The sequence below is a fragment of the Tachyglossus aculeatus genome, chromosome X5, assembly GCF_015852505.1.
Source record: "Tachyglossus aculeatus isolate mTacAcu1 chromosome X5, mTacAcu1.pri, whole genome shotgun sequence".
Classification (NCBI taxonomy): domain Eukaryota; kingdom Metazoa; phylum Chordata; class Mammalia; order Monotremata; family Tachyglossidae; genus Tachyglossus; species Tachyglossus aculeatus.
The window spans coordinates 8,794,763-8,926,147 of record NC_052097.1 but is presented as its reverse complement, the minus strand read 5'-3'; the positions used below and the strand labels follow the sequence as shown (position 1 = coordinate 8,926,147).

The 131,385-nt window shown below is 44.1% G+C and overlaps 2 protein-coding genes, 1 long non-coding RNA gene and 1 other non-coding gene across 4 annotated transcripts; 2 read left to right on the top strand and 2 right to left on the bottom strand.

Annotated features, from left to right (window-relative positions):
* Nucleotides 1–3,134: 3,134 nt before the first annotated feature.
* On the top strand, nt 3,135–43,273 carry MYOZ2 (myozenin 2). The gene is made up of 6 exons (XM_038769266.1): nt 3,135–3,313; nt 3,973–4,061; nt 18,258–18,427; nt 30,769–30,898; nt 33,037–33,220; nt 42,870–43,273. Exons 2-6 carry the CDS (start codon nt 3,986–3,988, stop codon nt 43,102–43,104), a joined length of 795 nt encoding a protein of 264 aa, XP_038625194.1. The 5' UTR covers nt 3,135–3,313; nt 3,973–3,985; the 3' UTR covers nt 43,105–43,273.
* A 32,820-nt stretch (nt 43,274–76,093) lies between these two features.
* USP53 (ubiquitin specific peptidase 53) lies at nt 76,094–119,818 on the top strand. Its single transcript, XM_038769167.1, has 15 exons — nt 76,094–76,817; nt 82,387–82,479; nt 87,255–87,389; nt 88,526–88,639; nt 88,730–88,812; nt 91,001–91,106; nt 92,309–92,455; nt 94,523–94,672; nt 96,005–96,167; nt 99,402–99,551; nt 100,465–100,611; nt 103,413–104,139; nt 104,563–104,639; nt 115,063–115,159; nt 115,988–119,818. The coding sequence occupies exons 1-15, from the start codon at nt 76,674–76,676 to the stop codon at nt 116,970–116,972; spliced, it is 3,318 nt and encodes a 1,105-aa protein (XP_038625095.1). The 5' UTR covers nt 76,094–76,673; the 3' UTR covers nt 116,973–119,818.
* LOC119947780 lies at nt 85,069–85,206 on the bottom strand. Its single transcript, XR_005456576.1, has one exon. It is a non-coding gene; the product is annotated as a small nucleolar RNA SNORA7 (small nucleolar RNA).
* A 1,996-nt stretch (nt 119,819–121,814) lies between the features above and the next one.
* On the bottom strand, nt 121,815–128,498 carry LOC119947652. The gene is made up of 2 exons (XR_005456513.1): nt 128,241–128,498; nt 121,815–122,160 (listed from the first exon to the last, which is right to left on the bottom strand). It is a non-coding gene; the product is annotated as an uncharacterized LOC119947652 (long non-coding RNA).
* Between the last annotated feature and the right edge of the window lie 2,887 nt (nt 128,499–131,385).

Genomic DNA, 131,385 nt, shown 5'->3' with positions numbered 1-131,385 from the left:
CTTAACTTCTCTGAGCCTCAGTTACCTCATCTGGAAAATGGGGATTATAACTGTGAGCCCACGTGGGACAACCTGATCACCTTGTATCCCCCCAGCGCTTAGAACAGTGCTTTGTGCATAGTAAGCGCTTAACAAATGCCATCATTATTATTATTATTATCCCCAACCTCCTGGTACCCAGCGATGAGGTGGCAGGGAGGGGTTCTGGTACTTGGGAAAGGGGAAGAAAATGGCTCAAACCGCATTAACGGTTCCTCGTTCCATGCACATCCTCAACTGGCACTATTTTAAAATGGTTTTTGTTAGTATGCGTCAGGCACTGTATTAAGTGCTGGGGTAGATACAAGCTAATCAGGTTGGATACAGTCCAAGTGCCACAAGGGGTGGTCACAGTTTTGATCCCCATTCTACAGATGAGGTAACTGAGGCCCAGAGAAGTGAAATGACTTGCCCAAAGTCACACAGCAGACAAGCAGTGTGGCATAATGGGAGTCTGAGTTCTAATTCCGGGATTGCCTCTTGTCTGTTGTGTGACCTTGAGCAAGTCACTTAATGTACTCTGAGCCTCTGAGTTTCAAGCTTGGGTCTAAGTGGAAGCACCATGACCTAATAGGAAAAAAATGGGGTTTGGAGTCAGAGGACATGGGATCTAATCCTGAATCTGTCACTTGTCAGCTGTGTGACCTTGGGGAAGTCACTTACCTTCTCTGTGCTTCAGTTACCTCATCTACAAGAGTAGGGATTAAGACTGTGAGCCCCAGGTGGGTCATTGACTCTGTCCAACCTGATAGGGACTGCGCCCAGTCCAATTTGCTTGTATCCATCCCAGCGCTTAGCACAGTGCATGGCTCATAGTAAGTGCTAACAAATACTATTAAAAAAGAAAAAAGTGTGGTTCGGCTCACTTAACCCTATAGCAGTGCATATGGTACGAGTCAACAGAAAGACCAGCACAACTGAGAAGCAGCGTAGCTTAGTGGAAAGAGCCAGGGCTTGGGAGTCAGGGGTCATGGGTTCTAATCCTGCCTCCACCACTTATCAGCTGTGTGACTTTGGGCAAGTCACTTCTCTGTGCCTCAGTTATCTCACCTGGTAAAATGCGGATTAAGACTGGGAGCCCCAATGTGGGACGACCTCATTACCTTGTATCTACCCCAGCGCTTAGAACAGTGCTTGGCCCATAGCAAGCGCTTAACAAATACCATCATCAAACATCACAACTAGCTGCACCCAGTAAATAGTCACCCCTAGCTTTTCCACCCCTTTTTCCTCAGTCAAAACTCTCTCCTCTCTGCGTTAGCTACTTATGTAAGACCCTGAATGGATTTGGCGAAAAGAATGACCCTTCCCCTTGCCTCCACCCCAAATTCATTACTAGATTCTAACTTGTTCAACTGTGCCCAGCCTGAGTCCCAAGGGCCCCTAAAAAAGATAATGATGTCATCTGGGCAAGGGGTGGTAGGAGTAGTAATATTATTAATTAAGCACACACTGTGTGTGGAGTACTGAACTAAGCTCTGGGAAAGAAAAGAAAGGTGGAAATTAATCAGTCAATCAAGGGTATTTATACAGCACTTACTGCTTGCACAGCATTGTACTAAGTGCTTGGAAGAGCACAGTTTAACAGAGTTAGTAGACATGTTCCCTGCCCACAGAGAGCTTACAGTCTAGAGGTGGATGAAAACACAAATATAAGTAAATCGATTATAGATGCGTACATAAGTGCTAAGGGAGGCGGGAATAAGGGTGCAAATCCAAGGACAAATCCAAATCCAATTGAGGAAGTTCTATATCTAGGAGCTCACCAGATCCACAAATCCCTAAGGTAGACAGTACATCTCGGAAGGAACAAAAATATGCTTGTGAAGGAAGACCAGCCTTGAGTTTGTTTGCACTCTCAAACTCGCAAGTGTTGCCTCTCAGAGATCATAGTATTGGAATTGGTATTTTTCTGGGCTCTAGGTGCACTGTCCCTTCTCAGGATGGCACCTGGAGTTTCCAGTACTCTATCAGTCTCGCCTATGGGAGGGAGAGTTAAAGGCATACCCATTTCGTTCCTGGTTTAGGCAGTGGCTAGCCAGTGGAAAGCAATCTGCTACAATTCAATTGCTGGGCAGCAGCAGCATGGGAGACGGTCAATTTCAGGTGACATAAAACCTGCCCAGCTTTAAGTTGTATGATATAGATAGTAACATATAGGAGGGTGAATATTAAAAACTTCAGTACTATGATTTCTGAAATCACTGGGGACAAAAACATCAGTTGCGATCACTTGGAAGAATCAACTGATCAATCAGTGGTATTTATTGGGCACCTCCTGGCAGTATAGCGCTGTAGAGAGCCCTTGGGTGAGTTCAGCAGAACCGACACTTTGTGTTCCCTGCCTTCAAGGAGCTTACAATCAAATGGGGTAGGCGGACCCAAATTATTTATGCAAAATGGGGGCAAGAGGACAAACAAGAATCTAGAAGGTAGTAGTACTTATTCATTCATTCAGCCATATTTACTGAGCACTTACTGTGTGCAAAGCACTTTACTAAGCACTTGGGAGGAGTACAATACACCAATAGACTTATTCCCTGCCCACGAGTAGAATATCATCATCAATCGTATTTATTGAGCACTTACTGTGTGCAAAGCACTGTACTAAGCGCTTGGGAAGTACAAGTTGGCAACGTAAATGTGTGAGGATGAAATACCTGAATCAATACTTTAATATAACCAAGCAGTATGCATATGTTCATAAGTATGGAGGAAAGGCAAACTCACTCCTGAGTTAACTGAGAGTTAACTCATCAGGATTCAAAGGTTGCTCTGAGATAAACTTAGTGGACTAAATTAGTCTTGCCATTCACCCACTTCAGTGGCAACTGAATCCTGAGCACCAAACTGGGACCAAATGATAAAGTCCAGTCCAGTCCATTTGACGTAACCTCCCATTCCCGGGGATCATCCCCACACATCTTCCAAACCCTGATTCCCAAAGTGAAGCCGGGATGGTCTGACAGGACAGGGTTCCGTTCAGTCACGCAGCGGGAGGTGAAAAAGAGACAGGGAGTCTGAAGCTGAATCCCCCCTTCTCCAGGAAGATATGAGTGGTTGAAGTGTTAGCTTCTATATATAGCTGGTTGATGTCAGCTGGATGCCAGGCTCTTCGGAAAGCCTCAGCCCTCAGTTTGTGTCGGTACTAGGTACCATGCGGACTCAGAAACAAGGATAGACACCTCATCACCCTTGCCCATAGCCCGGACTCCAGGACCTTCAACCCCAAGTAGGGATTCCTTTCCTACTGCACAATAGGGCTGAAAGCACGGTGAGTAATATGTTTCCTAAAATGCTTTGTTGGTCTCGGTCCTGTGGGGCATTTCCCTCCTGGAGTCATTGAAAGGGGCATTCTTTTCTCTGGAATGATCATCCCCAGGGTATCACGGGGGGCAGCCTGATGGAAACCAGCGCTGTCCTGCTCCTGCACTGGGGTGGATTACTTGAACTGGCCCGTTCTGGAATGCCGCTTTTTCTTTCTCCCTCTCGCTTGTGTGTTTCGATGAAGTGCCGGAAAATCTGGGCAAGGGAGGACCGGTGGAGATGGACTGTGAGTTTACTAGTTTTGTAAAAAGATCCAGAGAGTTGGGGGAAGAGGGCAACCTTACTCTGGAGTTGATAGTACCGGTCGGTGTTCAGTGAAGAGCGGGATCAGAATTACTGAACGTCAATTGTTTTGTCGGTCAGGCTTCATATCCCTGTGTGCGTGTATGTGTGTGTTTGGGGTGGGGGGTTGGCAGGGGTAGAAGGAGGAGGCAGGACATATTGTCAACTCACAAATTAACGATGATATAAAATAGGAGGCGTCTCTGAATAGGGACTCGTGATGCTCCAGTATAATTGCTTTAAAGATGATGCTTAGGAAACAGCACTCTGCTTGGTTTTTTTCTCACGAGTTTGATATCTTTCTTCTTATTATTATTTTAACAGCGAAGCAATAACCATGTTATCACACAATGCCCTGGTGAAACAGAGGAAGCAGCAAGCATCGGCCATTATGAAGGAAATCCATGGAAATGGTACTGAATTAAAACTTTCTTATTGTCTGGCTCCCAGCTTTTTAACTTTGGTTTGCTTTCCTTCTATTATCATTCCCTGATTGTTCCAGCGTAAATAATCTACTGCTGGGGATGGGGGGGGTAAATGGCTGCGTATGGTAACTAATCCTTTTGTAGTTGTCCTTTTTCATTCTAAAGCTATTTTCAGATGAACAACTGCTCTAAAGGAATGAAGCAATCGAACAGCTGATGTACATTCTGACTGGATTGCCTTTCAGAGTTCAATTTGGAGTTAATATACCTCCCAGGGCTCTATTTTGTGGGGCAAGTTTGAATGCTACCATCTCAGTCTCATAGAATCATCTTTTGGGCCCTCTTTTCTTTCTCTTATGTAAACTTTTGAAAAAATACTCATATTTTCCCTTTTTTTCCCCTTCTACACATGCTGCTCACCAGGCGGGTCTCCTACTTGTTCTATTCCTCCTTGTCTCCTACCATTCTATTATTCTCATATTCACTGACTTTGCACAATTTTCAATTTTCACATGTTGTTAGAAAAAATGGTATGAGCTCGATACAACTTGTTTCATCTCTGGCATTTAAAGAACAACAAAAAAGAAAGAGATCTGTTCCCAGAATTAGGTGAAATGTTGTTCAGCGTTCTGCTCTCGTATTCTTTCTTTATGAAATCCCCCAGCCCACATCTAACCCATAGAGCTCACTGGCCTCATAGAGCCTGACATTAATTCTAAAAAATCATTAACCACTTGAGTATACACTCAAATGGAAGCATCAATATTACAGATTTCAGCCCCATAGAGTGTGCTTGCTCTTGGAGGGCAGGTGTGAGATTTCCAGATAGCCAGTGGGAATGTTCAGGTAAATTCATGAGCAGCACAGCCCTGAGTGTAGTAACTCTTTGACTTTAGTAGCTCCAGAAGAATTAAAGGCAATGAGGAGCTCTTTTCTCCCTCTGCATCTCCATATCCAAAAAGCAAGCTGACTGGAAGCCAATTGGAGATTTCTCAGATGTTCCTCATATGATGTAGCTCTGCCTGTGTCCTATTATTAGGGATATGTTTCCTCTTCACTGGAATACAACTCATTAGAACAATTGCATCTGCTAATCGGATGGATCACCAATGTTCTGGCAAAGGAGTCCAGTTTTACTGCAGAACTTTAGAAAAAGACCATTCGTTCTGAATAAAATAGGAATTGACCAGAACTTGTCCCTGAGCAACCTGTATCTAGAATGATAGTTGGGTGAATAAGGGCTGTGTCCCCCAAATCTGTATATTGTACTTTCCCAAGGGCTTAGTAAAGTGCTCTGCACCTAGTAAGCACCCAATAAATACAAATGATTGACTGATTTCCCCCTTTTGTTCACATTCTCCTCAGCAGTCCCTGTTTCTAACCACAAGGAAAATAGTCCTTGTTTGTTTTTTGTTTTTTCTTTCTCTGATGAGCTAATTTATTCATTCATTCAATCATATTTATTGAGCATTTACTGTGTGGAAAGCGCTTTACTAATTGCTTGGGAGAGTACAATACAATGATAAACAGACACATTCCCTGACCACAACAAGCCTACAGACTAGGGGGAGCTTACAGTCTGGAGCTAATGTCTTGGGACTTCCACCCATGGCTCCAAACTCCAGAGAGCTGTGAAATTTTGTGCCCACAAGGACATCAATCAATCAACGGTACTTAGTGAGTGCTTACTATGGGCAGAGCACTGTACTGAGAGCTTCGGAGAGTACAATATGACCACGTTGGGAGACACGTCCCCTGCTCAAAACGTCATCCTGAATAATAATAATAATTATGGTATTTGTTAAGTGCTTACTATGTGCCAGGCACTGTACTAAGTGCTGGGTGGATACAAGCAAATCAGGTTGGACACAGTCCCTGTCCCACATAGGGCTCCAGTCTCAATCCCCATTTTACAGCTGAGGTAACTGAGGCCCAGAGAAGCGAAATGACTTGCCCAAGGTCACACAGCAGACAAGTGGCAGAGCTGGGATTAGAACCCAGGTTCTTCTGACACTCCCAAGCCTGTGGTCTTTCCGCTTCACTACACTGCTTCCCTATACCCTTGCTAATCCTCATATTCATGCAAGAGGCATATGAAAAACCTGGAGGGAAGAATAAATATTATAAATAAGGCTAGGAGGCATAAAAATGCTTCTAACAGCCCACACCCTGGGTTCTGGCCATTTAAAGTTTGATTCAGAGCTCCCAAACTCCTGGAGGGTTTCCAGTAATCTTAAGCAGAGTCACATGTTATGCTTTTGTTTTGGGTGTAAACTATTCCAGATAACAGCTTCAACAATCACAGACCCTTTCTCCACTCCAGGAGATAAAATAACCGTTGAAGCTTTGAAGGGGTTCAGAGTCCCTTTCTTTGTTTTTCATTTTTTAATTTCCTCTTACTCTTTATGAGCTCTTTCACATGCCTGCTTGAGAAAAAGACTTCTGCATTAAGAAGCCTACAAGAAGCAGCATGGCCTAGCAGATAGAGCATGGGCCTGTGAATCAGAAGAACCTGGGTTCTAATCTCGGCTCTGCCACTTGTCTGTTGTATGACCTTGGGCAAGTCACTTTACTTCTTTGTGCCCCAGTTACCTCATCTATAAAATTGGGATTAAGCACTTAGAACAGTGCCTGGCACACAATAAGTGCTTAACAAATACCATAAATAAATTTAAAAAGGTCCAGAAGTAGAACATTACAAACACAAATTTTTAAAAAGCTTACTTATGCCATGCTAGTGAAGGGCAAAGATCTGGTTGTTTCAACTTATTTGAAGTGACACTGAGCAGCAGGTTTTCCACAGCTCCAATTTTCTGGATTACCCAGGCAGAAGCAGGAGGATGTTTTGGGGTTGAGCTGGGTTCAGATAAGCCAACCTTCCATTAGATTTTGGTCATCTAATTAAAAGGGAGGGGAATTCTGATTCTTTCAAGGTCCGAGGGATTCAGTGAGCCTAGAGCTCTTTTAAAGGCCTTAACATAGCATTCTTGATCTTGGTCATATTTATGTTAAATCAATAATTTTGGGGAGCCCCTACAAGAAAACCAGATTTTGTTCCGAACCCATCCTTGAGCAAGTATAGATTTGCAGTCTGAAATAAGATTGTGGTTTTGGGCCAATTCTTATGGGGTAGGATTCTCACCCCACAGAAACTATACTACAGTTAGCAGGGCTTTTGGAGTCCATAATTTAAGCAGTTAAGAATGCAGAAGTGGAGTTATAATTTCTTCCAAAGGGAGAGCCTGATTCCTCCCTAACAGGAAGGTGGTTTCTCTGATAGGACTTGCACCTGAGTATTTGTTGGGAATTAGAAAAAGGGCCTGTAATGCCCTGAAAACCTAAGATGCTGGTATCTGCTTATCTCTCTGCCCCATTGCAGCCAATGGAACCACTAAAATTTGATAGTAAAGGACCATGTGATAATAAACTATGTGACTTATGTGATAATTCCCCAAATGGTGGTCCCTGTTCCTGGGAGGACCCAAATATGCAGCCAAGCCTAAGGTTGTTGGGGCAGTAAGGAAAATAAGGGGAGAATTTTGTTGTTCCCACCCCACCTTTTTGGGGAACTTCAGTTGTCAAAGCATCAAGGGATAAGGGAGGCGGGGGGGGTTGGTCCATGCAGGTATTCCACTTAAGGGGAACACCTCCACTCTCTCTGTACCTGTTATTGAGTTTTGCCGAGCAGAAGGACAGAGCTAAAAACAGAGGTAGCAGAGAGTAGTAGTAATGATTTTTATTAATAATAAAAATAATTTTTGGTTTTATTAAGCACCTGCTACGTGCCAACTAAATACTCAGATCAATACGAGATAATCAAGTTGACCAGAGTCTCTGTCCCACAAAGGCCTCAAAGTCTGAGGAGGAGGGAAAACAGGAAATCCTCATTTAACAGATGAAAAAACTGAGGCACAGGGAAGTTAAGTAACTTGCACAAGGTCACAAGACAGGCATCAGGTAGAGCTGGGAATAGATCCCATGTTCGCCAACTCTCGGGCCAACACTCTTTCCCCTAGGTCACACTGCTTCTCTACTACCGATCACCTCTACTGAATGCAGTGCACTGTACTAAACTCTTTGGAAATACAACGGAAGTCCAAGATATTTTCCCTGTCCACAAGAAGTTTATATTCTAATGAGGGAGGAGCCCCAGGGAGCCCCAAGAATGGGCAAAATAGGCACTGATCATCTTGCCTTAAGGTGGAGCCATCTCCGGGTCACAAACTCTGGATTTTATTATCGAAAATTAGTGGCAAGAAGTTTTACAACCACTGCTTTTGAAATTTGGAAGATTAACTGAATGGCACAAATGTCCTCAATCTATTCATTTCAAAACAGTTTCGAAAGCAGACTAATCAGATGCTCTTTAAAAATAAAAATTTCATTTCTTTCTAATAAACTACCACCTTCTGGAAAGCAAAGCCTAATGCCTATAATAAACCTAAGCAGATGACAGGTGGTTAAATTATTCAACATCTTAAAAGAAATCATTATCTTGTGATTAGGGGAGTGTGTGACCCTGGGTTCTAACCCCGGCTCTGTCACTTGTCTGCTGTGTGACACTGGGTGAGTCACTTAACTTTTCTGTGCCTCAGTTTCCTCATCTGTAAAATGTAGATTAAGCCTGTGAGCCCCATGTGGGACATGGACTGTGTCCAACCCAATTAACTAGTATCTACCCCAGCTCTTAGTATAGTGTGTGTGTGGCACAAAGTAAGCACTTAACAGATACTATTTTTTTTTTTAAAGTTTGATCCTGGAAGCTGAGTACTGTCCTAAACCAGTGTGAGTTCCAACACACGCTGGCCCCAGTAATGAACTCTTCCACTTCAAACTCCCCTGCTTCTCAGCTTACCCATGGAATGAGAAGGATAATGTTGATTTAAATAGTGGCGAAGGTATCATGAAAAATAATTGGGAATCATCTGGACATGAAAGATGCTCTAGAGCCTGAGGCTCTTATTCATTGCATGATAATCATATTATTAACTGTGATTAAGTGTGTAATCAGGATTAAGATGAACAGATAGCAAGATGTACGGCAGGCTGGCTTGAATGAAGAAAGTTTAACGGGGGGCAGCCCCTGGACTGTTTGGTTTCCATTAACCCTGTGTCTAAAGAAAAGGAACAAGGTCAGACTCACTATACACTAATGTGATCATATTTTTAATTACTGCTTCAGTGAACGGGCCATCAAAGCACCCTAATTATTACCTTGGAGTGAAAATAGAACACAGTCCACCTGTATATTTGTATACATGGATGTAATGATTCATAAGTATCAAACAAAAAAAGCTGTTTTTATCATTAGTGATGGAAAGGAAGAGGCATTTGCACTTGTTCCATGGCTCTGGTGCCATTTTAGGAACTCGTCCCGTGCCAGAAGCCAGAGAGCTCGGGCCTGAAGAACTTCGCTTCACAGTCTTACAAGGATCGTTTGATCCTTCTGAAGGCAAAGCAGGACACTTCAGGCAACATGGAGGCAGTGGGGCTCTGCCAGGGAGATGGAGAGCTAAGCTCCAAATCCCCCTCGAGACAGTTAGTTCGCTGTGGGCAGTGTCTGTTATCTTGTTATATTGTACTCCCTCGAGTGCTTAGTACAGTGCTCTGCACACAGTAAGCGCTCAATCAATACGACTGACTCCATCCATTCAGTCGTATTGAGTGCTTACTGTGTGCAGAGCATTGTACTGAGCACTTGGAAAGTACAATTCGGCAACAAATAGAGACAATCCCTACCCAACAACGGGCTCACAGTTATGTGCCAAGCACTGTCTGATTGACTGACTGGGAGATGAGGCTGGCTGGTGTTTGGCCATATGTTGCCAATTTGTACTTCCCAAGCGCTTAGTACAGTGCTCTGCACATAGTAAGCGCTCAATAAATACGATCGATTGATTGATTTGGCCAGGGAGACTCTATTCATCCCTCTCAATTTCATCCAGGGACTTATACTTCTCCACCTCAAATACTCCACTGTGTGCCCACACAGTATATACTCCATGGGTATACACATACCTGTTCCCACTGTTTCCCCAGGTTAAAAAGTTTAGTGATGTGCTCTTATGAGTGCTTTCTCTCCCATCCCGTTTTGACATTATAAAGAACATTCAGTTTCTCACAAAGGAGTGAGAAACTGAGGCCTCCTTCGATGAGCCGTGCCCCATTGGCCACCTGAAAACCTCATATGGATCCTGGATATCACAAGTTGGCAGAGGAAATGATTCAATATCTTCAAGTCTTGGTCTCCGTATATTTAGCTATAAAAATTTCATGGAGGACTGGAGGTTTAAAGTGGTATTTCTGAAGGCTTTGAAACACGGAGTTTTTTTGAGCTCACATTCAGTAACAGATGACTGGTATTGGTTTAAAGTGTGTTTCACTCTTCCTCGGCTTCGTGGTACTAATTCAGCTGACTGTGAGTTACCTACATTAATTTGAGCACGTGATGTTCACCAATGGCTTTCCTTGGGGGCATGTATTCTTCAAGTGGTCTGACAGTATTAATTAATGATTAATTGATCACCCTCATCATTAATATTCCTTCAAGTGAAATGGGACTTGCGGATTCCCAAAGCTATGCAACGAGCCCTTGTTAGAAGAAAAGTTATGCAAATATTATGCCAAAGAGAGGTTACTGTTGAAGTCAAGTTGATCGAAAGTGATGGGGGAAAAAGCAATGTTCTGTGCCTTAAAAGCAACTTTCATATGTAGGGATTTTCAGCCATGGGAGGTACATTAAAATTAAATTTGCATGTGTAGGAAAATCTTGCCCATATTATTTAATATTAAAAGGTTCAGCTGTTTTTTGTACAATCAAAAGTATTCTGAGGTGCATGTTTGAATTCATCGGGGTTTAGAGTGCCAGCGTGGCCTAGCAGAAAGGGCACAGCTCTGGGAGTCAAAGGACCTGGGTTCTAATCCTAGCTCTGCCACTTGCCTCTCTGTGACCTTAGACAGGTCACTTCACTTCTCTGTGCCTCAGTTTCCTCTTCTGTAAAATGAGGATTAACTAGCCATTCTCCTTCCTACTTGGACTCTGAACCTCAAGTGAGACAGGGACTCTGTTTGAACTAATTATTTTATACCTATCCCAGTGCCTGAAACAGTTCTTGGCATATAGTAAGCGCTTAACAAATAAAATAATAATAATGGTTATTCTTCTTATTATTACCATTGATAAAAGATTGGTGCATTACAAGATAGTGTGTAATAGTTAACATGAACTTTCTAGCTGTAACTGAGTCACCATTTAGCACTGATGAACAAGTAATAATAATAATAATGGCATTTGTTAAGTGCTTACTATGTGCCAAGCACTGTTCTAAGCACTGGGATAGTTACAAGGTTATCAGGTTGCCCATGTGAGGTTCACAGTCTTAACCCCCATTTTACAGATAAGGTATCTGAGGCACAGAGAAGTGAAGTGACTTGCCCAAAGTCACACAGCTGACAAGTGGCAGAGCAGGAATTAGAACCCACAACCTCTGACTCCCAGAGCCCGTGCTTTTCTACTAAGCCACACCGCTGAAAATCAAGGAATATTTTCTTTTTTTCTGATCCATTTAAAAAGAATAACATCTATGACCAGGAAAAAAAACAAACAACCTTGGAAATTTAGTATGCTGATAAGGCTACATTTCCCAAAGTCTAGGAGAAAGCATTCTATTCAACTCTGTAACCACTCATGCCATTCGCCTGGCAAACCGTCAAGTCCCATCAGCGTGGCTCAGTGGAAAGAGCCTGGGCTTTGGAGTCAGAGGCCATGGGTTCAATTCCCAGCTCCGCCAATTGTCAGCTGTGTGACTTTGGGCAAGTCACTTAACTTCTCTGTGCCTCAGTTACCTCATCTGTAAAATGGGGATTAAGACTGTGAGGCCCCGGAGGGACAACCTGATCACCTTGTAACCTCCCTAGCGCTTAGAACAGTGCTTTGCACATAGTAAGTGCTTAATAAACGCCATCATTATTATTATTATTATCTACATCATGTAAGTCATGTAAATACTTCAATATGCAAGTGAAAATTAAATAAAATCTAAAAACTATGAGGTCTGAGCTATTTTCGTGTTCTTTATTATCTTAGTCCTGTACATGTACTGAACTCAATTTAGAGCTAGGTATTTTCCAGAGTCATTTCATCTTGGTGGGGCTTTGGGAGAATTTTTCATTCCCCTCAGGCATTACAAAGCCTTCGGGTACATTACTGCCGCAGTATCCTGCTGCCCTGAAAAACTTCATGCTCCTCCTTACAGCTTCCAATTTACTTTCCAGGAGTGACTCAGACGCAATCAATCAATCAGTGGTACTTATTGAGGGCTTATTGTCAATCGTATTTATTGAATCAATGGTACTTATTGAGGGCTTATTGTCAATCGTATTTATTGAATCACTGGTACTTATTGAGGGCTTATTGTCAATCATATTTATTGAGTGTTTACTGTGTGCAGAGCACTGTACTAAGCGTTAGGGAGAATACAATATAGAGAATTGGTAGACATTCCCTGCCCTCAGGAGCACAGAGTGTACAGAGGGCAGGACCTAAGAACAGGGCAGGTGTATATATGGAGACCCAGAAGACAGTTTCTCTGGGAGACCATTTTATGGCTCTGGAGAAAGCCACAACGGATCCCCAAGGACCAGATTGAGGACATAATTTCCTCTTCCCCCACTCTCTTCTGGAAATAGGCTTCTAGGGAGGGAGCCACAGGGCCCCACAGTGACTGTTGGATACTGCTGCAGAATGGTTCTCGTGGCTCTGTAGAATGAGCCCGGGCATGGGAGTCAGAGGTCATGGGTTCTAATTCCGACTCCGCCACTTGTCAGCTGTGTGACTTTGGATAAGTCACTTAACTTCTCCCTCATCTGTAAAATGGGGATTAAGACTGTGAGCCCCACGTGGGACAACCCTGATTACCTTGTAAACACCCCTGCGCTTAGAACGGTGCTTGGAGCATAGTAAGCGCTCAACAAATACCAACATTATTATTATTACACCCTCCAACAACATTCAGTCAGGTTAAGCACCAGCATTTTTTTTTTACAGTTTGACTAAGTGCTTTCTCTGTGCCAAGCACTGTTAACTGCCATGGTAGATACAACATCATCAGTTTGGACCCAGACTCTGACCTACCGGTGCTTGCAGTCTGAGAAGGAAGTAAAACAGGTGTCCTATGCTCATTTTTCAAATGAGGAAGCTGAGGCCCAGGGCAGTGACGTGACTTGCCCAAGGCTACGCAGCAGACCAGCGGCATTGCTGGGAATAGAATCTAGGTCTCCTGATTCTCCGTTTCAAACTCTTTCCACTAGGCTACCTATGGTGGAGCATAAAGCCGACTCATACAACTTGACATCGGCTTCAAGGCTGTCCATCCCCTCGCCCCCTCCTACCTCACCTCCCTTCTGTCCTTCTCCAGCCCAGCCTGCACCCTCCACTCCTCTGCCGCTAACCTCCTCACCGGGCCTCATTCTCACCTGTCCCGCCTTCGACCCCCGGCCCACGTCCTCCCCCTGGCCTGGAATGCCCTCCCTCCTCACATCCACCAAGTTAGCCCTCTTCCTCCCTTCAAAGCCCTGCTGAAAGCTCACCTCCTCCAGGAGGCCTTCCCAGACTGAGCCCCCTCTTTCCTCTCCCCCTGCCCATCCCCCCGACCCTATCTCCTTCCCCTCCCCACAGCACCCGTATATATGTTTGTACAGATTTATTGCTCTATTTATTTTCCTTGTACATATTGACTATTCTATTTATTTTGTTAATGATGCTTTACTTCTTTTTATTCTGATGACTTGACACCTGTCCACATGTTTTGTTTTGTTGTCTGTCTCCCCCTTCTAGACTGTGAGCCCATTGTTGGGTAGGGACCGTCTCTATATGTTGCCAACTTGTACTTCCCAAGTGCCTAGTCCAGTGCTCTGCACACAGTAGGTGCTCAATAAATACGATTGAATGAATGAATGAATGACATCCCAAGGTTGGGATGTGAAGTCTTTCTCCATTTGGGAAGCATCAAGCTCAACCAGTACTTACCAAAACATCATCATTTAGTGCGCGCCCATAACCTCTGACTCCAAAGTCAAAAAGAAAGGGTTTATTGGTGCTTTGAGTAGTTCCACAATAGAGGGCAATCTGTCCTTTGATCAATTTCCAGCCTGTTAGCAGCCACAGAAATCAATATCTGCTTGCCTCTCCAAGTGAAAATTTTGTATAGTATTTGTTAAGCGCTTACTCTTACACTGTACTAAGCGCTGGTGTAGGCACAAGGTCATCAGGTTGGACACAGTCCATGTCCCACATGGGGCTCAGAGTCTTAATCCCCATTTTACAGATGAGGGAACTGAGGCACAGAGAAGTGAAATGACTTGCCCAGGGTCACACAGCAGACAAGTGGCAGAGGTCGGATTAGAACTCAGATCCTTCTGACTCCGAGGCCCGTGCTTAACCCATTAGGTCATGCTGCTTCTCACGAAACCTGACAGTGTTATTTTCAAAGGGTGATCTAATCCAGCAAAATCAACTGTTACTAAATTGAGTAGAAATAATGGGGCTACTTCCCTCGATGTCCAGAAGGTTAGATTTATAGGGCTGTGGGAGCAAAAGTGTCATAACGATGGGCAGGTTCTCCAAAACATTTATCCCAGGCAATGCCACAAAACTAAACTCAGAAGTCCTTCAAAATGCAGGCGACCCTAGCCCACTCACTAATGACCTTGAACCAATGATGGTGAGTTATTCAAGAGCCTGTCTGTGAATTTTTATGGAGTGCTATCTCCATAAACACCCCGAAGAGTTTAACTTCACCATTAAATTTATGGTTCTAATTCGTTAGAAATGACACTAGTAGGAAGGTATGCCTGACAATATCATTTTCAAAGGGTGACCTAATCCAGCAAAGCTATGAGTCGAAGAAGATGGAAAATGAATGGGGCGTATCGCTTACCAAGCGTCAAGATCATACACAATGTTAAGGCCTACATCGGGGCCCTGATAACTGGCAGCAGACAGCTGAATCTGGCTTCGGTTTGCTCAATTGCTTCAGTGATGAGAGGTTCATACAATGCGTTCCTAGCCCTGGCTGTTCCAATCACGCTGCACGAACTAGCCCAGACATTCCAGCATCCCGTGAGCCATCATCCCCCACTGTCTTTCCCCCCTTATCATCATCGCAGCTTAAGTTGCAATGGCTCCAATGGACAGGAGGGCATTTCTCTCCTAATCTAATTTCTCAGCCTGAAATATTTCTTGACCGGGATAGGGATGCCGCAAGTATGAGAACAGTCGGTTCCTCATTATTCAGGGTTGACCACCCAGGCTAAAAATGTCGGGCCCATTTTGAAGTTTCTCATGCACTCAGACCTAACCTCCCTTCAGGCTGTGAGTCTACTCACCTCTGCAGTTCCACAAAGCTTTTCACCAGGCAGAGCGAGGTAAAGGAGATGAAACTCCATCAAATCCAATTTTCTCCTTGTAAAAAGGTGTGGAGAGGGGACAGGAGGCTAAAATGAGGTTTTCAGGGCATTGTGCATTTTGATGTTTCAATTACCCTGGATACTTGAAAATGGACTGAGAACAGTGAGATTAACAGAGGCCACTGAGTAACTCCTACCCACCTAAGGAACTCAAGGCATTATTTAGTAGTCAGGGTATTTGTTGGGAGCCTACTGATGGATCAATCAAACAATCAATGGTATTTATTGAGCCCTTACTGTAGGAAGAGCACTGTACTAAGTGCTTGGGATAGTACAACACAACAGAATTGGTAGACACTTTCACTGCTCAAATGGAGCTAAAAGTCTACAGGGGGAGGCAGACATTAAAATCAATTATGGTTAAATCCATACATGCTGAGGGGCTGAGGCAGGGGTGAATATTAAGTGCCTAAAGGTTACAGATCCGAATGAATAGGAAATGCAGAAGGGAGAGGGAAAAGGGAAAATGAGGACTTAGGGAAGGTCTCTTGGAGGTGATGTGATTTTAACAAGGTGTTGAACGTGGGGAGAGTAGTGGTCTGTCAGATATGAAGGGGGAGGGAGTTCTGCGTCAGAGGGAGGAAGATGTGGGCAAAGGGTGGGCAGGGTGATAGATGGGACTGAAGTACAGTGTTGGCATTACAGAAGCAAAGCATGCAGACCAGGTTGTACCAGAAAATCATCAAGGTACCATAGGAGGGAACGAGCTGATTGAGTGCTTTAAAGTCAATGGTAAAGAGTTTCTGTTTGCTGGGGAGGTGGATGGGTAACCACTGGAGGTTCTTGAGGAGTCAAGAGTTGTGAACGGAGCTTTTCTGAGAAAACGGTCTGGGCAGTAGAGTGAAGAATGTTCTTAAGTTGCAGGGAGGTCTGTCAGGAGGCTGATGTAGTACTCAAGGCAGGTTATGAGGGCTTGGATCAGCGCCAGAGCAGTTTGCAAAGCAGCAGTGTGGCTTAGTGGATAAAGAATAGGCCTGGCTCCTAATCACATATGTCTGTTCTGCGACCTTGGGCAAAGCACTCAAATTCTGTGCCTCAATTACCTCATCTGCAAGATGGGGGTTAAAGCCATGAGCCCCATGTGGGACATGGACTGTGTCCAACTGGACTAGTTTGATTCTACCCCAGCACTTAGTCCAGGGCCTGGCACATAGAGCTTAACACATACCGAAAACAGCAAACAATAAAGTTTGGATGGAGAGGACAGGGTGGATTTTAGTGACGTTGCATGACGCTCAATGTACTAAAACCCTTGAGAAAGTTCAACAGAGGCCAGTCCATTTTTCCTGTTTACAGGGAGTTTACTTTCCCTTAGAGTATGGAAGTTGGACAAGTTGTACAGGTCCCATGTCCTCAGGACCAGGGTGGGCCGGGCCAAAACCAAACACAGTCTAGCTTGAACCAGGTTTCAACCAGGTTTTAAGCAACCCCTAACTCCCTGACAGGCCTTGTATTTCCCCCATCTGTAATTTACCTTAATGCCTGTCTTCCCCTGCAGACTGTAAGCTCCTAGTGGACAGGGCTCGTGTCTACCAACTCTGTTATACTATGTTCTCTCAAGTGCTCAGTGTAGTGCTCTGCAAAGATTCTGCCATACAGAATCACCCAGCTTCTGCTACTGCCTTTACGTGGGCCTTCACTGTGCAGCAGCTTGGAGAGAGATGGAGAGGCAAAGAGAGTGAGTACACAGGACTACTTACTTCATTCATCCCCTGCCCCGTATCCTATTGGCTTTCCCATAAGTGTCTGACTCGGCCAGACTGCTGCTGGCAATAACAAGAGTGAGAAGGGGTTAAGAATGAGATCCCCCTGGTTCAGAAGTGGTTGTGGAATAGACAGGAGGAAGCGAAACCATACAGTGAATTCTTCAGTTTGGAAAAATGTTGGAGGGGTTTCTACCCCCAAGTTGTCTTTCAGAGGAGATAGTTCAGAGGAATTAGATCAGGTCTGGAAAACACACAGGACCTTTTAGACTGGGTTTATATATCAGGTGTAAACAAATCACCAAGACAGGGTGGCATCCACCCAAGAGGGCCAAAGGAACTCAGTAAGGAAGTTGCAGAAGTTCTAGAAAGAAAGGGTAACTTCTTATTACCAGAGGCTACTTTTCTAGACTAGTGGATTATACCTCTCCTGGCAAGAATGAACACTGGGAAAATAATACAAGATCTATCTATGTGATGACAGGCTCTTGAGGTCTCAGTCATGGTTTGTGAAAGAAAACTTGACATCACTGATGATCATCCCCTCAAAACCCCTTTTGTTTTTCCCCGCTCCCAGCCTCATAGCACTTATGTACATATCTATCATTTATTTATATTAATGCCTGTCTCCCCACTCTCTAGACCGCAGCTTATTGTGGGGAGGGAATGTGTCTGTTTATTGTTATATTGTACTCTCCCAAGAGCTTAGTACAGTGCTCTGCACACCGTAAGCTCTCAATAAATACAACTGAATGAATTGAACGACTGAAAGAATGGGTATGGAATCCCTATTTGACAGATGAGAAATCTGAGGTACAGATTTAATGACAGTTAAATGACTTGCTTAGGTCACGGAGCAGGCAGGGAGCGGAGCTTGGATGAGAACCCACATCATCTGATGTCTCTGGCCCGTGCTCTTTTCACTGGGCCACGCTGCAATTAGATCAGTAGCAAACTGTACCCTACATTTTGGAGTTCAGGTAGATGTGATATCATCTGTTCTGTGTGTTTACAGATGCAGACGGCCTTTTTTTGGGCAAAAAGGTCAGCACACCGAGAGACATCATGCCTGAAGAACTATCACTCCTCACAAATCGCGGCTCCAGGCTATTTAAGATGCGTCAAAGGAGATCAGACAAGTACACGTTTGAAAACTTCCACTACGAAGCTAAAGCACAAATGAACGTGAGTATGGTAATCCGGCCCATTGGATTTTTCTCGGCAGGGTCACACTACCTTGAAGATACTTCGAGGTCAGCTTCCATTCTTTGGAAATTCCCAAATCAGGAACTCTGGAAGTTTTGGAGAGGTTTATAGCTCATGCAGTTAGAAGGAAGGTCACTGTGAGGTAATAGGATGTGGAACGTGACTGTACTTTCTCCTTTCCTGCTTCGGCCCTTCTGTTTCACCCTGCCTGTTCCACAGCCTCCTCTCAGGTCTGTTGCCAAATATCCCTATCGGGTTTTCCCTCTCTATTTATGGCAATATTCTAAGTCCACTGTCTGAACCTTTGCCGACATGTTGCTGCAAACTTACTTTCCTCTCTTGTTTGCCCCTCTTTAGGAAAATAAAGGCAGTTGGAACCCAGGGCATTTACTTTTTTTGGTCCACACTGTCTTTCAGCTGCATGCTGCTTAGAGAGCCTTTTCAAATGAGTCTTTGGTCTCAGTCTCCTTTTCCAGGAAACAGTTAGTTCATCCAGAGCACGAGGTTACACATGATTAGCCTTGAGCACCACTGGGAAATTAGGGATCGTTCTTCTGACACACACATCTGTCTGAAGAGAATGTGATGTAATTTTGGAAGAAATGATTCCATACACATATGCGGCATCAATCAAGGTTTATACTATAATGGGACTTTTCCTTAACACGGGGTACCTTAAGAATGTAATCCTGTTTTATAAGAGAACTAACTGTATTTGAGCTATTCCCCCAAACCTTAAAGTTATCAGGCTAGACAGTCTAACCAAACCTCTACCCAAGAGACATAACAAATACCTAATTTCCTTATTCAGAGCTCAGGGCATGTGTATTAGGAGCCCAAGTATCTCCTACTGTACATCAATTAATCAATTAATTCTATTTATTGAGAACCTAATGAGTGAAGAACACAAAGTGCTTGGGAGAAAAGAATAGAATTAGTAATAATAATAATGGCATTTGTTAAGCGCTTACTATGTGCGAAGCACTGTTCTAAGTGCTGGGGGGGTGATCAGGTTGTCCCACGTGGGGCTCACAGTCTTAATTCCCATTTTACAGATGAGGTAACTGAGGCCCAGAGAAGTTAAGTGACTTGCCCAAAGTCACACAGCTGACAAGTGGCGGAGCCAGGATTAGAACCCATGACCTCTGGCTCCCAAGCCCGTGCTCGCTCTTTCCACTGAGCCATGCTGCTTCTCTTGTAGACATGATCCCTGCCCTGGAGGAATTTACAATCTAGTGGGGCAGACAGATGCTAAAAGAAATTACACATAGTAGGAAGTAATATAGTATCAGGGCATGTACACAAGTGTTATGGCAGGGTGGGGATGTGTGGTTTTGGGAGTTTGTTTGGTTTTGTTCTCTGTCTCCCCCTTTTAGACTGTGAGCCCACTGTTGGGTAGGGATTGTCTCTATATGTTGCCAACTTGTACTTCCCAAGTGTTTAGTACAGTGCTCTGCACACAGTAAGCACTCAATAAATATGATTGATTTATTGATTGAATACCCAAGTGCTCAGGTAATGCAGAATACTGAAGTGGCAGTTGGGGGAGGGAGAATGTAGAGTGGGGAGATGACCAGTTAATCAGGGAAGACGCCTGAAGGAGATGGGAGTTCAGAAAGACTTTGAAGATGGGGAGGGTCTACCGGGTGTGGAAAGGAAGGTTGTCCAGGCAGGAATAAATACCTGAATAAATAAATCGGTAGGGGAGAGACAAGAACCAGGCAGAGCACCAGGAAGAGCAAGTAGATTGGTTTGAGAGTAATGCAGCATTCAAGCTGAAGTGTAGTGAAAAAAGAAAGAGTGAGAAACAGTGGCCTAGTGGAAAGAGTTTGGGCCTGTGAGTCAAGGGACCTAGGTTCTAATACCTGCTCCACCACTTGTCTGCTGTGTGGCAAGTCTCCACTTCCTTGGGTCTCAGTTACCCGATCTGTAAAATGGGGATTAAGACCGTGAGCCTCATGTGGGACAGGGATCGTGTTTAACCCAATTACCTTCTATCTACCCCAGTGCTTAGTACAGTGACTGGCACATAGTAAACACTTAACAAATAGCACAATTATGATGATTATTATAGAGGATAAGTAGTGTGGAAAGAGAGAAATCATTCGATGGTATTGAGCGCTTACTACGTGCAAAGCACTGCACTAAGAGCTTGGGAGAGTACAATATAACTTAGTGGGAAGACACATTCCCTGCCCAAAATGAGTGAGACGATTGCCTTCCTTCAAGCCAAGTGTTAGGAGTTTTCGGCTTGATTTGGAGAAGGATAATTAAAAATCGGAGGTTTCTGAGGAGGGTGGAAAAGAGTTTAAAATGACATATTCAAAAAATGATCCTAGTAGCAGAGTAAAGCATGACCTGGAGAGGGGAGAGACTGGAGGGAAGGAGCTCAGCAAGGAAGTTGATAGAGTAGTCAATTTGAGATATGACAACTCTCTGGACCAGTGTGGTGGCAGCTGGGATGGAGAAGAAAGGGCTGAGCTGGGCCCTGGGTTCTTACCTCCTCTTTTCCCCACAGTCATAACACTGAGGCACAGAGGCCCCCTGAGTTCAAACCCTGATCCGGGGACCAAAGTCATTATTCCATCATTGGCAGGTATAGAGATACCTGCTGAGAGGTCAAATAATTCAGTCAAGCAACATAATCTCAAATGATTTCACTAATGGGCTTGTGTCTTACCGGTGAACACATATTCCGTGAAATCCAAGTCAGTGCCTGACCCGCTGTACTTCTGTGGAGGCCCGAGGAAAGCCATCATTACTGTGGTTGGGTCAACTAAGGACTTCTGGCGTGTGATTTCAATATCTGGCCATTTTAAGCGAGAATTGGATGGCAGAGACCGATAGGCTGTTTGGACCCCCGTTGCTAGCTGCCCAGGGGCACTAAGGGAAGACAAGTGAGCTCATTATTCCTGAGTGACCAAGTCTGAGAAATGCAGGTAATCATACGTACCATCTATCTCACACTAGAAAGATCCCACTTATGAAGAGCTTTCAAGTCCTCGAAATGAAGATCCTGGGTTGAATTTTTCACCTTAAAAACTTAAATGACCTTCGTGTAATGTTTTCCATGCCAGTTTTCAGAGCATGCTGGCAAATGTCATATATGCCAATGTATGACATTTCTACGTTTCTCTCTCTAAACTGAAAAGGAAATTTTTGTCTTCTATTTCAATTCAACTTTCTGTGATGAGATGAGGGATGGTATTTGGTATGGTTACTTTTGAAAAAGGAATCCTTATTTACGAAAGGGAGCGATTGTCCTGAGTTTAGGAGTGTTTGCTGATTCTTAAGGCAGTTGTGCCCATGAAGCCTGAAATGGAGCCTACCTGGATAATTCAGAAGAATAAAAAGAAAACCCTTTGATTCACCTGAGTAACTCATCAGAGTCACTGTGACTCCATAAGTGCTGAAATTTATAACCGGGGAAGGTGTTAGCTTTGGGGAGCCTGGATCCCTATCAAAGATCATATTTTTGAAACTGGAAATTTTTAGCAGGTTAGAAAATGCTCCTAATTTAGAAAGGGCAGGGAAATGACTTCAGCAGCCAAAATGTTCAAAGAAATCTTAAGGTAGACCTTCCTGAGGAAAGCGTAGCCAAGGGTACTTTATTATTTGGCCAAAACAGACTTTCCCTGCTCCATATCAGTTGTTTACAATGGTGCACTATAAAATGGACATCTAGAGAGAGGGAGCAGAGGGCTGGTTGTTTCAGTGTGGTTATCTTACCACCCAAACAGTTCCTTCATGCACACCCACCCTAGAATCTGGAATGTCACCAGGATCTGATGACTGGCACCTCCTTGAGCAAGCTGGGAAAATTTTCAGGATACCTGAACCCACAAGGAGGGGAACTTCCAGGGAGTGGGACTTGAATGGCTTTTATTCCCCAATATAAGAATACTGCAGTCTCTCCATCTTCCTCTTTTCTGTTCTCCTGCTTGACCTACTTCCATTTCTCCTTGATCTTTTCGCTCTCTTCTCTTCCTGTCTCCTTCCTTCTCTCTCACTGTGCCTCCCCTTCTCACTATTCGCTCACTCTACCTACACTTCTCACACAACTATTAGTCCTTCTCTTTCTATGCTGTTTTCCTGTTCTTTTCTTCCTTTTTCTGTCCCTGCCCCCTTTTCTCTCCATGCCAAGGCTTGATCCCTCATCTCCTCACCTACCAGGTGCTACGGTTCCATCCCTACCAGGTCACATTGGATCCTGCCACTTCCAGGCCTTGGAGGCCATGTCCCCTCTAGCCCACATCAGCTTCCATGCCCTCCACCAAGCCAGGAATTCTGTCAGTTTGAAAGCGAAGCCCCAAGGATTAGTCTTCCCTCCCAAGGTTCTCCGAGGGGCCAGCGGACAAATAACTAAACTTCTGCTGGGATAGTCCAACTCTGACATTATCAGGCATAACTACCTGACCAAATAGATCACAGGGCCTTCCGTGTTGGACTGGTGGTAGTCTCTACTGGAAAGCTTTCGTGAAACAGTAGCTGAAAAGACCAGCTTTGGCTCCCCTGCTCCAACAATCAGGACTTAAGTCCCACAGCAGGTTAATAGTTTTAAAATCCAAAGTAAGGAGTTCCTTCTCCCCCTCCATCCTGGGCAATTCCTTCCACTACCAACTCTACCCCAAGCATTTTTCTTCTGACCCTGCAAAGCTATAACTGTAAAAATATAGATCAAAAAGATATTTTCAATTAAAGGGGTTTCTTACGGTTAATGAATGACTACCAGTTTCAGTGGGTTAAAACCCACTCGTGATTCAACCCACTGAACCTAGTCATGGCTACAAAGTGGGTCAGTCATCCTGCAACAGCTAACTACTTATAATAAGAGAGGTGATTTTTTTTTACTTGAAGCTATGGATAAACTTGAAGTCTCATTACCCCATAATGATTGCCAGCATCCTCTCCCAAAAGATGCCTGCTGCTAATACAGGAGCCTAAAATAATCCTTAAATCATCTAACTGAGCCTGATTATCTAATCAGACTCTTTCAGCCACCACAACAAAAAGGAAACTGGTAGATGTACAGAAGTAATATAAGGTGATGAGATGATTGTCTTTGAAGAGTCATAAGTAGCCTAAACCTCTGAAACAAATGAATAATGCTAGTAATGGACAACCTGTGATCTATCTGGCCAGGTAGTTATGCCTGATAATGTTAGGGTTGACAAAGGAATATTATTACAACTTTGAAGGGACGTAAATTAGGCAGGACAGAGTGTCTTTGGAAACCTAAATTTATTTATGTTGTCAGCACTAATTTCATTCATCTTGGCTGTCACTCTAGTCATATCTTAATGACATAATAAAAGGTCTAGCTGCTCCACAAAGTCTGGGCTTCAATTAATTAGACTTTCAAGGTCAAAAAAAGAGACCAAATACAGCTCAACTGAAGGAAATATGTGAAAATGACTCTAAAGAATCAATGAAAATTTAGCCAACCTTCTGGCTGATGGCAACAATTACTTGTGCTTTATGGAGAATTTCATGGATGAGACCACACAGCATTTTATAAACTGTCATGTCTCATTAATCTCCCTAATATCTCCAGGGAGGCTGCTGACAAGCGTTGCGCTCTCTATCTTAAACAGGAGGGAACTGAGACTCAGAAAGCTTCAGCGATTGCCCTAAACCATACATCCCATGAGCTGGAAAATCGGGGACCAAACCCAGAGGTTTGAGTACAACCTAGTACCAAAGCATCCTTCCTTCAGGCCTTACTCTAAAAACACCCTGCCTATTCCAGTCATTAAAGAACACCATGAATCAGGGTCTCCATATTACTTCGAGTACTCCCAGGCAGTAAATAAGGTATTCGGAGTGGCACTAGCCATTTTGGATGAGGAGAAAGCCTTTCAGAAGTCAGTCAGTCAGTCAGTCGAACAGTGAGATAAAACCAACTGTGCCCCTACAGTTCATAGAACACAGTATTAATTTGTGTGCATCTCTGGTCCAGTGGAAAGAGCACTGCGCTGGGAATCAGACAATTACCCTTCCCACCTTCAAATCCTTTTTGAAGGCACATCTCCTTCAAGAGGTCTTCCCTGACTAAGTCCTCATTTTCTCTTCTCCCATTTCCTTGTGCATCGTCCTGATTTTCTCCCTTTATTCACCCCCCCAGCCCGTCAGCACTTACGTACATTTCCTCAATTTATTTATTTATAGTCATGTCTGTCTCCCCCTCTAGAATGTAAGCTCGGTCCTCTAGTCTCAAGCCTGAGGCTGATTCATCGGTCCTGACCTGAGACTCCATCATCACTGCAACAAACTCTGACTAATTAAAGAATCCTGAGTCTTCAGGACTTCTGTTTGACCTGCCCCCTCAGACACTCAACCTTCAACAATAACTGTTGGTTTATTTCTTTAGCTTTTAGATTTTTAACCGAGCTCTCTAATTGATTCTTATGGTGATATGGTTTGGAAGGTCAATAGTATCCAGCTGTTGATTTTTGTCTCTTGTGGTCCAAAATAAGACCTCTTGTTGAAGTCATGAAATATAATATCCATTACTACACATAACATAATGGATGTTATTGCAATTTATAATTATTGAACATTCAACACATGCAAGAGAAGACAAAGAGAAGCAGTGTGGCCTAGTAGATAATGTATGGGTCTGGGAATCAGAAGGACCTGGGTTCTAATCCCAGCTCTGCCACTTGTCTTCTGTTTGACCTAGGGCAAGTCACTTAACTTCTCTGTGCCTCTGTTATCTGCAAAATGGGGATTAAGACCGTGAGCACCATGTGGGACAGGGACTGTGCCCAACCTGATTAGGTTATATCTACCCCAGTGCTCAGTACAGTGCCTGGCACAGATTAAGCACTTAACAAATACCATAAAAATAAAATAAATAAACAATCTACAGGTCTGGAAGGCCCTCCTTTTTCAAATCTGACAATGACTCTCCCCGTCTTCAAAGCTTTATTTGAAGGCACATCTCCTCCAAGAGGCCCTCCCTAACTAAGGCCCCCCTTTCCGCCTCTCCCACTCCCTTCTTTATCGCCCTGACTGTGGGGTTCTTCCCTGCTCCCAGCCTGACAGCATTTAAGTACATACCTGTAATTCATTTATTTAAATTAATGTCTGTCATACCCCCTTAGACTGTAAGCTTATTGTGGGCAGGGAATGTGTCTGTTTATTGTTGTATTGTACTCTCCCAAATCCTTAGTACAATGCTCTGCATACAGTAAGCCTTTGATAAATATGATTGAATGAATGAATGAATTAGACCTGGTCCCTGATCTTCAGGCAGTTCACAATCTTAAAGCTAAGGGAGAGGGATTAAGTGGATATGCAAATGATAAAAATGGTAAAGCAACTTAAAACAACAAGGACAGCACTGAAACATTAAGAACAGAGGCTCCTCGCGTCCTGGTAGGCTAGCTTTTTTGTTGTTGGATTTTTTTAATGGCATTTGTTGAGCGCTTACTGTATGTCAGTCCATGTGTGCCAGTCATCATCATCATCATCATCAATCGTATTTATTGAGCGCTTACTATGTGCAGAGCACTGTACTAAGCGCTTGGGAACTACAAATTGGCAACATATAGAGACAGTCCCTACCCAACAGTGGGCTCACAGTCTAAAAGGGGGAGACAGAGAACAAAACCAAACATACTAACAAAATAAAATAAATAGAATAGATATGTACAAATAAAATAAATAAATAAATAGAGTAATAAATATGTACAAACATATATACATATATACAGGTGCTGTGGGGAAGGGAAGGAGGTAAGATGGGGGGGATGGAGAGGGGGACGAGGGGGAGAGGAAGGAAGGGGCTCAGTCCTCTAGATGGGGATCTCGTTGTGTGCAGGGAATATGCCTGTTTGTTGTTGTATTGTGCTCTCCCAAGCACTTAGTACAGTCCTTTGCACACAGTAAGCACTCAATAAATATGATTGAATGAATGAATGAACTGTACCAAGTGCTGGGATAGATACAAGTTAATCAGGTTGGACACCGTCCGTGTTCCGCATGGGGCTCACATTCTTAATCTCCTTTTTACAGATGAGGGAATTGAGGCACAGAGAGGTGACGTGACTTGCCCAAAGGCACACAGCCTACAAGCGGAAGGGCCGGAATTAGAACCCAACTCATTTTGACTTCCAGGTCCTTGCTCTAGCCACTAGGCCAAGTCGCTTTCAGCATGACTATGTTTCGTTTCCCAAAATACATTATAAACAAGGGAATAAACAAAGCAAAATGACAAAATTTCCGCTCGGTTACAAGATTGGGTTTTTGCGATGCCATTCCAAAGTTCCAAGAATACTGCTGTGGCCAATATATTTTTTTTCAATTTAGTAAATTTCCAGTGAAATTAGATTCTCTTTTTTCTGTTCTACCTTTCTGCAGGGAATCTTATTGAAAAGAAGGCTGCAATTTTGGTTGTTTGCTTTAACTCAAATATATCACCAAGTTGCCTTTTACTAGGCTTTTGTTCTATATTTAAACAATAACAATCAAGGCACTGGGCATTTTTCGAAGATTAATGACTAACTAGAAGAGCTCAATGCCTCAGTCTGTCATTAGTCTCCAGAAACGGTCTATGCCGAAGTCATTATTACTATTTTGAAGCAAGACTGCAGGCAGCTGGATTTTACTTTAGGTGACGCAGATTCAGCTGGCACACAAAAATTTCAAAAGAAAGAATTCCCCGTACATTGGCCAATGAGACTGTCTGAGTCATCTCTCACCACTTTGCTTGGCCTATAATTAAAATGGACAGGGAATGTATTTCCTGAATGAGAATGACTGGCTCTTGGAGTTTTAGGGTGAGAGGTGAAGTGGAGAGTTCTACACCAGCCAGTTATTAAGTTCTATGAAACACCAAACCTTGAGGTCATATAATTGCTGAATGACTAACTGCAGAAATAAAAAATGGGAAAAGGTCAAATAAAACTACATTTTATGTGTTCAGTATGAGGCTCTATTGGAGAAAGCAGTAATTTTTTTCCCAAATACACAGAAGACTTGCATTTTAATGATCAAATGTTAACCTGCACCAACCATAGCGACAATTGTATTTGTTGAATATCCCAGACAAATGTTCTCTCCTCACTAAGTGGCATTCCCTGTGCATTCCTGGAACAGCCGACAATAAATAAACAATTCAGTTTGAATTTTCATTTGGCAACATTCACTATTTTTAGATTTTACATTTCCATGGGTGGCTCCATGTAGAAACATCGTTTTTAATCTTTTACAATTAAGAAATATCTGGAGCAAAGGGCCTTCTTTGATCTTAAATGATTTTATAGTTTTCTCATCTAAAATGAGAATGAGGGACTTTATTATACCGGTAATGTAATGTGCCATTATGTCCCTTTGCAGTTGTAGCTATCCATTGCAGGATAGACATTTACTCCAGGATTTGCCAGAGGGCAGATTGTCGTTTTAGGGAAAACTGGCAGGCGAGCGTTTAATCTGTATTAAGAGAGCCGAAGAGGAAGATGAAGATGAAGAGTGGAGTTCCATACTTCTGGGGTACACACACATATGAGACCAAGTCGAAGGGTGACAGTAGCCAGCACACTTTCTCTGAATCCCAAGTGCTCCAATAATAAATATGATAATAATGAGACTATGAAGAACAACAATGTTAAATTCTTACTCTTTGCCAAACACTGTGCTAGAAGTAAGATAATCAGATCGGACACGATCCAATCCAAGTCCCACAGGGGACTAACAATTTATGAAGGAGGGAGATCAGGGCTTTTTATCCCCATTTTGCATGTGAGGGAACTGAGGGACAGAAAAGTCAAGTGACTTTCCCAAGGTGACACAGCAAGCATGTTGTATTGATGGGACTAGAATCCAGATCACCTAACTTCTATGATGCCTTTTCCAGTAGACCCTACTTCCTCCCACTATTTTCATTTGATGAAAGGACCCTATCTTAACACCTCCCCCTTCCCTGTCTCATCTTTCTTTCATCAACTTTCCAAGCCTTCTGTCTTTCATAATCCTGGCTGTACTGGTCTTTCTCTTCCTTTTTCTTTCTTTCTTTCTTTCTTTCTTTTCTTTCTTTCTTTCTTTCTTTCTTTCTTTCTTTTCTTTCTTTCTTTCTTTCTTTCTTTCTGTCTTTCTGTCTTTCTTTCTTTCTTTCTTTCTTTCTTTCTTTCTTTCTGTCTTTCTGTCTTTCTTTCTTTCTTTCTTTCTGTCTTTCTTTCTTTCTTTCTTTCTGTCTTTCTTTCTTTCTTTCTTTTTCTTTCTTTCTGTCTTTCTTTCTTTCTTTCTTTCTGTCTTTCTTTCTTTCTTTCTTTCTTTCTGTCTTTCTGTCTTTCTGTCTTTCTTTCTGTCTTTCTGTCTTTCTTTCTTTCTTTCTTTCTTTCTTTCTTTCTTTCTTTCTGTCTTTCTTTCTTTCTGTCTTTCTGTCTTTCTTTCTGTCTTTCTTTCTGTCTTTCTTTCTTTCTTTCTTTCTTTCTTTCTTTCTGTCTTTCTTTCTTTCTTTCTTTCTTTCTGTCTTTCTTTCTTTCTGTCTTTCTTTCTTTCTGTCTTTCTTTCTTTCTTTCTGTCTTTCTGTCTTTCTTTCTGTCTTTCTGTCTTTCTTTCTTTCTTTCTTTCTTTCTTTCTTTCTGTCTTTCTTTCTTTCTGTCTTTCTTTCTGTCTTTCTTTCTTTCTTTCTTTCTGTCTTTCTTTCTTTCTTTCTTTCTTTCTTTCTGTCTTTCTGTCTTTCTTTCTTTCTTTCTGTCTTTCTTTCTTTCTGTCTTTCTTTCTGTCTTTCTTTCTTTCTGTCTTTCTTTCTTTCTTTCTGTCTTTCTGTCTTTCTGTCTTTCTTTCTTTCTGTCTTTCTTTCTTTCTTTCTGTCTTTCTTTCTTTCTGTCTTTCTTTCTTTCTTTCTTTCTTTCTTTCTGTCTTTCTGTCTTTCTGTCTTTCTTTTTCTTCCTTTCTTTCTTTCTTTCTTTCTTTCTTTCTCTTCCTTCCTTCCTTCCTTCCTTCTCTCTCTCTCTCTCTCTCTCTCTCTCTCTCTCTCTCTCTCTCACACACACACACACACACACACACACACTGCAGGCAGAAACCCACGTTCACAAACTCTCAGAGACTGGACGACTTTAGTCGTGGCAGAAAAAGGGACACTTACCCTTCTCAGTAACAGATTTCCAAGGGTAAAGTGCTAGATACTCTGTGGAGCCTAAATAAATGTGTGTGCTCTGATTGAGAATAACAAGACTGTTGAATTTTCTTAAATAATCTTGGACCAATTATTGTTCCAATGAGGACTTTTAAAAGTTATACCATCCATCTTCAAAGCTCTCCTAATAGAAACCTCATCCAGGAAAACTTCCTTGATTAATTCCCAAACACTAAAGTCGTATCATTCCAACAGCCATCATTAGCACTTACTCATTTATGCCTATTGTCAGCAACTACATATATATAATATTTCAATTGTATATTCACTTACTCATCTGATACACCTAGTTCTTTGCTTTCCCAGGGTGTTTCAGGTAGAATGTTGTTAAGGAATTGGGGCCTGGGGGTCTTTGTCTGATAATGAGAACCTGTTTGGATACAGCACATTCTGCAGTCGGAAGAAAACTGTGAATATTACAAATGAATCAATGGCATCTATTCATTCATTCAATCACATTTACTGTGCAAAGCATTGTACTAAGCTCTTGGAAGAGTACATTATAACAATGAAAAGACACACTCCCTGCCCACAACAAGCTTTCACGGAGTACTTACTGTGTGTAGAGTGCTGTACTAGGCGCTTGGGAGAATGCAAGAGAGTTGGTAGACATGTTCCTTGCCCAGAAGGAGCTGACAGTCTAGAGCTACTTTTCTTTAATGCAGTGTTTGGCAAGAATGAAACCCTCAAGTTATTGGAGAACTGAGTGTATTCCATTCTAGTATATTTGCTCTGATACCCATTTTATCATTCTCCTGCTACCACCATTTGTAAGTAATTTCTGTCTGCTCCCTTTAGATTGAACAATCTCTGAGGGCAGGGAATGTGTGTTTTCCTTCCTTTGAATTCTCCCAAGCCCTTGGCACAGTGCTCTGCACTAAGTAAAACCATTGAATAACTGAAATATCAGCTCTATAACAGGGTGGATGACCACTGAGACACGGTAAGTCATATTCTAGTTGACATATCAGGACAGATTTAACGTAACATTCTGTGCAGATTTCACATTTACTCTACTAAATGCTGTTGAAGTAATGTTACAAGTCAGCACCCATCAGCAAAACCAAGACCACGTTCGGTTCTGTAAAAGGGATTCAGCGAATGACACATCACGTAAAGGATCATTGAACGATGGTGATGGATTTTCAGTGACTTTGCTTTTGTTCCAATGCAGCACAGTGGGGCCCAGCTGAACGGGAAGTTGGAAAGTAGCAACGTGGAGGCTGGTTCCCAGCACGCCCCTCAGACACCTCCTAATTCGCCTGACCCAAGGAACCCTGCAAACCCAGACAGCATTGCTCCAGGTAAAAAGAAAAAAACATGAGAATGGAACCCCAGAGCTACTTAGCCCCAAACCCTAGCCTAATCCAACGATGCAGCCTCTCTCATCTGAAACCTTAGGCCGAGAAACAAAGACTCCTGCCTGGAACCGGGCCCAGGACGTGCATATAAAGCAACTGATATTCATCGTGACGTTTCCTATGTTTTTTTCGATCTTGGTCTGTCCTTTCTAATTTTCTATACTTTTAAAACTCAGTGGTGTGCCCCCACCTCCAAAAATCTTCCAAAGTTATGGCTAAAACAGCAATAATAGATCATGGGAGTTGGAAGATTAAAGCCTCAAAGAGAGTTAGACTTTAGCATAATGAAGTAGCCTATAGCTAGTGTCTGGGTCTACTCGGGAAGCTGATCGAGGGCATGCCAATATGGATATTTACTTAATTGATCAATCGATGGTATTTATTGAGCACTTTACGGTCTGCGGAGAACTATTCTAAGTGCGTGGAGAACACAATCCAATATAGTTAAACACATTCCCTACCCATAAGTGGCTGCCTGCAAAGAATTGAGAAGCCGCATGGCTTAGTGGAAAGAGCCCGGGCTTGGGAGTCAGAGGTCACAGGTTCTAATCCCGGCTCCACCACTTGTCAGCTGTGTGACTTTGGACAAGTCACTTAACTTCTCTGGGCCTCAGTTACCCATCTGTAAAATGGGGATTAAGACTGCGAGCCCCACATGGTACAACCTGATCATTTTCCAGTGCTTAGAACAGAGCTTTGTACATAGTAAGCACTTAACAAATGCCATTATTATTATTATTATTAATTGAACTGATGTAAACATCCTAAAGGAGACATACTTTTAATTTAAATTTTACATTTGCATCTGTGTGTTTCTTATTTATGTTTATAAGCAGTTAAAATGATTTAACAAAAACTGATTTACTAATGATATGCATTCTCTATGAGAACACTATCCTCCATATTTGTATAATTTTAAATTACCTCTCTAAAAGCCAAAGGAACATATATATGAAAAAGTCAGGTGCTTTTTACTTCCTTCCAATGACAGAGATATTCTTGCAGTATCTAAGAGAGGAAATGTACTGGTGTGTCCAGGATTATTTGCTTTGAGAGGACAGTTGTGGAGAATTCAGTCTTTAATAGGGTTTGGCCCATTTTACATTGACAAATTTGTGAAATAACAAATGCCATGGAACAGAGACAACTTTTTAAAAGGCATTCTTGAAGTAGCCTCAAGCTTGACACCTGAACTTCAATTCCTTGTTTGGAATCATTTTACCAATTTTTCTCTTCTGGTTTGTTTGTTTGTTTGGTAAGGAGAGAGAAAGTGTAGGGGAATTTGTCCAGATGCAATTGACTAACTTTGTCCCCGAATGGACTGTCCCAGTGTCCAAGCTGCTAATATTGTTTTTGCATCCAAATGTCCTCCTTAATACCATCGAAGGTCAAAGCTGTTTATAATAATAATAATAATAATAATTGGGGTATTTGTTAAACGCTTACTACATGTCAAGCACTGTATTAGGTGCTGGGGTAAATACAAGATAATCAGGTCCCACATAAGGGCTCACAGTCTAAATAGGAGGGAGACCAGGTATTGAACCCCAATTGTGCAGATGAGGGAACTGAGGCATGGAGAAGATAAGTGACTTGCCCCTCAACTTCAGAGACAAGTGGCAAAGCCAGGATAAGGACCAAGGTCCTGTGATTCTCAGGCTCATGCTCTTCCCATTAGGCCATGCTGCTTCTATATGGTTCCAATTTTCAGTGCCCAGGCTAACGAGGTACAATTACTTTCCGTGCAATTAGCTCCCCAAGCTGAAACGGGACAACCGATTTGTGATTCCTCTGCCTGTGATCTGGAAAAGGTCTTTTAGGAACTTACTTTAACCTAAAATACTTTTATTTTGTTTTCATTTTTAAGAGAATTCCTTCGAGTTTGAAGAAACAAATACTTCATCTTTTGCAATGATTTCTAATACTTCAAAGGAGTGGATTTCCCAGGGAACCGTAAACAGAATGGATATCTCCCAAGTCTATTCTTGCATGAAAAATTGCCAGCACAAAACAATTTTAGTTAAAGCATAGCAACCCTCAGCCATTTCTGTGTTCCTTTCTCCTTGTTTTATTTTCCAAAGGCTATTCTGGACCGCTGAAAGAAATTCCTCCGGAGAGATTCAATACCACATCCGTACCTAAATACTATCAGTCTCCCTGGGAACAGGCCATTAGAGATGATCCAGAACTCTTGGAGGCTTTATACCCTAAACTTTTTAAGCCTGAAGGCAAGGCAGACCTGCCAGACTACAGGAGCTTCAACAGGTAATTCAGCTCTCCTGGATGAGATGTTGGCATGCAATGCAAATTCTTTTCATGAGACTGGAGAGAATGGAATCCTCAACTGGAAAACACTTTTAAGGCTGAAATGACCTTAGGAGGCGACACAGTACCAAACTTTAGACAAAAAGGTATGAAGAGAGGGAACAATGTACTAAAATGGGCATGAAAGGAGTTTACCTGGAGCTCTTCTATAAAACAGTGAGGGAAAGATTACGGTAGATATCATTCAGTACCACAATCCCTAGAATTTCACTCATCAACTCGTTGATAATAATAGCAATTTTTGTTAAGTGCTTACTAGGTGCCAGGCACTGTACTAAGCACTGGGGAGATACAAGATAATCAGGTCCCACTTGGGACTCACAGTCTAAGAAGGAGGGAGAACAGGTTTGAATCCCCATTTTGCAGATGAGGGAACTGAGGCACAAAGAAGTTAAGTGACTTGCCTAAGGTCACACAGCAGGTAAGTGGTGGAGCCATGATTAGAACCCAGATCGTCTGACTCCCAAGCCTGTATGTACACTTTCTACTAGGCCATGCTGCTTCAGTCTATTAACCAAAAGTATTTACTGAACATCTACTGTGCGCAAAGCACTGTTCCAAGCACTTGGGAGAATACAATTGTATTAGAAGACATGATCCCTGCTCTTGAAGAGCTGACAGTCTAGCAGAGTGCTTTAAAAAGACCTTCAAATCCATTGGCTGAAATTGAAAAACTGGCATACATGGTGCCATTACTAACCACTGACCTCAACTTAATATCATTCAAGGCAGCTGCTATTTGAAAGCTGATTTGGGTGGAGTGCTCCAAAGAGCAAGGATTCTAACACATTTAAACAGGCCATGGGCCAAACCCAACGTAACTTTCTGGAAAAGGGACACACCATCCAATGTCCCAGCACACGTACGCACACAGAAAAAAATAAGTCTTCTACAGAAACGGCCAAATTGACATTACATAAGCAGTGCATACAATGGGCATGGATTTCCTCTAATTCTCCCTTTTAATTTCCTTGAGAGTTGATGCACATTTTCATTCTTTCCAAACTTCCCCATGATTTCCATCTACAATAATTCACTCCTTAAGAGCTTGTGGAAATAAATAAGGCTCAACCCAGCCTGCCTACTTAAAAAAGTCTTCCCCATATGCAGTCCAGTGGAAACACGAACACGCAATGCTGTACTTGGAAAACTAGAAGGGAAGCTTCTGGGTAAAAGAGTAGCTTCTTGTCAAGGGCAAGAGAACACTTTTTATGCTATTTGTTAAGCACTTATGATGTGATAGGTCTAGAGAATGCATGCCCCACATGCCAGCCCCTGTCCCCAATCTTTTATCTCCTTGAAGTGCGGGGGAGGTTCCCTGGAGATCTTTGGCTCCTCTAGCTACGCTCCAACAGTGGCATCATCATCATCATCATCAATCGTATTTATTGAGCGCTTACTATGTGCAGAGCACTGTACTAAGCGCTTGGGAAGTACAAATTGGCAACATATAGAGACAGTCCCTACCCAACAGTGGGCTCACAGTCTAAAAGGGGGAGACAGAGAACAAAACCAAACATACCAACAAAATAAAATAAAATTGAATAGATATGTACAAATAAAATAAATAAATAAATAAATAGAGTAATAAATATGTACAAACATATATACATATATACAGGTGCTGTGGGGAAGGGAAGGAGGTAAGATGGGGGGATGGAGAGGGGGACGAGGGGGAGAGGAAGGAAGGCGCTCAGTCTGGGAAGGCCTCCTGGAGGAGGTGAGCTCTCAGTAGGGCCTTGAAGAGAGGTAGGGCCTTGAAGGCATCCCACAGACAAGCAAATAAAAGACAGGCCTGGGTAAAGGTGCACATCTGTTTTCCTTTTTCTGTGCCAGGGCAAGGACAGGGGCATGTGCAACTTTCCAGAGCCACGCTGAGAAGCAGCATGGCCTAGTGGATAGATCAATCAATCAATCAATCAATCAATCAATCAATCGTATTTATTGAGCGCTTACTGTGTGCAGAGCACTGTACTAAGTGCTTGGGAAGTACAAGTTGGCAACATATAGAGACAGTCCCTACCCAACAGTGGGCTCACAGTCTAGATCACTAGCAGCAGGCTTGGAAGCCAGAAGAACTTGAGTTCTAATCCCGGCTCCACCAGTTTTCTGCTGTGTGACCTTAGGCAAGTCACTTCTCTGGGTTTCAGTTACGTCACTGCAAAGTGGGGATTAAGTCTGTGAGCCCCATGTGGGACAGGGACTGTGTCCAACCTGATTAACTTGTATCTACCCCAGCACCTAGAACAGTGGTTGACACATAGTAAGCACCGGGTATGCTGGATAAGAGAGCCAGATCTTTGACCTGTGACAACCGCAAACAACCAGAGATTCCCAGGAGGCTCCATGGATCCTCTAGACTGTAAGCTTGTTATGGGCAGGGAGCATATCTGCTAATTCTGTTATACTGTACTCTCCCAAGATCTTCGTACAGTGCCCTGCCCATAGTAAGTGCTCAATAAAAACAATTGACTTATGGGCTGAATAAAGATTCAGTTTCCATAGCCCAATTTTCATAAATACAGATCATTCCCAACCCTGAACAATTTGGCTATAAATGAATTAGACCTTCACTGCATATAATAACAGTAATAATAACAACAATAACTGTGGCATTTGTGAAGAGCTTACTATGTTCCAGGCACTGTACTAAGTGCTGAGGTGAATAGAAGCAAATCAGGTTGTACACAGTCCCTGTCCTACATGGGGCTCACAGTCTTTATCCCCATTTTACAGACGAGGCAACCGAGGCCCAGAGAAGTTAAGTGACTTGCCCAACGTCACACAGCAGACAAGTGGTAGAGCAGGGATTAGAAACCAGGACCTTCGGACTCCCAAGCCCATGCTCTAGCCAGTGGGCTATGCTGCTCCAAAGGCCTCTTCAAAAAGAAAATCCTCAAAATGTCTGTTAGGTAGGACAATTTATTTTCCCCATTTAGGAGAAGTATGTAATGTAGCACAGAGAAGTTGAGAACTATCTCCAAATCACCCAGCAATCCAGAGGCTCAGCTTCCAAATCCCACTCACGAATCCGGCCTAGCCCCCCATTAGCCTAATGCAGATTTATGTTTCTACTTTTTTCGTTAGTCTAATAACTCATTACCAAAGAATCTTGAAGTGCTCATTAAGGATCTAATTCAATAGTACGCTTTGTATTTATTTATGCTTCTCTAATCAGCAACATAAAAATCTTTTCAATCACACTAACTTTTCAAGGATGGTTATCCCCAATTGGTATGAGAAAAACAACTTGATTTTCAAAAAGTCAAATGACTTGTCTCAATAGTCTGAAACTGCCTTCAAATCAAAGCGGAAGAAAAATGACTTCAGTTCTCAAGAATAATAAATGCGTGGGAGGTGGAGAGGTATAAAGTTTTTGGCACAAGGGGCTAACATCCTGAAACTTTCACTGGAATTTCTTGCTCCATTAATTTTGGCTGAAACTTGGAACTACTTTGAGAAGCTTTTGAAATCAATCAAGGGGGGCCTCTCACTTGTACGTGCTTGTAACATTTCTGTTTGTTAAAGGTTTCATTGAGCCAGGCCACCAGACACTCCAAACAAACAAGTAAATAGGAAGCAGTCTTCCTGGCAGGGAAAAAAGCAGCAAACTGGGCAATGGTAACGCCCACTGGTTTAAGGAAGGGAGAACGTGTCCACAGCCAAGGGAAATCACTGGCCTCAGGAAGGGAAAACAGCAGCATTGGGGAAATGGGGGCACTTACTGACTCCAAAGCAATGCAAACATGGAATTCAGGGTCAGGTGGCAATCCTTCCTCGATTGAATCCCGAAATAAGAGTCAGGCTTTGTTCTGGGAATAATAAGTCTCCAATATTCAATCCCTTCTAAGGGTCTACTGATTGTTATTATCATACTTGTTAAGCACTTATTATGATGTGCCAAGCACTGTTCTAAGCACTGGGGTAGATACAATTTATTATTATTATGGTATTTGTTAAGCGCTTACTATGTGGCAGGCGCCGTTCGAAGCACTGGGGTAGATACAAGATAATTGGGTTGGACACAACAGTCCCTGTCCCACATGGGGCTCACAGTTTTAATCCCCATTTTCCTGATGAGGGAACTGGGGCCCAGAAGAGTGAAATGACTTGCCCAAAGGTGGCAGAGCTGGGATTAGAACCCAGGTCCTTCCGACTCCCAACCCGCTGCTCTAACCACAAAGCCATGCTGACCCATTTTCTACATCAGCCTTGTTCACCCACTATTACCAGCTAATTCTCTTAGCTCCTCCGGAGCCAACCTTTGATTCGAACCTCCCACTTGAGTCTCCTGCCTCTGCCCCTCTCTTGCACTCTTCCACCTGCCTGGAATGGGATGGTATTTATCCCAAGGGGAATCAAATCCAAATCAAATCCCTCCCCTCATTGATCATGCAGACTGCAGCTCTTCACAATGTTAAAGTGCTCCGAAAAATCCCATCAACGCAGCATCTCTTCCCTGATTTGCTTTCAAAACCCGGGTTATATTAATACATTAGTCCCCTCTAGCACTTACATATCTATTCATACCATTCATTCAATCATATTTATTGAGCGCTTACTGTGTGCAGAGCACTGTACTAAGGTCTTGGGAGAGTACAATACAACAATAAACAGACACACTTCCTGCCCACAACTATCTTATAGTCTACCCTTCCTTAGGTCTCGCATATATATATATATATGTGTGTGTGTGTGTGTGTGTGTGTGTATATATAAAATTAACCATAGCTACCAAGGTCTTGGGAGAGTAAAATATAGCAATAAACAGACACACTCCCTGCCCACAATGAGCTTACAGTGTATCCTTCCTAAGCTCTTTTGTATATATGGGTATGATTGACCATAGAAGCAATGAATTTGTCCTGATTAAATAAATAAATCTGCCTCCCCCAATAGATTACAACCTCCTTGTGGGCAGGAACAGGTCTCGTGCATCTGTCGTACTTTCCCGAGCACTGTGAACGATGCGTTGCTCTGTGGGGGCTCATCATGATCAGTCAGCATCAGTGGTATTTATTGAGCACTTACTATGTGCAGAGCATTGTACTAAGTAAGCGTTTGGGGGAGTACAATACAGTTGTTAATAAATACGATTGATGATGATGATGATGAGTTGTCAGCAGATACGTTCCCTGCCCAAAATGAGTTTACAGTTTACAGTCCACAGTCTAGCTCAATAAACATATTTACTATTATTACTACGATGACAATGACGATTACTGCTACTACTGTGATTCAGAAGCCAAATGCTGCAATCAGTTAGACATATAAATGCTAATTGTTTGGGATGGTATTTATCCGAAGGGGAATCAAATCCAAAAGAATCGCATATTTCTAGGTTACCATATGGTACACTAAGGCAAAGAGAATTACACAAGCCATCAAATTTTGAGCTGTGAATTTAAAATTTGTGTCTTCTGGCAGTTCGAGAGAATAAAACAATCACCGTTACTGTTCAACAACACTACCAGCCCACAAAAGTATTTTATCACCTGCTAAGTTTTCATTGTTCACGGGACATGTGATAACACTGAGCATCAAGGGCTTGAAGAAGCAGAGTAGCAATATAGTTTTGAATTATATAATGAGCTTTGTCATATATTTGAATCTGAATTTCATTTAGGCCTAGTCTAATTTCTTCCAGGCCATAGACCCGTAGTTCTGTCCTACATTAATTTGACTATTCCCAACACCAGCCTGGAGGTGAATTAAGTATATAGTAATGAGCTGACCTGTTACAGCATGCCGAAGATCATTTCCTGTCTTCCTCCATCGTCCTAGTAAGTCATCTCCTCCGAGGTCAATCATTCTGGTGAGATGAACTGTAAAAGAGGAGACACAGTGTTCTCTGGCATTCAGTGAATGACCGGAAAGGTGGGTGGGAAATTCTAAGGAAAAAGTCCCATAGAGTTGAACCAGGAGTAAATCTCACCCTTTAACCACTTCATTAGGCTTTTCAATTAGTACAGTGCTCTGCACACAGTATGCGCTCAATAAATACGAATGAATGAATTACAGGGTTTTTGTTCTACCATTCATTCAACCCAATCATTCATTCATTCATACATTCAAAGGTATTTTATCAAAGCACATTCTGTAAATGCTGTATGGAGGCGATAGCCATTAGAGAATGTCTCATTTGTTGGGACGAATTTAAATAATATCCATGATCCAGCCTTTACCAGAGCCTTAACTATGCTTTGTTTTTAAGTTAGGCGCCTTTGGAAACTGCATTAATTCTTTTAAACCACTAGATTTAAACCACCAATGGTAAAGTTAATATTCCATTCTACTGAAGCTTCAAGAGTAAATGGGACTTTCAGAGGCGCTAAACTTGATTCAAGATGAGTTTAACTTCTAGAATCCAGCTTTCTAAGACCCACTATGTCGATAATATTTTGGTGAACAAAAGTGAAAAATCAGAATTTGTTTCCCCTTCCTCTTTGCACAGCCAGTTACTCAAGCACTCATCATATTGGCATTGTGTGCATGACGCTGAGAATTTGCTGAATAAATTCCATCACTATTAGTACTGCTGCTAATGAGAGACGGAATTACTTTGGAAGTGTCTTCAAAGTTGTGATGTGACTGTGTTTAATAAGTTTGAGGTTGGGCTGGGACAGAATATGAGGTAGTTTCCCCTTTGCTTTCCAGACTGAAGAGTCCAGATCTTTTCACTCTTATCCTCACACAGATCCGGCTCACTGACCCTATGTTTCGATTATATATTTTACCAATTTTTCAGACATGCAGTGAGTTTCAGGTGAACCAATAGTAGCAGTGTGGCCTAGTGGAAAGAGCCCAGACCTGGAGGTCAGAGGGCCTGGGTTCTAATCTGAAGCAGCGTGGCTTAGTGGAAGGAGCCCGGGTTTGGGAGTCAGAGGTCGTGGGTTCTAATCCCGACTCCGCCACTCGTCAGCTGTGTGACTTTGGGCAAGTCACTTAATAATAGCATTTATTAAGTGCTTACTATGTGCAAAGCACTGTTCTAAGCGCTGGGAAGGTTACAAGGTGATCAGGTTGTCCCACGGGGGGCTCACAGTCTTCATCCCCATTTTACAGATGAGGTAACTGAGGCCCAGAGAAGTTAAGTGACTTGCCCAAAGTCACACAGCTGGAAATTGGCGGAGCTAGGATTTGAACCCATGACCTCTGACTCCAAAGCCCGGGCTCTTTCCACTGAGCCATGCTGCTTCTCTAACTTAACTTAACTTCTCTGTGCCCCAGTTACCTCATCTGTAAAATGGGGATTAAGACTGTGAGCCCCACGTGGGACAACCTGATAACCTTATATCTATTCCAGTGCTTAGGACAGTGCTTGGCACATAGTAAGTGCTTAATAAATACCATCATTATTATTATTATTATTATTATTATTATTATTATTATACTAGTGACCTTTAGCAAGTCACTTAACTTCTCTGTACCTCAGTTTCCTCAACTGTAAAATGGGAATTCAGTACCTATTCTCCCTCCTTCTCAGACTGTCAGCCTCATGTGGGACAGGGACTGTGTCCGACCCAATTAATTTGTATTTACTCCAATGCTTAACAACTACCAAATAATACTGATAATATTGAGTCCTCACTCCAAGAAGAGGCAATGAGACATACAGTGGTATTGAGTTCTTAGGAGAGTACAACAGAGATAGCACAAGTGAACCCTGCCTTCAAGAAGCTTGCAGACAAACACTAAAATATATTACAGATAATAATAATAATGATGGCATTTATTAAGTGCTTACTATGTGCAGAGCACTGTTCTAAGCACTGGGGAGGTTACAAGGTGATCAGGTTGTCCCACGTGGAGCTCACTGTACTAATCCCCATTTTACAGTTGAGGGAACTGAGGCCCAGAGAAGTTAAGTGACATGCCCAAAGTCACACTGCTAATTGGCAGAGCTGGGATTTGAACCCATGACCTCTGACTCCAAAGCCCGGGCTCTTTGCACTGAGCCACGCTGCTTCTCTCAGCAGATGGGGGAAGCAACAGAATTTAAAAATAAGTATATAAGCGCTGTGGAGAGTAGGAGGGAGAGGGTAGGGTAAGTATCCAAGTGTTTAGGGGGTGAGGATTCTAGTGCATAGGTCCTTGGAGTTCCTCAGTGATCTCCTTTTTATTCCTTGAGTGGGTCACTTACATTAAGATCATCAATTGATCCCACTGATTCCCTAACTGGATTCCTCTTTTAGGAATCCCTCAGCACTACAACCCCTACTTTATTAATACAACCATTGGCACCCTTCTCTTGGCCCTGTGTTTCCTTCAGCCCCCAAAATGACTTTTTTTGGTACACTAGCATGTCAGAGTGACAAAATGGATCAGGGCCCAGATTGTATATCTACAACCATGACACACTCTGTCATGAGAGAGGAATGATTACTATTGCTGATGTCATTAAGGATATTTCACGATTCATGAGCTGGAGTCTCTGAAGTGATTGGCTAGGTGCATTTGGAAGGTACAATTTTTTCAGATTTTAGGGAAAGACTGAATGAATACACCGAAGTAAATGGTAACAAAGCGTTAATGCCACTTCCAATTAATGTTGCTTCATTAACTTTAGACTGTGAGCCCACTGTTGGGTAGGGACTGTCTCTATATGTTGCCAACTTGTACTTCCCAAGTGCTTAGTACAGTGCTCTGCACACAGTAAGCGCTCAATAAATACGATTGATTGATTGATTAACAAATGAGGACTCGGCTCAAATGTCCAGGCAGCTGCCGTATGGCTAAGAATTATGGGCAGGAGGGGTTGAGGAAGGGTGGAGAACTGCAATCTTCCAAATCTTCTTCAACATATCAAAGAGAAGCAGTGTGGCTCAGTGGAAAGAGCTCGGGCTTTGGAGTCAGAGGTCATGGGTTCAAATCCCAGCTCCACCAATTGTCAGCTGTGTGACTTTGGGCAAGTCACTTAACTTCTCTGTGCCTCAGTTCCCTCATCTGTAAAATGGGGATTAAGACTGTGAGCCCCCAATGGGAAAACCTGATGACCCTGTAACCTCCCCAGCGCTTAGAACAGTGCTTTGCACATAGTAAGTGCTTAATAAATACCATTATTATTATTATTATTAAAGTAGTACTGGCTGTTCAGCTACAACCCAGATATCAACATGCAGATCATTCAGAAAAGGTGATTCTCAATGAAACAATCTCAATAAAAATAAGGCAGACCTAGATAAGGGTCTCTGACTTTGGCTGAAGGCAAATATCCTGCAAAAAGGGCAGTGCAATCTGAATCTGTGAAAAATGAATCTGATTTACTTTAAAAAGGGGTGGGATGTTAGGCTTTGGAACAAACCCCTCCACTTGCCCATATCATCCAAATGTGAATTTGGTGACAGAGATGTGCAAATATGAGCAAAACATCATCCAACTCCTATTTTACCGTGGATTTTGGTCCTTAAATGCAAGACTCTCTGGAGTTTCAGGCCAGAGAGCATCAGCAAGTGAATAACATCAATGAGTTAAGAGAGGACAGCAACCTAATTCAAAATCATTAGCAGATCTTTCTTTTTTCATTTCCTGGGACACAAAAGGATCAGTATTCATTTAACTCCTCTGTTTCTCTCCCCTATTTCTACAGAGTGGCCACCCCATTTGGAGGTTTTGAGAAAGCATCCAAGCTGGTTAAATTCAAAGTTCCTGATTTTGATCTACTCCTGCTAACAGATCCCAGGTTCCTGGCTTTTGCTAACCCTCTTTCTTCCAGGCGGTCCTTTAACAGGACTCCTAAGGGATGGACATCCGAAAATATTCCCATAGTCATAACCACTGGGCCTGCGGAGGAAAAAGCCGCCCCGGAAACGGAAGATCTGTAAAAAGAAAGCTGTACAAACTCCTGAATGGAGCAATCATGATTTTAATATTCTATTTGTCAAGAAATGCTACTTACACTCTCCTTCTCTAGTTGTTGGAATCTGACTCATTAATTACCTAAGATGCAGTATTGAATTTCAATGACAGATTTACTAGAAATAAAATAATTTGGAAACCATTCATGGGAAATACTTTGATTTGTTTTTATTCTCTAAACCTTTCCCCTGGATTTGATATACAATCAACTGTCCCATCTTTGCAATTTTTTTCTTAATGACAATTTTTAAGTGCTTACTATGTGCCAGGCCACATATAGTATGGGGTAGATACAAGATAATCAGGTTGGCCCCAGTCCATGTCCCACACAGGGCTCACAGCCTTAATCCCCATTTTACAGATGAGGCAGCTGAGGCCCAGAGAAGTTGAGTGATTTGCCCAATGTCACACAGCAGACACATGGCAAAAATCACGATTGCAACCCAGGTCCTTTGACTCCTAAGCCCCTGCTCTTTCCACTAAGACATGCTGCTTCTCCAATTCCTGACATTAACTGTAGCAAATTTCCTTCAAGTTCTGAGATAGACTAAGGAACATCCATCATCATCTGACTCAGGTCAGGCGTATGCTACAAAATATTTTCTGTTTATAAATTTAAAAATACAATGCCTGTCTGTCAGGACTACAGGTGTAGCTTGGTTACCAAGCTGTGGGCTTTTTGCCTTCTTCGGGACAGGTCTGATGGCAATCAGTCAATCAATGGTAGTTATTAAGCACATAGTGGACAAAGCACTTCTATCCTCTTCCTATACAGTGACAAATATAAGGGCCAAGGAGGAAATCTCACTAGACCAATGTCAAATTGAGCTTGTGGGGATCTTAACCCTGCAGTGCAGAAGGTCCTGTTGGCACAAAAATAGTCATTACAGTAAAGATTCCTTCCCAACAGACTGGTCCAGTACAGATCTATTATACAAAACAAAAGGAACTAACTAATTCTTTAAAGAGTTGCATATTATAAATTTGTATTATTGTAGGTTACATATCATCTAAAACTTAAGGAGAAAGGCACTGCATATTTTGTTAATATGTTTGGTTTTGTTCTCTGTCTCCCCCTTCTAGACTGTGAGCCCATTGTTGGGTAGGGACCGTCTCTATATGTTGCCAACTTGTACTTCCCAAGCGCTCTGCACACAGTAAGCACTCAATAAATACAATTGATTGATTGATTGATATGTCTACCTTGATAACTTCACTGTGGAAATTGATGAATTTGGATCTCACTTGAAAATCCCAGAATTTGAATCTTTCCTAAACCCCTCGTTGTGGGCAGGGAATGTTTCTGTAAAATTGTTGTCCTCTTCCAAATGCTAAGTATGGTGCTCTGCACATGGTAAGTGCTCAATAAATGCTATTGATTGATTGATCAAATACATCCTTTTATTAAAATGGGAATGATTACAGGTTGATCGTGCTGTTAACCCAGGAAGAAAAATCCGTGTTGAAATCATCTACTCTAACTTGTTAGACTCTAGAACAGGTTATTTCCTTGGGCAGACCTCTTTGTTTTGGAATTTTTTTCCCTTCACTGAACTGACACAATCAGAGTTTGAGATTTCCAAAATACACTAACAGTCCTATCAACTCACCCTGACGTAACCGAGAGAAGGAGGCTGAAATGGATGAGTAAAGTATATGACTGTGGCTAATTCTTTAAGTCTGGTGACCATGCTAATAAGGCATGCCTGAATCAAAATCTCTTCATTTGTAATTCTTCACATTTCTAAAGGGCTTTGTTCTGTTCAAAGAGCGCTACAATCATCAGTTAGCTATCCTGCAACATGCTTTGGATGTATATCAGGGCATTATTTAGTGGTCAAGGAAACTGAGAAAGAGAGAAAGAATAAAAGACAGGCCTGAGGTCACACTGTGAGTCAGTGTCAGGGACAGAGAGCCACCATGAGAATCTTGGGACAACTGACTTCGAACAGTGCTTTGCACATAGTAAGCATTTAACAAACACCATCATTATTATTATTATTATTAACTATGCAAGACTGTGGTGTGGCTTTAGAAGTGGAAAAACAAACTGGAAATGCAAAAAATCATTCAAACGATAGATTAGTTAAATAATACCAGTGTAGCAGGGCCTAGTGGAAAGAGCACAGGACTGGAATCTAATCTCAGCTCTACCGTTTGCCTGCTGAATGACCTTGGGCAAATCACTTAATTTCTCTGGGCCTGTTTCCTAATCTGTAAAATGGGGATTAAATACTGGTTCTCCTTTCCCCTTAAACTGTGAGTCCCAGATAGGACAGGAATTGTGTCTGATCTGATCATGATCTATCTACCCCAGCACTTAGCAAAGTACCTGGCACATAGTAAATGCTTAGCCAATACCACAGTTATTATAATGATGATAAGGAGGGTGATAATTAGCAAAGAAATTTTTGTGTGGGCACCAAGGGAGGACATATATTCACACAGTTCCAAAAAATAGAATTGTATGAGAGGATTTGAAAATAATGTAGTACAGTTTGACCACAAGGCTAACAGATTCAATATAAGGGATATGGATCACAACTCAGACATGGTAGAAAGGGTGATTCATAAGTTAGATTTCCAGCCTCCTCCCAGTTCCACCATTGAATTCAATGTGAGTTCTGTGAATGGAAGTAAAATAAAGGAAACAGAGGGGAAATGAATGTCTTGACTACAGACAATGATTTACTACCAAAGGTTATTAAGCACATCATAAATAAGCTAAGGAGACAGAAGAGTGAGGCTTAGTTGGTAAGAACAAGGGAAATGCATGGAAGTAGCATTTAACCTCTTTTAAAGGGAAACTGAGTGAAATTAGGGGGCTTAAAAATGGGAGGGGAAAGCAGACAAAGGACAGGTGACTCTTTCCGGCTCAAGCTAAAGAAGTGCAAAGCGCATTGAGGAGAACTTGCAATTAGAAAGTAGAATTATCTCCAGGAACTTGCTGCATTAATGAAATTAGGTTCTCATATTAGAATCTTTATGAAAATTTCCTTATTGGCACATAGTTACTCTTCACACATCCCAATAACATGCTTGACTATTTTTCTATTTAATTATTAGTACCTCTAGCAACTGCGGAAATAAGCCCAGGATATGCTGTCTGTAACTATGTTTTTTTCCCTCATCTTGAAAAATGATATTCCAAGAAAATCTAAAGGGTAGATGCTACAAAATAATAGAATTAGAAAATATTGCAAAAATAATTTGAGATACTGCAAAAATAATTTGAATCCCATACTGCAGACAATAAAACAGTCTTGGATATTTTTCCACTGAAGTGTGACTCCCTCTTCTATGAGTAATATTCAAACCCCAGGAAATATATATCAATCAGTTAACAACATTTACTACAGCTCTGAATTAAACGCTGTAGAAAGTTACAATAGATTTTGATCTCTGACTTCAAGGCATTTACAATAAAAAACCAAGAATATACAGACATAAATACAAATGATAGGAAATAAACCTGAAATGAATGGACAAATGACAGGAATACAGGTGTGTGTCTATGTGCCTGCCTGTGAATACTCATATATAAAATATATAAAACAGAACACTCAGTTCTGTCAGAACGTGTGTTTTCACTACACATTTTAGAGGGACAGCATGGCAGATTTGGGAATATTTTTCACACAGCACCTGTCTGGATAGAGCACAACATGATGGCTGAAGAAGCAGTTTGTGCATGTGTGTGTGGAGTCAACTACATGGTGAGTACTATGAAGGATGTTTCCCTTAAGGTGAGGCTCTTCTTGAGCACTTACTGTGTGCAGAGCACTATACTAAGTGTGTGGGAGAGAGTACAATATAACAGAGTTGGTAAACACTATCTTTGTCCACAAAGAGCTTACTGTCTAGAGGGGGAGACAGATACTAAAATAGATTCTGGATACACACATAAGTGCTGTGCTGGTGAGGGCGAGGTGAATAAATGGTACACAAGGGGAAGTAGGTATACACACACAAATAATAATAATAATTGTGGTATTTAAAAGCTTATTATGTGTCAGGCACTGTACTAAGCACTTAGGTGGATACAAACAAATTGAGTTGGACACAGGCCCTGTCCCACATGGAGCTCAAGTCTTAAATCTCAGTTTTACAAATGAGGTAACTGAGGCACAGATAAGTTATGTGACTTACCCAAGCTCTCACAATGGAAAAGTAGTGAAGCCAGAATAAGAACCCAGATCCTTCTGACTCCTAAGCCTGTGCTCTATCCACAAGACCAATAGCACACCCATAATACAAGTGAAAGAGACATTAAACCTCTGTAACCCATTACAGCTGTTCAGGAGATTTTCATTCAGCCAAGTGCTAAGTTAATTAATCAATCAGTTTTATGTACTTTAGACTTTTAGTCTTTTAGTCTTTAGTCTTTTAGACTGTGAGCCCAATGTTGGGTAGGGACTGTCTCTATATGTTGTCAATTTGTACTTCCCAAGCGCTTAGTACAGTGCTCTGCACATAGTAAGCGCTCAATAAATATGATTGATTGATTGATTGATGTACTGAGCACTTTCTGTGTGCAGAACACCATACTAATCACTTGGGAGAGTACAATATAACAGAGCTGATAGACACGTTGCTTGCCTACAATGAGCTTACAGTCTAGAGGGGGAGATAGACATTAATATAAACAAAAAAAATATGGATAGGTACATAAGTACTGTGGAGCTGAGGGAGGGGTGATGAGGGTTTAATGAGAATTGATCAGAGAGGTGGGGATATATGGATCAGAGAGCTGGTACCGGAGTGATTGGAGTATTTGGTGATTGGTAGTTACTCTGGAAACGCTTCCTGGAAAGAGTAAATTGAGCTCAGTTTTGAAAAGTGGGTGGGCAAGGTTTGTTGAGAAAGGCATTAGAAGTGAGGAGAAGAGCACATAGCGCAGCCTGAAAGGGGAAGAGAGACAAAATGGAGGTCGATAATTGCAAATAAATTTCCCCAGTTGGAGCCACCAAAGCAAGCTGGGGTGAAGCAGACAATAGCGGGCGGGTGGGAAAAGGGGCTGATGGTGGAGGGCTTTCACTACCTTCAATAGAAATTGTAATTTAATAACCAGGGAATTACATCCTCTTCTTCCATAACACTTGTTTTTACTCCACTTTTTAAGTAGAGTGCTGTTAGGAAAATAGGGTCTGTTCTTCTGGGATTGCTGCCAGTCGGTTAGAATGCTAGGTGATGTGGAAAGAAATGATGCTTGGCTACTCACAGCATCAATCAATCAGTTGTATTGACTGAGTACTTTGTGCAGAGCGCTGTAAAAAGTTCTTGGGAGAGTAAGACACAACAATATAAGACACTTTCCCAGCCTATGAGTCAAAGTGCACACACTATGAGAAGCAACGAGGCCTAGGGAATAAGTGGATGGAGCACAGGCCTGGGAATCAGAAGGACCTGGGTTCTAATCCTGGCTCCACCACTTGTCTGCTGTGGACCTTGAGCAGGTCAATTCATTTCTCTGTACCTCAGTTACCTCATCTCTAAAACGGGGATTAAGACTTGAGCTCTGTGTGAGACAGGGACTGCGTCCAACCTGATTAACCTGTAACTACCTCAGCACTTAGCACAGTGCCTGGCACATAGTAAGAGCTTAACAAATACCACTAAAAACTAAACCAAACCAAAACACTATAGCTTGAGGTTTTCCTATAGCAGGATCCATCAGGAGAACTGAGTGAATCTGCACTGTGAATGAAAGATGTCTCTCTCCCTGTTTTTGTGTCCCTGTCTCTTAGGGCCATTTTTTCTCTTCCTAATACTGTCTGTGACTCTGTCTCTGTGTGTACTTGTCCTTCTATGTACCTACATGCTTGTGGGCTTGGCTGGGTGTGGTTCTAAGAGTTTCCACGTCCCTCTGGGATTTCCTATGTGTCACTGTATGTGCTGCTTCATATAGACATGTGTGTCACTACATTTCCGCATGTCTGCGTGTCAGAGTCTGTTTCTGTCAGCACGGGTGGATTTGTCATTTTGCTGCCCTTAGGCACTAAGCTTACTGCTCCCCCTTGTTGTCTGGCATTGTCTGTTGTGTGTTTATGTCAAGCCGGGTGTTGCTGTGTTTGCGTATCCATGCGGAGCTGCATTTTCTGGGCCTGGGGGTTCTGATGGGTGGAGGATGGGCTTGTGGCAGCTGGTCGGCGTGGAGATTTTTTTCTGATGTGAGCGGTGATGAGGTCTATGGCTTCACCTACTGCCTTCTTCCCCCTCTCCATCCCCCCATCTTACCTCCTTCCCATCACCTGTATATATGTATATATGTTTGTACGTATTTATTACTCTATTTATTTATTTTACTTGGACATATCTATTCTATTTATTTTATTTTGTTAGTATGTTTGGTTTTGTTCTCTGTCTCCCCCTTTTAGACTGTGAGCCCACTGTTGGGTAGGGACTGTCTCTATATGTTGCCAACTTGGACTTCCCAAGCGCTTAGTACAGTGCTCTGCACACAGTGAGTGCTCAATAAATACGATTGATTGATTGATTGATTGATTCTTCCCTTCACTCTCAGGGGGCCTCAGGTTTCCCAGATCGTTGATGGGTCTATTTAACATCTCACCCAACCCCACCAGCTCCAAGCCTCCTTCTGGCTCTACCAGGTGTGGCTTTGCGGAAGTCCAGAGCTTATCTGGGTTGGGGTTTTTTTCTAAGAACTGGGAGTGTATGTATGTGTTTGTTTGCATGTATGAATGGTGTGTGAATATGTGTGTGTCTGTGCTTCTCTTTGCAGGCATCCACTTTCAGGAGGCTTAGCTGGATTGAGGTTTTTGTGGGAATGATGAGTGATCCTGGGGTTCTGCTAGCCTCGGGATTTTTCTAGCGTCTCGGTTTAGCCAGTACTGGGATTGCCACGGCCAGAATTTGGGATCTGGTTTTCGCTGGGGTGGCCTTGCGGAAACCGCACAGGATTGAGAATCAGGAGATGCGGGTCTTAAACCTGGTTCTGCCACGTGTCTGTTGGGTGACCTCGGACAACTCATCTTCCTGAAGCATCACTTGACCCACATCTCTCTTCTCCTCAAATCCTTCACTGGCTGTGTCTCTCCACATCAAACAAAACATCCTCACAATTGGCTTCATGGCTCTCCACCGTCTAGCCCCACCTTACCTATTCGCTTTCATCAGTTAACTTCTCTGTACCTCATTTTCCTCATCTGTAAAATGGGAGTTCAATACCTTTTCTCCTTCCTACATAGACTATGAGCCCCATGTGGTACAGGGAATGTATACAACCTGATTATCTTCTATCTAGCCCAGTGCTTAGCATAGTGCCTGGAACATAGTAAGCACTTAATAACACAATTATCTATTAGCCCATGTGGGCAGGTAACTTGTTACTTCTTCCCAAGTAAAATGAGCTACACCAAAGTAGCATTCAATCAATTCTACTGCTTCTGTGCCTCCTCTTCCTCACCTGCAGAAGGAGAATAAAATACCAGTGCTCCCTTCTTCTTAAACTGTGAGCTCCATATGGGGCAGGGACTGAGTTCAATCTGGCTCTCTTGACTCTATCCCAATGCTTAACACAGTTTCTGACACATTGCAAAAGCTTAATAAATACCATCATTATTATTCTTCCTGTCTGAGTTTTCAACAGGATCAGGTTTTTGGCAGGTTTAGGATGGAGCCCAGGTCAGGCCTCACCAAATTTGGGGGCTTGGCAGAGAATGCGGCTTAGTCAGGTCTGAGTTTCCTGAAATCTGGGCCTCTGCTGGACTTTGGCCTCAGTCGGGGTTTGGGCGGTGGCAGGGAGGTTCTCCTATTTGCTTACAAACATAAAGCCTCTTTAGGCCATTATGAAATGGATCAAAGAGAAGAAACCAACCCTCCTTTCTTGAGGTTAGGCTAGTGGGCTGGAGTGGCCGCTTCAGGGTGCGACCCTGGAGATCCCTCCCTACCTGGGATGGACTTGTCCCCTTCTCTGAGCTCTTCTCAAGTAGTCTAGCCCCTTGAGACATATCCAAATTTCCCATTCTGTGGGTTTCCAAACAACAGATTCTGAGGAAAATCTAGGTTTGAATCAGACAGTGTCCCACTTATCTGGAAAAAATAAAAGGAACCGAGAAACCAACTTACATTTGTAGATACATGTGCTTTACTCATCAGAGAGGAAGCATGAACTACTGTTTAAGCGTGGTATCAAAAAGGCACGGTGTATGAGGAAAAAGCACTACTGGCTTATTTGTTCTAATGCCTTATAAAAACATTTTATATCTCTAGCTGAAAATAATGCCAGAAGGGACACATTCACTGTCTGATGTCTCATGGTCCTATAGACTTGATAAGCAAGGATCTAATTAGCAATGCCCAAATGCAACAGAAATCACTAATAGTCCCCTGGTCATGATTTTGAAACCAAAATTAGACAGTAGAGCAGGTATTTCAGCATAAAGTATGGTCTAATGATCCAGGTATTTCATAATGAATAAAATAAAGACCTTATTTGCCTGTACTACTGCTAATCCCAGTCCTGCCGCTCACCTGCTGTGTGACCTTTGGCAAGTCACTTACCTTCTCTGGGCCTCAGTTTCCTCATCTGTAAGATGGGAATTTAATGCCTGTTCTCTTTTCCCCTTAGACTGTGAGTCAGGGACCATGTCCTACCTCATTATCTTGTATCTACCTCAGCGCTTAGTTACAGTGTAAATGCAACCAAAATGTCCACTTCCTTTATATTATCCAATATTCCCCATTTTTACCTTGCAATTCCTACTTAAATAAAATGATGATACTTAGGTTGAGACATGAAATGGGAACCAATTTGAGTTTTAGAGTGATACTATTCTAGTATTTGTCCAAGATGTAAAGAGGACTAAACACATCTGCTAGCCATTGTAATAAACCTTTTCTCGGATACTAATGTGGTCTGGCAATTTTGTTTTTTTGAAGGGATTTATGTAACCTGGAGTCAGTGCTTTAGAGCAACCCCCATTCAGATATAGAGCAGATTAAACTCATTTATAAATCAGATAAGCTCAAGGGTTTAAAAAATACCCTTGTAGCCTAGGGTCCCTTGCCTTACTTTATTTGCACATTAAGCCTCGAGCATATCACCAATTTTGGAAGCTTGTTTGGTTCTCTCAGTGTTTTCCCTTGTGCCTCCTGTCATAATCAATCAATCAAGATGCACAGAGCACTGTACTAAGCACCTGGGAGACTACACTACAGCAATAACACTTTCTTGCCAAACTAGCTATCCTGAGATGGCCAAAAATAAGTTGTTTGGAAATAGTATGGCTTTTAAAGGTCATTTGGATTAACAGTTTTCCTACCTAAATGCCTGGCAGCTGTGGGAGAGAGGAGGGAGAAGTGCAAGAGATGCAGAAACCATGAAGCAACCAATGGACTGCAGGGAAGCATTTTGGGGTTTGGAGAGCCACATTTGATATGGATCATGTTACCAACGGATGCTTTTTCAGTGCTTCCTAAAACACAGGCAAACAGTGAAGGGAATCACCTAACTATCCCATTGGTGTCCCTGCCTCTCCCCGCTTAATAACGATGATTACTGCATTTATCCAGTGCTTCTTGATGACTAAACACTGAAGTAAATAGAAGGTTGTCTGATTGAACAGCCCCTGCCCAGGATCACAATCTTTTCTTCCTTTTATAGTTGAGGGAACTGAAGGTCAGAACGGAGAATATCCTCTGGGGTCGTGTATACAATCAGGAGGGAAGGTTTCTGACCAAAAAAACCACCTAGAGAGCTTCCTGAGGTGCATAGACTCTGAACAAATCTTGACAAAGAGTTGGCTTATGAGGGTGGCAGAGGCTTTGGCAGCTGCTCAGACCTACAGCACGCTATCGACACCCTGCAAAGGTCAATGGGATTGCTCCAAGCAGGAACCCAAACGGCAAGATGAGAGGGTGGCAAACCACTAGCTGATTGCTTCACGCAGCTCAAGGCTCCTCCAGAGTGCTGCTGAAAATCTCCGCCTTCCCTATCTGGATCCTTGTATTTCCTTTTGCTCCCACTGTTTGTAAATATTTTATATCAAGGGATGTTTCTTTTGCTTCCAAGCACTTAGTAATCGCCTTGTACTCAGCCAGTGCTCAATAAACCCCATACTACTGCAACATATTCCCATCCTGTTACAGATATGCTTTACTCAATCTCATTTCAGCTACTTTTAGGAGTGCTCTGCACACAGTAAGTGCTTGATAAATATGACTGACTGAATGAATGAAATCCTAATTTCATGGCTCCAAATCCTGAGACCAACCTGATGCTGAATAAGAAGCATGTGATTGTTGTTCATTCACTAATGTCTGGGGATACTCCACGTGTAATCTATTTACAGCAGAATCACAGCTAAGAAAAACCCTTCAGATTGACAATTTCTCCTAGCTTCTATCACACCAAGCCTCATCACAGTGATGCATTGGACCCCAATGAGCATCTGAAGACTAACGAAACCTGAGTCTGGGCCCAAAGTTAAACTAAGGAATGACTTAGGCAATTGTCTAAGCTTCTTGGGAGTGGAAGGAGATGCTGGAGACGACTGCTGTTCTCCCATACTGACGTCTTCTAACTCCACAACACAGTCCCAGGAGCACTCTTGGATGGACACACACACACACTTCTCCATCTTTCCCCTCTCCTCTCATCCGTGGTGGAGAGGGACACCAGAGAGCGATGCTAAGGTGAGCCTTAATTGGAAAGAGCAGTCGACAAGGGAAGCAGCCTCAAAAGGTTAGATTAGTTTAAAAGGTTAAATGGACAAACTAGAAGCAGCAGGGACTAGGGGGTAGAGCCCGGGTCTGGAGTCAGAAGGACCTGGGTTCTAATTCTGACTCCACCAGTTGTCTGCTGTGTGACCTCGGGCTAGTCACTTCACTTGTCTGGGCCTCATTTACCACATTGGCAAAATGGGGATTAGGACTGTGAGCCCCATGTGGGCCATGGAGTGGGTTTAATCTGACTATCTTCTCCCTATTTTAGGGCATAGTACAGTGCCTGGCACATAGTAAGTGCTTAACAAATACCATTAAAAAAACCCAAACCAAAACAGAAAACCTTTGTACCAGTGCTAGGGTAGGAGATTTCAACTGAATTTTCACCTACCTGAGTTTTCAATTTAAAATTAATTATAGTACCTGTTAAGCACTTTCTCTGTGCTAAACACAGGACTAAGCGCTGGGATAGATTACAAGATAATCAGGTTGGACATTCCCTGTCCCTCATAGAAGTCCCAGTCTTGCTTTTTTGTTTTAGGCCCATCTATTTCAGGCACCACTGATTTACAAGCAACAGCCCCTACATCTCCACTAGCTCCACTTCACCTGACTGGGCAAATTTAAACAGCCAAAATCAAATGCCGGAGCTCTAGAGATTAAGGTTAGGTTTCAGAACTTCAGCACTTCTGACTATATTTTCAACAATGTCCCACTAGTCTTGATCAAATACCTGCTGTTTAGATAAATAATCTCAACATTATTATTGTAAATTGTGTTTTCCACTCAGCCCTTTTTCTTTAATTTTCTTTTGACACAGCAGTGAATTTCAACAAGGAAGCTCAACTCAAAAGTACTGCTGACCTGAATATTTTTGTCATCGCTACAAAGAAATGTTCTCTCCGGGACAACTTCCTTTCGGTTCAGCTAGGCTGGCCAATATCCTATGAGAAAAAAACAAGACTGTGTTATTTTACTATTGTATTTCTGAAGAAGCGATTTTATAAACAAGTCAAGCCAAGATGGGGAAGCTCTTTATTTGTGTGTGTTGCAAGATCTTGGGTGGGTTGGGGAGAAATATTCTTGCTAACTTCCAGGCTACATTTCCCTTCAAAATCAGAGTACTGGCTTAGAAACCACTACTCAGGAAGTAAAGCGTTCACTTGCAAAGTCCCCCTGACCTTACCTCCACACCACCCTTTCCCTTGTTTTGAAGAAGCATATATAACTAACGCACACAAAGTCCTCATTGCGCAGTCATTATCACCACTGGGCAGCAAATGAAGGAAAAACTAACTTTATCTCTCCAGGTGGCTCACAATGCCTCATTCCGTTCTTAAATTTGGACTGCTGGAAAGGAAGAACCGAGTAGCGTGCAAATGCCAAGGTTTGTGGACAATTGTAGGCTCAAAGTATGTTAAAGGTAGCAGCGTGGCTTAGTGGACAGACCACGGGCCTAGAAGTCAGAAGGACCTGGGTTCTAATCCCACTCCACTTTGCTGTGTGACATGGGACAAATCATATAGCTACACGTCTGTGCCTCAGTTACCTCAACTGTGAAGTGGGGATTAAGACTGTGTGGGACAAGCTACTGTGCCCAACCTGATTAGCTTGTATTCATTCAATCGATCATTCAATTATATTTATTGAGTGCTCACTGTGCGAAGAGCACTGTACTAAGTGCTTGAGAGAGTACGATACGATAGTGCAACAATAAACACGCATTAGTATGGTGCCTGGCACATAGTAAGTGCTTAACAGATGCCATAAAAAAGTAGGTTGAATGGCCAGTTCAGTACAAATCAATGAGACCAGTTCTCAATGGCAGAAGTGGACAATGGAGAGGTATGAATGGTGGGCAAATATCTTACTCCTGTTTGCTGCTCTCAAAACAGGCTGCTGCTCCCACCTTCCTTTGAGTCACACCAGGATTTAGCCTTCTCCTCTCCAACATGCCCACCTACCTCAATGCCAGCCCACTAAATCACCATTGCCCCTGAATTTTCGGCCTGATTCCTGCTCCCCCACCTGCCGGGTGGCTCTATTTCCTGCCCTGGTCCATCCACATTGCAACCGCTCTTCTCAATCCACTGCCGTATGCACCTGCTTACCTCAATCCACTCCCTCCTGACAGCTGGGTCCCTTTGAATAGTCTCACTGCAGTTGGCCTTTACTAAAAAGAAAAAAAAAATCCTCTAAAAATGTCTCAATCAACACTGCGGCAAAATGTGCAATGGGACCACATCCACAGGCTTCAACTTTATTCTGAATTCTGTTTTTCCCTACTCTCCACTTCTCCCATTCTGTTTATTATTATGGTGGTTACTAATAATCATAATAACGAGGGCATTGATTACACACTAAGGCAGATGTAAGGTTATGAAAACAGCGACAGTCCTCCGTTCCACAAGAGGTTCACAATCTTTTTTAATCCCATTTTACAGACGAGGGAACTGAGGCCCATCCACTTGCCTAAAGTCACATAGTAGGTCACGGGCAGAGCTGGGACGTGAATTCAGGTCTCCTAAATCCTAGTCCTGTGCTCCTTCTACTAGACCATGCTATCTTGTCTTACTAAGTTTGATTCAGTGTTATTTTCCTGAAATCTGCCTGCTGTTATCTTTACCGCTAAAGTAAATGCTCTGCGCACAGAAAGTGCTCAATAAATACGATTAAATGAATAAATAGGGCTAAAATAAATAAGACACCCTGTAGCATTACATTAATGACACCAAGAGTGTCTGTTACAGTAAAAACACTATGCATGACTAAATAAATACTTTCTTCTAGGGACTTCACAAAGAAGCTTGACTTCTTCCTATTTCAGATCAGAATGCTTATCTGTCAATTATAAGCATCTCGAGTCAAGTCTGTTATATCTTCCCAAGCACTTAGTACAGTGCCCTGCATATGGTAAACAGTCCACCACTTGTCTGCTGTGTGACCTTGAGCAAGTCACTTTGCTTCTCTGGACCTGGGTTGTCTCATCTGTAAAATGGGGAATAAGGCTGTGAGCCCTATGCGGGACAGGGGATTGTGTCCAACTCGATTTGCTTGTATCCCACCCCAGTACTTACCATAATCAACATAGTCACTCAATAAATATGATTAATTGATTGGTTCAATGCTGGGCATGGCTAAAGTGAGTTTCCTATGGTCAAATAAGTTAAGAAAAAAAGAATCCAGGAACCTCAGAGATTGATCATTCCTTCATCTGGACTAGCTACAGAATGCAGGTTGGACTGGGGCAGTATAAACTGGGCCACTTCAACCAGCTCAGATTGGGCAGGGGGGGTTGCGGGAAGATGGGGAGTGAGAGGAGGAGGAGAGAGGTCATGCTACGATTTTGGTAGGCTGGGGATTGATTTGTACTTTCCCAAGTGCTTAGTACAGTGCTCTGCATGTAGTAAGCACTCAATAAATATGATTGAATGAATGAATGATTGATTAGCTGTACTAAGATTCCAGCTCAGGAGCGTCAATCAATCAATTGCATTTATTGATTGTTTACTATGTGCAGAGTGCTGTACAATCCCACAAAACTAGCAGACACGTCCCCTGCCCATAATGAGCTTAGAGTCTAGAAGGGGAGACAGATATAAAAAATAGTTTAAAATATATAATTTAAAGATATATGCGAAAGTGCCATGGGGTTGGGGGTGGGCAAATAGAAAATATCCAGAGGTCACGGACTGAAGTGCATAGATGACTCAGAAGGAAGAACGAGCCCGGGAAAAGGAGGTTGGATCGGGAGAAGACCTCTTGGAGAAGATGTGACTTTTATAATGCTTTGAAGGTGGAGAGAGTGGCCGTCTGGTGTTTATGGAGGGGGAAGGCGTTTCAGGCTAGGGGGAGGATGTGGGGAAGGAGTCGACGGCGAGATAGACGGGATTGAGGCATAGTGAATAAACTGTGCTAGAAGAGCAGAGTGGGCGGGCTCTCGTGAGTCTTTGCTATATCCCTTTTCCTTAATTCTCTCCTGTGTGCATCTCAATCAATCTTTCAACCAATCAATGGTATTTACTGAGTGCTTGCTTTGCACAGAGCACTGTACTAAGCGCTAGGGAGAGTACCGTATAACAGAACTGGTAGACACGTTCCCGCCTTTCACGAGTTAGAAAATTCCCACAATGTCCACTCAGCCTTCGTCTCTCCAGACTAGAATCCAAAGGCTATTTTCACACGGAGGCTGTTCCTTCTCCTCATTATTTTGCTTGCCCTCTTCTGTACTTTTCCAGCTCTATTATATCTTTCCTAAAATATGCCGGCCAACACTGCAAGTAGTAGTCTTGGAGTGGGAGGGCCACGGTTTTATATAGCGGCACACTATTAATTTGATTTTCCATGCTCTTCCTGATGAGGTTTCTCTTTCTCATCTCTTTTATGGGAGTGTGTCTCACTTCCTGATAGAAGACCTTCCTGAAGTTATATCTCTGTTTTCATCTCTTCCATGTTTCTCTGTGGATTCATCTTTTTAGGCCTTCCACCCACCTTCAAACATTCTCAGACTGCTGGCTCCACGCCCTGGAAGCGAAACCCAGTGACCTGAGGGAATATTTGGCCAGAGGCTGGTTCTCTTTCTACCTCTCTGGCTGCTCCTTTTCAGTCTCTTTCACCAGTTCCTCCTCTGCTTTCCATCTCCTACCTGGGGGTGATTCAAGGCTTGTTTCTGGGTCCCCTTCTATTCTGCTACACCCCCTCCCTTGGGGAGCTCATTCATTCATTCAGTTGTATTTATTGAGCGCTTGCTGTGTGCAAAGCACTGTACTAAGCGCTTGGGAGAGTACAACATAACAAGAAACAGACATATTCCCTGCCCACAACAAGCTCACAGCCTATTTTATCCACTTCCATGGCTTCAACTATCATCTCTACGCTGATGGTTCCCAAATCTACATCTCCAGCCCTGATCTCTCCCCGTCTCTGCAATCTCCCATTTCTTCCTGACTTTAGGACATCTATACCCGAATGTTACCATTGTCAACTCAAACTCAAAAGGTCCAAAACTGAACTTATCATCTTCTCTCCCACACTCTGTCCTCCCACCGGCTTTCCCAAGCCTGCAAAACTGATATTACCCTCGGCTCATTTCTCTCCTTCGGCCCTCATATTCAATTGCTAAATCTGGTTGATTCTATCTCCACAACACCTCCAGAATTCCCTCCATCCAACCTGATACAAGGCTGATTCAACCATCTAGCATATTCCGTCTCGACCATTGCTTCAGGCTCTTCACTGATCTCCCTGCTTCCAGTTTCTCCCTTCTCCAGGCCATACTGGAATCCGATGCCCTTTCTAAAAAAATCATTTTGCACACACCTCCCCGTTCCTCAAGTACCTCCAATGGCTGGCCAGACATTAATCAGAAACTCCTCACAATTGGATTCTAGCAATCAGCTTTCTTCCCCTTACTTATCCTCGCTCCTATCCCACTATAAACCCAACCCTCACACTTTGCTCCTCTATCACCAACCTACTTACTGTGCCTCGATCTCCAAACTCTCGCTGCTGACCCCTTGTTCATTCTGTCCCCCACTGCCTGGAATTCCCTCCCTCTTTATCACTCCATCAGTGGTATTTATTGAGTGCTAACTGTGTGCAGAGCACTGTACTAACAGCTTGGGAGAATACAACAGAGTTGGTGGATACTTTCCCCGTCTACAACAAGCTTAGAGTCTAGAGGGGAAAACAGGCATTAATATAAATAATTTATGGATATGTACATAAGTGCTGTGGGACCAAGGATGAGGCAAGTACCAAGGGTCCAAAGAGAACAGATATGTGTGTGTAGATGATGCAAAAGTAAGACAGAGCTGGGGAAAAGAGAACTAAATTGGGGAAGGCCTCTCGGAGATGTGACCTTAATAAGGCTTTGAAGGCCGGGAGAGTGGGGTTCAGCATACGTGGAGAAGGAGGGAGTTCCAGGCTAGAGGGAGAATCATCATCAATCGTATTTATTGAGCGCTTACTGTGTGCAGAGCACTGTACTAAGCGCTTGGGAAGTACAAGTTGGCAACATATAGAGACAGTCCCTACCCAACAGTGGGCTCACAGTCTAAAAGGGGGAGACAGAGAACAAAACCAAACATACTAACAAAATAAAATAAATAGAATAGATATGTACAAGTAAAATAAATAAATAGAGTAACAAATATGTACAAATGTAGAATGTAGGAAAGGGTCAGCAGCAAGATAAATATCTATCAGATACACATACATATACAGACAGAGAGCTAGATATGAACATATATATATATAAATGTATATATATATACACATATCTAGACAGAGAGAGAGATCTCTATATGTACACATAGAGAAGCAGTGAGACTTAGTGAAAAGAGCATGGGCTCGGGAGTCACAGGATGTAGGTTCTAATTCCAGCTCCGCCACTTATCAGCTGTGTTACTTTGGGCAAGTCACTTAACTTCTCTGCGCCTCAGTTACCTCATCTGTCAAATGAGGATTAAGACTGTGAGCCCCATTCATTCATTCATTCTATCATATTTATTTAGCGCTTACTGTGTGCAGAGCACTGTACTAAGCACTTGAGAAGTACAAGTTGGCAACATATAGAGATGGTCCCTACCCAACAACGGGCTCACAATCTAGAAGGGGGAGACGGACAACAAAACAAAACATCTTAACCATGAGTCCGATTCCCAGCTTTGTCTCTTTCATTCATTCATTCAATTGTATTTATTGAACACTTACTGTGTGCAGAGCACTGTACGAAGTGCTTGGGAAGTACAAGTCGGTAACATAGAAGCAGCGTGGCTTAGTGGAAACAGCACAGGCTTGGGAGTCAGAGGTCGTGGATTCTAATCCCAGCTCCACCACTTTTCAGACGTGTGACTTTGGGCAAGTCACTTAACTTCTCGGTGCTTCAGTTACCTCATCTGTAAAATGGGGATTAAGAGTGTGAGCCCCCCGTGGGAAAACCTGATCACCTTGTAACCTCCCCAGCGCTTAGAACAGTGCTTTGCACATAGTAAGAGCTTATTAAATGCCAGAATAATAATAATAGTAACAAATTCTCTGTGCCTCAGTTCCCTCATCTGTAAAATAAGGATTAAGACTGTGAGCCCCAAGTGGGACAGCCTTGATTACCTTGTAACCCCCCAGTGCTTAGAACAGTACTTGGCACATAGTAAGCGCTTAACAAATACCAACACTATTATTATTATTATTATCATTATTATTATTATTATTATTATTATTATTATTATATAGTGACGTTCCCTACCCAAGAACGGGTTCACAGTCTAGAAGGCGTCTTCCCCATACTTCATTCATTCATTCATACTTATTGAGCGTTTACTTTGTGCGGAGCACTGCACTAAGCACTTGGAAAGTACAATTTGGCAACCAATAGAGATCATCATCATCATCATCAATCGTATTTATTGAGTGCTTACTGTGTGCAGAGCACTGTACTAAGCGCTTGGGAAGTACAAATTGGCAACAAATAGAGACAGTCCCTACCCAACAGTGGGCTCACAGTCTAAAAGGGGGAGACAGAGAACAAAACCAAACATACTAACAAAATAAAATAAATAGAATAGATATGTACAAGTAAAATAAAAATCCCTGCCCAACAACGGGCTCCCTGACTACAGCGTGGCTCAGTGGAAAGAGCACAGGCTTTGGAGTCAGAAGTCAGGGGTTCAATTGTCAGCTGTGTGACTTTGGGCAAGTCACTTCACTTCTCTGGGCCTCAGTTACCTCAGCTGAAAAATGGGGTTTAAGACTGTGAGCCCCCCTTGGGACAACCTGATCCCTTTGTAACCTCCCCAGCGCTTAGAATGGTGCTTTGCACATAGTAAGTGCTTAATAAATGCCATTATTATTATTATTATTATTAAGGGGGAGGCAGACGTCAAAACAACTTGTCAGGGCCTCCATTTTCTCAGCAGTAGAAAAGGGGATTAGCTAGTAGCTTGTGCCGTCAGGCTTGGGGCCCCATGGGTGACAATCAGTCGTATTTATTGAGCGCTTACTGTGTGCAGAGCACTGTACTAAGCGCTTGGGAAGTCCAAGTTGGCAACATATAGAGACAGTCCCTACCCAACAGTGGGCTCACAGTCTAAAAGGGGGAGACAGACAACAAAACAGTGACAGGAACTCTCCTAGTTGATGGCAAGGATTAAGGGTGTTCCCTTGGTTTTGCTGTAGCCCCAAGTCCCTCTGTGGTGAACTGGTATATACGTATACCAGCTTCACCACTTTTCAGCTGTGTGACTTTGGGCAAGTCACTTCACTTCTCTGTGCCTCAGTTCCCTCATCTGTAAAATGGGGATTAAGAGGGTGAGCCCCCCGTGGGACAACCTGATCACCTCGTAACCTCCCCAGCGCTCAGAACAGTGCTTCGCACACAGTAAATGCGTATTAAATGCCATAATAATAATTATAATAAATTCCCCGCGCCTCAGTTCCCTCATCTGTAAAATAAGGATTAAGCCTGTAAGCCCCACGTGGGACAGCCTTGATTACCTTTTACATATTTAGTACTGTAAGATTACTCTATTTATTTATCTTACTTGTGCATATCTATTCTATGTATTTTATTTTGTTAGTATGTTTGGCTTTGTTCCCTGTCTCCCCCTTCTAGACTGTGAGCCCACTGTGGGGTAGGGATTGTCTCTACGTGTTGTCGACTTGGACTTCCCAGGCGCTTAGTACAGTGCTCTGCACACAGTCAGCGCTCAATAAATACGATTGATTGATTGATTGGTTGATTGGGCGGCCACCTTTTTAAAGCTGAGGGGCTGGTGGGTGAGGGGAGCCATGACAGGGGCCCTTCCTTCCCCTCCCCTCAGGCCCGAGCCAAACTACCCGCCACGCGCGGGGCACGCCGGGAGCGGACCGCAACGCTCCACAGCGCCCCCAGGCGGAGGGCAGGGCCTGAACGGGCGGAGGCGGGGGCTGTCCTGGAAGGGGCGTGGCCTGGGCGGAGGGGGGCGTGGCCTGGCCGTGAGGGGCGTGGCCTGGCCGTGAGGGGCGTGGCCTGGCCGAGAGGGGGCGTGGCCTGGCCGGGAGGGGCGTGGCCTGGCCGGGAGGGGGCGTGTCAATCCATCAATCAATCCATCGTATTTATTGAGCGCTTACTGTGTGCACAGCACTGTACTAAGCGCTTGGGAAGTACCAGTTGGCAAGATAGCATCATCATCAATCGTATTTATTGAGCGCTTACTATGTGCAGGGCACTGTACTAAGCGCTTGGGAAGTCCAAATTGGCAACATATAGAGACAGTCCCTACCCAACAGTGGGCTCACAGTCTAAAAGGGGAGACAGAGAACAAAGCCAAACATACTAACAAAATAAAATAAATAGAATAGATATGTACAAGTCAAATAAATCAATAGAGTAATAAATATTACTAATATTAATATAGTAATGATATTATTATATATTAATATTACTATATATTATTAATATATTAATAATATATTAATTATATACTAATAATAAATTTTAGACTGTGAGCCCACTGTTGGGTAGGGACTGTCTCTATGTGTTGCCAATTTGTACTTCCCAAGCGCTTAGTACAGTGCTCTGCACATAGTAAGCGCTCAATAAATACAATTGATTGATTGATAAATATGTACAAACATATATACAGGTGCTGTGCGGAAGGGAAGGAGGTAAGATGGTAATGTAAGATCAATCGTATTTATTGAGCGCCTACGGTGTGCAGAGCACTGTACTAAGCGCTTAGGAAGTCCAAGTTGGCAACATATAGAGACAGTCCCTACCCAACAGTGGGCTCACAGTCTAAAAGGGGGAGACAGAGAACAAAACCAAACATATTAACAAAATAAAATAAATAGAATAGATATGTACAAGTAAAATAGAGTAATAAATGTATACAAACATATATACAGGTGCTGTGCGGAAGGGAAGGAGGTAAGACGGTAAGGTAAGGTAAGATCAATCAATCGTATTTATTGAGCGCTTACCGTGTGCAGAGCACTGGACTAAGCGCTTGGGAAGTCCAAGTTGGCAACATATAGAGACGGTCCCTACCCAACAGTGGGCTCACAGTCTAAAAGGTGAGCCCCCCGTGGGACAACCTGATCTCCCTGTAATCTCCCCAGCGCTGAGAACAGTGCTTTGCGCATAGGAAGTGCTTAATAAATGCCATCCTTATTATTATTATGATGATGATGATGATGATTATTATTATTATTATTAATAAATACGATTGATTGATTGCGGCGAATGTGGGTCACGGGGGGGGGGGGGGGGGGGCGTCTCCGCCTCACGTGTCCCGCTCCGCCTCCGCCGCCAGGGCCGCGTCCTGTCCCGGAGGGGCGTGGCCTGGCCGGGAGGGGGCGTGGCCTAGCCGGGAGGGGGCGTGGCCTAGCCGGGAGGGGCGTGGCCTGTCCCGGAGGGGCGTGGTCTGATAATACTAATACTAATACTAATGACGGCGTTTATTAAGCGCTTCCTATGTGCAATGCACCGTTCTAAGCGCTGGGGAGGCTACACGGTGATCAGGTGTCCCCCCCCCCCCCCCGTGGGGCTCTCACAGTCTCCACCCCCATTTTACAGATGAGGGAACTGAGGCCCAGAGAAGTAAAGTGACTTGCCCAGAGTCGCACGGTTGACAAGTGGCGGAGGCGGGATTTGAACCCATGATCACTGACTCCAAAGCCCGGGCTCTTTGCATTGAGCCACGCTGCTGGAGGGGGCGGGGACTGTCCTTGAGGGGGCGGGGCGTGGCCTGATCTGGAGGGGGCGTGGCCTGAGCCGGTGGGGCGTGTCGTGTCCTATAGGGGGCGTGGTCTGGTCGGGAGGGGGCGTGGCCCGTCCGGGGGTCGTGGCCCGTCCGGGGGGCGTGGCCCTATCTGGAGGGGGCCTGCCCTTCCTGAAGGGGCGGGGCTTGATCTGGAGGGGGCGTGTCCTGTCCGGCGGGGGGCGTGCCCTGTCCAGGAGGGGGCGCGGCCCGGTCTGGAGGGGGCGTGTACTATCGCGGAGGGGGCGTGTCCTATCGCGGAGGGGGCGTGTCCTGCCCGTGCGGGGGCCCCCCTCGATCTGGAGGGGGCGTGTCTTTTCGGGGAAGGGGCGTGTCCGGTGCGTGCGGGGGCGTGTCCTGTCCAGAAGGGGGCGTGTCCTGTCCGTGCGGGGCGTGCCCAGTCCAGGAGGGGGCGTGTCCTATCGGGGAGGGGGCGTGCCCTGCCCAGAAGGGGGAGTGTCCTGCCCGCGCGGGGCAGGGCCTATCGGGAAGGGGGCGTGTCCTGTCCGTGCGGGGGCGTGGTCCGATCTGTAGGGGGCGTGTCATATCGGGGAGGGGACGTGGCCCGATCTATAGGGGGCGCGTCCTGTGCTGGAGGGGGCGTGGTCCGACCTGTAGGGGGCGTGTCCTGTGCGTGAGGGGCGGGGCCTATCGGGGAGGGGGCGTGTCCTTTCCGTGCGGGGGCGCGGTCCGATCTGTAGGGGGCGTGCCCTATCGGGGAGGAGGCGTGTCCTGCGCGTGCGGGGGCGTGTCCTGTGCAGGAGGGGGCGTGGTCCGATCTGTAGGGGGCGTGTCCTGTGCGTGCGGGGCGGGGCCTATCGGGGAGGGGCGTGTCCTGTCCGTGCGGGGGCGTGGTCTGATCTGTAGGGGCGTGTCCTATCGGGGAAGGGGCGTGTCCTGTCTGTGCGGGGCGTGTCCTGTCCGTGCGGGGGCGTGGTCCGATCTGTAGGGGGCGTGTCCCGTGCGTGCGGGGCGGGGCCTATCGGGGAGGTGGTGTGCCCTGTCCGTGCGGGGGCGTGGTCCGATCTGCAGGGGGCGTGTCCTATCGGGGAGGGGGCGTGTCCAGCGAGCGAGGGGGCGTGTCCTGTGAGGAGGGGGCGTGGTTCGATCTGTAGGGGGCGTGTCCTGTGCGTGCGGGGCGTGCCCTACCGGGGAGGGGGCGTGTCCAGCGCGTGCGGGGGCGTGGTCCGATCTGTAGGGGGCGTGTCCTATCGGGGAAGGGGCGTGTCCTGTCTGTGCGGGGCGTGTCCTGTCCGTGCGGGGGCGTGGTCCGACCTGTAGGGGGCGTGTCCCGTGCGTGCGGGGCGGGGCCTATCGGGGAGGTGGCGTGCCCTGTCCGTGCGGGGGCGTGGTCCGATCTGTAGGGGGCGTGTCCTGTCCAGGAGGGGGCGTGTCCTGTCCGTGAGGGGCGGGGCCTACCGAGGAATGGGCGTGTCCTGTCCGTGCGGGGGCGCGGCCCGATCTGGAGGGGGCGTGTCCTATCGGGGAGGGGGCGTGTCCTGTCCGTGCGGGGGGCGCGGCCCGATCTGGAGGGGGCGTGTCCTATCGGGGAGGGGGCGTGTCCTGTGCAGGAAGGGGCGTGGTCCGATCTGTAGGGGGGCGTGTCGTGTGCAGGAGGGGGCGTGGCCCGACCGGTAGGGGGCGTGTCCTGCCCGGGAGGGGGCGTGTCCTGTCCGTGAGGGGCGGGGCCTACCGAGGAGTGGGCGTGTCCTGTCCGTGCGGGGGCGCGGCCCGATCTGGAGGGGGCGTGTCCTATCGGGGAGGGGGCGTGTCCTGTCCGTGCGGGGGCGCGGCCCGATCTGGAGGGGGCGTGTCCTATCGGGGAGGGGGCGTGTCCTGTGCAGGAAGGGGCGTGGTCCGATCTGTAGGGGGGGCGTGTCGTGTGCAGGAGGGGGCGTGGCCCGACCGGTAGGGGGCGTGTCCTGCCCGGGAGGGGGCGTGTCCTGTCCGTGAGGGGCGGGGCCTACCGAGGAGTGGGCGTGTCCTGTCCGTGCGGGGGCGCGGCCCGATCTGGACGGGGCGTGTCCTATCGGAGAGGGGGCGTGTCCTGTCCGTGCGGGGGCGCGGCCCGATCTGGAGGGGGCGTGTCCTATCGGGGAGGGGGCGTGTCCTGTGCAGGAAGGGGCGTGGTCCGATCTGTAGGGGGACGTGTCGTGTGCAGGAGGGGGCGTGGCCCGACCGGTAGGGGGCGTGTCCTGCCCGGGAGGGGGCGTGTCCTGTCCGTGAGGGGCGGGGCCTACCGAGGAGTGGGCGTGTCCTGTCCGTGCGGGGGCGCGGCCCGATCTGGACGGGGCGTGTCCTATCGGAGAGGGGGCGTGTCATGTGCAGGAGGGGGAGTGGCCCGACCGGTAGGGGGCGTGTCCTGCCCGGGAGGGGGCGTGTCCCGCCCGAGCCGGACTGGTCGGAGTCGCGCCGCCCCGGAAGGGAGGAAGGAGCCGGCCTGGCGGTCTGTCGGTCGGTCGGTCGGTCCGTCCGTCTGTCCGTCCGTCCGTCCGTCGATCGGCCGGCCAGCCGGCCTGCCGGTCCGTCCGTCCGTCGGAGGCGAGCGGCAGGAGCGACGGCTTCCCGTCCGGAAGGTAGGTAGGTGCCCCGGGACCCTCCCCCGGGGGGACGGACAGACGGACAGACAGACAGACAGACAGAGAGAGAGACCCCCGTGCCCTCCCCTCCCGGACAGCCCCCTGCCGCGGGGACACCCCAGGCTACTGCTTAGACGGTGCGGGGCTATTTATGGGACACCCCCCCCCCCTTCCCGCAAACCGATGTAAACGTCGCTGGAGAGCAGGAAGTACAGGTGCAGGTGCAGGTGCAACCCCCCCCTCCCCCCCCGGGGGAGTCACCCCGCCCTGGGCTAAGGGAACCCAGGAGACCCGGACAGCCCCGGAGGCGCCCTGACAGATGGGACACATAAGCCCAGAAAAACTGCACTCAACCCTCCCCCCGCAAATCCCGGCCAAATCTGGCGAGAAAAACTGCACAGAAGCCCCCCGAAGGTGCTGGCCAAATCTAGAGAGAAAAACGGCATAAAAGCCCCCAAAGACGCTGTCCCAATCGGGCAAGAAAAACTGCACAAAAGCCTCAAAGGTGCTGGCCAGATCTGGCGAGAAAAACTTCACCTAAGCCCCCCCAAAGTCCTGAGCAAATCTGGCAAGAAAAACTGCGCATGAGCCCCTAAAGGTGCTGGACACATCTGCGCAGAAAAATTGCACTCAACCCCCCCCCCCCCCCCCCCCCCAATCCCGGCCAAATCTGGCGAGAAAAACTGCACAAAAGCACCCAAAGGTGCTGGCCCAGTCTGGCAAGAAAAACTGCACAAAAGCCTCAAAGGTGCTGGCCAGATCTGGCGAGAAAAACTGCACAAAAGCCTCAAAGGTGCTGGCCAGATCTGGCGAGAAAAACTTCACAAAAGCCCCCCCAAAGTCCTGAGCAAATCTGGCAAGAAAAACTGCGCATAAGCCCCTAAAGGTGCTGGACAAATCCGGGGAGAAAAACTGCACGAAACTCCCAAAGATGCTGGACAAATCTGGCAGGAAAAACTGCACGAAACTCCCAAAGATGCTGGACAAATCTGGCAGGAAAAACTGCACAAAAGCCTCAAAGATGCTGGCCAAATCTGGCGAGAAAAAGTTCACAAAAGCCCCCCAAAGTCCTGGCCAAATCTGGCACGGAAAACTGCACATAAGCCCCTAAAGGTGCTCGACAAATGTGGCGAGAAAAACTGCACGAAACTCCCAAAGATGCTGGACAAATCTGGCAGGAAAAACTGCACCAAAGCCCCCGAAGGTGCTGGACAAATCTGGTGAGAAAAACTGCACCGAAACCCCCTAAAGACCTGGCCGAGTCTGGCAAGAAAAACTGCATAAAAGAACCCGAAGGTGCTGGACAAATCTAGAGAGAAAGACTACCCCAAAGCCCCCATATATGCTGGACAAAGCTGGCAAGAAAAACTGCACGAGAGCTCCCGAAGACGCTGACCAAATCTGGCAAGAAAAACTGCACAAAAGCCTCAAAGGTGCTGGTCAAATCTGGCGAGAAAAACGTCACAAAAGCCCCCCAAAGTCCTGGCCAAATCTGGCGAGAAAAACTTAACAAAAGCCCCCCAAAGTCCTGGCCAAATCTGGCAAGAAAAACTGCACAAAAGCCTCAAAGGTGCTGGTCAAATCTGGCGAGAAAAACGTCACAAAAGCCCCCCAAAGTCCTGGCCAAATCTGGCGAGAAAAACTTAACAAAAGCCCCCCAAAGTCCTGGCCAAATCTGGCAAGAAAAACTGTACATAAGCCCCCAAAGGTGCTGGACAAATCTGGCGAGAAAAACTTCAAGAAAGCTCCCAAAGATGTTGGCCAAATCTGGTGAGAAAAACTGCACAAAAGCCCCCAAAGATGCTGAACAAATCTGGCAAGAAAAACTGCACTAATGCCCCCAAAGATGCTGGACAAATGTAGTAAGAAAAACTGCACATAAGCCCCCGAAGGTGCTGGACAAATCTGGTGAGGAAAACTGGACAGAAGCCCCCTAAAGTCCTGGCTAAATCTGGTGAGAAAAACTTCAAGAAAGCTCCCAAAGATGTTGGACAAATCTGGCGAGAAAAACTGCACAAAAGCCCCCAAAGATGCTGAACAAATCTGGCAAGAAAAACTGCACTAATGCCCCCAAAGATGCCGGACAAATGTAATAAGAAAAACTGCACATAAGCCCCCGAAGGTGCTGGACAAATCTGGTGAGGAAAACTGCACAGAAGCCCCCTAAAGTCCTGGCTAAATCTGGCAAGAAAATCTACACAAAAGCTCCCAAAGGTGCTGGACAAATCTGGCAAGAAAAACTGCACAAAAGCCCCCAAAGGTGCTGAACAAATCTGGCAAGAAAAACTGCACTAATGCCCCCAAAGATGCCGGACAAATGTAATAAGAAAAACTGCACATAAGACCCCGAAGGTGCTGGACAAATCTGGTGAGGAAAACTGCACAGAAGCCCCCTAAAGTCCTGGCTAAATCTGGCAAGAAAATCTACACGAAAGCTCCCAAAGGTGCTGGACAAATCTGGTGAGAAAAACTGCACAAAAGCCCCCAAAGATGCTGAACAAATCTGGCAAGAAAAACTGCACTAATGCCCCCAAAGATGCCGGACAAATATAATAAGAAAAACTGCACAAAAGCCCCCCAAAGTCCTGGCCAAATCTGGCAAGAAAAACTACAGGAAAACCCCCAAAGATGCTGGACAAATCTGGTGAGAAAAACTGCAGGAAACCCCCCAAAGATGCTGGACAAATCTGGCGAGAAAAACTGCACAAAAACCCCCCAAAGCCCTGGCTAAATCTGGCAAGGAAAAACTGTACTTAAAGCCCCCAAAGATGCTGGCCAAATCTGGCAAAAAATAAAAAATAAAACTGCACAAATATCCCGGATTGAGCTGTTATCCTGATTGGGTCACTCCAGTTCTTCCCATCTCCCAGCGTCTAACTTCAGAATAATAAGGTGGAAAGCACTAGGGAAATTGAGGTTCCGTGTGGCTTTAAAAAAAATGGTTTTCCAGACTACCTAACTGGCAGATCAACTCACAGTTCTGAGTGATGTGAACTGAAACTCAGAAAAAGTTACTTTGGTCAATGGTCACTTAAACTTTTTCACCTAAAGGACATTTTTTTAAAAGCCTCATGGAAACTAAAGACACTATGTATCTTAAGATGCAAAACTTGGATACAGTTTTAAATAAGCAAAAATTTTGTGGAAATGAGTTAGGTGTCTCTTTTTGTAGACCCGAGTAACTTTTTCTGAGTTTCAGTCCCCATCAGTCAGAATTGCGAGTTTATGTGCTGTCACCAAGCACTTAGTTCACTGCTCTACACCACAGTAAGAGCTCAATAAATTCCACTGATTGATTGATTAAAGCACTCGGTAACAGTATTGTAATGGTAATACAGTATTAATATGTGTGAATGTACTAAGACATTCCAAGGTACTGCTTGGAATTATTTATTGGGAAGAAGGTCATGTTTTAGGCCTATTCCTTTCTTCCCCTGGAAAGTTCCTTTTGTTTTTCATTTTGGTGTTTAAGCCTGAATAATAGCTAAAGATAGTTTCAGAATATATTTCAGTTTTCCTACAAGCCATTCTAAAGTCTACCACCCTAATGTCTTCAAGACCGAGTATTTTTTGTACTGTAGAACAAAAAGTCCATTTTACAGTCAAATTACATTTTTATTTAGGCAAAAGAAAATATTCTCAATTACCTGGATTTGGCATGCTACTCAAGTGTTAGATATAAAGAGATTTATTTGACTATTCAGGACTTTAAAATAATTTTAGTAAAAGCTTTTTATTGTACTTTTATTGCACTCAGGTCAAAATGCTGTATGTGTATATGTATTTTTTTAATGCATCAATGAGGTTTTAATTACTTTTGCATGATAATAGTGGTATTAAGTGCTTAATATGTTCCAACCACTGTTATAAGCACTGAAATAGATATGAGGTAATCACGTTATTCAGAGGTCGAATTTGAAGTTGTTTTCTAATCTTGTAAATGAGGTGAAATCCACAATATCACCTAATTTTAAATCAGTGTTCAATATGTAGAGTTATGTTACTCAGATGAGAATTTACACTCTCAGCTTAAGATCTCACCTGAGTATCTAAAAGACAGCCACCTTAGAATGGTAAGTTTTTTCAATAACTTGTCACTTCAAAGACCACTAGTGACTTTTTTAAATGTGGACTACTATGCCAACCTTTCTACGCTTTGCCAATTTTAGATTAGGATAAAATAGAGCATCTGTTTGGAGATTGATTACTATTTACTAAAATCAGAAAATCACCTATGTATCAGCTTCACCAGACAAGCTAGTGGAAGGGCATGGACTATAGAAATCAAGAATTCATTTGTAGGACTTTTAAAGTTATTTTAGACTAAAATGGTCTATGGTAAATGATGGGATCTGTGGCCATGCACATACACTGTCTTAAAGTACTAGGTAAAATAGGTCACATCAGATGGCTTATATTATGATGTCGAAGTCCCGGTTTCTTTTGAAGCTGTAGCTTTCCAAAATTAGGGTTAAAAGTCACATATTAGTCCTAATCACTGGTGTTTTTTGAGTTCCCGGTCTAAAAGTAGGCCCCGGGGTTTGGGAAGGAAACTAATCGGTACCTGGACTGAAGCATAACAGAGCCGATGCTGGGGATTTGTCTCAATTACCGTATTAGACTTCTATTGTTCAATTTGCTTCAGGGTGACCACGAAATTGTTATTCACCAAAACCCACAATTCCAGGCCTGGGGTGGAGGGGGGCAGTCGAAACTGATAGGTTCTCCCAAAATATAAGGAATAAAACTTTTTCAAACAAGTGGTAAGCAGCAAGGGTCACCACAGAAAATTATGCAGGGGTAATTATCAATAGATTTGAGGATAATTTTGAATTCATTCATTCAATCATATTTATTGCTTACTGTGTGCAGAGCACTGTACTAAGTGCTTGGGAAGTACAAGTCGGCAACATATAGAGATGGTCCCAACCAACATATAGAGACGGTCCCAACCCAACAACAGGCTCACAATCTAGAAGGGGGAGACAGACAACGAAACAAAACATGTAGACAGGTGTCAAAATCGTCAGAACAAGTACAATTAAAGCTATATGCATATCATTAACAAAATAAATAGAATAGTAAATATGTACAATTAAATAGAGTGATAAATCTGTACAAATATCTATGCAAGTGCTGTGGGGAGGGGAAGGAGGTAGGGCGGGGGGATATGGGGAGGAGGAGAGGGAAAAGGGGGCTCAGTCTGGGAAGGCCTCCTGGAGGTGGTGAGCTCTCAGTAGGGCTTTGAAGGGAGGAAGAGAGCTAGCTTGGCGGATGTGCGGAAGGGAGGGCATTCCGGGCCAAGGGAAGGACATGGGCTGGGGGTCGACCGCAGGACAGGTGAGAACGAGGCAAAGTGAGGAGGTTAGTGGCAGAGGAATGGAGGGTGCAAGCTGGGCTGGAGAAGGAGAGAAGGGAGGTGAGGTAGGAGGGGGCGAGGGGATGGACAGCCTTGAAGCTGAGAGTGAGGAGTTTTTGCTTGATTTGTAGGTTGACGGGCAGCCACTGCAGATTTCTGAGGAGGGGAGTAACATGCCCAGAGCGTTTCTGCACAAAGATGATCTGGGCCCCAGAAGTATAGACTGAAGTGGGGAGAGACAGGAGCATGATGCAGTAATCCAGTCGGGATAGGATAGGATGAGATAGGTTAGGATAAGTGTGAGAGCTTGTTGTGAGCAGGGAATGAGTCTATCAGCTCTGTTGTATTCTCCCAAGCGCTTATTACACAGTAAGCACTTAATACCATTGATCGATTGAGTGATTGGCCAGTATGGATTGAGAAACAAGAGTTAAGGGAGGTTAGAGGGAAATGCCTTGCTTTGAAGAAGCATGTCAAGGAGGGTATGATTGCTTTTGTTGGAAATGGAATACTGGGCTGATAGACCATTGTTCTCGTCCAGTAGGTCATTTATGTTCTAATGAACGTGATAGAAAATGCTGGCTCTACCCCGTATGCTGCTTGTGGGCAGATACGGTGACTGCCAGCTCTACCGTATCGTACAGTAGAATTCAGGGCTCTGCATACGGTGCCCAGTAAATACCATTGATTGCTAGTGCCTCTAATTGGGTGTATTTCACTTATGAAATCTCGAGACAAATCAGATCTATTTGTACTGGCTACCAAATGTTTTCCTGTAGCACACTCTCTAACACTTCGATCATTTTACGTTACAGAATCTGCCTTGCAAGATTACTGTTTAGAGGTTTATTTCCCGGACTTTCCCAGATATATTCCTTATCTTTTAATGAGGCAAATTTCAACCTCTCTGGGAGCCCTACCTTGCTCAGAAAGTTTAGACCTTTCTTTGTTTACAGGTGTTAATAGCATTAATGAATTGCAACTAAAGTTTGCTTGATTTAATCCAGAGTTGGTAGTTTTTTTACCCTCCAACTTTTCCTATGGATTTGGATAATTAGACGCTGATGAGATTTCCAAACTGATCTAGAACAGACATTGGCACGTGTGCTAGTGGGTGGCTGTGCCAGGTTATTTAATCTGGCATATTCACCTCTGCTATGGATGCCAGAAATTGCTGCTTTTCCTAGACTCTGAGTTCGCTGCAGCTTCTACCGCTGCTTCCACTCAGTCCTTTACTGCTGTTCCGCTTGGGTGGAGGAGACATGGGGCCCAGGACCAGTGGAAATGTGGGTAGGAGGTGGGCATTAGCCTAAAATTTTTGGAACCACGGGATACGTAACAGCTTAGTGGCAGCAAAAGCTATAATTGTGGAAGAAATAAGTGCCCCGTGTGGTTTGAAATTGGTTTCTTTTTATTATTTTTCCTTGAAGTTTGCCCAGGCAGAATCTACAAACTGACATTAGTATGAGATCTCTGTTTCATTGAAAGTTTTATCCATTTTCAAGTATCATGGAGAAACTCGGTCACTTGTGTATATTTTATAATGTCAGAGTGGTTGGTGATTAGTAATGAAACAGTATTCCTGTGATGTGGAATTGATGAAGTACTTTGAACAAATGTAAAAATTGGTCATTTATAATGAATACGACTAGCAAGAGGAAGTCAGATTAGATCAGTGGTATTTAATGAGTGTTTACTATCTGTAGGGCACTGTACTCAACATTTGGGAGAGGGAAATACCACAAAATTAGTGGACATATTCTCTGCCCATACAAAGCTTACGGTCTAGGATGTAAAATAATACTTTTAATAATTAAGGTTTTACTCTCTATGCCAAACCATTGCTCATATTTTTTAATTTAAATCTCATAGTGGAAATTCCAGTTATCATTATGACTTTACTTCTGGTAAAGGAGAAAAAAATCCCATTATTGTTACCTTAACCTTGTCTTTATCTCTCCTTTCAAGCGTCTGTCCTTCATTGTCTTCCTGTTAGATGTCCCCCACTCTTCGGTTTGTGTTGGTGACAATTGTGTGCAGCAAGTTGTATCTCTTTCTGCTAGAAATTGTCCAGCCCTCTATGTTGTATATGATTCTTAGCTGAAAGAATTAATATCAATTTAAGAATGTTCCCTATAAGTCACTCCAATGCAGTGTGTGCATATAAAAGTCATATAGCAAAAGCTGTCATTTGTAATCTAAATATAGAATGAAACATTAAAGATTTTTCCCTAGCAAAATGCTGAAAGGCTGTGTTGTCATGAAATGTCTTCCATGTTCAATGAAAGAAACCCAGTGATTTGAAGATGAACAAGAAGGGAGAAGAAATAAATCCAGTGTTAAAATTAAGTCCTAATTTTGACAGATCAGTCCTGCATAACCTTGGGTTCACCTTTACTGAACTAGAAAACAGAATATTTTCACAGTACAGTCTGTTGTACAAGAAGATTGGGTACATCCGCGTGTAGAACGTCAAATTTCTTGAAATGCTTTTGATGCATTTTATTACTGGTTCATGACATGAGTGAATAATTGAAATACCTTTTCCCTGAATTCTAATTAAGTGTAGAATGCAGTTAGTAAACATCCTCACACCAGGCTTTAGGGGAATTATTTTTAATACAAAAAAACTTCTGGATATTTCAATCTAGGTTCACCCCTAAAGGGGGACATTAATCTCTCATAGTTCCAACTCATATTTTAAGCACTGTATTCAGTGGTAAAGGCCTCAGTTTTTTTTCTGAACTGTGAAATGGTGCACAAATGCCAGAATCTTAAGCACTTGGAATTGGAACAGTTATCTCTAGTCATACCCAAAAGGGGAAATATTGCAAATCCAAATTAGTACTGTCTTTTTAAAGTCACACAGTTCATAAAAATGGTGGAAAAATTACTCTGTATTAACTGAACTATTCTTTAAAAACTTTAATGCTGTTAGTTCCTAGGGTTGAAGGACTGAAATCTCTTATTCTAATTCTGTTTCCAACTTTTCGTAAGAAATTTCTTAGTTTTTACCTTACAGTCTTGCTCCATGAGAGCAAGGATCATGTCTTCTCACTATTGTACTCTTCCAAGCATTTAGCACAGTGCTCTGGCCACATAAAGTGCTCCATAAATACCATTGATTAATTGATGTACTATATGACTGGGTAATTTCTGGAGGCGAGGCACGTGGTTTGCCACAAAATGTGACGTTTGAAACTAGTAAAATAGGGTTGACTTGCTTTATAACCCTAAGCATGTTGGTGTTGACTGATGTATGCCAGCAACCTGAAATCTGATCTTGTTTGGGCTTCCTATTAGGCTGTATTTCCTCGGGAAACTGTGATTGTTGCCAATTTGTACTTCCCAAGCGTTTAGTACAGTGCTCTGCACATACTAAGCGCTCAATAAATGCGATTGATGATGATGATGATGATTGGACTTCTAAACTAGGCAGTGATATGTTTCCTCTTAACCTTTATTTGCATTTCCAGATTTCCTTCCAACATTCAGTCTCTTCTCCCCATTATAATAGCAATGGCCTCCGGGTTAGCTTTAATTTAGTTTTAATTTTTTTCTTCTTCGCTCTTTTAGGTAAACTTTGAGCCATACCAATATGAAAGATGGAGTCTTCCCAGATGAATTTGTCCATGAAAGTGAAAACCTTTACAATTAAAAGAATACAAAGAAAATAGATGACCAAACAGATAACGCCTGATGAGAATGCAATATCTTTTTCTAACCTGTAAAGACAGAGAGCTGGTACTGAAGAAGGGCAGCCGTCAATGAAACATGCATTTCAAGAATGCTTTTCCGGACACTTCCCGTCTTAATCTACCTATCATTTTTTTATAGAACTGAGATTTTTTTTAAAGGGTTTCAATATGCAGAGCATTTTTTTAAGAGGACATTTCTGTTCCTTTGACGTTCCACAGCTACAGAGTGATCTAGGCTGCCCTTCTACTTGATATGCTGCTCTTAATAGCCACCGGCTTTGTGGGAAGGCTCGACCATGAAAAATTCTTTAACTCCTGAGGAGACTGTTGCTGTGCTGGCTCTGGACAGATTTCAGTGAATTTCAGTCGGCACTGGAATCTTCTTTTCCAGCCTACCATCTCTTTTATTTTTCCTGCCAAATACGCCACATTCACGAACCACTCTGTTTTTGTGCTTCTGGACTGCTTGAAAAAATGGCCTGGGTCAAGTTTCTGCGAAAACCTGGCGGTAACCTCGGCAAAGTTTATCAGCCTGGAAGTATGTTGTCCCTCGCCCCCACCAAAGGCTTATTAAATGAACCTGGACAAAACAGTTGCTTTCTCAACAGTGCCGTACAGGTGAGCTCAGACTTTTTGGTTGCTTCTTTTTAAACAGACACCTTCTCACTTTAAGTCAGTATTACAAGGTAAAAGTGCTATCATTCCAAACTGACCTCTTGAAAAGCAAAATAAATAGGGCTGACAACACTGAGGTTTTCTTAATGTGCACAGCTTCAGACTAATACTTGATTTTGGATTTGCCACAGTTTTACAACTGATTCACCAAAGATACGGTACTGTGTTAATGGGTAGTAAGAAATGGCAGTTATAAGTTAAGTTTTTATGTCTTAAGTAAACAGTTTAGTGCTCAGAATTAAAAGTTGTTCTCTAATGTCAGTTTTCTGGCATGAAAACTTTAAAATGTAGAATTGCGAATGATCAGAATTGCTTTATAAGCAATAAATGTTATGGGTGACAGCATGTTTACTTTAATGTCTTAAAGAGTGGTGTCCTTTTTGATAATACAATAATTACTTGGTTTTATCTAGTGCCTTGCGAGAATTTCAAAGCTCTGCAAATGCCTTGTGACTTATCTTTGCAAATCTGTTAAGATGGTTAAAGGTAATAGTACTTATTTCATAAATAAGGAACCCAAAACAGTCTCTCAAGCCAACACATCTACAAAACAGGCAGACTTTGATTAAGGAACAAGATTTCTGACACCTGGTCTTCTTGGCCTCACTGCTTCTACTATTCCGTGGATGTCTACAAATTTGGATAGAGCACAGGCCTGGGACTTAGAAGGAACCTGGTTCTAATCCGGCTCTGCCATTTCTCTGCTATATGACCCTGGGCAAGCCACTTCACTTCTCTCTGCCTCAGTTATGTCATTTGAACAATGAGAATTAAGACTGTGAGCCCCATGTGGGACAGGGACTGCGTCCAACAAGATTTGCTTATATCTATCCCAGGGCTTGGCACATAGTAAGCACTTGTGAGAAATACTTTAAAATAACAAATACTGTTATTATTATTATTTCATGCAGTCAGATGTCCAAGCACGTGGCTTGAAGATCTGGGTTTATGATCCCAGCCAAGCCTTTATTAGCCTTAGCCCTTGACTGGAAAATAAGCATGGACTGCTTTTTAGCCCAGTTCCTCATAGACGGTAAGGAAGGAATAATTCTGTATTTGCAACCAACTTGTGATGAAAATATTGATGAAACTCTCCATTTCTTTTCTCTGTTGCCCTCCCAATTTTTATCAAGGAATTATGTAAGGTGGCAGGCATTGCATTTAAAAATTGGGGCTTGTTGGGCTGGTTGTTCAGCTCCCTTTCCTGACAGATATTCAGATGAAGATGGGAATTGTCAAGGCACATCCCTGAATGCAAAACTTGCACTATTTAGTTGCTCAAAAACAAATTAAAGGCTAGAAAGGGGAAATTTTCAGAACTAAATTGGGTTAAAATGTTAAAAAGCAGTGAAAATGCAAGAAAAATGAAAAAGATTATGATAGAATTGGGAAACTTTCCGACTTAATAAATGGACACCCGGTTAGAAACCAACCATATTTCTTACTTGACACCTCCTACAGATCAATCAATCAATCGTATTTATTGATTGATTACTTGACACCTCCTACAGATGATGTAGAATAGAAAACCTACCAACACGCTGTAAGATAAAGCACTTGTTTCATGCAGACACCGCAGCAGAGCCTTGAAATGGCAGAACCATCCAGGCCTGCAAACTCTAGCCCTACAGAAGCTTGTCCTCAGATGAATGGAACAATGGTATCGATCAATTAGCGCTTATTAAATGTCATTTAAAAAAAGAAAGAGGGGGGAGAAACTGACCTGCTTTAGCGGCTGTACTTGGGGCAGTGAGCCGCCCAACTGCCACCCCCTTGTCCTGTGCCTCAGGCCCTAGCTGCAGGTTTCCACACCAGGGTTATACTCCTGAACGGCTGATAGATGGAGGAAGAAGGGGAAAGGGAAAGCCTTAATTGTCCCCTACCCTATCTCTCATCTCTACCCTTTTCTTTCTCCCCATTCAGTCGTATTTATTGAGCGCTTACTCTGTGCAAAGCACCGTATTAAGCTCTTGGGAGACTATAATAAAATAGACACATTCCGTGCCCACAGCCTTCTCCTCTTTACCACTCCCTTCCTTCTTTTCACCCTCTCGTCCCCCATCGCTTTCTCCCAGCTCTTCTTTCTTGTTCCTCCTCTTTCCTCTTTTTTCTCCTTTTCTGCCACCCCTGGTTAGTTTGCCTGAAGAGCCCTCCCCTGGTCTGCCGGGAGCTTGGCATCCCCTAGCTATGGGTCAACTGATGAAATCATTCCCAGCAGTTGGCCACCCAATAGCTGGGCTACAGCAGTGGTGTGTACTAGATGGTTCTGCTCAGTTATGCCCAGTGACTCTTTTCCGCCACTCTGGAGGATCCACAAAGGGAAATGGTCGCAGGCATTAGACACTGTTTTCATTCCCATGTGAAACTCTTCCCAACTCAACAGATTAGGAACTTCCTCCAAAGTCCTAGGGATCATCGTTTGGGAGTTTCTGAACCTGGGGGATGAGGCAGACACCCAAGAAATCATGCCTCGGATCATAAACTGCTTTGTCAAAGGAACCGGGGCTAAGGACTGATGAAAACTGTCCTCCAGTGCTAATTCTTGTGGTTATCAAAAAGGATCGCTGAGCTTGTTTGTGGTGTGAACAGCAAATTGCAGAGACTTCAAACTTCTGGAACAGTGTTCTGTCAGCGAGAAAGAGCTTTTTCCCATAATGTTGTCCCCCCACCCCCCCCCATGTCCCTTTTTTTAAAATATGGTGTTAGATGTTTACCTATGCGCCAAGCCCTGTACTAAACACTGGGATAGATACAAGATAATCCAGTTGGACACAGTCTATCTTCCACGTGGGGCTCACAACTTTCATCCCCATTTTACAGATGTAGTCACTGAGACACAGAGAAGTAAAATGACTTTCCCATGGTCACACAGCAGACAAGTAGTGGGGATGGGATTAGAATACAGGTCCTTCTGACATCCAGGGAGTCAGGAGGGAAAGATGGGTGGGATATGGCAACTTTGTGTTCCTTCTGCTTATTAAGGGTAGGAGTTGTGGGTGTCAGGTGGTAAGTAGGAGGAGGTGGGTAGACAACAGAGTAGCAAGAGCAGTACGAGATGAATATATCCTTAAGGAACTGAATGCTAAGGTCACTAAGGCAGACTTTTTAAAGTTTCTAAACTGTGCCCTTCAGTATCTGCAAAATGGTTATTTTAGAGATAAGGTTTGAATTCATGAAATTCACTTTAGCCCAAGTCATGCATTTTTATATCATACTCTAGTTTAGGAGCACATGCTGAGGATACATCTAGGTTATATGACCCCCACTGACTAGATGATAATATGCCAGTTGTAAAGGGATGCAAAAATCTCTATTAGCCAATTGCAATGTATAAATCCATAGCATTTCACTTAATAGGAAGCACCGTGGCATAGTAGATAGAGCACAGGGCTGGGAGTCAGAAGATCATGGGTTCTAATCCCACCTTTGCCACTTGTCTTCAGTGTATGACCTTGGGCAAGTCACTTCACTTCTCTGGGCCTCAGTTACCTCATCTGTAAAACGGGAATTGAGACTGTTAATCTACAGTCCGGCTGTAGATTGTATGCTCCTTTTTAATTTTAAATATGGTCTTTCAGTGCTTACTATGTGCCAGGCACCGTACTAAGCGCTTATCAGATTGAACACAGTCCCTGTCACACATGGGGCTCACAGTCTTATTTCCCATTTTACAGATGAGGTAACTGAGGCACAGAGAAGTGAAGTGACTGGTCCGAGGTCTCACACAGCAGAAAAGTGGTGGAGCCAGGGTTAGAACTCAGATCCTCCGATGCCCAGGCTCTAGCCACTAGGCCACACTCCTTCTCTGTCATCATAGAGGAGCAGGGATCATGTCTACCAACTCTGTTGCATGGCACTTTCCCAAGCGCTTAGTCCAGTGCTCTGCACATAGTAAGTGCTCAGTAAATACCAATGATTGATTACTAGGAATTTTTTGTTCAGCCATTGTTAACCTACTGAATGAAGGATGAAGTCTAACATTTATTAATCAGCTACCCTGTGCACTGCACTGTACTAAAGTGTTTGAGAGGGTACAGTAGATAATTTTGAACTGTGCACCTTTGTTATACGGAATAATAATAATAGTGATATTTGTTAAGCACTCTCTGCCAGGCACTGTACTAAGCACTGGGGTAGGTAAAAGATAATCAGATTGGACATGGCCCCTGTCCCACAAAGAGCTCAGAGTATCAATCCCCATTTTACAGATGAGGGAACTGAGGCGAAGAGAAGTGAAGTGACTTGCCCAGGGTCACCCAGTAGGTACGTGGAGGAGCCTGGATTAGAACCCAGGTTCTTCTGATTCCCAGGCCTGTGTTCTACCAACTAAGCCATGCTGCTTCTCTAAATGGGTACTTTGCTACTGTCAGGGAGATACGGCAGCATTTTCAATAAACTTTCTGTGGGGATAAGTATTTAACTTTATTGCTAACTCATTTCTGAGATCATGTGTACTTTTAAGCAAAACTCCCCAAGATGTCACAGGCTGATCACTGTGGAAAGAAGTCAGATTATGTGCTAGCCTGCCTAGATATTGAAACTTACTTGATAGTGTGATGTGAATTCCCATTGCAATATGTATTTTTTTTTTCCTCAAACAAGTATCAGGGACTCTACGAAATCTATGCCACCGACTTCTGACTGTACGGAACTACTTGTTCTAAGTAGAACATAGAGATAACTAATGTATAATCATAGTTTGCTTTGGGAAAGCTCCCTGCTGCATTGGTGATATTTCAGACTGTTCTTAACTTTGGTTCAGTTTTCCTATCTGTGAAAACAGGGATCAAGATAGGAGTGAACCTCAGCCTCACCTTCTTCTCTCCTTAACGATGCTCCTACATCCTCAAAAGAATAGCGTTTGTACCCTTTCTGGATGTAATGCACTGTTCTAAAAGCTTTGGGAAAGTGTAGTAGAGTCAGTAGATATAATTCCCTGCTCCTACTGGCAATTGTCCCCTTAGAGCCGGGGCCAGAAGTTGCTGTGCTGAAGATTTGGCTTTGGACTTGATACCAACTTCCTCTTGCTCTTTTATTTCCTCAAAATGCTCTAGTCCCAGACAATATGAGTTGACGAGGAGGCCAGTGTTCACAATTCCAGCCCTTAATCCTTCCAAAACATTTCAAACCATTCGTTTCACAATATTTGTAATCACTTCCTTCGTTATGTCTCTGCCAAGTCCTGAGCTTCCAGTACTGTTTCCTGTTCGGATCAGATGCCCTCAGCTGAGAGCTAGCTTTTTTTTTTCCTGACCCAATTTGTTACTTGGCTTGTTGGGGTTGGCGATGCTTTTAAAGAAGTCTTCCAGAGCTGGGAACCAATCCTAAACATTTATACACTTCCTGGAGACGTTTTTCAGTGATGCCATACACCCACTTACATGCTGCTGCACTAAAATGCAAAAGTTCTATTTGTTACTGACCAAGGTTCTTACATATTTTTAAAGTGCCCAAATCCAAGCTTTGTCTTTCAATGAGAAAATTTCACAATTTCCCACTTTTTCTCTTTTAGGTTTTATGGCAGTTGGACATATTCCGCCGGAGTTTAAGAGGTTTGACTGGCCATGTTTGTCAAGGAGAGGCCTGTATATTTTGTGCTTTAAAGGTAACCCCAAATTGTGCGTTCGAGAGCTATATCCTTGACTAAATCAGTAGCGTCTTCATTTTGTTGCTTTTATATCCAGGATCCACGGTGCATTCAATAATAATAATAATAATAATAATGATGGTATTTGTTAAGCGCATACTGTGTGCAAAGCACTGTTCTAAACACTGCAAGGCGATCAGGTTGTCCCACGTGGAGCTCACAATCTTAATCCCCATTTTACAGATCAGGCAACTGAGGCACAGAGAAGTTGTGACTTGCCCAAAGTCACACAGCAGACAATTGGTGGAGCCGGGATTTGAACCCATGGCCTCTGACTTCAAAGTCCGTGCTCTTTCCACTGAGCCACGCTGCCCACGTTTGAGTTGGGTAGTTACTCTCTTAACACTAAACAGGAAGTGATAAGTTAGGAGTTGATAATCATTAAAATAACAGTGTGTGGCTTATCTAAGCATTTTCACAGCTTAGTATTTTTAATTCTTCTTGCAGTATCACAGAGGAGGTTTGATAGCAGTGAGAAAAAATATGAAAAGAGTTCTCTTGGTCTGCGCCAGCTCGCAAATGCTTAAAATTAGTTATCTGAAGTGAACGCTATCAGGTTTCTTGAAAGCGTTCACTTAAGAGCATGTTCTGGGAAATAATTCTAAATCCAGGCTTTTCAAAATCTCTGTTGGGTTAGGAGAGAGGAAAACCCCATATCTATGTGACTGCCAAAGATGGACGAAAGTCTTTTTTCTGAATTTTTTTGCTAATGAAAATAATATTCCAAACACAGAGTGTTTTACCAAGAGTGCAGCATGGCTTAGGAGAAAGAGCACAGGTCTGAGAGTTAGAAGACCAGGGTTCCTATGCCGGCAATACCCCTTGCCTACTGTATGAATTTGGGCTGGTCATGTAACTACTCTCTGCCTCAGTTTCCTCTGTATGTAAAATGGGAATTCAGTACCTGTTCTCCCAGTTTGACTGTGAGCCCCTTGAGGGACAGGGACTGTGCCCAACGTGATTAGCTTGTATCTACCCCAGTGCTTAGTGCAGTGCTCGGCAGATAATAAGCACTTAACATATACCATCTTATTATTACTATTGTGCTGCTGTCCAAAAGAGACGTTATTTAATCAATCAATCAATGGTTTTTATTAAGCGCTTACTATGCGTAGAGCACTGTACTCAGTGTGTGGGAGAATACAGCACAACATTTAAGTTTTACCAAACATTCATTCATTCAGTTGTATTTTATTGAGTGCTTTCTGTTTTCAGAGCACTGTACTAAGTGCTTGGGAAGTACAAGTCGGCAACATATAGAGACGGTCCCTACCCAACAACGGGCTCACCATCTAGAAATGTGCCCATCACCGGATCTCTATTTGGATGGTTTTTGTTCCCAGCTACCCAGGAGCACAGTCAGGTTATTACAGTTCCTGGATTTTTAATGAACCTTAATTACAATGGTTCTAGACTTCCATATCTGAAGCTCTAAGAACAACTTGAATTGGGATTCCTACATGTTTGTGCAAGGCCCCATTCACTGGCCCTCCTCTGCCAAATAAGCTGTCCCTGTCACTAAGCCACAGCATTTACTCAAGTTCTCGATTTTTCACTCTGTCACAGCACTTCCTGCCATATTTAATTATTTCATTGCATTAGAAGTGTAAAGGACTGTCCTGTTCATCAAAACACAAGACTGGATATAGTGTGGAATGCCATCCGACTTAGGAGTTGCCCAGATTTAAATAACTGCCTTTTAACAAGAGGCAAATCAATCCCATGTAAGGGCAGAGGAAGTACGTCCCATTTTGGCATTCCCTCTTAAACTGCCTTTTTATTTTTCTTACCTTCTTAACCTCAGGATTTCCTGAATTGTGATGCTTTGGGGATCCTTAGTCCTTGAACTTGGCTAACTGATCATGGAGTGCTTTTAAGGAAAAAGCTATTGCCCTTAACAAAACAGCCATTCCTTGACTCAACTATCATTAGCTGGCTGTTGGATATTTGGAAGGAGAGGTTTATGTGGGTAAAGTGAACGTTTTTTAAAAATTCAATTCACAGAGCTTCCCCCAAATTAGCTACTTCTTGCTTTGAACATCTATTTTCCTTTTCAATTGCATAATATTTTCCCCTGAGAATTCCAGATTCAGTTCTTTGTGTTAGGTCATGATGGCTATCAAATTCAGAATCCTAATAGTGCTCACTTTTTTTTCCACATTTTGAGATTAAAACTGCTGTGCTAATGGACTCTCAGGCGTAGCATGGAATTCTTATTCTGCAGCTCAGTGTTTGGGCAAATGCCCCAGTTAATTTATTTGCTGGAGTTTTTCCATTTGTCAATGTGCCCCAGTGATTTAAGGCAAGTAGTAGGGGTTAGTACTGCAGTTTTTGGTAACCTTGCCTTAGAGCATACAAATTAATACCATTCGGATGCATAAAACAGGGAGGACAGATGATCTGCAATCATTCTGGTAGTGTATCCCTAGAGTTATCTTGGTCAAAATACGGAAGTGTTTTTACCATTGCCTCCTTCCGTGCAGTAAACTTGAGTCTCCGCCCTCGACTATCTCTCACGCCGCTGCTGCCCATCATGGGTTAATTTTGACTCATAGCGGATGGCCTTCCACTCGCAAGCCACTGGCCAAGCTAGAAATGGAATGGGTATGCCTCTGCTTGACTCTCCCTCCCATAGCCGAGACTGGTAAAGTTCTGGAAACTCTCCAGGTGTGACCCTGAGAGGGGATTATAGGTAAGGGAGCGAAATTACATCTGTCAGAAGGTAATATGATGAACATCTTATGCTTTTTATGGAATATTCCCATCACAAAAAAAAATATTCTTATGATCTTTGATACCCGAAGCAGCTCAGTCCTGAATTTGAGGTCATTTTTAAATGAATTTATTTTTGTATTTGCATATAAGAAAGAGCAGCAGTGTGTAAAATAGCTGATACAGTTGTTTCGTTCTTGTAGTTGACGACTCTAAAAAGGTGGTGGTGGTAGTGGTGGTCGTGATAACAGTTTTTGAGTGCCCATTTAGGGTGGTGCACTGTACTGGGTGGACACTTGGGAAGGTTGCAAGAGACCCTGAAGGTCTGAGTCCTTGGGAAGAGAGTCTGAGGTATTAAAATTAATCTAGATCGGTCGCATGATTTTAGTTTTTCTGGAGGCCCTGGGCATTCAGGCCTCTAGTCATTTGCAGGCCTAAATGAAAACTCCAGGGGAGTGAAAAATCAAGGGTAAGGAGCAAGTATTTTTATGCCACTAGCCAGATAGGCAATAAACCAAGTCAAACAGAGATAAGCCAGAGAAACACATAGCAATGGTAGGGAAGAAAGGAGTGGTATATATGATGAACTAAACCAGACTTTGATGATAATAATAATAATGGTAATTGTGGTATTGAATTGTATTTATTGAGCACTTACCATGTGCTGAGCACTGTACGAAGCACTTGGGAGAATACAGTACAATAATTAACAGACACATTTAAGAGCTTACTGTGGGCCGAGCTCTACACTAAGTACTGGGGTGGGTACAAGATAGATCAGGCACAGTCCCTGTTAGTAATAGCATCTATTAAGTGCTTACTGTACTATTTGCTGGGAGAAAATATCCAAGTAGGAATTAGAATTAGTCCCCTGTCCCTCAGGTTCGCACTCTAAGAGTATAAGAGGGGAGAAGAAGGGACTGGAGACAGACACATCAGGAATGATGAAACAGTAAAACCAGAGACAGATGCAGAGTGTGAAAACCAAATCAGCAGGTTGTTTTAGGTAGAGGAACAGAATTTCAGCCTGCTCAGGGTTCACCTGCAATCAATCAATCAATCAGTCATATTTATTGAGCACTTACTGTGTACAGAGCACTGTACTAGTCTTCCTTGGGGTTTTGTGGAGCCTTCCACCGGGGGAGGGGGAGTGTTCAGTTTTTAAGGGGGAGGGAAGACATTTTACATCCTCATTTTTCATATGAGGAAACTGAGGTATGGAGAAGTTAAAGCGGCTTGCCCGAGGTCACCCAGCAGGCAAATGTCAGCATGGCTCAGTGGAAAGAGCCCGGGCTTTGGAGTCAGAGGTCATGGGTTTGAGTCCCGGCTCCGCCACCTGTCTGCTGTGTGACCTTGGGCAAGTCACTTCCCTTCTCTGAGCCTCAGTGACCTCATCTGGAAAATGGGGATGAGGACTGTGAGCCCCCCGAGGGACAACCTGATCACCTTGTATCCCTCCCAGTGCTTAGAACAGTGCTTTGCACATAGTAAGCGCTTAACAAATGCCAACATTATTATTATTATTATTAAATGACAAAGTCATGATTAGAACCGAAGTCCTCAAACTTCCAGGCCCGTGCCCTTTCCACTAGACCATACTGCTTCCTGCTAATTTTGTAACTGTCTTTAATAATAATAATAATTTTAGACTGTGAGCCCACTGTTGGGTAGGGATTGTCTCTATATGTTGCCAACTTGTACTTCCCAAGCGCTTAGTACAGTGCTCTGCACACAGTAAGCGCTCAATAAATACGATTGATGATAATGGTATTTGTTAAGTGCCTACTATGTGCCAGGCACTGTGCTAAGCGCTGGATCAAGTCTTTTAGTGTTGACCTTTGTTAGGGTGGTTAATTTACTACTTTACAGCTGAAAAAGAAAGTCCATGGATGTTTTTAATACTGTAATCATAATTAAGGTGTGGGGCGGGAAGGGAGCCTTTTTGAATGCCATTAATGAACCAGTGAATATCATACGGTTTACACAAACTGTATGTATTCTTTTTGTATGTTGGTTCCCAGACAATATTTGCACAATTTCAACACAGTCGAGAAAAAGCACTTCCATCCGATAACATAAGGCACGCTCTTGCTGAAAGCTTCAAGGATGAACAACGATTTCAGCTTGGCCTTATGGATGATGCCGCGGAGTGCTTTGTGAGTATATGAATTGGTGCTGAATCTTTATTCCCTCCCCCCAAGATTATTGGTCGTGTTTTTTTATGTAGTAACTAAAGGAACAGAATTCCATTTCTCTATTACAGTTACTGTGGAAAGAGCAGGAAAATTGGTCAGTGAACCTGCAAACCTATAAAATAATGTCCGTGACCGATCCATCGATCAGTAGTATTTATTGAGCACTAACTCAGTGCAGAACACTGTACTAAGTGCCTGGAGGGTACAATACAGTAGAGTTGGTAGATACGAACTTTGCCTGCAAGGAATTTACAGTGGATTTTTTTTTAAATTTTGATCATGACATTTTCCCTAACTATCACTTAGTGTTAAACAGAGAAAATTTTTTAAAATCACTCTTTAAAAACAGATAACTTGAACTTGAAGCCCCAAGGTTAGATGATGATCTTGAGGTTTGAGTTACCAAGTCAATAATTCCCCAGTTTTCCAAAATCTGCGTGTAAGATTAAAAAATAGAACTCCAGCAGCTTATCTGTAAACTCATATGTTAATGTAAGAAAACCATAGTTGGAAGACTAAATCAGTGTGCTTTTTAAATTTGTTCTCTCTCTGTTTTAATTTATTGCTGTGTTCTTGAAATATTTCAACAAATAATACTTTAAACCTTATTATATAGCACTGACCTTTGTAGACTTTCAAGCTGAATTCCAACACAGGTTTCGCCATGCTTCCTTTTGGAGTGCAAATTCTACAGAACGTTTGATAAATTCACTAGATAATCATGATGGTATTTGTTAAGTGCTTACTATGTGCAAAGCACTGTTCATAGAACGTCCCTCTTCAGTTTGAACCACAGAATTTTTCTGGAAACAAAATAGGACGTTTTAGTCTGTTCCTTTGAACTTTGTAAAATATTGTTCAGTTGCAATCAGGCTCAAAACTGCGATAGAATTATTTTCTTCAGTGGACCCAGAAATGATTCCTGCATAGGAGTTGTGCAAGATGTGTATGTGAATGGGCAGAATTGCAAGTATTTATAGAAAAACCCACTTCTGGGAATTAAAGTAACACTTTGCCCAGGCATTAGCTAGTGGGAGTTTAATTCTGTAAAAGGGAACCTTTCATACCAAGTAACTGGATTGTGTCCTTTTATCTAGGAAAATATACTTGAGAGGATCCATTTTCACATTGTGCCAAGCCCCGTTGCAGACATGTGCACATCCAAGTCTTGCATCACTCATCAGAAGTTTGCTATGACGCTATACGAACAGGTTAGAGAGCTTCTCTTCGCCCTGCATTCTATTGCAAGCTTCTGAGCTTGAAGTAAAAGGGTGTATTTTTTTTTTTTTTTTTACCTGCAGTGTGTGTGTCGCAGTTGTGGAGCATCATCTGATCCTCTGCCTTTTACAGAATTCGTCCGCTACATTTCTACAACAGCCCTCTGGTAAGACCATCCCCAACCGGATATCTTTAAGGGGGCAATCTTGGCCATGTTTACGTTAGAGAAGTGGCGTGGCCTTGTGGATAGAGCCCGGGCCTGGGCTCTATTTCTGGCTCCGCCACTTATCTGCTGTGTGAACGTGGGCAAGTCACTTCACTTCTCTGGGTCTCAGTTACCTCATATGTGAAGTGGGGATTAAGACTGTGAGCGCCGTGTCGGACAATGACCGTGTCCAGGCTGATGAGCCTGTATCCATCCCAGCGCTCAGTACAGTGCCTGACACATAGGAAGCACTTAACAAATACCGTAAAACATTTTTTTCAGTCAGTCTTAATTAGGAAAGACCGTCACTTACCCAGAGTTACTCCAAGCAGAAAGAGAAGTGGTGATCTTCCTAGTGAAAAGACATAACCCAGTGAGCACATGTGACAGTCACCAGGTTGTGTGTGGAGGCGTGGTCTCGGTGGTTGAACTACCTTCATTTGTCAACCATGTCCAGAGGCACAGAGCATTACCCCTGCCTCAGTGTCCACTCGAGGAAGGCTGCTGACAAGGTGCATCTATCTCTTGAAGCTCCAAAACTGTCCATAGAGAAGTGTCAGATCTTGTTAATGCAGAATGCAGGGAATTGAAAAAGTAGACTTAAAAAAAGACTTCAGTAAGAATAGATGTTGATAGAAATTTGAATCTTGTTCATGCAGAGAAAACAATGGGCAATCAGCTGAGAAATAGCTTCCATTTCCACATTATCTTGAATAAGTGAATAAGCTGATATTAATGGATTATTACTTTCTGTTCTTGTTTTGTATTCCTTATAGCATTTACTGAGTAGCTACTCCGTGCGGAGTCAGAATACACATTCCCCACCTTTATGGAGTTTACAGTCTAGCAAGGGAAACAGACACTTCAGTAAATTGCAGAAAGGAGGAAGCAATAGACTGTCTCAGATATGTTGTACTTAGGTACAGTGAGAGTCCTAAGTATTTAAGTACCTGAGTGTAGTGATTCTGACATGGAGGGGAATAATTCAGCAAAATGGGTATTTGCTATATCTTGTCACTTTGAAGTTTTAGTAATAAGCTCTACTAGTTAAAGTTAACTTCTCTGTGCCTCGGTTACCTCATCTGTAGAATGGAGGTTAAGACTGTGATCCCTGTGTGGGATGTGGACTGGGTCCAACCTGATTAGTTTGTATAATAATAATAATGATGATGGTATTTGCTAAGGGCTTACTATGTGCCAAGCATTGTTGTATCTACCCCGGCACTTAGTGCAGTGCCTGGCACATAGTAAGCACTTTACAAATACCATTAAAAAAAGTTACCGGACCATGGAATAGTTACTGTGTATATCATTTTCAAAATTTAAAATAATACAGCTAGAAAATATAAAAAAGCAAAAAGTCATAGCATTAATGTCTGTCTCCCCACTCTAGGCCATAAGCTCTTTGTGGGAAGGGAATATGTCTTTCAACTCTGTTGTGTTGTCTTCTTAGCATTTAGTACGGTGCTCTGTTCACAGCAACCACTCAATAAATGCCATTGATGATGATTGTGTTGATGATGATAGCAATTAAATAGCCTAGGCACTTAGGGAAAATGTGGAAAAGAGCATGGGCCTGGAACTCAGAGGACCTGGATTCTAATCCTGGCTTTCCCAATCACCTGCTGTGTCATTTTTGCATGGCTCAGTGGAAAGAGCACAGGCTTTGGAGTCAGAGGTCATGGGTTCAAATCCCAGCTCTGCCAATTGTGTGACTTTGGGCAAATCACTTAACTTCTCTGTGTCTCAGTTACCTCATCTGTAAAATGGAGATTAAAACTGTGAGCTCCCCGTGGGACAACCTGGTCATCTTATAACCTCCCCAGCGCTTAGAAGAGCGCTTTGCACATAGTAAGCGCTTAATAAATGCCATCATTATTATTATCTTAGGCAAGTCACAACTTCTCTGTGCCTCAGTTCTCTCATCTGCAAAATGGAGATACAGTATTTGTGCTCCCTCATACTTAGACTCTGAGCCCTAAGTGAGACCTAATTATGCTGTTATTTACCCCAGCGCTTAGTACGGTACTTGGCACATAGTAAGCACTTAACAAATACCGCAATTATTATCTCAGATTTATTTGATGATCTACTACTTTAAGCTTACATGACACCATTGGAATGTGTCTACTTATCTTTGTGTATGCAGCAATGAAGTTGATAGAATGGTGGAAAGGCATGAACGTCTTAAGCCTGAATTATTCGCAGAATTGTTACAAGCAGCAAATACTTCTGATGACTTTAGGAAATGCCCCGTAAGTATAAATTGAAATATGTCTACATTTCTCCCTGACTCCGTCCTTTACCTATTTACTCTGAAGGCCCCAAACAGATTTTATGGTGTCCTTCTTCCGATTCATTCATTCATTAATTCAATCATATTTATTGATATACTGTGTGCAGAGCACTGTACTAAGCACTTGAGAGTACAATGGTACAATAAACAGACACATTCCCTGCCCACAACAAGCCTACAGTCTAGGGGGAGGGGACAGAAATCGATATAAATAAATTATAGATATGCACATAATTCAATTTTAGCATGCCCTTTTAAATGCTGGAGATTCATTATGAAATGAAAATCCAGCAGTAAGTTTTGGTTTAGGCGCATTAACATGCAGTTACGAGCTGGGAAAATATTGTGGCTTTTATGTTTTCTTTAAATGACTTAATTATTCCTATGTTGTAAATGCATCCCAAGGCATATTACCGAAGGTGTGGTTTTTAAAAATCTTGAATGCACTGCTTTTTTGTTTAGAGGAGCAGTGTGACATAGTGGAAAGAGCATGTGCCTGTGAGTCAGAGGACCTGGGTTCTAATCCAGACCTGCCCCTTGTCTGCTTTGTAACCTTGGGCCAGTCAGCTTCTCTGTGCCTCAGTTTCTTCATCTGTAAGATGGAGATCCAGTACCTGTTCTCCCTCTTACTTAGATTTTAAACCCCCTTCAGGACAAGGACTGCTTCTAACTTGTGCTTAGAACGGTGCTTGACACATAGTAAGCCCTGACCAAATACCCTTATAATTATTACTGTGCATTGGGCCATTCGAACAAGGAGCAACTTTTACTTGCCCATTTAAATAACCCTGAGTGTCAAATGAAAAACAGCTCTTGTTGCTGAGTTGGACTGGCTTTAGCACCTGGAATTTTTCAGACTTAAAAACAAATCATTTTGGCTTGGATGAACTAAAAAGTGAACAAAGGAAAGTCGGAGGGCACCACCACATTTTGAAGTCCTTCAGATGTTTGTCCGCTCAGTAAACTGGGAGGATGAAAGCCGTAAAGAGAATTTCACCTCCAAGCATGTAAGAAGAAGGGGCTTCTAGTGTAATGCAAACTTGTCATACAGTAGAGCGTGGTGAATGTGTATGAACTGATCCCTTTTCATCTTTATTGCTGGAAACTCATATCTGGCCATGTAACTTGTAATCCCTCTGGTTTTTAATCTCTCTCTTCCAGAGCAACTGTGGTCAGAAAATAAAAATCCGCCGCGTTTTAATGAACTGCCCAGAAATCGTCACAATTGGTTTAGTGTGGGATTCTGAGCATTCTGACCTGACAGAAGATGTCATGCATCACCTAGCCACCCAGCTGCACCTTCCCGGGGTGGGTACCTCACTTCTCTAACGGTTTGCCCCATCCTTTTGGTTCCTGCCTTTACTCCCCCCAAGGCCTTTTAACGTACTTATTTCTAAGGTGTATTTCCCGTGAAGATCAGCAGTGAGGCCTAGTGGCTAGAGCACGGGCCTGGGAGTCAGAAGGACCTGGCTTCTGATTCCGGCTCCATCACTTGCCTGCTCTGTGACCTCAGGCAAGTCACTTAACTTCTCTGTGCCTCAGTTCCCTAAATCTGGAAAATGGGGATTGAGACTCTGAGCCCTAGGTGGGACAGGGACTGTGTCTAACCTGATTAGCTTGTATCTGCCCCAGCACTTAGAACGGTGCTTGGCACATAGTAAGAATTTAACAAATGCCATCACCATTATTATTATAATATGTAGTAGTAGTAGTAGTACTTATTAAGCACTTACTGAGCGCAGAGCACTGTACTAAGAGCCAGGAAAGAGTAAAGAGGTGGGAATTACTTCCCAAGCGCTTAGTACAGTGCTCTGCACACAGTAAGCGCTCAATAAATACGATTGATGGTGATGATGATGAATTAGACACAGACCTTGTCCCTCAAGAGACTTGTTTTTATCAGTCAGACGGTGGCATTTATTGAGCACTTAATGTGCAGAGCACCAGAATAAGTGCTTGGGAAAGAACCACATGCCGAGATAGTAGGCGCGATCCCTGCACACAAGGAGATTACAATCTACAGAGGACAGACATTAAAATAAGTTGTGGATAGGCGAAGCAGAGTAAAATAATATTTATGTAAGTACTGTGGGGCTGGTTGAGTATCAGAGTGCATAAGTGCATAGTTAAAACAGGCGGGCAGATGAGGAAATAAAAATTAGTCTGGGAAGGCCTCTTGGAGGAGGTGGAATTTGAGGAGGGTTTTGAAGGTGGGGACTGAAAACCTGTTTTATCCTACTTAAAAAACTATTTGAAATGTCCAGCCATTGGTTGTAATGAAGACGACCAGACTGAGCGACAGTATTATCTAAATTTCAAAAGTAGGTTTTCAAGTGGCAGTTCATAGGGTCTCCCTCTCCTCTGCTCACCCAGGACGGTTGTGAGTGGAAGCAGGGTCTTGGTAGAGTTTATATGCTGCTGGAGGGGAGTACTGTGCTCAACCCTGGAGAGAGGCCAATGCAAACATTTTGAAATTAGTAGAGAAGTGGGCCAGGATTAGTCCAAGAATAATGCAGTTTTTATAAGCTTCTTTATGGGTAGGTATGCTTTCCATCATAAGTGAAAGGAACATCTACCTGAGTCAGTAGAAAGTGGGATGTGGTATTTTAGGTGTGGAATTAGGACATCATTGCTTCTCACTAGCATCTTCTGAAAAGTATTCATTCAGTTGTATTTATTGAGAGCTCACTGTGCGCAGAGCATTGTACTAGCGCTTGGGAGAGTACAAATCAACAATAAACAGACACATTCCTTTCCCACAATGAGCTTACAGCCTAGAAGTGGGGAGACAGACATAAATACAAATAAAGAAAATGACAGATATGTACATGAGTGCTGTGGGGGCTGGAAGTGGGGAAGAGCACAGGGAAGAAGTCAGGGCGAAACAGAAGGGAGTGGAAGGTGAAACAAAGTATGAAACCTGGATTCCCTGGAAGCATTTATTAATTTATTAGTTTGCTAATAGCAGTAGAATAGTCGTATCATTAACATTTGAGGGGCAGAACCATGTGCTAGATGCTCATAATGGGAAGACTATTCATAACTTGAGAGAGAGAGAGAGGTGTTTGAAGAAATTAGTTCTGTCAGTGTGGGTTTCACTGTGTTGTGGCTGTGTGGAATGCTAAAAGATTTTGCCAAGGAGATTTGGGAACGTTCATCAGACAAAGCAAGCCTGTTGAATACAACATACCTCGATGTCAGAAATGTGGGGCCTTGCACACAGAATTGACTTGAGTGCTTCAGTGTGAGTGTTCATTAAAGTGGGATTTTACAAAAACACAACTCCCATGGCAAAGAAGAATTGGGTGTGTGCCCTTCCTTTGTCGGAAACATTTATACTACCTAATATTGATTTTGTGGGTTTTTTTAAATCAGCTGTTCTATAGGGTTACAGATGAACATGCCAAAAATAGTGAGCTTCATCTTGTTGCTCTGATTTGCTACACCAGCCGACATTATTGTGCCTTTGCCTTTCACACCAAGAGTTCCAAGTGGTTTTTTTTCGATGATGCTACTGTGAAAGAGGTAAGGGGGCTCTGTACTGGCTGGATTTTGCAATTTTAAGGTTTTGGTTTTCTCATTTATGTGGTGCCACATTGGCTCTAAACTAAGATACGGTCACGGTTATCTCCTTAGGCCCTGAAGCGGTGGGTTATTTTGGAATTAATGTTTAAAAACTCCCCTACCCAGTCTTTCCCTGGGCCTTGCCTGCCCTCGTGGACCATGCCATTCCTGGGTCCTCCCCAGCCTCCTGGGGGCCTTAATAATGATAAGAATTATAATTACGGTATTTGTTAAGCACTTACTATGTGCCAAGCACTGTTTTAAACACAGGGCGTAGGTACAAGGGAATCAGGCTGTCCCACATGGGCTCACAGTCTTAATCCCCATTTTACAGGTGAGGTAACTGAGGCACAGAGAAGTGAAATGACTTACCCAAGGTCACACAGCAGACAAGTGGAGGAGCTGGAATTAGAACCCTTGTCCTCTGACTCCCAAGCTCATGCTCTTTCCAATAAGCCATGCTGTTTCTCCCTTAGTGTCCAAGCTACCGCTGCTGTCTTTTAGAGGAGAACAAAAGACAAAGATGTTAGGGAGTGGGCAAATGCATGAGAGAGGCATGCACACTCAAAATGATTTGCTACCTAAGATTGTTCTTCCACATGAGATCGGTCACCTTAAATCCAGCATTTTCACGAGGTGCAGCCCAAGATTTTTTTCCTTGATGAATTTCAACCTGCAATTTTGAGAGATCATTTTAAAAATAATTTGTGAAGAGGTTGGTACTGCCATCTGCTCTTCATTCTCTTGATGGATTTGACCTAAATTGAGTTTCTTCAGACTGGGAACTCACCCAGGCCCAGAGAGACACCTCTGACTGTCTGAGACTTTGGAAGCTCCACCCTGCCAGGCTCTAGAGGGGCCCTGCAATCTGGCATCTAAGGGGGTGGGGACATGCTTCATCCCCTAGCATTAGTTTAGAAGCACTAGATGTCACCCCAAAACCCCTGTTGTCTCCAGTCTCTGCTCTTTTCTCATTATTTGTATACATTATTAATATTCAGCCTGTGTGTGTTTTCATCTTCTAGCAAAGAAGCAGCTCGGTCTTGGCAAGTCACTTCACTTCTCTGGGCCTCCGTTATCTGTAAAATGGGCATTAGGACTTGAAGCCCCATTATGGGACAGGGCCTGTGTCCAACCTGACTTGCTTGAATTCACCCCAGCGCTTAGTAGAGTGCCTGACATATAGTACGCACTTAACATATATCACAATTATTAATATTATAAGCAAATTTCTCACTGTGCTTAATGACTCAAATAGTGTTGCACTCAACGGAAAAACAATTTTGCTTTCAGGTTGGAACAAAATGGAAAGATGTGGTCTCTAAATGCATCCGATGTCACTTCCAGCCCCTGCTCCTGTTTTATGCCAACCCGGATGGTACACCAGTAACAACAGAACATGCCCTCCAGCAGATCATCCCCTGTTCTCATTACAAAACCACTCCAGGGGACGTGGGTAATTCATTCTCATTTAATCAATATGCCACATTCTAAAACAAGAACCGTTAGATAGAAATTGCGGAAGTAGATCTAGCAGTTTGATTTATGGGCTCCTGTTCCTTGTCTTTTTATTGTAGAATAAAAATAGCATTGAGTTTTCTACTTAACATGGAAAAGAAATGGCCAATGGGTCCTTCTAAAAATAGGTTAAAAGTAATTGATCCGAGAAGGAGAAGAATTTGAAAGAGAAACAGGGAAACAGCATGTTCATTTAAGCCAAAAGCTGCATTCCTGGATGAAAAATGTGTTTATTTTTCCAGAGGGGAGAAGGAAGTTCCTATTTATAGTGACAGGCCAAATTTTACCAGGTGTATGAATGTCGTTAATTTTAATATATACATCCATATCACCAAGGACAGGTGGCAAGTATTTGTGCCTGCTTGCAACAACAATTTAATAATATTTATATTAACAGGCGAGATATACTGTGTCATTTTACTTTTGTCCTTCCCACATTCTCCATCTGAAAAATCCCACATCTTCCAACAAGCTTTCCCTGATTAATTTCCAGCCATATCATCCCTTCAGCCAACTCTAGCACTTACGACCTTATTTCCATCCACCTTAGCATTCATGTACGGATGTGTACTCAGTTATTGATTTTGACTACTCTAAATGAGCGAGGAGGCCGCCAGCATAGTCCATCTTCTCTTCCTGCTAAAGAGTAATACTAGTGGTATTTGTTAAGCACTTACTATGTGCCAGGCACTGTACTAAATTGTTGGGTAGATACAAGTAAATCGGGTTGGACCCAGTCCCTGTCCCAAGTGGGGCTTCCAGTCTCAATCCCCATTTTATAGATGAGGTACCTGAGGCACAGAGAAGTGAAGTGACTTGCCCAAGGTCACTCAGCAGATGAGTGTCGGAATTAGAACCCATGACCTTCTGACTCCCAAGCCTGTGCTCTATCCACTACACCATGCTGCTGTTATAGTAGTAATAGTAGTAACATTTTCTGAGCGCCTATTTGGTGTGGTGCACTATACACTCCCCCCCCCCCCCCCCCCCCCCCGCCTTTTTTCCTTAATGGTATTTGTTAATCGCTTACTAAGTGCCAGGCCCCATTCTAAGCGCTGGGGTAGATACAGGTTAATCTGGTTGGGTGCAGTCCAAGTCCCACAAGGGGCTCACGTCCTAATCCCCATTTTACAGATGAGGTAACCGAGACCCAGAAAAGTGAAGTGACTTGCCCAAGGTCACAGAGCAGACAAGTAGCCGAGCCGGGATTAGAACCCAGGTCCTTCCGACGCCCAGGCCCGTGCTCTATCCATTAGGCAATACTGCTTCTCTGCCCTTTTGAGCAGAGTACATGTCACTTCAATAATTCCTTCTGGAATGTGAGCCCGTTGTTGGGTAGGGACCGTCTCTATATGTTGCCAACCTGTACTTCCAAGCGCTTAGTACAGTGCCCTGCACACAGTAAGCGCTTAGTAAATATGATTGAATGAATGAAGGAATGTCACTTCAATAATCTATACCTCCCCAACAGCTAGTACTGTGCACCACACCAGATAGGCATTGGAAAATGGTACTATTGTTCCTAAGAAGCAGTGTGGTGTAGAGGATAGAGCATAGGCCAGGGAATCAGAGGGTCATACGTTCTAATCCCGGCTCCACCACATGTCTGCTGTGTGACCTTGGGCAAGTCACTTCACATCTCATGGCCTTAGTTCCCTCATCTGTATCAAGGAAGCAGCGTGGCTCAGTGGAAAGAGCAAGGGCTTCGGAGTCAGAGGTCATGGGTTCGAATCCCAGCTCCGCCACATGTCTGCTGTGTGACCTTGGGCAAGCCACTTAACTTCTCTGAGCCTCAGTTCCCTCATCTGTAAAATGGGGATTAAGACTGTGAGCCCCATGTGGGACAATCTGATCACCTTGTATCCCCCCAGCGCTTAGAACAGTACTTTGTACATAGTAAGCGCTTAACAAATGCCATCATTATTATTATTATTATCTGTAAAATGGGGATTGAGACTGGGAGCCCCACGTGGGACAGGGTCTGCATCCAATCTGATTTGCTTGTATCCACCCCAGCACTTAGTACAGTGCCTGGCACGTAGTAAGCGCTTAAATACCATTATCATCATCATCATTACTAGAACTCTTTAGCATGAAGAGAAAATGGGCTGGGCTATGCCCACCCCCTAGGTTAGTATTCTCCCTTTCAGCCAGGCCTGGCCCTGGTTTGGAGGGAGGACCCATGTCTTGACATTGGACAGAAGCTACCTGAGTAGAAACAAATGTTGCTCCCAACTCATCCAAAGCAGAGACTTCTCTCCCTCCTTTTCAAGTGGAGTTGGCTTTGTATCCAGTCAAACTTAGGAAATATAGAGGGTTATGGTGGTTAACTCCACCGTGTTTGGCTGGAGGAATATTTGCAAGGAGCTTTAAGTGTTGGGCTGATACAACTTGGGAGAAGCCCCCTCCTCCTCTCTCCTGCCACCCCGATTTCGAGGGGAAGGAGAACGTAGTGCAGATAGCTGGATTCACTCATTCATTCGTTCATTCAGTCGTATTTACTGAGCGCTTACTGTGTGCAGAGCACTGTACTAAGCGCTTGAGAAGTACAAACCGGCAACATATAGAGACAGTCCCTACCCAACAGCGGGCTCACAGTCTAGAAGGAGGGGACAGACAACAAAAGTGTATTGGGTCTGAAGGGTTTGAGCATTGTGCCTGCTCCCCAAAGCTATGATGGGAAATGTCAGAATTCATGTCATTTTTGCCAAGAGTGTTAAATGCCAACTTTTAAAATGCAGATCAGTCAATAACAACAATAATAATTTGTGGTTTACAATGTGTCATGCCCTCTACTAAGCACTGGGGTAGATAATCAGGGTGGACACAGTCCCAGTCCCACATGGAACACACAGTGTGATGGGGGAGGGAAAACATATTCAATTCCCATTTTGCAGATGAGTTAACTGAGGCACAGAAAAGTTAAGTGATGTCCCCAACGTCATACAGCAGACAAGTGGCAGAGCTGGGATTAGAACCCAAGTCCCCTGAGCCCCAGGCCTGAGCATTTCCTCTGAGTCACTCTGCTTCCCTTAAGTCATATATACCATTGACTAAATATGACATAAATCGAAATCAATATGTAGCCCTTACAGCTAATATGTATCCAGGCTTTAAAGGGGAAAATTTCATCTTTAAGAAAAACTAAGTTTTTGCACGTTTGTTTTAGAAGGCCTTGATAGATCATCCGTTCAGAAGGCCGATCATCCGAGAGAAAATGGGTTTGGCGATCACACCAAGCAGAAGAGCAGTCCGAGATTCTCAGCGGATACTTTAGCATTCAGTCGAAGCCACGTTCAGGCCAGTGGTGGAAGAGGACCAGGTATGTGTGTGTGCGTGTGTCAATTTTCTTTAAAAAAAATAATAATAATCTCCTAAATGGCAGTGAAAGCTTTTGATCACTCAGCAGGGGTTAACGGGGGTGTTTGCCAGAGCCACCAAGAGTCTTGGCAACTCAGGATCTGGGGTCTGGGCTGTATCTGCAGAGGAAAAAAGATGCCCTGCGTAAATAGCTCAGCCTCTTCTCTCTGCCGGCAGCGGGGCTGTTGGCAGGCCCCCCTCCTGCACCTCCAGAGGAGGATAAAACTCCAGTGGCTGATGTAGAGTTCAAAATGACCAGTCACTCTGATCCTTCTGCCCTGTCTGCTTTGCCCTTGGGTTCTATGTTAGAACTGTGTTCTGCTTTTAACCTCATTTCTGTTATGATTAAACCCTGTTCGTATCACTGTCAGCTCTCACAGTGAATTTTAATTTAGAGTAGTGATTACTGTGATTTAGAACCAAAACAAATTAGGTATCTATGTCATTGCTTTGGAATCCACACATCCCAATTACATTAATTTACAGTGTTTGTTCAGCGGAAACTCTAACGGGGAAATGGAGGGTTCCTTGAACCCCTTTTGGTGAAACATACAGCCAACATTAATGGTAATGATAATAATTTAGGACTTTCTAAGAGGCAAGCACTGAGGTAGGTAAAAGATAATCATATGAGATCCAGTCCCTGCCCGACATGGGGCTCGGAATTTAAGAGGCAGGAAGAGATTCAGAATAAACTCCGTAATTATACCAGGCATTTTATATTTACAACTGAATTTCCGCTCCCCCTCCCCAACCTCACTCCATTGTACCAGCCCTGTAATAAACAATTTTTAAAGGTCAGGACCACTTTGCATTCCAACTTGTGGGGAATGTGCAAATGACCCCTTTCAATATAAGAATGGTTCTTTTTACAGTGAAGCTAGGTCATAGCGATCAGAAGGACAGGATAAAGGACATTTCCAGAGAGTGTGCTCAGAAAGCAATTGAGCAGAAAAACTTGCTCACCTCCCAAAGAAAGGATCCGGAGAAGCGGCAGAGAAAAGACCTCGGGAGGCTGCGTGGTAAGTTTAAAACTTGATACTTCCTGAGAAATACGGGCCCTCAAAGTACTCTTTAGGGAAACCAATGAGCATTTTGTCTTTTTTATATTTCCCCTTTCTTTTCCTCCGTATTTGAGGTACTGAAATAACTTAAATGTTTTTAGGGTTTTGTCCACAAGAATCTTCATGTCCGCATCAGAGTGGAAAGCAGGACATCTTCCAGCTTCTTTTCTGTCTCTGCTATTTGTTGTTCCTCTTAAAACAGGCTTCTGATCTCCCTGTACAACAACCTTTCCATCTCTGAAGTTGGGTTAATGATACCAACAGAGTTGTGTAATTGTTTATCTTAACATGATACTTTGTGCTTTTTTTATAACTCCCAATAATCACTCTAACTAAACATTAAACCACAGAGCGAATGTCAATCACTCCACCAGTATAGAGCTCTGAATAATACAAAACAGAAAATTATTTAGCTTTTTTTTCCCCTCAGCCTCTCAACAGCCTTCAACACTGTGGACCACCCCCTTCTCCTGAAAACATTATCTGACCTTGGGAAGCAGCATGGCCTAGTGGATAGAGCACAGGTCTGAGAGTCAGAAGGACCTGGGTTCTAATCTTGGCTCTGCCCCTTATCTGCTGTGTGACCTTGGGCAAGTCACTTCACTTCCCTGGACCTCAGTTCCTTCATCTGTAAAATGGGGATTAAGACTGTGAGCCCCATGAGGGACAACCTGATCACCTTGTAACCTCCCCAGCACTTAGAACAGTGCTTTGCATATAGTAAGCGCTTAATCAGAGAAGCAGCATGGCTCAGTGGGAACAGCACTGGCTTGGGAGTCAGAGGTCATGGGTTCAAATCCCGCCTCTGCCACTTATCAGCTGTGTGACTTTGGGCAAGTCACTTCACTTCTCTGTGCCTCAGTTACTTCATCTGTAAAATGGGGGTTAAGACTGTGAGCCCCACGTGGGACAACCGGATTCCCCCTCAGCGCTTAGAACAGTACTTGGCACAGAATAAGCACTTAACAAATACCAAAATTATTATTATTACTTTGCTGGATCCTCCTCTGCCTCCCACCCCCTAACTGTGGGAGTCCCTCAAGGCTCAGCTCTGGGTCCCCTTCTATTCTCCATAGCTTCAACTTCCATCTTTATGCGTCTGATTCCCAAATTTACATACATATCCAGCCCTGATCTTCCTCCTCTGCGGTTTTGTCTTTCCTCCAGTCTTCAGGATTTCTCTATTTGGATATTCCCCATGTACCTCAAACTTAACATGCACAAAACAGAACACCTCATATTCACACCCAAATCCTCTCCTCCCCCTGACTTTCCTATCCCTCCAAGACAGCATGATCATTCTTTCTGTCTCACAAGCCCATAATTTTGGCATTTTCCTCGACTTATCTCTCTTATCAAGCCCACTAATTTAATCTGTCACGAAATCCTGTCAGTGCAACCTTCCCAACATCGCTAAAATCTGTCCTTTCCTCTCCATACAAACGTTAATCCAAGCATTTATCCTAGCCCTTCTGATTACTGCTCGCTGACCTCCCTACCTCCTGTGTCTCCCCACTCAGGCTATACTTCACTCTGCTGCCTGGATCATGTTTCTGCAAAACTGTTCAGTCCATATCTTCCCATTTCTCAAGAACCTCCTGTGGGTTGCCCATCTTCCTCTATATCAAATAGAAATTCCTCATCATTGTCTTTAAAGCACTCAATCACCTTGCCTCTTCTTATTTTACCTCTCTGACTTCGTACTACAACTCAGCCCACACACTTCACTCTTCTAATGCCAACGTTATTCATGGTACCTCGATCTCATCTGTCTTTCCACCAACCCCTTGCCTGTGCCCTGCCTTTGGCCTGGAATGCCCTCCCCCATCATATATGACAGACAGTTGCTCTTCTCTCCTTCAAAGCCTTTTAAAGGCATATCTCCTCCAAAAGCCCTTCCCTCACTACGCCTTCATTTCTTCTTCCCCCACTCCCTTTTGTGTAGCCCTTATACTTGGATTTGCTCACCTTAGACACCCCACCCTCAGCTGCACAGCAATATATTTATATTAATATGTCTCCCCCTTCTCGAATGTAAGCTCCTTATGGGCAGGGAACATGTCTTCCAATTCTGTTCTATTGTACTTTACCAAGCTCTTAGTACAGTGCTCAGCACACAATAAGCACTCGATAAATTTGATTGATTTTTTAAAAATGTGGTGGTAATGCTCATTGAGCATCCACTGTATGCAATGTGTTTTATTAGTACCTGGAAAAATAGACCAGAAGCATGAGACTCATTCCCTGACCTCAAGGAGCTTATATACTCTCCTGGAAATAAGCCACTGACTGTACAGTTGATTATACACGTGTACATTAATGCTGGGGAAGCATAGAGACAAATGTGCAAGTGTTAGACGTGGGTGCGAAGTTGATGACTTGGGCTGTTGGGAGTTACAATAATAATAATTACGGCATTTGTTAAGCACTTACTGTGTACCAGGGACTGTACTAAGCACTGGGGTGGAGACCAGCAAATTGGGTTGGACAGTCCCTATCCCACATGGGGCTCGCTGTCTGAGCTTTTTCAGATTTTATAGGTGAGGCCCAGTGAAGTGAAGTGAGTTGCCTAAGGTCACAGAGCAGACAAGCAGCGGAGCTAAGATTAGAACCCATGACCTTCTGTCTCCCAGGCCCGTGGTCTGTCCACTATGGAATTGGGAGTTACAAGTAGGACTTCGTTGCGGGAGGAAGAGTGGCTTTTGGGAGGGAAAACCGTGTCTTTGTGGTTGGGTTGAATTCCTTTCTCCCTTTTAAAGCTGTAGTCGACGAAGACGTGTTTCGCGTCAAGTCTGGGTCGCCTCCCTCTGGAAACGGATTCCGCCAGGGCACCAATCAGCGCCTGTACCACAGTGAAGGAAAAGGTCTGTTCAAACACGAGCGGGTCGTCCAACAGGGCCGGCCGCCGGCCCAGGCGCCCGGCCCGGGCCCGCCACAGACACTCCCGTCGGGGGAGAGAGCGGCCGACAAGGTCAGGGCCGCAAACGCCACCGGCTATGATACCGACAGCAGCCAAGAGTCGAGGGATAGAGCGTGCGGCGGCAGGAGTCGTAGCCGAGGCTGGAGACCCATGCGAGAGATGTTGAATGTCGACAGTGTTTTCAGCAAGAGTGAAAAGCGGCAGCACAGCCCCAAGCCCAGAGCGAACCCAAACGGCAAACCCAAATGTGGCGCAGAGCCCAACCCCCCTAACCGGCCCAAAGAGTCCGCCAAGCAGAAAAGTCTGATGACCATCTATGAAGACGAACTCAAACAGGAGACGGGAAGCCGGAGTTCCCTGGAATCTGAAGGGAGAGGCAATTCGGAGAAAGGGAAAAAGTTCCCAGAGGCCAAAGTCCACGGCGAAATCTCCCAGATGCAGAGGACGGAGTCTGGGTATGAAAGTAACGACCATGTCAGCAATGGCTCTGCCAATCTGGACTCACCTGTTACTGACAGAAACAGCCCATTGGATGCCAAGTCTATTAAAGAAACGACATCTTGCAGGTAGGAGTATTGCACAGTGTTCACGTGAGCCAAAGGCAAGCTTATCTCCCACCTTCTACCCTGTTTAGTGGAGAAATTGCTTTCTTGGTATTTTCAAGAGGTTGGTCCCAGGTTTTTGAATCAAAGAATAATAATGATATGATGGTATTCATTAAGTGCTTGCTGTGTACTGTCTAGTGGAGAAAGTACGGGCCTGGGAGTACAAAGGACCTGGGTTCCAACACCGGCTCCGCCACTTGTCCGTTGTGGGATATTGGGCAGGTCACTTCTGTGCCTGGGCTAAACCTGACAATCTAATGGAACCAGTTCTATCCATATTGACTGTTGATACTACCAAGAAAGATAGCTTGATGTATGTGGTGCTTAACCAGAAGTAATCTAAATCATTTCATAATGCATCTTAATGTGCTTTTTACCTTGCAGTGACCAGATTCAATTGAGTAAACAAAGCGCAGAGTGTGTGCACTATTCGCCCCAACAGAGCAGAAGCCATCTGGATGGTTCGTATTTCACTTTTATACAACCCGTCTGGTAGCAGTTTAATATGAAGAGTTTTTTCAGAGTCTCTCCAGACAGAACTGGCAGAAAAGAGAACATTGAAGGATCGTCCAAGTCATTTTCTCCCCACCCAGGGAGGACCGCATTTCCAGAATTCCAGAGTTTTTTCCAAGTCCAACCTAAATTCCTTTGTTGTTGTCCCCAGTGTGTTTTCTTTAACAAGCCAGGAAACGGCAGTCAGTTCTTCAGTGGTACTTATTTTTTACTCTATGTGGAACCCTGTTTACTTATCATTTGGGAGTGTACAACTGGAGTTAGCAGACATGATCCCTGCCCTCAAGGAGCTTAGTCTAAGGGTAGGCAGGTGCTAAAATAAATTACAGGTAAGGGAAAGCAATAGCATGTGAAGTTATGTACAGAAGTGCTAGGTGTGGGGGCAGGGGGGTGGTGAATTTCTAAGTCCCATTCACTGACTCACCATAGGGGCTTGAAAATAGTTCCTGGGCAGAATAGTTCCTGGTCTGTAAGGCCTAGATGAGCAGCTCTGACTGGAGAGTAGTAGACCCACAGGTATCAGGTCTGTCACATTTTAGAAACAATTTCCAAATTCAGTTTAGAGCTGATCTGAGGGTCGGGCTCAAAAATTAGGCCTCAGTGGTTAATGGGGCCTTCACTGTAGAACGCAGTGACCTGATACTCTGGAAGACTCTTCAGTAACCCAATCCTATTTTAAATTTTAACTGTCTCTTGGGTAATGAAGTCTTCTGAAACAGTGCAGAAGGATATTAACCGGTTGTCAGACTGCTGTGCGTGCTTCAGGAGTTTCCGATCTCAGTATCTGCTCTGTTCTCCTCCCCCTGCCCCCTCCTCCCCTTCAAAGAGCAGTTGTTCCCTCCCCTGCAAGGAAAGCCCACTGGAAGGCCATGGGGAAGGAGGGATACGGTGCCGGAGGAGAAGCCAGGACTTTTCCAGGCTCAGCAGTCGGGCTGGGGGAAATGTTGACTGATCTGGGTCCCCTGTGGCCAGGTCTATCTCTCTGGTCTTTCTGCCGCTCCTCCTCCTCTCAGCTCCATCTGGATCAACTCCCTTCCCACCTTCTCACTGTTTTCCCATCTTCCCCCATATGTAGGATATTACATTGGCAAGTGGATAGGAGTGATGAAGCACTTTGGGAAATCGGATTCAAATTAGAAGTGGCGGCAAGGGTAGCAGAAAAAGGAACCAGAATTGCGTTGAATGAATATGGTGTGGGTAACTGTCCAGTGCATTCAGCTAGTTCTTACTCATCTTGGGTAGAAGTATGGCAAGAGAAAAAAATTCAGTGGATCGTAAGCTAAGGATTGGGCAAGAGAGTTGGCATCGTCATCTTTTCCACCCTCTTCACATTCTTCCCTAGATCTCCTACTTCCCACTCACTTCTGCTGCTCACTTTCAGTAGGACTTTGGGGAGAGGCCAGATGTTATTACAAAAACTCTAGCTCCTAAGAACCTCCCTCAAAAGAGCTCAGAGATTTCCAACTTGGAAAGACAAAACTCTCTATGTTATACAGGGGAGTGTTTTTGCCCATTTTGCTGACGTTGAAACTGTGCATGATGCAATTGAATGTCTATTGGCCGCAGGATGCAGGGCACATTGATCAAAAACCATCTTTCCTCTTTTCCGTGAATCCTAGAAGTGGAAGGACCCCCTCCCCGCACCGGAGTGCTGTGATACAGCCCACCATTTCCACCCAGGGGATCAATCTGTTTGTTCTCTCAAAATCTCTGAAGATGGGGACCCCACAGCTTCCATTTAAAGCTGGCCTAGTATTTTTTCACTTGATAGTCAAATCCTTTTCCACCAACCAAACTCTCTCCTCCCACCTTTGAAAGCTCCTTGCCGGTGGGAATCACATCTACCAACTCTACTGTATTGTACTCACCCAAGAACTTAGTACAGTGCTGTGCCCACTGTGAAGCTCAATAAATACCCCTGACTGAGTTAAACCCCCAAATCTCTGTGGACAAAGAAAACAACTGTTCAGCCATCTCATAAGAGCCATTCATTCAGTTGTATTTATTGAGCACTTACTGTGTGCAGAGCACTATACTAAGTGCTTGGGAGAGGACACTATAATAACAGACACATTTGCTGCCTACAGTGAGCTAACAGTCCTAAGGTAGATACTCTGTGGCCTTTTAGTAAATTGTACTAATAAGGACCTGGCCATGGCTCAATCAATCAGTCATATATATAGAACACTTACTGGGTGCAGAGTACTATAATAAGCACTTGGGAGAACTGCATAGATTTTAATGTGGGAAAGGAAACTTCCCTAATGCCAACTTGTACTTCCCAAGCGCTTAGTACAGTGCTCTGCACACAGTAAGTGCTCAATAAATACGATTGATGATGATGAAGGGTTTTGTCTTGATGTTAGAATACATTAGGTAGACGGTAGATTAAGTAGACATGGTCCATGCCCTCAAGGAGTTTACAATCCAGTGGGAGAAGGATTACTCCCTAGTGTTTGTCCTAGTCAGCAGTCCTAATGCAGACAGTTCTCCGATAACCATGATGATGATGGTGGAATCTCCGAGTCTTGATGAAGCCTGTTTTAAGGAAAATTCACATTGCCGTCGGGACACCTCGACCTCTGTTGTGTGTGTGTTCCTCGCGGTTGCTCCCATCACATCATATCCTATCCTGACAGATGTGGGGTGCCGGAGGAGTGTCCCCCAGTTCCCCAACAGTGTTCTATCCCAAACCCCTGGTTTGGGCTTCAACATCTCCTCATTGCTAGCTCAGTTTCATCTTAGGGTGGACTAAGGGGATCTCTGGCTCTTCTCTTCTGTATTTGAGCCAAGCCAACCTTTCCCCAACTGGTTTTTGTGGTTCTTGGTTTTGGGCCCTAAGCTTGTTCCCCTGCACCCATCCCTCTACCGAATCACTTGCTTTTTTGGAGGACCGTTTCCCTAGTTGGTCAGGGCCACTTTGATTTCTGTTCCCACTCAGCCCCACCCAACTGCGTATAATCTGCAGTGCAGAGGTGTCACGAAGACGCTTGTAGCATTGTAGTTCTCTCTCATTCTGAATACCGTTTTTATTCATCAGAAGTCTCTTCCCCACCTTTCTGAAAGAGAACTGCCAGCAGCGTCTCTTGGCGCAGGTATCAGCGTGCTAGTCCGATCAGACCTGTGGTTATTTTGTTTTCAGAAAATATGGTAACATCAAGAGGAAACCCTTATATTAGGGAAACTTCCTTTCCCACATTAAAATGTCTGGCGGATTCTTGAAAGGCTGATAACGGTCTCATAGTTTAGTATTACAGGAAACTGTATTGGGTCAGCCAAAGATCACAACCAAATGTCAGTGAAATTGAACAATGACCACACATTCTAGGCTACATACAAGCCAATATAATGTCTGCTGGTGGAAGTAGACTCAGTGTACCTGCTCAGATATTTGGACAGTGATATTAGGTCATTGCTGTGATAGCAGTGCATTTCCCAATTCAGTTTTCTTCAGAGTAGACTGCAGTTGCTTGTACTCCGCTCACATTTAACAGCATATTTTTGTACAAACTGTAAAACCCCCTCCCTTACCATCTGAGCTCGTGCAGTAGTGCCCAGTTTGGTGGCGGGGACATGGGCCAGTGCCAGTCTGGCAGGAGGACACCCAGGAGGATAGGAAGGGTAAGATAGGAAGGATAGGATAGAGACAGGAAACGGAAAGACAGTGGGAAAGAGACATGAAAAACCCATGAATATGTCGGCAACTGGTATTCTGTTTTATTTTGCAAATAGGAGTTACCCCTCCCCATGATCCCTTTCTTCCTGGAGAGAGAGGAAAGGGCTCATATAATGCTGGTATGTAATGCAGGTCTTTCTGGTGCCTTCACAGCAAGCCTGAGGCAGGGTTTTCAATTGTCTGATAGCTTTCTCCTCCCCTAAGGAGTGGGCTTGAAGGCAGACAGGAGCAGCATGAACTAGTGAATGGAGGATGTGCCTGGGAGTCAGAAGGACCTGGATACTAATCCCAGCCCTGCCTCTTGTCTGCTGGGTGGCCTTGGGCAAGTCACTTCACTTCTCTGGGCCTCAGTTACCTCATCTGTCAAATGAGGGTTAAGACTGTTAGCTGCATGTGGGACATGGACTGTGTCCAACCTGATTAGCTTGTATGTACTCCGGTAATAATAATAATAATGGCATTTATTAAGGGCTTACTATGTGCAAAGCACTGTTCTAAGCGCTGGGGAGGATACAAGGTGATCAGGTTGTCCCACGGGGGGCTCACAGTCTTCATCCCCATTTTACAGATGAGGTAACTGAGGCACAGAGAAGTTAAGTGACTTGCCCAACGTCACACAGCTGACAGTTGGCGGAGCCGGGATTTGAACCCATGACCTCTGACCCCAAAGCCCGGGCTCTTTCCACTGAGCTACGCTGCTTCTCTACAGTGGCCAGGTACAGTGCCCGGCACATAGTAAGGACTTAAATACTATTTTTAAGTCTTTTATAAGTCTTATTTTGAGAGCCAGTGAGACTCAAAATATCAAAGTCAAATGGGGAGGCCCAAGTGGGTTACTTCCACTTGTGAGTGATTTTATTTGCTCTATTTGGACTCTTGCAGATTACGTCCAGACCCTTCAAAGGCTCTCCAGGGACACTTAAATGGTAGAGAGGGAATGGGACCACCGCCCCCACCCCCTTGTAAACAAAGACATCTCAGAGGTCTAAATGGCTTAATTGGTTATAGACCTCTATTTTGAGGCAAGATTCAAATTTTAAATGCTTATTAGCTCCTCCACCAAGATGGTGAGCCCCTGGAGGGCAGGGATTGCTTCTATCACAGCTCTGCTGTACTCTCCCTCTAGCCTGTAAGTTCCTTTTGGGCAGGGACATGACCTACGAACTCTATTCTATTGTACTGTCTCACAGGTACCTTGCCGAATTAATCAATCAATCAATCATATTTATTGAGTGCTTACTGTGTGCAGAGCACTGTATTAAGCGCTTGGGAAGTACAAGTTGGCAGCATATAGAGACGGTCCCTACCCAACAGTGGGCTCACAGTCTAGAAGGGGGAGACAGAGAACAAAACTAAACATATTAACAAAATAAAATAAATAGAATAGATATGTACAAGTAAAATAAATAGAGTAATAAATATGTACAAACATATATACATATATACAGGTGCTGTGGGAAAGGGAAGGAGGTAAGACGGAGGGATGGAGAGGGGGACGAGGGGGGGGAGGAAGGAGGGGGCTCAGTCTGGGAAGGCCTCCTGGAGGAGGTGAACTCTCAGTAGGGCCTTGAAGGGAGGAAGAGAGCTAGCTTGGCGGATGGGCAGAGGGAGGGCATTCCAGGCCAGGGGGATGATGTGGGCCAGGGGTCGACGGCGGGACAGGCGAGACCGAGGCCCGGTGAGGAGATTAGCGGCAGAGGAGCGGAGGGTGCGGGCTCGGCTGTAGGAGAGAAGGGAAGTGAGGTAGGAGGGGGCGAGGTGATGGACAGCCTTGAAGCCGAGGGTGAGGAGTTTCTGCCTGATGCACAGATTGATTGGTAGCCAGTGGAGAGTTTTGAGGAGGGGAGTGATATGCCCAGAGCGTTTCTGGACAAAGACGATCCAGGCAGCCGCACGAAGTATGGATTGAAGTGGGGAGAGACACGAGGATGGGAGATCAGAGAGGAGGCTGATGCAGTAGTCCAGCCGGGACAGGATGAGAGCTTGAACGAGCAGGGTAGCGGTTTGGATGGAGAGGAAAGGGTGGATCTTGGCAATGTTGCGGAGCTGAGACCAGCAGGTTTTGGTGATGGCTTGGATGTGAGGGGTGAACGAGAGAGCGGAGTCGAGGATGACACCAAGGTTGCGGGCTTGTGAGACGGGAAGGATGGTAGTGCCGTCAACAGAGATGGGAAAGTCAGGGAGAGGGCAAGGTTTGGGAGGGAAGACAAGGAGCTCAGTCTTCGACATGTTGAGCTTTAGGTGGCGGGCGGACATCCAGATGGAGATGTCCTGAAGGCAGGAGGAGATGCGAGCCTGGAGGGAGGGGGAGAGAGCAGGGGCAGAGATGGAGATCTGGGTGTCATCAGCGTAGAGATGATAGTTGAAGCCGTGGGAGCAAATGAGGTCACCAAGGGAGTGAGTGTAGATCAAGAACAGAAGGGGACCAAGAACTGAACCTTGGGGAACCCCCACAGTAAGAGGATGGGAGGGGGAGGAGGAGCCTGCAAAAGAGACTGAGAATGAACGACCGGAGAGATAAGAGAACCAGGAGAGGACGAAGTCTGTGAAGCCAAGGTTGGATAGCATGTTGAGGAGAAGGGGGTGGTCCACCATGTCAAAGGCAGCAGAGAGGTCGAGGAGGATTAGGATAGAGTAGGAGCCGTTGGATTTGGCAAGCAGGAGGTCATTGGTGACCTTTTAGAGGGCAGTTTCCGTGGAATGTAGGGGACGGAAGCCAGACTGGAGGGGGTCGAGGAGAGAGTTGGTGTTGAGGAATTCGAGGCAGCGCATGTAGACAACTCGTTCAAGGAGTTTGGAAAGGAATGGTAGGAGGGATATGGGGCGATAACTAGGAGGTGAGGTGGGGTCAAGAAAGGGTTTTTTTAGGATGGGAGAGATATGAGCATGTTCAGGAAGTATTCAAGAATTGAGATGTGTTTAAAGGTTTCATGTTATTAAATTATAACACTAAATAGTATTCTGAAAATGCATCACAGAATACAATAATTTGGAATGTGGTCGACATGGCTTGTACTCTGAAACTAGAGTCCTCATTCAGATGAAATGAGTGCTCTGGGTATTTTCCTTCTGGTTCTTGGGTGTAGCGCTACCAAAATCATGAATTTATTGTTGAAACTAAGCTTGCTATTCTCTGGTGTGGAGGCTTCTACTGTGCTGTGTTAAAAACCTGCCATACTTAGTTTTGCAAAGAACCTGGAGCCAAAACTCCTAGTACAGGCTAGCTCTGTTTTTACCCGTGCATGGGTCTTTGTCGGCAGAAGGGGAAAAATAGCCCGCCTATTTTTAGGTTAGTTGGAGCTCTGGAGACCAATCACTTGGTGTCAGGGAGTTGTTCTGATTGAATTCCTGCCACTTTAGACTCCAAATTCACCAACCTGTTTCAAAAGTGCTCTGCTGCCTCCTGCTGCCTCCAAAGCATGATTCGGGCCAAGGAGATAGAATACACTACCAAGAGCAAGTACGTGATCCGTCGTAGCGCCTATTTTGTGCCAGGCACTGTACTAAGCGCTGAGGTGGATACGAGCAAATCGAGTTGGACCCAAACCCTGTCCCATTTGGGGCTCACAGTCTCAATCCCCATTTTACAGACGAGGTAACAGGCACAGAGAACTGAAGTGACTTGCCCATAGTCACACAGCAGACAAGTGGCGGAACTAGGATTAGAACCCATGACCTTCTGCTCCCAGGCCCATGCTCTCTCCACTATAACATGCTGCTTCTCTGGTATTCATGGACAGTGAAGAGCTGCAGTATGAGATAACATTTAGCTAAAATAACACTAGGAATAATTATGTCTTATGGGTGGTTATTTGACTTTACTGGCAAGCTACTCATAAAGTTGAGCCCATGGGCATATTTTAGAACCATGATGATTTGCTTTGGGGAAAAAAAAACATCTAGATAAAAACTTGTCACTTAAACCATGACAAGTTAATATTAGCCTGTGTCCAATGGCACACCTTATTTTCGAAGACATGTTGGCACAGTCCATTTTTAGGAATAGGTAGGAAGCATATTTTCTAGTATATATATCAATGGTTTTAAAGGCTTAATATGTGCAGAGCACTTGGGAAATTAGAACATAGTCGGTAGACCCATTCCCTGCCCACAAGGAGCTCACAGTCTGGAGTGGGAGACAGACATTAATATAAATATAGTGTAATAATCGATGGTGTTTATTGAGTGATTACTGTGTGCAGAACCCTGTACTAAGCACTTAATAATAATAATAATAATGGCATTTATTAAGCGCTTACTATGTGCAAAGCACTGTTCTAAGCGCTGGGGAGGTTACAAGGTGATCAGGTTATCCCACAGGGGACTCACAGTCTTAATCCCCATTTTACAGATGAGGGAACTGAGGCACAGAGAAGTTAAGTGACTTGCCCAAAGTCACACAGCTGACAATTGGTGGAGCCGGGATTTGAACCCATGACCTCTGACTCCAAAGCCCGTGCTCTTTCCACTGAGCCACGCTGCTTCTCTAATACTTGGGAGAGTATTCATTCAATCATATTTACTGAGCACTTATTCTATGCACAGCACTGTACTAAGCACTTGGGAGAGTACAATATGACAATAAACAGACACATTCCCTGGCCACAAGTTTAATACAGTATAACAGAGTTGGTGGATACATTCCCTGTCGACAACGAGCTAACAGTCAAGAATCTATATAGTTCTGAAACTCTGCTCGGATCCCACCCCCAATCACCCTGCCTTCCTGCCTTTTGCTTTGATAGCTGGCAGATCCAGGTCCTATGGGCAAAATCAAGGCTGATAATGTTAGGATCGTATTGCTTATCTCAGTTGCCCTCACAATAGCCCTTGTAAGGTAGGCAGAAAGGCAGATATTGTCCGTTTTGCAGATCAATCAATCAATCAATCAATCACGGAGGTTAAGGAACTTGCCTACAAGTCACACAACAGGCTGGTAGCAGAGTTTGGACTCAGGCTTCTGGAGTCAACCAATCAATCAATCAATCGTATTTATTGAGCGCTTACTGTGTGCAGAGCACTGTACTAAGCACGTGGGAAGTACAAGTTGGCAACATATAGAGACAGTCCCTACCCAACAGTGGGCTCACAGTCTAAAAGGGACTTAAAAGTCTACTCAAGACTCATGAAACTGAAATGTTGGGTAATAGCATCATCGAAACAACTCACCCTGATGGGGCTGCTACTACCTATTTGTCAAGTGTTGAAGTAAACCAATAATAATAATTTTGGTATTTGTTAAGTGCTTACTATGTGCAAAGCACTGTTCTAAGCGCTGTGGGGATACACGGTGATCAGGTTGTCCCATGTGGGGCTCACAGTCTTAATCCCCATTTTACAGATAAGGGAACGGAGGCCCAGAGAAGTTAAGTGACTTGCCCCAAGTCACACAGCTGACAATTGGCAGGGCTGGGATTTGAACCCATGGACTCTGACTCCAAAGCCCGGGCTCTGTATCTCTGATAACAAGGTACATGTTTGTACCTTGTTAACATGGGACACCAAAGTGAAGGATCTGGTTCATATACTGCTACAATGAAACTCCCTCTTGACAGTCATTTAATATTTATTGAAGGTCTTTTGAACGTACATTGCTGTACAAAGTCTTCTTCCAAACTTGTCCTTGCTCTTTCAAACATGCAGTGAGAGTACAGTGTACAGTCTAATTATAAGTGCCGCGGAAAAGATAACCCTAAGAGGTAAGACCTGGGCAGGCCAGCAGAGTCGTGAGATGGGATGGACGTTTGGCCGCGAGGACAGTTACCGTTTCCACTGAGAGAAGTAGCGTGGCCTAGTGGAAAGAGCACCATGCCTGGGAATCAGAGGACCTGAATTCTAATCCTGGTGTCGCCACTTGCATGATACGTGATCTTGGGAAAACCACTTGACTTCTACGCCCCAATTCCCTCATCTGCAAAATGGAGATTCAATATCTGTTCCCCCTCTTACTTAGACTGTGAGCCCCATGTGGAACAGGATTATCTTATACCTACCCCAGTGCTCACTACAGTCCACTGTGGCCAGGGAATGTTTCTGTTATATTGTCATACTGTACTCTCCCTAGTGCTTTGTACAGTGCTCTGCACACAGTAAGCACTCAATAAATTCACTGACTGACTAGAATGCTTTACACATAGTAAGCGCTTGGTAAATTCCACAATTATTATCATTGTGGGAGAGGAAACTGATGAAGCTCTGTCTGAAGAATAACATGCAAACTTGGAATCGGGTGTAAATTTAGGATGTGCTGTCGAGACCCAGCCGAAATGCTTTCCCATTCTAACGTGCCACCAGTGTGGGTTGGGGGCTGATGGGCGCCGACTAGTCAGACCTAGCCCAGCTCCACGTGTCCGGCGGCTACTAGCCCCACACACTCTGGACCGCAGTGAGGCCCCATTTGGAGGAAGGGAAAGGGCCCCCACATAGCGAGCGTTGCCAGTGGGACCAGGTCAATGGCATTCAGGCATCTTTCCTGCCCGGTTAGACCAGGGAGGATCAGGAATGGCTTCAGGATTGCCCCTTCAGACACAGTCGGCCCAAGCCCAATGTCCCCAATCTTAACAACTAGCCTCTGGGGCTTGCCGCTGGTGACACTAGACTCCTAAAGAAAATGACCTTCTAAGTGAAGTAGAATAAATTCTCAGGGCTGGTTTCAGTTGTTTGGGAAAATGAATTTTGGGATGTTCTTTCTTCAGGTTTGAGAAGAGATCTCAAGAATGTGCAAGTGGCCAATGGACTGGATGATCTCTGTGCAGAATCACAGATGCCACTGAACAGTCCTTTTATGAAGAGGTGAGAATGGGGAATTTGGGAGTAGATTTTTTTTTTTTTAAAGGCTTCCACTTCATTTTTGTTGGTCCTGAGGTGAGTTTCCTTGTTTGAAAATTGCTGGTGCTGTAAAGTCGGTCACTGAACGGGCTTTATTGGGCACTTACTTTGCAACTAAAGTATTGAATCCACATTATAAATGTCTGTGCCTTGGAAAAAAGTGGGGTAGCTTTTGGTCTGTGTAGTGAAGAGTCATGAACAGCTTGCAAAATATCAAAGTTGCGCTTAAAGATTCAAGCATAGATCTCATAGAGGGGAAAAAGAAAGACCAAGAATTCTCTTTCAAACAAAAAATACCAAGCTACATTTGTTTTACAGGCATGGCGGTGTAATTATTTTTGTAATAGCAAACTGCAATGGCAATCATCTGATAAATTCAAGGACAAGTAGTTTATGGGGGTAGAGGGAAAAATTAGTTAGCCCATCAATCAATCAGTCATATTTATTGAGTGCTTACTGTGTGCAGAGCTCTGTACCAAGCATGTGGGAGAGTACAATGTAACAGAATTGGTGGATACATTCCCTGTGCATGATGAGCTTAAATTCTAGAGGGGGATGATGAATAATTGTTTATGATGCATGTCAAGAAGGCAACCATCGCATGGTTCTGTTAGAGGCAGAGTGCTGGACTGGAAAAGCCACTGATCTGACCCAGTAATGATAATAAAAAGGATGGTTTTATGTTCTTTCAGCTACGATATTCTAATAAGTTCTGAAAATTGATACCAGCTTTCTATTGTGAAGCCAAAGGATTTAGAAATTTTTCCAGCCTGAATCCTTTCTCTGTTTTAGATTACATGTACCTGAAACCAACGGAAAATTCTTCCCTTCATCAAGCTCACAGCCGCTCAAAGACCACATGACAAGAGACCAGCTGCTCAGACTGAAGGAACAGAAGATGGACAAATTAAACGAACAGCAATCTTCAGGCTGGCTTAATCCAGGAAAGACGGGTTTGTCCTTGCATAGTGCTGGGGGCTTAATTCCTTCACCCAGCAATGATCATTTGCTTTTTGGGAAGATGCTGATTTACAACGATCTGCCATCTTCTCCAGCAAAAGCAACTGGCTCCAAACCAGGATACCCCTCCGTGGTACAAGCAGGTAGCATGGAATCACCAGCTTCTGAGCTGCCTCTGTCCGGAGAGCAGAGAGCTGAGTTGTTTAGCAGCCCTGGCGACTGCTGGATGCCAAAGGTTGCCTGCCAGAGCCTACCTCCCCCTTTGCCTCCAAAGAAGAACGCTAAGACCATTGTGCCGGGATCGCAAGGTCGTAAATCTTCCCTTGAAGAGAAATTGCAAGAGATCCAACAGACTCATCCCCTCGGCCTTCCGAAGTACTCAAGTGCTCCTCCGCAACCAGAATTAGAAGCAGGTGCATGTACCAGTGAAGAAAGACTTAAAGCAACGTTTCCAAGAAAAGATTTTCCCCATCAGAAGCCAAGCTATCCATTCAACTCTCCAGGCAGTGACTTTTGGGCAGCCTCAGAGGGGCTCAATAAGAGATTTCACCAAACCAAGCCACGTTCCAGCGCTGTGGAAGGTGTATCTCTGACGACGTATTTTTCCGTGGACAGCTGCATGACCGACACCTACAGATTGAAATACCACCAGAGACCGAAGCTATATTTCACAGACAAGGGTGGCCTCTGTGATGAGCCTCTATCGCAAACTGAAGCAGGGGTGGAACCTGTCTACCCTATCAGTCTTGAAGCCAGCAGTGCTTCTTCAGAGCCAAGATATAAACCCAGCCTAGGTGGCATACACTGTAATAAATAAGTAAAACTGGGAGATACACGAGTCAGGTCAGCAAGCGAAGTTGGCACTTCAACCTTATCCACTTAACCAGGAACCTACCGGGTCAATTTAGGAAAACTTGACTGTCTTCATACATCTGGGGTAGAAATTTAAATTTGGGCTCTTTATGAGGATGTTGGATCAGTCTCTTAGAAAGCGTGCCCCTCTCCCCACCCGTCGTCCCCCACGCTGCAGTTTGTGGGCACTTTTATTTTCAAGTGGTCCTGTCTGAACTGAGCCTTACGTACCCCAGTAAAGGGGGATGAGAGGGGATGAAGGGGGACTACAGAATATGAGTCTGGTACCCTGCTGCCATTCCTAAAGACTAATGTTCTCCCTTTATGGTGATTGTAAGCCACAGGTGTTGTGAATTAGCCAGTAACTGTGTGTAGGCTGATAAGGTGCGCTGATAAATGATGCCATGTGTAACATGGGTAGAGTTGGAGCAGTATTTGCCCATGAAGAAGCACTTTCTGATGGGTAGGCTTCACCCATTTTTAAAAAATCTTTGACTTCTGTGATAGTCTTCTATCAATGACTCCCTTTAAAGTGTCTTAAAACTCATTTAGTTCCTAATTTTCTAGCATTTTAAAAAATGCCTTAATGCTACATGATTAAAATGAAACTTGTTAGGTCAGGAACACGAGACTTAATACTTAAGAACTACATTTTTGCTTTTTTTCCTTTTGTCAGCCTGAATTCTGAATGCCTCATCCGTGACCTGTTTCAGTCTAGGCGTGTTCTGTTGTGTCATAAACGTTACTTCAGCCACGTAAGCTACTAAGGTAAAAATACTAACTGCTAGTGCAGAGCTTTACCTTACAAATTTCCCCCTCCAATTGTAGGTGAAGTATTTTTTTCCTCCCAAGTTTTGGAGCTGATAACCTGTAAATTACACCATTTCCTCCTTATTGTACATTGCCATATTCGTTCGTGGGTCTGAATTTCATAGCAAATTACCCCGAATGTTTTTCCTTTTTGAAACATTTGGAGAACCTGGACTGGTTTCGGTATCTGTTGACATATCCCTAATTGAAATTCTGAGGGGGAAAACTTTCCTTCATTTATTGAACAATTTCATTCTCGGTCACTATGCTGAATAAGTTTTACATTGGAATGCGCTGCAGATTGGACCCCCATACTTTAGCGGGGGAGTTCCATTTTAATGAAATTAAACCAAATTTTAAGCACAATGCCAAATTGCTTGGAACGGCCTCCATTGGAGGGCTTTTACAAACAGGTTCAGTTAGTAGGGTTGGTGGCTATTTTCTCAAATGCCATTTTTTGGGGATACCAGAAATAGCCCTGTACCAAAGCTCTGCAACAAGATCATTTTCCTTTCCAATTATGAATAATACAGGGGTTTGATTAGCTGTATCAAACATCTTACCCACCTGAAATGTGCACAAGGCTCTGAAAAACTGGAGAAATATTTAATTCCCTTATGACCTTAATTCCTCATTTCAGTTTGCACTGAGCTGGTGGCTTATGAAAAAAACCTAAAATTTTTACTTAAACTTCATTTACCACTCGTTAGCCCTGCTTTGTTATACTTTCTAATCCAATTTAGAAATACTTGAACACCAACTAGGTTAAATTTTATCCTTTTTATAAAGCCAAACTTTTAGTACTGAAGCTTGTAAATGTGAACAGTTTGTATAGATGTATTTGACGTGACAGTATATTTAACTCCAACGTTTGCCTAACATTATTACATATGATGTAAATCAATGTCAGTTATTTTCAGTAAATGCATAGCAGTGTTCAGAACCTAGCTGTACAAAGAAATTATTTTTGCTTTATTATTTAAGCCAATGAATAAGGTTTCTGATCACATTTTTATTATTGGTATTTAAAGAAATTTATGAGGTTGTCTTCTCTGCTCAGCAACAAGTTCCAAGAATAGTCAGTGTACTTAAAATCCCACCAGAGCCTTTTGATATTCAGGTCATTCCCTCCTAAACTGCTTAATGTCGAAACAAATATCAATATTTGTTTTTCGATTTGATCGTACACTCCACATGAAAGCTGAATGCACACTAAACTATTGTTTTAATTCCTAGCATGTCTATTTTTTAAATATGTTCTCACTTGGGTAGATTTATATCATGGTAAAAAATAATTTCATTTAACAATTCTTGCAATGAACAGTATTTTTTTCCACTACAGTTGACTTATTTTCATTCAAAGTTGCAGTCCTTTCTAAATTAAAATTGTTAATGATAAATTAGAGTTCCTGGACTCTTTTATACTGGATCTATTGTGTGCTTTCTACATGATTTGTAAAACATTGTTAGGATTCCAAATAGCTTAAGGTCAGGTTGCAGAGGAAAATAAGTAGAAACTAATTCAGGCAAATATCACTGCTCCAGTCACTTTTGGTCGAAATGCTCCTCGGAAACATTCTCCAGCACCCCTTCTTTCCCCAAAAACCCAGGGTCCACCATGCTCTATGTGATGCCATATTGATGCTAAGACAATGAAGTTGGCAACCATCTGATCCTGGGAGAGTGCAGGTTGGTAAAATGATGGCTTAAGAGTGGACAGTAAGGTTACATTCCAAGCCAGCCCTTACCTCAAATGTATAACATTTTACTTTTTCCAAAGCACTTGCACGTGCTCATTTTATCCTAGTAGTCCTACAAGAAAGGCAGAAGGACTGATTTAGCTCCACCGTGAGGACCTTTGTGGGCAGTTTGCTTCAAGGAGCCAAATGGGAACTAGAAAAGCGTCTTTTGTCTCCCAGATGTTTCAGCTTTTACTGTCTTCTCTCATCCCTGCCAACACCCTGACTTTTCCCACCTAAACTCCTCCTACCCCTGGAGGTCATGTTCCCTCCTCATTCTGTCATATTTATTGAGTGCTTACTGGGTTCATAGCACTGTACTAAGTACTGCAGTATGGCACAGGGGATAGAGCGCGGGCTTGGGAGTCAGAAGGTTGTAAGTTCTATGTCTGCTGTGTGACCTTGGGCAAGTTACTTCAATTCTCTGGGCCCCAGTTACCTCATCTGTAAAATGGGGATTGAATCTGAGAGCCCCACATGGGACAGGGACTATGTCCAATCTGATTTGCTTATATCCATCCCAGCACTAAGTACAGTGCTTGGCACATAGTAAGTGCTTAACATGCCACAGTTATTACTATTACCACCATACAACAGTCGGTAGACACATTCCCTGCCCATAATGAGGTTACAGTAGTCAAAGGGGTGATCCTCCAGATAATCATCTCATCAAAATCCTAGAAGGGGCCAACAGGTAGATTGGAAGGAAGGAAAAGAAAAAATGAGTGTGTAGAGGTAAACGTTTTGGCATTTATAATTTTTCTGCAGTTAAACCTTGTGGAAAGACTAGAGAGCCTGGCGACAGCTCTTCATGACCTCATTTTCCTCTGCTGTTTCAGAATTTTAGATAAAGGTGTTATCCTTTCATTCAAATGATGTGTTGTCCAACCAGGGTAGGGTAAAGTAACTACAGCAGATATCCTGCAATGGAATTCAGTGAGCCAATATTGATCAGAGAGCCTTACCCTGCTAAAGGGATTTTTCTGATAAAAATAGTTTTCAATCATTGGAAGGTAGAACTGATCAACTTTAGACTCCAAACAATTCAGGTAACTAAACAGTTTCCTCAGTGTAGTGCTTTTTTGCCCTCCAAGAGAGCCACAACCAAAGGCTGGGTTGCTCCGGTGAGGTGACTCACTTTTACCTAAAGAGAAATGTTGACTCTTGTCAACAGCGGCTTTAGGGGGCTGATGATGATGGCATTTGTTAAGCGCTTACTATGTGTAAAGCACTGCTGTAAGCGCTGGGGGAGGATACAAGGTGACACCCCTTTGCCTAGGGCACTGTTGGTGAGAAATAAATCAACATCAGTTAATAAACACATATGGCTTATGACCCATATTAGTAAAAGCCCTGAGCCAACCAGTCATTGTGCTTTAATTTAGCACCCAACATGACGTCTACTCAGCCAAATGGAGGCTCTCCGTGATCAATGAAGGAGCATATTGTTTCAATTATTGGGCAACCTCAAGAGTGTTTGTTCTGGCGTGCATTGTGCAATGAAATTCAGCTATTGTAAGTCAAGAACTAAACACACTTTGATCTTAACGGAAGTAAATCAGAGTCCCTTGGCTTTCCTGAAACAGTGACTGCTCCTTTTGCTAATATATTTGACAGCTTTTTCCTCTCCTTCCCATGGAAGTAAGTGTTGTAATAGGAAAAATGCCAAGATTTCAACAAATACAAGTCTCAGATCTTCTTTCCAAGCAGAGCTGAGTCGTCATATGTTCCTATTCAGATTTTACCTGATACAAGCAATTACATGGAATTGAGTTATCAATAAAGTTTTAGTAAAAGTATAGAAAAATTGGAAAATAATTTCACGAGTATTACAAAATGTAGTTTTCATTAGTATTTTAGTCACAGTTACCTGTAACTTCCTTCATGGAATGATGCCTGAATGTTTTTTGCAATTTAGGATTGTTACCTTTATTTACTTTATCAAAACAGTAGTATTTAAGCTGATAACTGGCCCTGCTCATAAAAAACCACCTTCACCTCTGGCAAAAAAGATGACTACGAACCCTGGTAAGACTCAAAGCTTTGATAAACACCCATTTCCCCTGGGTTAAAATTGAAAATATAAAAGTTCAGCTTTTACCTTTTTTAGCTATTTTACAATTCTCCACAGAAATATTCTTGAAAACCTCTGGTACTACACTCTCATGTCATGGATAAGAATCAAGCATAAAGGTCCTGAAACCAGTATATCACATAACCAGTCTTTCAAATTTATAAAAGAGTAGATAAGAATCATCTTTGCTTTCAAACGTTTAATACTGTCCTCACAATGGCAAATTCAAAAATCCCATCATATGTTTATTGTTAAGCCAACAGATGTGTTTAGAAGTTACTTTAAAATGAATCCAAATGTACATTTGCACTAATAGGGTAATGGATCTGATTTAACGGGGTAAGGGGCCTTCACCTACATACTGTAGAAGATCCTTTGTAGCAAACCAAGTAGTCCTACAGCTGCAAAGAAGTCCTCTATTGCACATCCCATCTTTCTTCTCTTTGCACTTCTTGCTTAGAAGGTCAACATTCTTGGAAGACACCAAAACAAAAAGCCAATTCCTTATTGCAGGTTTCAGGGAATTCAGTCTGTAAAATACAGAGGCCAATTCACTGAATGGGAGCAAGAAAAGCAATTCCAGACTCAGAGAATCCACATCCGTCCCCTCTCTCCCCACCTCTTTGGCCTCTCACTCTGGTTAGACAGAGCTGCACTGCTCGCTGGCCAGGGTAGATACTCTGATAGCCACAGTGCCTAGTTGTCACCTCTCTGAAAAGTGGCAGCATCACCCTGGTTGCCCCACAGGTATTCCCGCCCTTTCTACTTTTGTTTAATTGGCAAATTCAATCTCAAAAAAATATTTGCTACTGAGAAATTATAACATGGGCCCCCTTCAAGGGGAGAGAAAAGGAGCTTTTTTTTTTTTTTTACAGCATGGCCTAGTAAAAAGAGCACAGGGTAGGGAGACGAGACCTGGATTCTAATTTCAAAACCACTTGCCTGCTGTGTGCCCTTGAGCAAGCACAGAACTTCTCTGGGCCTCAAGTTACCACACTTGTGAAACAAGGATGAGGCATTTATTTATGAGACATTACTAAACTATTTTGTTAATGATGTGCATCTAGCTTTATTTGTTCTGACGACGTGACACTTGTCCACGTTTTGTTTTGTTGTCTGTCTCCCCCTTCTAGACTGTGAGCCCGTTGTTGGGTAGGGACCGTCTCTTTATGTTGCAAACTTGTACTTCCCAAGCGCTTAGTACAGTGTTCTGCACACAGTAAGCACTCAATAAATACAACTGAATGAATGAATGAATACGACTGAATGTATGAATGAACATCTCACCCTTTGGAGAATTCTGTGTGGGCCAAGGACAGGCTCTGACCTGACTGTCTTGTAAGTACCCCAGAGGTCAGCATACTGCTTGGTATATAATAAAGCTCATTAAAGGCAGGGCTCATGTCTACCAATTCTACTGTATTATCCTGAAAAAGTGAAAAATTTGGCTGTAGAATGCAACTGGTGTGAATCAAAACCACCACAGGCCTCCTGATTCACTTTTGCATAGTGACCGTGGGTGGATCAGGCTGCTGTCAAATGCCCCTCCATGAACTAACACCCAGAAATGATTTTCTTTCTACGAGACTGTGAAGCTGTTCCATATTTTATGTCACTTCAAGCAAAAATACAGCAAATGGGAAGATCGCTGGCCACCTGTGGAGTTGTTTTTACCTGGAGCTTCAATGCTAAGTATAACTGTGTTTTATCTATCCCAGCATATACCAAAGTGCTTGACACAGAAACACAATTATAATTGCTGTTATGAATTATAATTAAAATAGGTGGGGTATCTGTTAAGTGCTTACTATGCGTCAGATGTTCTGCTTAAGTGCTGGGGTAGATACAAGATCATCAGGTTGGACCCAGTCCCTATCCAGTAAAGAGCTCAGTCTTAATCCCTATTTCACAGATGTGGTAATCGAGGCCCAGACAAGTTAGTGATTTACCCAAGGTCACACGGCCGACAAGAAGCCACTTGTATTCAATCCCCGCTTTATACAGGAGGAAACTGAGACACAGAGGTCACACAGATCACCATTTGGCATATGGAATGGGACAAATTCAAGTCCTCCCCCTTTCCCTCCTCCTCGCAATCACCAAACCGACGGTGCGGGATCGAAGCAGTGTGGTCTGGTGGAAAGAGCCCAGATTTGGGATTCAGAGGACCTGGATTCTTAATCCCAGGCTCTGACAATTACTTGCTGCGTAACCGTGGGCAAATCGCTTAACTTCTCTGTACCTTTGTTTCCTCAACTGCTAAATGGGGACTAAATACCTGCTCACCCTCCTATTTAGATTATGAGCCCCATGCAGGACAAACATTGGTATTACTGAGTGCTTACTGTGCAGAGCACTGTACTAGGCGCTTGGGAGAGTACAACACAATAGAGTTGGTAGACACGTTCCTTGCCAAGAACAACCTTACAGTCTAGTGGAAAAGACAGGGCTAACTTTGATCCACTCATTCATTCAATCGTATTCATTAAGCTCTACTAAGATTTTGGGGAAAAAACACAACAATAAACAGTAACAACTCCTGCCCACAACGAGCTCATAGTCTAGAGGATGAACTTGTATCTATTCCAGTGTTTAGAACAGTCCTAGACAAATAGGAAGTGCATAGTAATAACAATAATAACAATTATACAATCAGCGATGCTTCAAGGTCCGGCCTAGGTGGAGCCCGGAGACAAGCAGCCTGGACCAATGGGTAGAGCTCAGTCCTGAGTTCTAATCCCAGCTCTGCCACTTGCCTGCTGTGTGACCTTAGGCAAATCGCTTAACTTCTCTGTGCCTCAGTTCCTTCATCTGGAAAATGGGAATTAGGACTGTGAGCCCCACATGGGACAACCTGATTACCTTATATCTACCCCAGAACTTAGAACAGTGTTTGGCATGTAGTAAGCACTTAATAACAATTATGGCATTTGTTAACGGCTTACTGTGTGCCAGGCACTGTACTAAATGCTGGGAGTGGATACACGCAAATCAGGTTGGACACAGTCCTTTTCCCATATGGGGCTCACAATCTCAATCCCCATTTTACAGATGAAGAAACCGAGGCCCAGAAAAGTAAAGAGACTTGCTCAAGGTCGCACTCAGCAGATGAGTGGCAGAGCCGGGATTATTCACTCATTCACTCAATCGTATTTACTGAGTGCTTACAGAGTGCAGAGCACTATACTATGCGCTTGGGAAGTACAAATCAGCAACATATGGAGACGGTCCCTACCCAACAACGGGCTCACAGTCTAGAAGGTCTAGAAGGATTAGAACCCACGAACCTCTGATTCCCAGGCCCAGGCTCTCTCCACTATGCCATGCTACTTAAAAAACACATTATTATTATTATTATTATCTGTAAAATGGGGATTAAAAGTGTGAGCCCCACATGGGACAACCTGATTACCCTGTATCCACCGCAGCGCTTAGAGCAGTGATGATGATGATGACGATGATGGCATTTGTTAAGCGTTTACTATGTGCCAAGCACTGTTCTAAGCACTGGGATGGATACAAAGTAATCAGGTTATCCCACGTGGGGCTCAGAGTCTTCATCCCCATTTTACAGATGAGGGAACTGAGACGCACAGAGAAGTGAAGGGACTTGCCCAAAGTCACACAGCTGACAAGTGGGGGAGTCGGGATTAGAACCCACAACCTCTAACTCCCAAGCCCGGGCTCTTGCCAGTGAGCCACGCTGCTTCCTAGACTGTGAGCCCATAGTTGGGTAAGGACCATCCCTATCTGTTGCCAACTTGTACTTCCCAAGTGCTTAGTACAGTGCTCTGCACACAGTAAGCACTCAATAAATACGACTGAATGAATGAATGAACATAGTAAGCACTTAACAAATACCATCATTATTATTGTTATAGCAGCGTGGCTCACTGAAAAGAGCCCGGGCTTGGGAGTCAGAGGTCATGGGTTCGAATCCCACATCCACCACTCGTCAGCTGTGTGACCTTGGGCAAGCCACTTAACTTCTCTGTGCCTCAGTTACCTCACCTGTAAAATGGGGACTAAGACTGTGAGCCCCACGTGGGACAACCTGATCACCTTGTATCCCCCCTGGTGCTTTGAACAGTGCTTCGAACATAGTAAGCGCTTAACGAATACCATCATTATTATTAGGGACTGTCTCTATCTGTTGCCGACTTGTACTTCCCAAGCGCTTAGTACAGTGCTCTGCACACAGTAAGCGCTCAATAAATACGACTGAATGAAGGAATGAACATAGTAAGCACTTAACAAACACCACTATTATTATTGTTATAGCAGCGTGACTCACTGAAAAGAGCCCGGGCTTGGGAGTCAGAGATCATGGGCTCTAATCCCAGCTCGGCCACTTGTCAGCTGTGTGACTTTGAGAAAATCACTTCACTTCTCTGTGCCTCGGTTACCGCATCTGTAAAATGGGAATTAAGACTGTGAGCCCCACGTGGGACAACCTGATTGCCTTGTATCCCCCCAGCGCTTAGGACAGTGCTTGGCACATAGTAAGCGCTTAACAAATACCATCATTATTATTGTTATAGCAGCGTAGCTCACTGAAAAGAGCCCGGGCTTGGGAGTCAGAGATCATGGGTTCTAATCCCAGCTCCGCCACTTGTCAGCTGTGTGACTTTGGGCAAGTTGCTTCACTTCTCTGTGCCTCAGTTACCTCATCTGTAAAATGGGAATTAAGACTGTGAGCCCCACGTGGGACCTGATTACCTTGTATCTCCCAGCGCTTAGAACAGTCCTTGGCACATAGCAGAGAAGCAGCGTGGCTCAGTGGCCGAATCTGCCACTTGTCACCTGTGTGACTTTGGGCAAGTCCCTTCGGTTCTCTGGGCCTCAGTTCCCTCGTCTGTAAAATGGGGATGAAGGCTGTGAGCCCCACGGGGGACAACCTGGTCACCTTGTAATCTCCCCAGCAATCAGAACAGTGCTTTGCACATAGTAAGCGCTTAATAAATGCCATTATTACTATTAGAAGGGGGAGACAGACAACAAAACATATTAACAAAATAAAATAAATAGAATAAATACGTACAAAATAAATAGAGCGATACATACAAACATATATACAGGTGCTGTGGGGAGGGGAAGGCGGTAAGCGCTCAACAAATACCATCATTACTATTATTAACAAACACTGCAGTTGTTATTATTAGACTTCTGCGGGTCGGTGTTGAGAGGGGAAGGAATCCAGGGCCGAACGGGAGGTTGGAAAGGCTGTGAGCCCACTGTTGGGTAGGGACTGTCTCTATATGTTGCCAATTTGTACTTCCCAAGCGCTTAGTACAGTGCTCTGCACATAGTAAGCGCTCAATAAATACGATTGATGATGATGAAAGGCGCCTTCTGAGGAGCAACCAACAGTGCCTGGCACATAATAATCGCTTCACAAATACCGTCACCAGGCCTCCGTTTACCTCCCCTGGACCGGATGGACACGGACTAGACTGTGAGCCCACTGCTGGGTAGGGACCGTCTCTATATGTTGCCAACTTGCACTTCCCAGGCGCTTAGCACAGTGCTCTGCCCACAGTAAGTGCTCAACAAATACGACTGATTGGCACGGGTTCAAATCCCGGCTCTGCCAATTGTCAGCTGTGTGACTTTGGGCAAGTCACTTCTCTGGGCCTCAGTTCCCCCATCTGTAAAATGGGGATTGACTGTGAGCCCCCCCGTGGGACAACCTGATCACCTTGTAACCTCCCCAGCGCTTAGAACAGTGCTTTGCACATAGCGCTTAATAAATGCCATTATTATTATTATTATTATGGAGACGGCTGGACACGGATGGGCACGGATGGAGACGGATCAATCAATCGTATTTATTGAGCGCTTAGTGTGTGCAGAGCACTGTACTAAGCGCTTGGGAAGTACAAGTTGGCAACATATAGAGACGGATGGACAAGGATGGAGACGGATGGACACGGATGGAGACGGATGGACAAGGATGGAGACGGATGGAGACGGATGGAGACGGATGGACAAGGATGGACAAGGATGGAGACGGATGGACACGGATGGACAAGGATGGACAAGGATGGACACGGATGGAGACGGATGGAGACGGATGGACAAGGATGGAGACGGATAGATACAGATGGACAAGGATGGAGACGGATGGACAAGGATGGAGAAGGATGGACAAGGATGGAGACGGATGGACAAGGATGTAGACGGATGGACAAGGATAGACACGGATGGAGACGGATGGACAAGGATGTAGACGGATGGACAAGGATGGAGACGGATGGACACGGATGGACAAGGATGGAGATGGATGGACACGGATGGACAAGGATGGAGACGGATAGACACAGATGGATAAGGATGGAGACGGATGGACAAGGATGGAGACGGATGGACAAGGATGGAGATGGATGGACACGGATGGACAAGGATGGAGACGGACAGACACAGATGGACAAGGATGGAGACGGATGGACAAGGATGGAGACAGATGGACAAGGATGGAGACGGATGGACAAGGATGGACACGGATGGTCAAGGATGGAGACGGATGGAGACGGATGGAGACGGATGGACACGGATGGAGACGGATGGACAAGGATGGAGACGGATGGACACGGATGGGGCGGCCGCTCACCAGGGCAACAGGTAGACGAAGACGAAGAGCGCCAGGTCGAAGAGGAGGAAGAGCCAGAGGTCGAACCAGTAGGAGTGTTTGGGCAGCTCCTGCGGCCGCCCCTGAGGGGGACCGGGGCTCAGGGCCTTGTCGCCACCCTCGCAGACCCGGCCTCGCCCTTCCCCGCTCTCGTCACGACTCCTCATCGTCGGCGTTGTCGTCGCCTCCATCTCAGCCCCGCCGCGGGCCGCACTGCGCAGGCGCCGGGACACCCCACTTCCGCCTTTCCTCCAGGCGCCTGCGCAGTGTGAGCCCTCCTCGGCCCCCGCCCCCGGCCTGAGGCGGACGAGCCCCGCCCCGTGGCAGAAACCGGTCCGGCCCGGTTCCATCCGGTCCTGGCAGGCCTGGCCCGGTCGGTCAGCCATTTTCCTTCCCAATAATCATTAATTCAATCGCATTTATTGAGCGCTTACTATAATAATAATAATAATAATAATGGTATTTGTTAAGCGCTTACTATGTGCCAAGCACTGTTCTAAGCGCTGGGGGGATACGAGGTGATCAGGTTGTCCCGTGGGGGGCTCACAGTCTTAGTCCCCATTTTACAGATGAGGGAACTGAGGCCCAGAGAAGTGAAGTGACAATAATAATAATAATGGCATTTATTAAGCGCTTACTGTGTGCAAAGCACTGTTCTAAGCGCTGGGGAGGTTACAAGGTGATCAGGTTGTCCCACGGGAGGCTCACAGTCTGAGTCCCCATTTTACAGATGAGGGAACTGAGGCCCAGAGAAGTTAAGTGACAATAATAATGATGGTATTTGTTAAGCGCTTACTATGTGCCAAGCACTGTTCTAAGCATTGGGGGGATACAAGGTGATGAAGTTGTCCCACGTGGGGCTCACAGTCTGAGTCCCCATTTTACAGATGAGGGAACTGAGGCCCAGAGAAGTGAAGTGACAATAATAATGACGGTATTTGTTAAGCGCTTACTATGTGCCAAGCACTGTTCGAAGTGCTGCGGGCATACAAGGTGATCAGGTTGTCCCACGTGGGGCTCACAGTCTTAGTCCCCGTTTTACAGATGAGGGAACTGAGGCCCAGAGAAGTGAAGTTACAATAATAATAATAATGGCATTTAAGCGCTTACTATGTGCAAAGCACTGTTCTAAGCGCTGGGGAGGTTACGAGGTGATCGCGCTTACTATGTGCCAAGCACTGTTCTAAGCACCGGGGGGATACAAGGTGATCAGGTTGTCCCACGTGGGGCTCACAGTCTTAGTCCCCATTTTACAGATGAGGGAACTGTGGCCCAGAGAAGTGAAGTGACAATAATAATGACGGTATTTGTTAAGCGCTTACTATGTGCCAAGCACTGCTCAAAGCGCTGGGGGGATACAAAATGATCAGGTTGTCCCACGTGGGGCTCACAGTCTTCATCCCCATTTGACAGATGAGGGAACTGAGACACAGAGAAGTTAAATGACTTGCCCAAAGTCACATGGCTGACAAGTGGTGGAGCGGGAATTAGAACCCATGACCTGACTCCCAAGCCTGTGCTCTTTCCACTGTGCCACGCTGCTTCCCTAGGGTTAGGGTTAAGACTGTGAGCCCCACATGGGACAACCTGATTACCTTTATCTACCCCAGCGCTTAGAACAGTGCTTGGCACGTAGTAAGCGCTTAACAAATACCATTATTATTATTATTTTTGAAGCTAGAGCGTGGACTGGGAATCAGAGGCTCATGGATTCTAATCCCAGCTCTGCCACATCAATCAATCAATCAATCAATCGTATTTATTGAGCGCTTACTATGTGCAGAGCACTGTACTAAGCGCTTGGAAAGTACAAATTGGCATCACATAGAGACAGTCCCTACCCAACAGTGGGCTCACAGTCTAAAAGGGGTAGCCTCACATGTCTACTCTGTGACCTTGGGCAAGTCACTTCACTTCTCTGTGCCTCAGTTACCTCATTGGTAAAGTGGGCATTAAGAGTGTGAGCCCTGTGTGGGACAGAGACTGTGACCAACCTAATTTGTACTTACCCCCGCTCTTAGAACAGTGCTTGGCATGTAGTAAGCAAATACCACTATCATTATCATTATTGCAGCGCTCTGCACACAGTAAGCACTTAATAGATCTGATTAAATTACAAGATAATCAGGTTGAGGCAATTCCTGTACCAGGTGGGCCTCAAGGTCTAAATGGGAGGGTAGTAAATCCCCATCTTGCAGATCAGGAAACTGAGACAAAGGGAAGTGAAGTGACTTGCCTAAGGTCACGTAGCAGGTAAGGAGCTGCACTGGGATTAGAACCCAGGTGTTCCCACTCTCAGGCCCCGGGCTCTTTCCATTAGGACACACTCCTTACCATCATCTTTAAAGCAGTCAATCAGTTCACCCCACCCAACCTCACCTCACTGATCTCTACTACAGCCTGGACTCCTCTGGCACTAGCCTCCTCAATATGCCCCAGCCACAATCTATCTGGCCACCAACCCCTTTTCCCACTTCATCCCCCTGGCCTGGAATTCCCTCCCCATCCACATAGGCCAGACTACCACTCTCTCCACCTTCAAAGCACAACTCAGGTCACACCTTCTCCATGAGGCCTTCCCTGATTAAACCCCCTTTTCCCTGGCTCACTCTCCCTTCTGCGTCATCTGTGCAATCGGATCTGTGACTTTTGGACAATTGTTATTCACCCCAGTCCCGTGGCACTTAGGTACATATCTTTAAATCATTTAGTATAAATTATTTACTCATATTAATGTCTGCCTCTCTAGATTGTAGCTCATTATGGGCAGGGAACGTGTCTGCTAATTTCTCTTGAGTTGCACTCTCCAAAGTGCTTAGAACAGTGCTCTGCACATAGTAAGCGTTCAATAAATAAGTGGTTCTATTCCCGGCTCACTTGTCAGCTCTGTGATCTTGGGCAAGTCACTAATTTCTCTGGGCCTCAGTTCCCTCATCTGTAAAAGGGGGATTGAGACTGTGAGCCCTATGTGGGACAAGGACTGTGTCCAACCTGATCATCTTGTATCTACCCCAGTGCTTAGATCATTGCCTGGCACATAGTAAGTGCTTAACAAATATCATTTTATTACTATTAATAGATACCATCATTTGATTCCTCGCTTGGTAGCCAGAGGCAGGGTCAGATC

Coding starts and splice junctions, on each gene's coding strand:
- USP53 (XM_038769167.1), top strand. CDS start 76,674: ATGGCCTGGGTCAAGTTTCTGCGAAAACCTGGCGGTAACCTCGGCAAA. Junction 100,612..103,412: donor AGACCTCGGGAGGCTGCGTG/GTAAGTTTAAAA, acceptor TCCCTTTTAAAG/CTGTAGTCGACGAAGACGTG. Junction 115,160..115,987: donor AACAGTCCTTTTATGAAGAG/GTGAGAATGGGG, acceptor TCTCTGTTTTAG/ATTACATGTACCTGAAACCA.
- MYOZ2 (XM_038769266.1), top strand. CDS start 3,986: ATGTTATCACACAATGCCCTGGTGAAACAGAGGAAGCAGCAAGCATCG. Junction 18,428..30,768: donor AAGCTAAAGCACAAATGAAC/GTGAGTATGGTA, acceptor GTTCCAATGCAG/CACAGTGGGGCCCAGCTGAA. Junction 30,899..33,036: donor CCCAGACAGCATTGCTCCAG/GTAAAAAGAAAA, acceptor TATTTTCCAAAG/GCTATTCTGGACCGCTGAAA.